The sequence below is a fragment of the Vitis riparia genome, chromosome 11, assembly GCF_004353265.1.
Source record: "Vitis riparia cultivar Riparia Gloire de Montpellier isolate 1030 chromosome 11, EGFV_Vit.rip_1.0, whole genome shotgun sequence".
Classification (NCBI taxonomy): Eukaryota; Viridiplantae; Streptophyta; class Magnoliopsida; order Vitales; family Vitaceae; genus Vitis; species Vitis riparia.
Genome location: NC_048441.1, coordinates 2,591,288 through 2,735,466, shown reverse-complemented (window position 1 = coordinate 2,735,466; position 144,179 = coordinate 2,591,288). Strand labels below are relative to the sequence as shown.

The 144,179-nt window shown below is 34.6% G+C and overlaps 3 protein-coding genes and 1 pseudogene across 5 annotated transcripts; 3 read left to right on the top strand and 1 right to left on the bottom strand.

Annotated features, from left to right (window-relative positions):
* Positions 1-39,418: 39,418 nt before the first annotated feature.
* Positions 39,419-41,962, bottom strand: LOC117924517 (probable inactive purple acid phosphatase 28). The gene is made up of 4 exons (XM_034843146.1): positions 41,782-41,962; positions 41,565-41,712; positions 40,470-40,894; positions 39,419-40,165 (listed from the first exon to the last, which is right to left on the bottom strand). Exons 1-4 carry the CDS (start codon positions 41,959-41,961, stop codon positions 39,698-39,700), a joined length of 1,221 nt encoding a protein of 406 aa, XP_034699037.1. The 5' UTR covers position 41,962; the 3' UTR covers positions 39,419-39,697.
* Positions 41,963-46,243: 4,281 nt separating this feature from the next.
* On the top strand, positions 46,244-116,988 carry LOC117925049 (mannosyl-oligosaccharide 1,2-alpha-mannosidase MNS1-like). Of its 3 annotated transcripts, XM_034843865.1 has the most exons (15): positions 46,244-46,554; positions 47,825-47,872; positions 48,009-48,203; positions 48,702-48,814; positions 49,003-49,068; positions 49,223-49,394; positions 76,411-76,500; positions 76,728-76,852; positions 94,309-94,374; positions 101,045-101,153; positions 101,247-101,345; positions 111,581-111,661; positions 111,749-111,919; positions 116,175-116,434; positions 116,539-116,988. In XM_034843865.1, the coding sequence occupies exons 1-14, from the start codon at positions 46,411-46,413 to the stop codon at positions 116,406-116,408; spliced, it is 1,713 nt and encodes a 570-aa protein (XP_034699756.1). In that variant the 5' UTR covers positions 46,244-46,410; the 3' UTR covers positions 116,409-116,434; positions 116,539-116,988. The 3 variants fall into 3 exon arrangements, with proteins under 3 accessions (XP_034699756.1, XP_034699757.1, XP_034699758.1); XM_034843866.1 differs by lacking the exons at positions 76,411-76,500; positions 76,728-76,852 and having other exon boundaries at positions 94,331-94,374; XM_034843867.1 differs by lacking the exons at positions 111,581-111,661; positions 111,749-111,919.
* LOC117925778 lies at positions 93,167-93,269 on the top strand (annotated as a pseudogene).
* A 20,578-nt stretch (positions 116,989-137,566) lies between the features above and the next one.
* LOC117925562 (protein SMAX1-LIKE 4) lies at positions 137,567-141,897 on the top strand. Its single transcript, XM_034844607.1, has 3 exons — positions 137,567-139,163; positions 139,906-140,107; positions 140,201-141,897. The coding sequence occupies exons 1-3, from the start codon at positions 137,872-137,874 to the stop codon at positions 141,803-141,805; spliced, it is 3,099 nt and encodes a 1,032-aa protein (XP_034700498.1). The 5' UTR covers positions 137,567-137,871; the 3' UTR covers positions 141,806-141,897.
* The last annotated feature ends 2,282 nt before the right edge of the window (positions 141,898-144,179 follow it).

The window sequence follows — 144,179 nt, the reverse complement described above, 5'->3', positions numbered from 1 at the left end:
AATTTTTATACTTATTTAAAACATAGTTTCCGTTTTAGAATAAAATGTTTCAATATGACTTTGTTATGATTTAATTTGGAAGATATAAAGGGCAAGACAATTGTCAAAATACTCCCACAATTATAAAGAAACTACTTTGCAACTATAAATGAAGTGAGGCATCACCTTAAACACATCTTACAAGTATTGAGTTTCTTCCTCATAATTCAATTTCATTGGAAAATAAGGGGAACATACAAGGACACATACTAAAGACACGTGTAATAGAAAACACAAGTCAAACTATAAGTAAATAAGAAAGGTCATGCTTAGACCACATTTGTCATACAACCATAAAAGAAAGTCATTCTTTGTTGAAGACTGCTTCAAAGTGGTTGTTGGCATATTCCTATTCTTATGGTTGAGTTAGTCAAATAAGGAGCTTGTTGCTAAAATCGAGTTAGTGGGTGTAGTGGGTCAAGTGTTAGTGGTGTAGTGGGGCAGATTGTGTCCTCTTTGTTTTTTTATAAATAGACATGTTTGTTGTAGTGGAATGATGACTGCAATAAAATATCCAGAAGCATTTTCTTTGGTCTGGTGAAGCTCTGCTTTTTAGAGTTAAAGAGCTCTATTTTTTTTCCTTGCTACTGTTTTGTCTTGTTTTTATCCAACAATTTTTGGTATCAGAGCAGCCAGGTTCCTTCTGAACTGGGCAAAAATGGCAACAACCAACGGCAGTATGGTGAGTGTGTCTCAACCAGCAATTCCCATTTTCAAAGGTGAGTGCTATGAGTTTTGGAGCATCAAAATGAAGACTTTATTCAAGTCTCAAGATCTGTGGGACTTGGTTGAAAATGGCTATCCTTATCCGAATGAAGAAGCTAGGTTGAAAGAAAATACGAAGAATGACTCCAAGGCATTGTTCTTTATTCAATAGGCTGTACATGAATCAATCTTCTCAAAGATTGCAGCAGCAACCACAGCAAAAGAGGCATGGACAACCTTGAAAACTGCATTTCAGGGTTCCTCTAAAGTGATCACGGTGAAGCTCCAGTCCTTGCGCCGTGACTTTGAAACCTTGCACATGAAAAATGGAGAGTCAGTGCAAGATTTTTTGTCAAGAGTTGCTGCTATAGTTAATCAAATGAGGTCGTATGGTGAAGATACTCTTGATCAAATTGTCGTAGCAAAGGTGTTAAGGAGTTTAACGCCTAAGTTTGATCATGTATTTGCAGCCATTGAGGAGTCTAAGGATCTGTCAACCTATTCATTTGATGAGCTCATGGGATCCTTGCAATCTCATGAAGTGAGGCTGTCCAGAACAGAGGAGAAGAATGAAGAAAAGGCATTTTACACGAAGGGGGAGGCATCAGACCAGAAGAATGCAGGTAGAGAAGCTACTGGTAGAGGACGTGGCAGAGGAGGTGCTCATGGAAGAGGTGGTCGTGGCAGAGGCCGAGGTGATGCACAAGGTGACCAAAGGCAGTCAACTGAAAAGAGCATAAACAAGAGTAATATCCAGTGCTACTACTGCAAGCGGTTTGGACATGTTCAAGCTGAATGTTGGAAGAAAGAAAGGCAAGAAAAACAAGCTAACTATGTCGAGCAAGAGGAAGACCAAGTCAAGTTGTTCATGGCCTATAATGAAGAGGTAGTATCTTCCAACAATATTTGGTTTTTGGATAGTGGATATTCTAACCACATGACAGGGATAAAGTCACTCTTTAAGGAGCTGGATGAATCACACAAGTTGAAGGTGAAACTTGGTGATGACAAACAAGTGCAAGTGGAAGGCAAGGGGACCGTGGCAGTGAACAATGGTCATGGTAATGTAAAGCTCCTTTACAATGTGTACTTTATTCCTAGTTTGACTCAAAACTTGTTAAGTGTGGGGCAACTTATGGTTAGTGGATACTCCATTTTGTTTGATGGTGCTACTTGTGTGATCAAAGATAAAAAGTCTGATCAAATAATAGTTGATGTTTGTATGGCCGCAAACAAGTTGTTTCCTCTTGAAGTGTCAAGTATAGAAAAGCATGCTCTTGTTGTTAAAGAGACTAGTGAGTCTAATCTGTGGCACTTAAGGTATGGTCATCTAAATGTCAAAGGGTTGAAGTTACTAAGTAAAAAGGAAATGGTGTTTGGACTACCTAAAATTGACTCGGTGAATGTGTGTGAGGGCTGTATTTATGGGAAACAAAGCAAGAAACCATTCCCTAAGGGAAGGTCTAGGAGGGCATCTAGTTGTCTTGAGATTATACATGCTGATCTATGTGGTCCTATGCAAACTACTTCATTTGGTGGCAATAGATATTTTTTGTTGTTTACAGATGATCATAGCATGATGAGTTGGGTGTATTTTCTTCAATCAAAGGCAGAGACTTTTGAGACCTTCAAGAAGTTCAAAGCATTTGTAGAGAAGCAGAGTGGCAAGTGCATTAAGGTGCTGCGGACTGACAGAGGTGGAGAGTTCTTATCAAATGATTTTAAAGTGTTTTGTGAAGAGGAAGGCTTGCATAGAGAGCTGACTACTCCTTATTCACCAGAGCAAAACGGTGTGGCTGAGAGGAAGAATAGAACGGTGGTTGAGATGGCTAGAAGCATGATGAAGGCCAAGAACCTTTCAAACCATTTTTGGGCAGAAGGAGTTGCTACAGCTGTATACTTGCTGAATATTTCTCCAACCAAGGCAGTGTTGAATAGAACTCCATATGAAGCTTGGTATGCGAGGAAACCTTGGGTAAGCCATTTAAAGGTTTTTGGTAGTGTTGCCTATACGTTGATTGACTCACATAACCGTAGTAAGCTTGATGAAAAATCAGTAAAGTGCATCTTTATTGGTTATTGCTCTCAATCAAAAGGATATAAGCTATATAACCCTGTTAGTGGTAAGATAATTGTTAGCAGGAATGTGGTGTTTGATGAAAAAGCTAGCTGGACTTGGCGTGTAAGTGAAGATGGTGCTCTTGTGGAGATTTCAAGTGAAAGTGAAGTGGCACAGAGTGAAGATCAGCAGCCTTCTGTTCAGATTCCAGCAAGTCCAACTCCCTCTCATTCACCTAGTTCCCCAAATTTGAGTAGCAGCAGTTCTTCACAATCTTCAGAGGAAACCCCTCCAAGGAAATTCAGATCTTTAAGGGACATCTATGAGACTACACAAGTCTTGTTTGTAGCTGATCCAACAACCTTTGAAGAAGCAGTGGAGAAGGAAGAATGGTGTAGTGCTATGAAAGAAGAAATAGCTGCCATTGAGAAGAATGAGACTTGGGAACTGGTGGAGCTTCCTGAAGACAAGAATGTGATAGGTGTTAAATGGGTTTTCAGAACCAAGTACTTAGCAGATGGTAGTATACAAAAGCACAAGGCACAGTTAGTGGCAAAGGGCTATGCACAGCAACATGGAGTTGATTATGATGACACCTTCTCACCAGTTGCACGGTTTGAAACAGTAAGGACCTTATTAGCCTTAGCTGCTCATATGCATTGGTGTGTTTATCAGTTTGATGTCAAGTCTGCTTTTCTTAATGGAGAGCTAGTAGAGGAGGTGTATGTATCTCAGCCTGAAGGCTTCATAGTTCCTGGTAAAGAAGAGCACGTGTATAGACTAAAGAAGGCCCTTTATGGGTTGAAACAAGCCCCACGGGCATGGTACAGTAAGATAGATTCTTACTTTGTTGAGAATGGCTTTGAAAGGAGCAAGAGTGAGCCAAATCTTTACCTGAAAAGGCAAGGTAAAAATGATCTTCTTATTATTTGTCTTTATGTAGATGACATGATCTATATGGGTTCATCATCTTCTCTTATTAATGAGTTTAAAGCTTGTATGAAGAAGAAGTTTGAGATGTCAGACCTAGGGCTGTTGCATTTCTTTCTTGGTTTAGAGGTAAAACAAGTAGAGGATGGAGTCTTTGTTTCACAAAGAAAGTATGCTGTTGATTTGCTTAAGAAGTTCAATATGTTAAATTGCAAAGTAGCAGCTACTCCTATGAATTCAAATGAGAAGTTGCAGACTGAAGATGGCACTGAAAGAGCTGATGCAAGGAGGTTTAGAAGTCTGGTTGGAGGTCTCATTTATCTGACACATACACGGCTAGATATAGCTTTTGTAGTTGGGGTAATCTCCAGATTTATGCATTGTCCTTCGAAGCAACATCTTGGAGCTGCAAAGAGATTGTTGCGATACATTGCTGGAACATATGATTTTGGGATATGGTATGGTCATGTTCAAGAGTTCAAATTGGATGGCTACACTGATAGTGATTGGGCAGGGTGCTTAGAGGATAGAAAAAGCACTTCAGGCTATATGTTTTCTCTTGGGTCAGGCGCAGTCTGTTGGAGTTCAAAGAAGCAAGCAATGACAGCCTTGTCCTTTTCTGAAGCTGAGTATACAGCTGCAACCTCATCCGCATGCCAGGCAGTGTGGTTGAGGCGAATTCTTGCTGATATTAATCAAGAACATGAGGAGCCAACTGTGATTTACTGTGACAACAAAGCTGCCATAGCAATGACCAAGAATCCAGCCTACCATGGAAGGACAAAACATGTTGATATTCGGGTTCATTTCATAAGAGATCTTGTGGTTGAAGGTAAAGTTGTTTTGCAGTATTGTAACACCAATGAGCAGGTAGCGGATGTGCTGACAAAAGCTTTATCTAGAGACAAGCATGTCTACTTCAGAAGCAAGCTTGGAGTTTGCAACTTTGAATCAAGGGAGAGTGTTGAAGACTGATTCAAAGTGGCTGTTGGCATATTCCTATTCTTATGGTTGAGTTAGTCAAATAAGGAGCTTGTTGCTAAAATCGAGTTAGTGGGTGTAGTGGGTCAAGTGTTAGTGGTGTAGTGGGGCAGATTGTGTCCTCTTTGTTTTTTTATAAATAGACATGTTTGCTGTAGTGGAATGATGACTGCAATAAAATATCCAGAAGCATTTTCTTTGGTCTGGTGAAGCTCTGCTTTTTAGAGTTAAAGAGCTCTATTTTTTTTTCCTTGCTAGTGTTTTGTCTTGTTTTTGTCCAACATTCTTATCATGACACATTTAATGTGAAATGACCATCCTCATATTTATGGTTGCCATAAATTCCCACCACATGATTCATATGGAGTTTAAATGTTATGTATTGGATGTCCCAATATGCATACATTAATTTTATAGTAGATAGTTCTCACATTAATATTATAATAGATGCCCCAAAATAGATATCTCTCAAGTTATGCCATAATTGTCATCTTATGCATTAATAATATAAGAGATAACCTCTACATTAGTTGCTTAATAATTGACCATTTTAAATCACAAATATTAGTATAAAATAATTCAAGTGGCATGATTCCATATAATGAAAAGCTATATATTAAATTCTCTAATTTTCCATGCTAACTTGATAATTATAAAGGGCTTGACTTAAACATACACACCCCTTCTTTTTCCATTTTATCCTAACATTTTGCGTTTGTAGATAGACAAAGTAAAGGGAATTCATATGGATAACTTTAAGGGGTATCAAAAGGCAAAACAAGTGATAAAGATATAAACTATTATTTTTATTTTTATTTTATCTTTTAGAAAATAGAAAGAGATGAAACTTAAGCTTAAAAATAGAAAGTTAAAAAAAAGTGATAAAAATATATATTTTTTCATTAATAATTATATACGTTAATTTCATTCACCTACCTAAGATTATACTTAGTCACCATTAGTTTGAAATTTTTTCAAATACCTCACCTATCTTTCTTCTCTGTGTTTTTCACTCACTTCCCTTTTAATTAAAAATAATGCACGTATTCAATGAAATTTCAAACTCAAGCTGCTTAAGTGCATTTATCTCAAACCTTAAGGGAGGCAAGTAAAATTTACCCATAATTACATTTATTTTAATTTATCTTTTACACAATGTTTGGTTGGTAGAGTATAAATTATGATAGAATAAGATATGAGATATCATAACCTATCTCATATTCAACTAAACATAGGATAAGATATGTGATCCACCTTATTTTTTATATCCCTCTAAATGGAATATAATAATTTAAAGTTGTGATGTGAAATATGCATATTTCATAGATCATAAATTCATTCTTCTCATTCATTTTCTTTATTTATTTTAATTTTCTTATATTACTTATAAAATAAATAAAATTGATAAAAAAAAAATTAAAATTGTAGTTCAAAAAAGAAAAGAATTAAAAAAATCTATAAATACAACATAAAATAATTTGTTAATACATATGCATTATTTAATATATAGACACATACAATATTTGTATATATTTAAAAATATAATACAATATTTTTTATTTCTACATTTTAAATCTTATATTCATGAATAGTATTAACAAATAATAAAAAAAATCACTTACCAAATGATAAATTGTAAATAAATAAAATAAAATAAAATAAAAACTTCTAAGTAGTACTAAATATGAGAAAGATTTCATATGTTTTAATAAAAAATACTAAGATTTATTAAGATATAACATAATATTTATTTTTTAATCCTTAAACAAACCAAGCATGAGCATGATATAATATATTTCATTAGATATAATATTCTAAATATTATATCCCAATAAAAATAAAATCCTAGACTTATAGGATATGTATATCCAACCCAAATTATCAACCAAAAATGGCTTGAAAAATATAAAGATGAATTTAATTATAAATGGTACTAAAGAATGACCTATACTACAAGTTGGGTTTGAACTTTGCCTATTGAGTGGACCTAAAAGTTTTGAAGTTCATCATATGGAAAGTTGATTTTATACTATAAGAAAAACAATCATAAAATTATTTTTGTTTTATAAATTTTTTTAATGTTGGGGCGTTGATCCTCATTGACCAAGACTTGTAGTCTACAGCTCATCCAATAATTTAATGATTTTATCCACCACTTCTAAATTGAGCTTCTATTTTCAAGCTCACATTTGAAAGTGGTTTTGGTTGGTATAGATGAGACATGAGTACTATGAACAAAAATTTCCACAAGCACAAAGTTCTCATGGGAAAAAAATTTCACATAATGGAACCTTTTGATAAAAGTTTTTCATCCAATCTATTTAGAATATTTTCAAAAATAGCCTTTAAAACATAATTTAAGAATTGGTAAAAATAATTATACATACAATATAGAGTGTTACTAAGAACATTCTACCAAAGAGTATTAAGATGAAAAAATTGAAATATAATAATATTTAATTTAAAAAATAATAGTTTCCTTTTTAGGATATTTAAAGGGTTAGAGGGTGTTTTTTTTTTTAACTTTTTATTGAAAGTAATTTTCTTTTAGACTTTTAAGTTGTTTATTTTTCTATTTTTTTTATCACTTATTATAAATTTTTGGTTAAATAAAAATGTCAAAATACTTGACTTTTTCTACATGAAAAATGTAACATGTTGCTTTTTATTTAATTTTGAATGCTTAATAGAAATAAAATGTTACAAAAACAAATAACTTAGTACTTAACACTATTACAGACTATCTAATTTTAATTTCAATTTAGAATTAAGTAAAAAAAAAACACTACCTTAATTTAACTTAAGATTGAGGGTGTTTGTTTTCTTAACTTTTTTATGAAGACTTTTGGTCATTTGTTTTTCTATTTTTTCATCACTTATTATAAATTTTTTGCTAAATAAAAAAAGTCAAAATATTTTGTTTTTTCTACATGAAAAGGTAACATTTTGGCTTTTATTTACTTTTGAATGCTTAATAGAAATAAAATATTTTAAAAACAAACAACCTAGTACTAAACACAATTAACCATTATTTAATTTTAATTTCTATTCAGAATTAAGTAAAAAAAAAAAAAAACAAACACCACCTTAATTTAACTTAAGATTGAAGAAGTTTGTTTTTTTTAATTTTTTTCATGAAGACTTTTGGTTATTTGTTTTTTTTTTTTTTACTTTTTCATAACTTATTATAAATTTTTGGCTAAATAGGAAAAGTAAAAATATTTGACTTTTTTAAAAATGAAAAAGGTAATATGTTGACTTTTCTTTACTTTTAAATCTTAATGAAAATAAAATATTACAAAAACAAACAACCTAATACTTAACACTATCACCCACTATTTAATTTTAATTTATATTTAGAATTAAGTAAAAAAAAAAAAACACCACCTTAATTTAACTTAAGATTGAAGAAGTTTTTTTTTAAGCTTTTTTATGAAGACTTTAAGTTGCTTGTTTTTCTACTTTTTCATTACTTATTATAAATTTTAGTTTAATAGAAAAAAGTAATATGTTGATTTTTCTTTACTTTAAAATGCTTAATAGAATAAAATATTACAAAAACAAATAATTTAATACTTAACACTATTAAACACTATTTAGTTTTGAGTTTTGTTTAGAATGAAGTAAAAAAAAAAAAAAAAGTCATCTTAGTGTCACTTACATCCCCTCAAGATTTGAGTAAATACATTGACCCTTATTAGTTTGAACTTTAATGTCATACTACCTTTATTTAAGTGAGAAGGGAGGTAGGTGAAAATAATAAATATAATCAATAAAGAATATATTTGATAAAATTTCAAATCAATAATATATTCAACTGAAACATCAAGGACGGTGAATGGAATTAACCTAAAGTTTAAATATGACTTTGCTATCATTTAATTAAAAAATGATATAAAAATTGTTATATGTCTTTCAAAACTATAACAAAACCAACTATGAAATTATTTTTGTTTTATTAATTTTTCTATTATTGGTGAAATTGTTAGTCCTTATAGACCAAGACTTGTAATCTACAACTCATCCAATAATTTAATGATTTTATCAATCACTTCTAAATTGAGTTTCTATTTTCAAACTTCACATTTGAAAGTGATTTTGGTTAGTATAGATGAGACATAGGTACTATGGACAAAAATTTTCATAAGCACAATGTCCTCATGGGAAGAAGAATTTCACATAGTAGAAATTTTTTATAGAAGTTTTCCATTAAATTTATTTAGACTATTTTCAAAAACAGTCTTTACAACACAATTTAAAAATTGTTAAAACATTTATACATACAATGTAGAATTTTACTAAGAACATTCTACCAAAAAGCATTGAGATGAAAAAGTTGAAATATAATAATATTTAATTTAACTAAAGAATGATTAAAATGATAATTTTTATTTTTAGGATATTTAAAGGGTTAAAGAGTGTTTGTTTTTTTAGCTTTTTGTTCAAAGTAATTTGCTCTCAGATTTTAAATTGTTTGTTTTTCTACTTTTGTTATGACTTATTATAAATTTTTTATTGAATAAAAAAAGTCAAAATATTTGGCTTTTTCTAAATGAAAAACATAACATGTTGATTTTTCTTTATTTTTGAATGCTTAATAGAAATAAAATATTACAAAAAACAAACAACCTAGAATTTAATTCTATTAAGCATGCACTATTTAATTTTAATTTCTATTTAGAATTAAGTAAAAAAAAAAAACAAAACAAACAAACACCACCTTAATTTAACTTAAGATTGAGGGTGCCTCTTTTTTTAACTTTTATATAAAGACTTTAGGCTGTTTGTTTTTCTACTTTTTCATGACTTATTATAAATTTTAACTGAATATAAAAAACTAAAATATTTGGTTTTTTTCTAAATGAAAAAGGTAATATGTTGGATTTTTTTTAATTTTTGAACTTTTAATAGAAATAAAATATTACAGAAACAAACAACTTAGTACTTAATACTATTAAGCATTATTTAATTTTTATTTTTATTTAGAATTAAGTAAAAGAAAAAACACACCACCTTAATTTAACTTAAAATTGAGGGTGTTTGTTCTTTTAGCTTTTTAATGAAGATTTTAAGTTATTTGTTTTTCTACTTTTTTATGACTTATTATAAATTTTTTGGCTAAAAAACCAAAATATTTGGCTTTTTCTAAATGGAAAAAGTAACATGTTGATTTTTCTTTACTTTTTAATGCTTAATAGAAATAATATTATAAAAACAAACAACTTAATACTTAACACTATTAAACATTATTTAGTTTTAAAGTCTATTTAGAATTGCATCCTCTCAAGATTTGATTAAATACATTTGACCCTTATTAGTTTGAAATTTCATCACATACTACCCTTCTTTGAGTGAGAATGGAGGTGGGTGAAAATAATAAATATAATTGATAAGGGATATATTTGATAAAATTTCAAATCAATAATGTATTCAACTGAAAAATCAAGGGAGGTGAATAAAATCAACCCAAAGTTTAAATATAACTTTGTTACGATTTAATTAAAAAATGATATAAAAATTTGTTATGTCTTTCAAAACTATAAGAAAACCAATTATGAAATTATTTTTGTTCTATAAATTTTTCTTTTGTTGGTGAAATTGTTGGGCCCCATAGACCAAGACTTATAGTTTACAACTCATCCAATAATTTAATGATTTTATCCACCATTTTAGAATTAAGCTTCTATTTTCAAGCTTCACATTTGAAAGTGGTTTTGGTTGGTATAGATGGAACATGGGTACTATGAACAAAAAATTTTACAAGCACAAAGTCCTCATGGAAAGAAGAATTCCACATGGTGGAACTTTTTGATAAAAGTTTTTCATCAAATCTATTTAGAATATTTTCAAAAATCGTCTTTAAATCACAATTTAAGAATTGTTAAAAACACTTCTAAATACAATGTAAAGTGTTTCTAAGAACACTCTACAAAAAAACATTGAGATGAAAAAAAATTGAAATATGATAATATTTAATTTAACTAAAGAATGATTAAAATAATAGTTTCCTTTTTAAGATGTTTAAAGGATTAGAGGGTGTTTGTCTTTTTAGCTTTTTATTGAAAGTAATTTGATTTTAGACTTTAAATTGTTTATTTTTCTATTTTTTCATCACTTATTATAAAAGAATTTCTAAATAAAAAAAAGTCAAAATATTTGACTTTTTCTACATGAAAAATGTAACATGTTGGCTTTACTTTATTTTTGAATGCTTAATATAAATAAAATATTACAAAAACAAACAGTTTAGTACTTAAAATTATATAATTTTAATTTCTATTTAGAGTTAAGTAAAACAAAAACAAGCACCACCTTAATTTAACTTAAGATTGAGGGTGTTTGTTTTTTTAACTTTTTTTATGAAGACTTTTAATCGGTTAATTTTTCATTTTTTCATGACTTATTATAAATTTTTAACTAAATAGAAAAAGCCAAAATATTTGATTTTTTTAAATAAAAAAATGTAATATATTGGTTTTTCTTTACTTTGAATGGTTAATATAAATAAAATATTACAAAAACAAACATCACCTTAATTTAACTTAGGATTGAAGGTTTTTGTTTTTTTAGTTTTTTTATGAAGACTTTGGCTTATTTATTTTTCTACTTTTTAATGACTTCTTATAAATTTTTTGTTGAATAGAAAAAACCAAAATATTTGGTTTTTTCTTAAATAAAAAAGTAATATGTTTATTTCTCTTTACTTTTTAATGCTTAATAAAAATAAAATATTACAAAAACAAAAAACTTAATAATTAACATTATTTAGTTTTAAGTTCTATTTAGAATTAAGTAAAAAAAAAACAAACAAACAAACAAACACCACCTTAGTTTCATTTACATCCCCTCAAGATTTGACTAAATACATTTGATCTTTATTGGTTTGAACTGTCATCATATACCATCCTTATTTGAGTGAGAAATGGGATAAGTGAAAATAATAAATATAATGGATAAAGGATGTACTTGATGAAATTTCAACTCAATAATGTATTCAATCGAAACATAAAAGAAGGTGAATGGAATTAAACCAAAGTTTAAATATGACTTGGCTACGATTTAATTAAAAAATGATATAAAAAATTGTTATATGTCTTTCAAAACCATAAGAAAATCAACAATGAAAATATTTTTATAAATTTTTCTATTGTTAACCCCTATAAACTAAGACTTGTAATTTACGACTCATCCAATAATTTAATGATTTAATTTACCACTTCTTAATTGAGTTTCTATTTTCAAACTTCACATTTGAAAGTGGTTTTGGTTGGTATAGATGGAACATGGATACTATGGACAAAAATTTCTACAAGTACAAAGTCTTCATGGGAAGAAGAATTCCACATGATAGAACCTTTTGATAAAAGTTTTCCATCAAATCTATTTAGAATATTTTCAAAAATAGTCTTTAAAACACAATTTAAGAATTGTTGAAAACAATTATACATACAATGTAGAGTGTTACTAAGAATACAAAAAACCATTGAGATGAAAATGTTGAAATATAATAATATTTAATTTAACTAAAGAATAATTAACATAATAGTTTCCTTTCTAGAATGTTTAAAGGCTAAGAGGGTGTTTGTTTTTTAGTTTTTTGTTGAAACGAATTTGCTCTCAAACTTTAAGTTATTTATTTTTCTACTTTTTTATGATTTATTATAAATTTTTTACTAAATAAAAAATGTCAAAATATTTTACTTTTTCTAAATGAAAAAATAACATGTTGGTTTTTCTTTACTTTTGATTGTTTAATAGAAATAAAATATTACAAAAACAAACAACCTAGAACTAAACTCTATTAAGCATGCACTATTTGATTTTAATTTCTATTTAGAATTAAGTAAAAAAAAAACACCACCTTAATTTAACTTAAGATTGAAGGTGTTTATTTTCTTAACTTTTTTATAAAGACTCTAGGTTATTTTTTTTTTCTATTTTTTCATAACTTATTGTAAATTTTTAGTTGAATAGAAAAAACTAAAATATTTGGCTTTTCTAAATGAAAAATGTAACATGTTGGATTTTTTTTACTTTTGAATGCTTAATAGAAATAAAATATTACAAAAACAAACAACCTAGTACGAAACACTATTAAGCACTATTTAATTTTAATTTCTATTTAAAATTAAGTAAAAAAAAACAAACACCCCTTTAATTTAACTTCAAATTGAGGGTGTTTGTTCTTTTAGTTTTTTTTTATGAAGACTTTAGATTGTTTGTTTTTCTACATTTTCATGACTTATTATAAATTTTTTGCTAAATAAAAAATGTCAAAATATTTAGCTTTTTATAAATGAAAAAAATATACATTGGATTTTCTCTACTTTTGAATACTTAATAGAAATAAAATATTTGAAAAACAAACAACCTAATATTTAACACTATTAAACACTATTTAATTTTAATTTCTATTTAGAATTAAGTAAAAACAAACAAACACCACCTTAATTTAACTTAAGATTAAAGGTGTTTGTTTTTTTAGCCATTTTACGAAGACTTTATATTGTTTGTTTTTCTATTTTTTTCATAACTTATTATAAATTTTTAGCTAAAAACCCAAAATATTTGGCATTTTCTAAATGGAAAAAGTAACATGTTGATTTTTATTTACTTTTTAATGCTTAATAGAAATAAAATATTACAAAAACAAACAACTTAAAAACATTATTTAGTTTTAAGTTATATTTAGAATTAAGTAAAAAAAAACACCACCTTAGTTTCACTTGCATCTCCTCCGGATTTGACTAAATACATTTTACCCTTATTAGTTTGAACTTTCATTACATACTACCCTTATTTGAGTGAGAAATGAGGCGGGTGAAAATAATAAATATAATCGATAAGGAATATATTTGATGAAATTTCAAATCAATAATGTATTCAACTGAAACATCAAAAAAGGTGAATGGAATTAATCAAAAGTTTAAATATGACTTTGCTACTATTTAATTAAAAAATGATATAAAAAATTGTTATATGTCTTTCAACACTATAAGAAAATCGACTATGAAATTATTTTTGTTTTATAATTTTTTCTATTGTTGGTGAAATTGTTAACCCCCATAGACTAAGACTTATAATCTACAATTCATCCAATAATTTAATGATTTTATTCACCATTTCTAAATTAAGCTTTTATTTTCAAACTTCACATTTGAAAGTGGTTTTGGTTGGTATAGATGAGACATGTGTACTATGGACAAAAATTTCTACAAGCACAAAGTCGTCATAGAAAGAAGAATTTCACATTGTAGAACCTTTTGATAAAAGTTTTCCATTAAATCTATTTAGACTTTTTTCAAAAATAGTCTTTAAACACAATTTAAGAATTGTTAAAAACAATTATACATACAATATAGTGTTAAGAACACTATCAAAAACCATTGAGATGAAAATGTTGAAATATAATAATATTTAATTTAACTAAAGAATGATTAAAATAATAGTTTCATTTTTTTAGGATGTTTAGGGTAAAAAGGTGTTTGTTTTTTTAGCTTTTTGTTGAAAATAATTTGTTTTTCTACTTTTTTTTATGACTTATTATAAATTTTTTATAAAATAAAAAATGTCAAAATATTTGACTTGTTCTAAATGAAAAACGTAACATGTTGGTTTGTCTTTACTTTTGAATGTTTAATAGAAATAAAATATTACGAAAACAAACAATCAAGAACTTAACTCTATTAAGCACTATTTAATTTTTATTTCTATTTAGAATTAAGTATTAAAAAAAAAACAAACAAATATCACTTTAATTTAACTTAAGATTGAGGGTGTTTATTTTTTAAACTTTTTTATGAAGATTTTAGGTCGTTCATTTTTCTACTTTTCATGACTAATTATAAATTTTTAATTAAATATAAAAAACTTTTTTTTTTCTAAATTAAAAAGGTAACATTTTGTTTTTCTTTATTTTTGAATACTTAATAGAAATAAAATATTACAAAAACAAAATACCTAGTACTTAACATTATTAAACACTATTTAATTTTAATTTCAATTTAAAATTAAGTAAAACAAACAATCACCACCTTAATTTAACTTAAAATTGAAGGTGTTTGTTTTTTTAGATCTTTGATGAAGATTTTAGGTTGTTTGTTTTTCTATATTTTTATGACTTATAATAAATCTTTTACTGAATAGAAAATGTCAAAATATTTGACTTTTTCTAAATGAAAATGGTAACACATTGGATTTTTTTTTTTTTTTTTTTTTTTTACTTTTGAATGCTTAATATAAGTAAAATATTTAAAAAACAAACAACCTAATACTTAACAACATTAATCACTAATTAATTTTAATTTCTATTTAGAGTTATATAAAATAAATAAATAAATAAAAACACCACCTTAATTTAACTTAAGATTGAAGGTGTTTGTTTTTTTTGTTTTTTTATGATAGCTTTAGGTCGTTTGTTTTTCTACTTTTTCATTACTTATTATAAATTTTTTACTAGAAAGCTAAAATATTTGTTTTTTTCTAAATGGAAAAAGTGACATGTTGATTTTTCTTTACTTTTTAATGCTTAATAAAAATAAAATATTACAAAAACAAATAATATAATACTTAACACTATTAAGCGTTATTTAGTTTTAAGTTCTATTTAGAATTAAGTAAAAACAAACAAACACTACCTTAGTTTTGCTTACATCCTCTTAGGATTTGATTAAATACATTTGACCCTTATTGGTTTGAAATTTCATCACATACTACCCTTATTTGAGTGAGAAGGAAAGTGGGCGAAAATAATAAATGAAATCGATAAAGGTTGTATTCGATGAAATTTCAAATATAAAATGTTTTCAACTGAAACATCAAGGGAGGTGAATGAAACTAACCCAAAGTTTAAATATAAATTTGCTACAATTTAATTAAAAAATGATATAAAAAATTGTTATATGTCTTTATTAATAATAAGAAGGTTTAGTATAGTCTGATAAGAAAGTATAGTAGCTTAAAATTTTGGGTAGTTTTTCCTCTAAAAAAATATGATCTCAAATGAAGATGAATCTCACTTATGGATAACAATTAGAGAGGGGGTGCATAAGTGTTTTTTAAAACAATTAGAGATAGTATCTCACAAATACTCACAATTCCCCTGTTTTTCCCTTATACAATGATTTTTTTTTTTTTTTCAACCTTATGAACAAACAAGCAAATTGCAAGGAACAATGGATGCACCAACACTCTCCCAAACAAGTTATTCAATGCAAGTCACATGCAAATGAGACAATACTCCCCAAACATGATATATAAAACATGGAATCAATATAAAAACTTTTTTTCGCATGCCCCTTGTCATAGATCTTATTCTTTTAAAGATTCAATATGCACATTTCAAGTCATGCTCCAATTAATCCAATCACCAAGACGCAATGAAAAATACCATAAGCTCATGAAATGCTAATCAAAAGATAAGATAGAAAGGAGAGACAATGACACCAATTTTTTTAACGTGAAAAACCTCTGAAGAGATAAAAAACCACGGGCCTTAAACAATCAAATAATCCGCTATGAAGAAAAAATTGTTGAGTACAATGTTTTACCTAGCCCAAGTCTTTCATCCTCTCCCAGACCACTTGCCTAGAACCTTCAAGCTTCAACTACCACCATTCTTCTTCAGGAAAACACTTGGAATCCACTCCAAGCATTGATCTCAGCCTCTTCTTGAGTCAACACAAGAAGAATCTTGGGGTTTGCCTCAATAAGTTGGATATGAGAGCAATATGAGAGATAGGATTAAGAACACAATGAATCAACCCATTTGGAATAAAGATTTTTTCACTTAAAAACTAATTAAGAACACCCCAATATGGTAAGAGAAACTCTAAAGCTTAAAACATGGGGGTTTTACTCTCACAACTATCTCTCCACATCTTGAAAGAGGGCTTAAGTATTAGGGTTTTGAAACTCGCCACCAATGGTTGAGATTTGTTTGGAAAATCATGAAAATTTGCAAGTATGATCAAAATCTAATCGATCGGACAAGACTGAAAAATATGGGTTCAAGATAAATTGTTACCATTTAGTTCAATCAATCAGAAATTGATTTAAATGTTTTAAACACAATGTTTTACACTTTTAAGCTTCAATTTCATTTTCCAATATAAGGATAAAAATTTAAAATACGATTGATCATTGTTTGCCATCATCCATCACCTTAAATGCACTTACCAATTCCTCTAGTCATCTTCAAACACAAACAATTTGGAAAAGACAAGTGTCCAAGAGAGGATTTGAAGAATATGAGCTATGATACACAATGAGAATTTTGACTCGGAATTTCCAATACACAAAATACACTTACATTAAATTATATTTTTTCTCCACTAATTTAATTTTTAGATTAAATTTTTTTTTTTTATATTTGAACTTGTTTATTGATTTTCAATAATAAGTAATCAATTTAAGAAATAATATTAATTCATTAAAATTTTAACATTACTGATTTGGTAACTATATATAAGGACAATAATCTAACAATTTAGTTTACAACATACTATGTCTCATTCGATCACTATATACTACTTTTGAAGTTATTATTTACTAAATACACCATAATTTTTTTTTGTAAAGTTACTTTAATATATATGAAGGTAAAATAAAAAATTTTATAAGTAGGAATTATTATCATTTTTTTTTTAAATATGAATGCAACCTACAAATGTAAAGTTAATATAATTATTTCTTTCTATTTCAATGTTAGAAAACAATGGAAATTAGAAAAGAAAAAGAAATAAATTGACAATACTAACCTTAAATATAGTTTAAAATAATGTTTTATTTCATTTCCTAAGAACATCTTTTGAGTGTTTGTTTTGTTTTTTTTTTTTTATTATTAAATAATAGAACTAAGAAAAATAATATTAACTTAATAAATAAAAATTAACCATAAAGAATCGTACTACTAGAATATGCTTTTCTATGTTATATAGACTTGTATGTAACTTTTGAGAGTGAAGGTATTATTGTGGACCCTCACCCGATCCATCGGACCGGCGCGACTCGCTATTAAAAGAGAAGAAGGAATGAAAAAGTTGAGTTCTCCAGTTTTGAAAAAACCCGTCCCCGGTGAGGAGCGATGTTGTATGGAGTCGCCACTTACTTTTTATTTTTATTTTTAAAATGGGGAAAATTAAGTACGAACCAAAACCCCTAATGACCCCAGTATGGAAAAAAAGCGGTCTGCGCAAACTAGATTCTGGGTCCGGGGATCAGGTTACCCATTGGGAAGGTACCTCATGCGAGGTAGCACCCCTTTAGGCCCGGAACTCGGTCTCTACTAATGAATTGGGTATGTGGGAGCATATGGGTCAAAGATGAAACCCTAGGCTAAATAGATGTCATGAATCACACAATCCTAATTGGTATTTGGCATGCATATGAATTCAACCAACCAAAACAATGGGTGCGTACCTGTGGTCCCCAGCCATGCGCTGCATAAAAGGTCAACCAAACACAGATAAACATGTAACAAACATTCAGGATTAAGCTTCATGCATGCATATGATTCAACAATCAAAACCAACGATGCATACCTGTGGTCCCTAGCCATGTGCTACAGCAAAGGGTGAGTCAGCCACGCAACATGTATTCAGAATCAAGCATCAAATTTTGTGCCAAAAAGGAAGAAAGCTAGTTGAGATCAGGTAATGGACTCCCCAAATGTCATACAAATCAAACTAGACTTACCTAGACCACACCACCCATAACTTCAAAATTGCCCATACTAACTAAAATCAAACACTGACTTAAACCTTCAAGATGGCTCACAAGTGCCCTATAGCAAATGGGTTTGAACCCCAATGGATAAGGGCTCAAAAAAATGCCGAAATCAAGGGCTACCTAAAGTCCTCCAGCAGAACAGGTTGAACTAGTTCTCAACTGGTACAACCTATTGAAAAAGAATTCCTAAATTTTTCTAGAAAACTCCTAAATGAGTTAGGATTCAAACAAAATAAACGGTTCTCAATTCCGAGCCCGGATGAGTGAGAACCGGACCAAGAAAGGCAGGTGTTCCCCATGGCTGACAGAGGCTGCCAGCTATTGTGCTGAACCGGTTGAACCGGCTCCCAACCGGTCAGCCGGTTGATAAAAAATCCTAAATTAGGTCAGAAAGTTCCTAAGTGATTAAGGAAGCAAAAAAAAGAAACGGTTCTCAATTCCGAGCCCGGATGAGTGAGAACCAGACCAAGAAAGGCAGGTGTTCCTCATGGCTGACAGAGGCTGCCAGCTATTGTGCTGAACCGGTTGAACCGGCTCCCAACCGGTTCATCCGGTCAATAAAAAATCCTAAATTTGGTCAGAAAGTTCCTAAGTGATTAAGGAAGCAAACAAAAGAAACGGTTCTCAATTCCAAGCCCGGATGAGTGAGAACCAGACTAAGAAAGGCAGGTGTTCCTCATGGCTGACAGAGGCAGCCAGTTATGGTGCTGAACCGGTTGAACCGGTTCCCAACTGATTCATCCGATTGATAAAAAATCCCAAATCCGGTCAGAAAGTTCCTAAGTGATTAAGGAAGCAAACAAAAAAAACGGTTCTCAATTCCGAGCCCGGATGAGTGAGAACCAGACCAAGAAAGGCAGGTGTTCCTCATGGCTGACAGAGGCTGCCAGCTATTGTGTTGAACCGGTTGAACCGGCTCCCAACCGGTTTAGCCGGTTGATAAAAAATCCTAAATTCGATCAGAAAGATCCTAAAATATTCATAACCAATCAACAACAATCATGTGTGGCCTTTATTATCCACACCCAAGCAATACAATCTTCATATCAAAGGGAAGAAAAGATGATGAGGAAGAAGGAAAAAATACGAAGACGAGGAAGATAAACTGTCAGCAAAGAAAATTCAGCATGCTTACCTCAGAATCTCCACCAAATATGATTCGTGTATGCCAATGATGACTCCCAAAACTAAGATGCTGTCACTCTCCTCTTCAAAGAAACCACAGTGCTGAAGCTTTCCCCCACGCTCTCAACTCAGAAGATGCTCCTGACCTTTTTCTTTCTCTCACCAGCAAAATTTCCCCTCTCTCAGAAAATCCAAAAGGTCCTTTGCTCTCCTCTCTTCCCACCTTTTATACTCATACCCCTCTCAGCATCTGAGCCTCCTGGGTTCCTTCCCCTTCAGCACCGAAATCCCCTTCATCAGCATGGGAACCACACCCCTCATTACTTCTCTTAAACTTACAAGGCCAGCTCACTCCCTTCAGCTTTCAGCTTACTTCACCACCAAGAATCCATATGGATTCGTGGTGGGCTGCAAGGAACCCAGACCAAGGCCCAAAATGGACCCACAACATTGCCCAAAACCAATCTGGAGCTTACGGGCCTGAGCCATGTAGGATTTGGGCCCCAAAATTAATAGAATTAGTGTTTTACCTCAGCTGACTCAATGAACCGGCTGAATCGGACGAACCGGATGCCCACCGGTCGAACCGATGGCAAAAAATTTTGAAAATTTGATAGAATGTTCCTAGAAGAGTAAGGAATCCATGAAAAAAACGGTGCATGATTCCGAGTTCGGAAGAGGGAGATATGATCAAAACAATTACCAAAAATCAGTGTTCTACACCAGCTGACTTGATGAACCGGCTGCCAACCAGCCGACCGGTTGCAAAAAATTTTGAAAATTTTACAGAATGTTCCTAGAAAAATAAGGAATCCATAAAAAGAAACAGTTCTTGATTCTGAGTTTGGATGAGGGAGATACGATCAAAACAAGCCCGAGTGCTCCAAACCTCAACATGCCCCTATAAACTCCAACTAAGCTAAAACATCGGGATGACCCCACTTCCTTCCTATAGCGTGATGTGAATGACTAGGAAAATGGCCATGGTGACCCTCCAAATGAACCACATATGCACCACAATGGACCACAAACAAACCCACACGAGGCTCGGACACCGACTAAGCCCAAAAGGGGCCCTAGTGGTGCCATATGCGAACAATGGGTGGTTGTGACACCCGAAGGATAAATGCCAGTGTCGAGGGACAAAATTGAGGGTCTACAATTATACATAATGTGAATATTCCCCTAAAAAGTTTTCTTCTAGTTCAAAATGATCAATATGTAGAATCAGAATAAGTGATTGTTGAGATTCGCACAGGAACATACACTTTAAATTTTAAGAAAAGGGTTTGAAAACATTTTTTTTCTAACTCAGATGGAGAAATGCATCGAAGTACCCATGTGTACCATGCACCTAAATTTACATATGGTAATATTCATATATTACCAAAGACAAGTCATTTATGGATATTATCAGGGGGTTCATGTAGATTCGGTATAGTCCATTTTTCAATCCACAAGGATCAAGATCAAATGAGCGTTCGTTCTTTTTCTGTCAAACGCAGTTATATTTCTAACCCCTCAGTGACTAATGATCAAGTGATACATAAATTCTTTAGTTCTGATTTTTCCGATAAAAAAGAAGATAGGATTCCTGCTTATTCAAAACTTAATCAAATCATATATACTAGTTGTTGTAATCTCATAGATCCTACCATTCTACACAAGAATTCTAATTTATTGGCAAAGATGCGAAGAAATAGACTCATCATTCCATTCCAATCGATTCAAGAATGAGAAAAAGAACTAATGCCCCATTCAGGTATCTCGATTGAAATACCTATAAATGGTATTTTCTATATAAATATTATTCTTGCTTATTTCGACCATCCTCAATACAGAAGAAACAACTCAAGAATTACTAAATATGGGATTATAGAGGCACACTCAATCATTAAAAAAGAGGATTTGATTGAATATCAAGAAGTCAAAGAATTTAAGCCAAAATACCAAATGAAAGTAGATTGATTTTTTTTTTTTTTCATTCTTGAGGAAGTGCATATTTTACCTAGATATGCTTCCATAATGGTACATAATAATAGTATCATTGGAGTAGATACACGAATCACTTTAAATACAAGAAGCCGAATGGAGAAAAAAAATGATTGAACTTAAAATCTTTTTTGGAGATATCCAGTTTCTTGGAGAGACAAATAAGATATCCCAACATATCGACATCTTGATACCACCAAGAACAAGAAAAAGAAATTTCAAGAAAAAAAAATTGAAAAATTAGATCTATGTCTAAGGGATCACACCTACCAATAAAAATTATTTTGTTTTGGTTCGACCCGTAGTCACATATGAAATAGCGCACCGTATAAATTTAGCAACACTTTTCCCTCAGGATCTATTGCAAATATGGGATAATATGCACCTTTAAGTTGTCAATTATATCCTTTATGGAAATGACAAACCAATTCGAGAATTTCTAATACAAGTATTCAATTAGTTCGTACTTGTTTAGTATTGAATTGGTACAAAGAAAAAAAAAAGTTCTCCTATCGAAAATACCCATGCTTCCTTTATGGAAGTAAGGACAATGGTCTTATTCGAGATTTCCTAACAATTAACTTAGTGAAATCCTATATTTCATATACTGGAAAAAAAGAATGATTTGTCAAGTTCAGGATTGATCGTTGATAATGGATCATATCACACTAATATCAATCCATCTTATTCCATTTATCTGAAGGAAAGGATTCAACAATTACTTAGACAAAGATAAAAAAAAATAAAAATAAAAAATCAAGGAACTATTTGTACGTTATTAAATAGAAATGATGTACACGTTAGCAACTAATTCATTGTGTAACTGATTGATACTCTTCTATTTCAATGAATAGATATTTATGTTTATAAGAAAGGTTATGATATCCAGCACTTTACTTTATATAACATAGAATTAAAAAAATGAATTACTAAATTGGCTTTTGTCAAGTCATGTAACCTTTAACGTATTAGATTAGCTACAATAAATTAGATTAATTAATAGTCTCATCCAAATTTTTAAATTTTAATTAGGTGTACTTTTTCTTCGAACTTGATCAATTAATAATAAAAAAGATTAAAGTTTTTAATTGGGTAAAGTTTGGGTTCTAAAACTTTTTGATATATTTTATTCCATTTATAAATGTAGCACGATAAAAATAGATAGAAATATAAATGGAAGCCCTTTGGGTTATTTATTTTATATTTTATCAACTTCAACCAATTCTATTTCTATGGCACAATGGATACTATAGATTTGAATCAATATATGGTATATAAAGGTACCAATTAGTATGAATTATTCTTTCTTTTGGATATTGTATGAAATAGAAATATACAATTTTTTTTTACAAAATCACATATTGTTTTTCTTTTTTTGTTCTTACTAAGATTTTATGTGATTTTAAATTTTCCATCTCTATATTTTTTTTATTATTATTTTTTATAAAGAGAATATCATCTAGAGAATAAATAGATCAATAATGAATAGTAATGATTTGTTTTGAACAATAACTAGATGTTTTTAACATCCAACTATAACAACTATAAAAATTAACCAACCTAATGGAAATGAAGAAATCAAGTTAATATTTTTCTATTAGAGATCAATTGAAATCTCACTTATGAATGATATTTCATTCCTACTAGAATCATTTTTTATTCAATTCTCATTGTTATTAAGTTATCCAAAACATGTGAATTACTGATAAAATGAATGAGATGTTCATTTTCTCATCATTCCTTGATACTAATCATAGTCTTAGTGTATTTGATTTCTTAAGCTAATTTTTTTTTACACTAAATCATTTACTTTGAAGTCTCTAACAATCATAGGCTTTGATTTCTTTATACCAATCATAGCCTTCATTTACTCTAAATGCTCTAACAATCATGGGCTATGATTTCTTTATACTAAACATAGCCTTAGTGTACACTTTTTATTGCAACGTTGACTAGCCAAGAAAATAGGAAACCAGTTGGATACCATGTTTAATTTCTACATTACACTCTAATGTCATTGCTTAAAGTATAGATATCATTCCACCCTTGTTAATATCTAGCTTTAATTCTTTCATTAACTTGAGAGACAAAAATAAATAAAAAGGAGAAAGTACAGAGAAAAAAATAATCCCCAAGTTACAAAGTTGGTCTTGTGTTGCTTGTGGACCATAGTTGGATAGTCCTCTAAACACCTCCACCTCCTTGTTAGCTTTCTTGTGGTTTCGGTGGCATGTGCCAAAGTTGGACTTAGAACCACTATGGGGAAAGTTAGTGGGTGCATAGAGAGAGAAAAAGAAACAAGCTCTCCTTCTCTTCAAACATGGCCTTGGCGATGATTATGCATAAAAATAAAAATAAAATTTAAAAATTGTTTTATAAATTTTTTTTTTTCCCACCATTGGTGCAACTCTTGACCTCTACAAACTAAGAGATGCAATCTTCTCTATTTCCAATGATACTTATTCGTCGTGTATTTTATTTTTACATATAACAACTCATCTCATAATTTAATGATTTTGCCTACCACATTTGAATTAAGCTTCTACTTTTAATCTTCAGATTTGAAAGTGGTTTTGGTTAATATAGAAATGACATAGGTGCAATGGATAAAAATTTCAACAAACATAAAGTCTTCATGGGAAGAAGAATTCCACATGGTGGGATCTTTTGATTTTATTTTATTTTATTTTTTAAAGGTTTATGTATATCTTTATTAATCACTTAACAAGGTTTAGTATAGTCTAATGATAAAATATAATAGTTTAACATTGCAGCTATTTTTCCCCTAGAATAACAATATTTAGAGTACCATTCTAAGCAACAAACCAAAGAGTACTTGTCTAGTTTTTAAAACAAAAATGCTAATGTAAATTTTCTTTTCATGTAACTAATTAAAAAGATTATTTCAAATTGATGAATATTGTATTTTACTTTGTTTTAGGAATTCAACATCCTTTCATATCATATTTTAGCATGTTATGGAGTATTATCAAGCGTGGAACAAATGGATGCTTGAATCCTAGTAACTCTGTATTTCTCAACTTCTCATCCTATGATCGACATTGAAGTGTAATAAGTTTCTTATATATATATATATATATATATATATATATATATATATATTATCTTTTGTTTAGAGATTTGTGAGCTTATCAACTTATTTTTCCTTATATATAATGGCTTTTTGTTTTTTATGTTTTAGGACTCGTTCATTCTCTTGATTTTCTTCCATAGAATAATATTATAGAAAGATATTAAGGAATATTGGTGTAAAATATATCTATCCAAAAATAATTGATTTTATTCATGAAAATCAAAACAAAATAAAAGACAACACTATTTTGTGTGTGCCTGTATACACACAAAATTCTCTCTATTCTTTTTTTCTCTATAAAAAGATAAAGAACTTTTATAAATGTAAAACTCATTCTTCTTGGTCTCCAAAGCATTATGATAGGAAGTATATATATATATATATATGCTAATATAATCTAAAAAGGGATGATTAAAATTTGATTGAAAATATAAAGTAGGTGAAGAATATATTATACCTATAATTTATAAATAACATCAAATGTTTAATTTACATATTAAATAATACCCTAAATATTTAAAATAGTGTCAATCCCCATTAATCAAATATTACTATCCTAATTCACTTATTTTATTTGTTAAAAATTCTTATCTATCAAGATATGTATTAAATACTTTCTATACATGACTTTATATAAGGAGTAAATTGCATTATTAGAGTAATAACACAAAAGAAACTAAAATAAATAGAGAATACCCAGGATATATAGTGGTTCACTCTCAATATGAGAGTTATGTCTAATAAACAAAGAAACTCTATTGTTGTAGATTTTTCTACTATAATAAAAAAAATTACAAGATAATCTCACACCTTACTAGCTATAATCGTCTTTTCTCTATTTTTCCCATAGAAAATTGGTCTCCTTAATAATCCTTTATAGAATGTGAAAACTAACCAAAACAAAGTGATTCACAAACACGAGGAAGAGTGTGTATCACACCCTAAGCTTTAAAATTATGATTTAATACAAAAATCTAAGTTCAATCCACAATTTCAGTATTTGAAGTGTGAATTATATGGAAAATAATATGATAATTGTATTATTGTTATCCTAATAATTTATTTTTATATTCAAGAATTTTGGTCCTAAGGGTAACAATCAATTTTTTTTAATATGTTGTTATCTTTTTGTTTCCAAATAATAATCATATTAATGTTTATTTTACAAGTTTCCAAATAAAATTTTATTTCGTGTAAATGTTCAAATAGCATGGTCTAGTAAAGTGTTTTCATATATAGCATATATTTTGTCTTAGCTACCCAAAAAATTTTTTACTAAGTATGAGTAATAGAAATTTGCGATAAAAAGTAGGGAATGTTATTTTCATGTTGATGGTACTCAAAAGAATTTTTTTAGGGTTTTTATCCTTAATAATTTTACTTCAACGAACTTCTCGTCAAAGAAAATTTATAAAAATTGTTAATTTATAACTAAAATTGAAAAATTAGATTTAGATTTACTTGGAATTAGTTTCTATAATTATTTTATTGAATTCAAATTATGGGGGAGTATTCTTTTATTTACATTATAAACTTAAAACAAATGGAGATATAAATGAGGACATTTACTTAAATGTTTACAATATAAGTAGAATGTTAAGTTGTTCTAGAGTTAGGGCAGCTAGCTAAACTAAGGTAGATGAGCTGAGAGGTGCACAAGTTCAAATAGAGGTATTAACGTTACAATTGTACTGAGGTGTTGAAGTTAGCATAGCTAAATTGAGAGAGTTGAGAAGTGTGCCACTTAAGTTGCACACTATTTAAGTTATGCACTTTTTATTTTATAACAAATTTTTATACTACTATTTAAGTTGTGTACCTTGCCTTTTAAACAAATCTTACACACGACCATTTAAGTTGGGCATTTTACTTTTTAACTTAATCCTACGCACCTCCACTTAATTTGCATACTCGCCCTTTAAAAAAATCCTACGCACCTTTTTCTCCTTTAAATTATTTCCACGCACCTCATAGTAAGCGTTTTGTACACCTTTGGTTTTAAAATTCTTGCACACCTCAACTTGGCATACCCAACACCTCACCAATCCCATAAATTTTTATGTTTTTCATATTTCCTCCCTTTTTCCACACCTAAAACTTCTATAAATCACTTTTAAACCTTTTATTGAATAATTGTAAACTTAAAAGCATATTTCCAATTGAAAAACTTAGATTTTCTATCATAAAAATCAAATTTGTACATCTCAAAAAAGATGAACCTTCATTGACTATAACCTAGCAGTAGAGAATTCTCTTTATATATATATAGACACTTAATATAACCAACAACAAGTCTTCAAACTTCATAAAATTTTCAAGTATTCTTCATTTCCTATACACCTATAACTTGATCTCAAAAATCATTTTTAGAAAAATAAAGGATGAGCTAAAGCTTAGTGGAGAAGAGTATAGTAAAAAAACTTGTAAAATAGTCTTCAATATTCTTCCATAGCAACACACCAAAATTCATTCACAAATGTGAATGCACACACACACATGTATGCATATTTTTTTGTATATATATCAACAACAACTCATTTTAACTTACATATACCTTTAAAAGGACTTCCATGTACCCTATCAAATGATGCTTCTTCTTTTGTAGCCATAATACCTGTATTTTAGGGACCTTCACCCAATGACAAAGTATATGCCCCCTATTATATCCACTCATGGATATTCTTGGGAATGTTTTAGGTCTTTTACCCTAAAGTAATTGACCCTTCTTTCTTCACCCAAGGACCATCTCACCCACTTATTATATGTTTTCAAGCCATCAATCATGGTGTCTTAAAACTAATTTTATATATATATTTAGTGTCTCTCACACTCTCCATGTTGCTCATGGTGCATATCAACTTATATTGAATTAGTTCCAACAAAACAGAGTATCACAACAGAACGAAGTATATCTCCACCATGAGCAACAATTCTCAACACATCAATCATTATGTTTTTCATGTAATCATCATATATACATGCATAATCCAACATGTTAAATTATTTCACAATTCAACCATTATTCAAAATGTTGATTAAATATTCAATTCTTATTTCTCAAATTTATCAAAAAAATGATGTAAGCCCCCCATTTTGTCCTTCTAGCACATGTCATCTTATACTAGTTTTCCCTCACTTTGTACTCTTCTTGTGGTATTCACTTGGGATCTTTTCTCATTTAGTCGTTTGTTGTGTCCCATGGTAGTCCACCGTTACTCATTTTGTCGCCATTTTTTGGGTCATTATTTGAGATTTCTTGAGGGATTTATGTGAGTCCTTAGTGTGATTTTACTGGCCTTGGGTTTAGTTTAGGAGGTTTTGAATTTTTTTTTAATGTATGTGATTGATTTTGTTCTTTAGTGCATGTGATTGATTTTGATTTTTAGTGTATGAAATTGAGATTTTGATTTTGGATGCATGTCAAGATTTTGATTTTTAGTGTATGTGATTAATTTTAATTGTTAGTGCATGTGATTGATTTTGATTTTTAATGCATGAGATTGAGTTTGATTTTTAGTGCATGTAATTGATTTTGATTTTTAGTGCATGTCATTAAGTTTTATTTTTTGGTGTATGAAATTGAGATTTTGATTTTGGGTGCATGTGATTGATTTTGATTATTGGTGCATGATATTGAGATTTTTTTTTATTTTTAATGATTAAGTTTTTTTATTTTTAATGCATGATTGAATTTTGATTTTAAATCATGATTGAGTTTTGAGTTTAGAGGAGTTACATTTGGAAGCATGAGGTAAGCTTCAAAGAAGTCTCTAGAAAGAGAAAAATACAAGTAGACAATTTGCATGTGTGAGATGGTTAAGGGAAGAGCCATAAGGTATCAAGAAAAGGTCATGTGAGGTGCATGAGGGGTTGTTGAGAAGACGTTGGAAGAAGTCTCTAAAAGAGAAATCAAATTTAAAGTGAAATTTGAGAGGGAAAAGGAGAAGAGTTGTTAATGTTACCATATACAATTTAGGAATCATATTGGTTGTACATGTAGGAAAAGATTTACAGATTGGATTACCATGTATCTGTTAATGTTACCATATACAATTTAGGAATCAGTTAGACTCTGTGTATAGGATATATATCTATATATAGATGGATGTAGTGATAGATAAAAAAAAAAAATTGATCAGAGTTCTCGGTTTCTATGGAATTTCTTTGAGTATTTTGACATGGTATCAAAGCAAGGTTTTGGAACCTTATGAGTGGAGTTCGTGATCTTCTACCAATCAAACCCTTAGCATCGAAAACAGTGTCGATTAGGTTCATCGCGACCTGGTTCTTGGTCGTTTCTGTTCCAATTTTCTGGTGGGCTATTTTCTTTGTCTTTCGGTTGCATCATGTCATCAAATAAGTTGGAATCATTTCCTATTAGATTTACTAGAAAAAATTATTGTGCTTGGGAGTTTCAATTTAAATTATTTGTCAAAGGAAAAGAATTATGGGGTCATATTGATGGGAGTAATCCTACACCTCGTGATGTCGAGGCTTTGTCTAAGTAGGAAATTAAGGATGCTCGGGTTATGACCTGGATCCTTAGCTCTATTGAACCTCACCTTGTTCTCAATCTGAAGCCTTATAAAACTACTGCTGCTATGTGGAATTATCTCCACACGGTTTATAATCAAGACAACTCTACTAGGCGTTTTCAATTGGAGTATGAGATGGCTAATTTCACACAAGGAAGTCTCTAAATTGAGAAATATTTTTCTAGTTTTCAAACTCTTTGGACTGATAATTCCGACATTGTTTATGCTAATGTTCCCGCTGCAGCTCTCTCTACCGCCCAAGCAGTGCATGCAACCAGCAAGCGAGATCAATTCTTGATGAAACTACAACCTGACTTTGTAATTCCACAGTCTAATCTGATGAATCGTCATCTTGTACCATCTCTGGATGTCTGCTTGAGTGAACTTCTGCATGAGGAGTAGCGTATTGTAACTCAAGCTACCATGGAACATCGGGCTAATGTTAGTGCACCTGTTTCTGTGGCTTATACAGCACAGGGGTGGAATAAGAGTCGAGACATGTGTGTTGTCCAGTGCTTTAGTTGTGAAGATTTTGGTCACATTGCTTAGGATTCTCTCAAGAAGTTCTGTAACTACTACAAGAAATAAGGTCATATCATCTTTGTTTGTCCCATTCGGCCTGAAAAGAAGCAGGATACTACTTATCATGCCTCCACCGGTGCCTTTAGTTCTGTTGCATTTCCTATTGCTTCGTCGGTTGTTCCTATTCCTGCTCCTACAGTCTTAGCAAACCCGAACACACTCACTCCTCAAATGGTACAACAAATGATTATTTCTACTTTTTCCATTTTTGGGCTCTCGGGTAATCATACGGTTTCTTCTAAGCCATGGTATTTTGACTCTAGAGCTTCTAACCATATGACGAATATTGTTCTTTCTCTTTCCAATGTCAAAAATTATTATGAAAATTTGAAAATTAACACTGCTAATGGCAGTTCTCTACCTATCAGTGTTGTTGGTGATTTTTTTTCTTCCTTAACTGATGTTTTTGTGTCTCCTAACCTCTCCACAAATCTTATTTCTATTGGTCAATTGGTTGATAATAATTGTAATGTCAATTTCTCCAGTTCTGGCTGTGTTGTGCAGGATCAAGTGTTCGGGAAGATGATCGCAAAGGGGCTTAAAGTGGGACAACTCTTTCCTTTTCATGTTTTTCCCTCCACTATTATTCCTAGTTTTCATTTACTTTCCTTTACATGTAATGTTGTTGGTTCTGGACATAAGATATGGCATAGACGTCTTGGCCACCCAAACTCTTATGTACTTCGTACTTTGTTTAATTCTAGATTATTAGGAAATAAAACATGTTCTTCTCTTGATTTTTCTTTCGATTGTACGTCATGCAAACTTGGCAAAAGTAAAGTTCTACCTTTTCCTCATTCCACATCTCGTGCCTCACAATGTTTTGATATTATACATAGTGATGTTTGGGGGATTGCACCTATTGTTTCTCATGCACATTACAAGTACTTTGTTGCTTTCATTAATGACTTAAGTCAATTTACTTGGGTTTTCTTCCTCCGGGCTAAGGCTGAAGTTTTTTCAGTCTTTAAGCGCTTTCTTGTACTTATTGAGACTCAATTCTCTGCCAACATCAAGGTTTTATGCTCTAATTCTGGCGGAGAATACATGTCTAATGAGTTTCAGGACTTTCTTCAGAGCAAAGGGATCATCTCTCAGCGTTCTTGTCCTTCGACACCACAACAAAACGGTGTTGCTAAGAGAAAAAATCATCACCTTCTTGATGTGGTAAGAACTCTTTTACTTGACTCATCGGTTCCTCCTCATTTTTGGTGTGAAGCATTTTCTACTGCAATTCATTTGACCAATCGCTTACCCTCTCCTATGTTAAATCATGTTTCTCATTTCTCTAAGTTGTTTGGTCATTCTCCTTTATATTTTGATCTTCGTACATTTGGTTGTGTTTGTTTTGTGCATCTACCTACTCATGAACGACATAAACTTACTGCTCAGTCTGTTAAGTGTGTTTTTCTTAATTATGTTATCCCTTACAAGGGTTATGTTTGTTATGATCCCCATGCTCGTCGTATACGAGCTTCCCGGAATGTGATTTTCTTTGAAAATCAATATTTCTTTCCATCTCATGTTGAGCTGTCATCTACATCTATATCTCTTCTGCCTAGTTTTTTTTAATCCCCAACAATTTTGGAAAAGTTCAAACTTGGTTTTATGTATGAAAGACGTAGTCAACATAAGTCTGGTTCCATTTCCTCTATGCCCCCTTCCAATCTTGACCCGACACCTGATCTTGCTGCTGCTTCCACCACTCTTCGTCGGTCTACTCATCTTTCTTGACCCCCTAATTGGTATGGATTCTTCTCTCTTGTCTCTCTTGTTGCTACTTTATCCACTATTTCTATTCTCTTTTGCTATAAACAGGTCATGGAACATGAGTGTTGGCAAAATGCAATGCAAGCATAACTTCAAGCACTTAAGGAGAATCATACTTGGGATATTGTTCCTTATCCTTCTACAGTCAAACCTATTGGGAGTAAATGGGTTTTCTCTGTAAAACTTCGTTATGATGGCTCTTTGGACCGGTACAAAGCTTGCCTCATAGTTGTGGGTAACAAGCAGGAATATGGGGTTGATTATGAGGAGACATTTGCTCATGTTGCCAAAATGACCACAGTTCGAACCATCTTAGCTATTGTCGCTTCACAATCATGGCAACTACATCAAGTGGATGCAAAGAATGATTTTCTTCACGGTGAACTCCAAAGAGAGATTTACATGAAGTTTCTCTCTGGTATGACTAATTCTTCTCCTCATGATGTCTGTAAGCTAAAACGTTCTTTGTATGGGCTCAAGTAAGCGTCCCGGGCTTGGTTTGAGATGTTTCATAGTACAATTCTTTCTTTCTTTTTTACCCAAAGTCAGTATGATTCTTCCCTCTTCTTCCACAGGTCTGCGTTGGGTATAGTCCTTCTCTTGGTTTATATGGATAATATTATCATTACTGGCATTGACTTTGGTTTGATTACTAAGCTTCAGCGGATGTTACATACAACTTTCCATATGAAAGATCTTGGACAACTCACATACTTCTTAGGATTGGAAGTTCATCATCGGGCTAGTGGTATTTTCATGAACCAGCATAAGTATATTCAAGATCTTATCACTTTGGCTAGTTTGGAGGACACTTCTTCTATTAATACTCTTATGGAGGTAAATTTCAAATACAGAAAAGGTGAAGGGGACCTTCTGGATGATCCTACTCTCTATCAGTGCCTGGTTGGGAGTCTTATCTACTTGACCACTACTCGACCTGATATTTCCTATGTTGTTCATCAGGTCAATCAGTTTATGACTTCTCCTCGACATCTCCATCTTGCTGCAGTTCGACGCGTCATCCGCTATCTTTGAGGTTCACCTACTCGTGGGTTATTCTTTCCTACCGGCTCCTCTCTTCAACTTGTTGCCTATAGTGATGTTGATTGGGCTAGGTGTTCAGATACACGTCAATCTACTACAGGTTGGTGTATGTTTTTAGGTGATGCGTTAATTTCTTGGAGATGAAAGAAACAAGATTGTGTTTCTAAATCCTCTATTGAGGCTAAGTATCGTGCCATGTCTACTGTTTGTTCTGAAATTGTATGGCTACGCGGTTTTCTTGAGAAGCTTGGGTTTCCTCAGACTACTTCTACACCTCTTCATGTTGATAACACTAGTGCTATTCAGATTGCCACCAATCCCATTTTTCATGAACATACCAAGCACATTGAGGTTGATTGTCATTCTATTCGAGACACCTTGGAAAGTCGAGTGATATCTCTTCCTCACATCTCCTATGATCTCCAAGTGGCTGATATCTTCACCAAAGCTTTGACTCGATAGCGGCATCAATTTCTTGTTGGCAAATTGTTTTTGGTTGACTTACGAGCATCAATTTGAGGGGGGATGTTAATGTTACCATATACAATTTAGGAATCATATTGGTTGTACATATAGGAAAAGATTGACAGATTGGCTTATCATGTTTTTGTTAATGTTACCATATACAATTTAGAAATCAGTTAGACTCCATGTATAGGATATATATTTGTATATAGATGGATGCAGTGATAGTTTAAAAAAAAAAAACTGATCAGAGTTCTCAGTTTTTGTGGAGTTTCTTTGAGTATTTTGACAGAGGTCTTTAGACTTGTGGAGGAATGAGACATTTACATTTTAGGGAGAGCATGTGGAAGAAGTCTCTAGACTTTTGGGGACTATGGGAACTTCATGGCTATGGCTGGAATTTAAGAGAAAAGTGAGAGTAAAAGTGAGAAAATCGGCTTGAGGAATGAGTAAGGGCCATTGATGCACACGATTTTGAGATGAGAGAATGATAACTATGGAGAGAATTCTCTAGGCCATTGAAAAATATAGATGCAATTGGTTTTGGAAATGAGATTCTCTAAATTTTTGAATGTCAAATTGCTCTTAGAATCCTTGGAAAAGATGGTTTGAATAAGAACACATTGGATCTGAAGTTTTGAAGGAAGAAATCAAATGAGTCTCCTTAATTTTACGTGTTGAATTTTTATTTTTCAATTCAACTTCTTCTTCTTCTCCTTCTTTTCATCTTTGGATATGGAAATTCTCTTATTGGATGTGGATATTCAAGGCCACAATTGGTTGTTGATTAATTGAGAATCATTGGTGATTTGTTGTTGATTGATATTATCCATTAATTGACGTTTAGAATTGTTCTTAGGATTTGATTGAGAATCTTTGGTGATTAATTGTTGTTGATTGATATTATCCATTAATTGATGTTTTAGAATTGTTTTAGGATTATGTTACTTTCTCTTTCACCTAATTCAAGCTCATTGATTCAAGTTGTTAGAAAAATTAGGTTAATCCAACCTATGGTAATCACCCTAAAGGGGGGGTGAATAGGGTGATGGTCTCTTTTTGCAAATTTAAACTATGTGAATGTAAGAGACAATTATATGCAAGTATATAATAAACAATATAAATACAATTACATATAAATTAAAAGAGTGGGGAAGAGAAAATGCAAACACAAGATTTTATAGTGGTTCGGCGCAACCCGGCCTACATCCACTCTTCTCTAGCTTCAATCCCAATTAAGCTTGAGGTTCCACTAATTCAAGGCTTCCAAACCAAGCCTTCAAGCAATACAATTGTATTATGGTTCCAATTCACTCTCTTGGACTTTTGGTTCCAAGCACTCTTTATACTTCTCAATAGATATCCCACTCTTGAACAACCCCTCAAGTGATACCACACACTTGAGAAACTCTCTCTCAAAGATTTACAAATAAATGATCTCACAAAATCATAGTACAAAAACTTTAAGCTCAAATGATACAAGAAAACTAGGATTAAATGGTGCACTAAAGATATGCAAGTTTTAGAACAATAGTGCACTCAAAAACACTCTTCCAAGGCTCAAATATATTCAAGAAAGGTTTGGGAAGGTTAAGCTTATGAAACAATGAAGATTGGAGCCTTTTTATAGAAGAAAAAAGTCAAACTAGCCGTTGGAGGTTCAATCGGTCAAGCTAGAGGTCGACCGATTGACTAGCCATTAGCATTTAATGCTTGGCAGGTGATCGTTAGACCTCGACCGGACCTTAACCGAACCTCAACCAGACCTCGACCGAACCTCAACTGGTTGAGGTTCAACCTTGACCGGTTGAACAATCGTTCTGGAAGAAAGAGAAAAATTTTTGCACCCTTGACTGGTTGAGCTGGGGGTCGACCGGTTACTGTTCATACCCTTGACTGGTTGAGCTGGGGATTGACCGGTTACTGTTCATCTGGTTCAACCGGTTGAGCTGTTTTTGGCTCAACAACCAACTTTTTCAACTTGAAACCTTTTAAACAAGTTTGAAAAAACATTCGACACAAGGTTTTAGTTGAAAACATGAAATCGTCCAATTTAAAAAATATTTAAAACAAAATAACTCTTTGATGATTTCGGTGCATAAGTAAAGAATGTAATGCATGGAAATCCTACTGCACCAACAACCTTACAAAGAGATCTTATGAAGCTGGGTCTTGAAAAACACTTCTCTTTGAAATGGTCTTCTTCTTCATGATTTCTCTTTGGCTTGATTTGTCTTTGTGATTGCCACTTTGGAAATCGTCTTGCTTAATCACACTTGAAATATAATCATTAGTTCTAAACCTTGTTTTGTTATCATCAAAACCTAGATTAACCAAACTTTGGTTTCACACAAGTGAAATGAGCTTTCATGACTGTTTCCTTTACATGTTTTTATGGTTCTTGATGTACCTAGAGATTACGATCACCTTCACTCAGCAATCCTCACACACAGCTACACATGGAGATCACAATCAACACACTTTATAGCCTACAATTCAATTCACAATCAGCACACCTTATGTTCACAATCAGCTTGCTCTTTGGACACGTAATTAGGTTGTTTCTAAGACTTATATTCAGGTCACTTTGAGTCCCACAATTAGCTCTCTTTTAGGTTCACAACCAGCTCACTTAGGTTCTCCTTTAGGTCACTTTTAGGTCTATAATTAGCTCACAATCAGATTAGTATTCAGCACACGCACACACACCTTTTCTCTTAATGTTCTCTTGTTGTCTTGTAATTTTATATGATCTTTGTGATTGTAAAAAAATGTTTCTCAATTGTTTACCTATATGAATTATTCCTTAATTGTTTTTAATTCATTCTAGATCATCCTTAGGTTGAGAAAAATTAATTTTCAAAATCATGCTACCATTCTTCATTCAATATGCATACTTACTCTATTTTCATTGATTTTCATTTCTTTTATGAATGAATAAAATTCATGACTCCATAATAATGGAGTGATCCCTAGCTTTCATGAGCTTAATTATGATCATTGGAAGTTAGAGAAGCATGGATTAATTCATGAAAATAATTCAGGCCTTGGTGAAGCCCTACATACAGTCATTTTCAAAAACCTCTCCTGTTGTCACTTTCTTTGATTCACCTACCTTCAAAATAATAAATTGAATTTGGATCATTTAAGCCTTTTCTAAAATTGTTTACATGCATGGATGATATTATTAACTTCTTAAAGGTGCCAAAGGAATTTTATCTAAGCTTAAAACCTTTCTCTAAGGAAGAGATTCAAATCAGTTTTTCAACAAGTCCAAATTCAGCCCTATTTTCAATGCCTAAAATGGTTTTTCAAAATTAATTTGGCTCGGGGTTTCCTTGACTCTTTTATTTATTTTTTTCCTTCAATTTAGACTTCTTAAATAACATTTTAGGACCCTTTGTCACTCAAAAATAATGTTCCAAGGAGGAGAAATAATTTTATCTTGTTGAATATATTGTACTCTCCTTATTCTGTAATTATGGGTTGTTTGATTGAATTTTAATGTGATCCATTGTATGTTTAAGCCTTGGAAAGTAATTTAGACATCCTAAACGCATTGCAAAAAAATTGGTTTGATTTTATCACACTCCTAAGATAGCTAAATAATTTACTCTTTACATGTCATAGAAATCTACCTTGTTTTTGACCAATTTTGAAGTTGATGAAATCTAGGATAAATGACATATGATTAAGCTAATTGGATACTTGGCTTATATTATAGACTCAATAAGGATAATGTGGAATTTTTGTTTTGATTAAATATCATGTCTAAGTTTTTATCTTGTTGTTGAGTGTTCTATAGAGTAATGATAAGTTTATTTATATATGGGATAATCAACATATGATTAAACTACTCAAACTTTTCGATTACATTCTAAACATGTTGAAGATACTATCCAATTTTTGTTTTGAAGTTTTATCAGCTCTAGATATTTTATTTGGATTTATTTTGTAAATGCCTCTATTTTACCATGTTGTTGAATGCTTTGCATATTTTTTACAATTAAGCTTTCTTATGTATGTTTGTGAGCTTCTTTGATTCTTGATTCACATTGTAGACATTTAACACCAATAAGATAAGTGTTTCTTTGCAGTAATTCATTCTTTTGCTTCTTTATTTGGATACATTTTATGATTATATGCAGGCTGCCTATTCTGAGTTTTAAATATGATTATTGCCTCTTGTCATGCCTTGTTTATATTTTATTGTCAATATTAGATTTTTGACTAGATCTTGTGTTCATCATTTGTTTGATTTCATTTGATATGCATGTCTTGTTTTAATAACTTTGTGTTATGCTTTTGGTTATTATCACCATTGTCATGTTATTGTTTCTCGGTATTTATGATTGATTGACCAATTGTCATAGTTTCCTTCACTTGATTAGTAGAGACTTTATTCTTGCGGCTTAGAAGGGTGCTACCTTATAGTGTCTTCCCAATGAGTAATCTAACTCTCAAACTTGGACTTAGTTTTCGCAAACTTATCTTTTCCAAATAAGAAGTCGCTTTTAAGGTTTTATTTCTTATTTGACTTCTTTTTAGAAATAAACAAAAATAAGTTATGACTCCAACTTTTTCAAAATTAGTTTTTCACTAAAAAGCGAGTATTGTCATTAAGTGAGGATACACATGAAAAATGTGGTCCACACAAGGCTTTAAGATCAAAACTTCCCTATCTATTCAATAATTTAATCCTCTTCAACTTTCAACTTTGTTTCCTTTGGTTTCTTTCCCTTCTAAGAGTAACTCTAAGCTTTTAGCAAATAATTTGTGTTTTCTTTAAGACTACCTATTAGAAATGTATCTTCAAGCTAGCAACTTACTCATCCCTGGTTGTTGTCACATGCCATTCAACTAGTTATCCTAGATGTCTCTAGATTGTTCTCTCCTCACACCTATTCTAACCACTTTTTAATGGAATCTTAGGGTGACAAATGGCTCCTATAACAACTAAGTAAAATAGAAAAACTTAGCCAAATTTTCATCCACACAAAATTAAACAAGCAGTTGACTTTGGCTGAATAAAAAAAGCCAAAATATTTGGCTTTTTCTATTTAGTTAAAAGCAACCTGTTGACATTATCCAATATAACTAAAGTGAACTTATTATCAATAGGTTTAATTTAGTTATGTTGGATAATGTCAACATGTCACTTTTAGCTTAATAGAAAAAACTAAATATTTTGACTTTTTCTATTCAGCTAAAAAACAAACACCACTTAAGCCACCAACTCAGTGTTACAAAGAAAGTTCACTATTGTTAACCATCTTTAAACTACTTTTTAGCTAGGTCAACATATTAATTACTCCATTAATCATGTTCCTTCTTTTATTAACTAAACAATTTACTAATTAATCCATTAATATTTATTAATAGACAAAACAAATCAATATTAATTTTTTAAATTATTCAAGTCATTATTGTGAACAATATAATTAGGCTCAACACAAGTCAACATGCTTGTTAAGTGATAACTACTATGAATTTTTTTTTATTATTTATAATTTTATTCTAATAGTACCAATCTAATATCCATCGACATTGGAAGATTAAAATCTTGACCTTCTGACCTTATTTCTATAAATTGTCAATGACTTGATTGCTATAAATAATGCTAGTGACCTTTAGGGATGTAGAAGATGCATACCTTTTCAAGGTATCTAGTATTATAAACCTAAATTTGAGTGTGGGTTAACCTAACCCAGAAAATTTTAAAAACATACCTTCTCAAAATAAATTCTCAAAAAAAAATTGTTTCATTGAAAATTTTGTGTATTTTAAGTTAAAAATCTATGTTAAAAGACAATTATTTTCAAAAACAATTTGCAAAGAGACCCCTAACTTTTTGAAAATGTTTTGTTAGGGTTTGAATATTTGGGGATAAGGGTTTTAGTTTTTACAAAAATTTGATGGAAAATCTCTCAATTTTGTTTAAGGGAAAAAAAATTAAGACAAGAAAAAAAAAAAAAAAAAAAAGCCAACTTCAATATGAATTTTGAAGCATAGTGTTTTTTGTTTCTAAAACCGGAAAACACACTATGTGGCCCATTTCACACGACTTTCTTTTTTTTTTAGGTAAAGAAAAGTAGTATATATAGAAAAAAAAAAAAAAAAAGAGACACCAAAAGCATGGCCCTAAAAGCCTAAAGGCTCAAACCAAAGGGAGAGGGAAAGGGAAATGGAAATGGAAAGAAGCAAAAAAAAACATCATCACTCAATCAATGAAGCTAACAAGAGAAGTAGGGCCCATTTCACACAACTTATTCAATGTTAAAAGAGTTCTTCCCAGTGTTGGAAAAAGTTTTACAACCTAAAAGATACTTAAAACTCTGTTTGGATCTCAGGAAAGTGCGGACAACAGCATGAGCGTCAATCAATGCATTAATAGATTATAGATACATAAATTTTTAATCCTGACATCTCTCATTTGCAAACACTAGAATTATGAAGCTCAACAGAGACAAGGAAGCCTGCTTTCCCAAATCAAGCTTTATTTTCATATTCTTCATTACAAGAAGAAAGCATTAAGAAACCAATCCATAAGTCTCTTCATCAACAATTCTAATGACAAAATGATAATGTACAACATAACTTGTTCTGGTTTTTGGGTAAAATGAGATTGTATACCTGCAGATCTGGAAGTCATATTGATGAATTAAGGTCCCATAGGACTTGTTCATCAATCTTGCTCATCTTCTCATCATCAAGTCGCTTCCATGTCCTGATCCTCTTGACTCCCGTCCAAGCCCTCTCCCCTTTCCCAAGTTCCGCAAGTATGATCCTGGCTCTCCTTGGCCACCCTGCCTTACCATAACCGTGGTATCCACACCCTCCACCATAACAAAACCATATGCCATCTAAGTTCCCACAGAAGTCATTAGTGTGATCATGGCCCATGAACACAGCCTTCACATCCCCCATGGAGACAAATGTCTGCAGGACTCCAGAATTTACTGCTGAACAAGCCACAGCCTCCTGAAACTGGCCTACAATCTCTTTGAAATAGAGCTGCCGGACTTCTGGAACTGGGATGTGGAAGAACGCCAGGGCCGGGATTTCAGCTGGTGGTAAAATGAGGTCTGCTGATTGATTAGAATCCCTTTTTTGGCCCTGTTAGGGTGTGACCTGCAACATGTTAATGAAATCAAAATGTACCAAACCTCACTTGAAACAATTGGATGCATATGATCAGAGGAGAATTTTTGGAGAATAATCGCACTGCTTGAAGCGTATATTTGTTAAAACCATTTGGTGTCATGTCATTAAAGTGAAAATCGGAATTGTTTTCTTGAATTTTAGAATCCTTCAATGGTTAATAGTCTAAAATTATTCTGGTGAAATGCAATAAATGCAGCCCTATTGCATAAAATTGAAATCACACTTGATTGCATTAACATTGTTCAGTAAGTTATACCTCAAATCCTTGAGAAACACCACGAAGCCAACGAAGTTGAGATTCTTTAATCCATCCATAAGTTCGACGACCATTAACAGTAGCCCTATCTCCACTGTCCAGGAAGTAGAGACTGAGGATACTGCTGTTTGCCAAGTGGGAACCTGGAGCACCATTAACTCTCAGATTATAATTCCCAAATCCGTCAATGTCTACCACCATGCGGGCATTGGCAGGACTGGAAGGATCTTCAGCTGGATTGATTTGTGAGACTGAATAATCCATAAGGGAGATGAGTGTCATCAATTCTTCACGGGTCATGGTTGATTCTTGGTCGTGGTTCCCCAAAATTGCAGCCCAAGGAAGTCTAGATTCCATGACAGGGCCAAAGACTTCAAACAGAGATTCAGCAGCATCAGCAGCACTCGTTCCAAATATATTATCCCCTAGTACAAGAAATGACCACAGATTAATCTTTTCAGAGAAGAACAGAAAAAATCTTAACAGAGGAAGGTCTCATTAACCAAAAACTCCAGATAGAGAGGGTTAAGTTTCAACAGATTTGGACATGTGACTGTTTCCCTTAGTCGCTCTTATTAACATCAAACAAGCTCATAGAGATTCAGAACTATCTGCTAATTCTGCTTATCTCTTTACTCTTATTTACTTCAATCTTATGCACATTTTTCTCAGGAGGTTTCCTGGATTACAAATTCTAGTAAGTTTTGTCCCGACATTGCCAAAGACACAGATTGTTATGATTCCTGGTTCAAAATAAGAGCTCATATCTACACTTTTGATTGAAGTCTATGCAATGAAATGCCTACATGATCCAACACACTATCTTTCAAGGTTCTATTAATATCAAAGTCTTTCCCAATGATCATTCCAAGAGTTTTAGGATGGGTGAGTCACTTAGAAAGTTTTAATAGAAATTGTTTCTGAAAATTTACCTTATGTATTCTGAAAATGGATGAAAAAAGCGAAGAAACAGAATTAAACCCAGAAATTAATCGATTATAATTTCATGAATAAGAGAACTGCATGGTGAAAGCATCGATAATGGCGAAAATTTTCCAGGAAACTGTTTTCTCCCAAAACAAACAGAACAAGTACCTGTAAAGGCAACAAAGTCAGGCCTTTCCTCATCAATCAACCTCCGGAGGAACCGAGTGGTGTTGAGATCCGAACAGCGATCGAACTCCGACGGCAACACGTCTCGGCAACGAGTCACCACTCCGTTTCCGAAATGCATATCGGCGACCTGCGAAGATCATCAGTCAAGGTCAACGAAACTGGAGGAGAACTGCAGGAGCTAGAAGCGGGGGCGAACCTGGAGGATTTTGAATATGCCATCGGAGGAGAAGCGCAAAGGTAGATGTGGGTTTTGCTTCAGAGTGATGGGTTGACGGCCTAAGATGAGCTTATGGGAGATTAGGGTTTGGAGAAGGTAGATAATTGCAAAGACGAAGGTGAGGTAGAGGAAGGTGTAGCGGATGTTCAGTGCTTCCATCGCTCCCACTAGCTATGTGGTCAGTGGTGTATTTATTCTTGAGTTGGATTATTATTATTATTATTATTATTTTGTGTGTGTTTTTAATGATAAAACTGATTAAGAAAATTATTAAAAGTTGTTATAAAAGTCTTATTGTTAAATTAATGGCAACTCGGAATGAATATTTTGTTTCAATTCTATTCGTCAAATAAATTTGGTAATTTTAGTTCTTATATATGAATGTATATAAAAGTGTAAGATTAGAATAATAATTTGTTTGTATTTCAACATTAAGTAAAAATAAGGAGTAAAAATGAAAAAATAAATAAATAATGATAATATCCATACACATGATTTAAAATATTTTTTTTTATTTAAAAAAAATCCTTGAGTAGTTTTTTTTTCTAAATAATAAAAACATATGTGGGCAAATGATTTTAAAAATAAAATTATTTTTAAAACAATTTACAACACTATTTGGTTGTTGTTTTTTTTTTTTTAAAAAAAAAAAAGGTGAAATAGAGAATTGTTCTTTTTTTTATTTCATTAGAGAAAATGAATTCAAATCAAAAGAGACTTTGTATTGAATTTATTTATAAGTTTAATAATTTTAAAAAATAATTTAAAACTCACAAAATATATATATATATATATATAAAATAATAGATATAATTAATACTTTATATTCTTTAATAAATCTTATAATTCTTAAGAATAATTTGAAATTCAAAAGACTATTTAATTAATTATAGATTAAATAAAATAATTTCGAATATCATGTTCGTAATAAATATACGTGTATAATAATAAAAAAATTGCCCATTTATACCTTAAAAAATGAAATTTCATTTACTTTTATATTCATTTAAATTAGAATAGTATTTGCAATTATTTATTTTGAGTAATTATTTTAGTTATGTTGTCATAAGATATTAATATCCATATTTTTATAATATTTATAAAATATATAAAATCATATAAATAGTATTAAAAATTATTAATTTTGAATTATTATTATTCATTTTTAACAAAAGAAATCAATTAATGTTAATATCTATATTTTTATAATATTTATAAAAATATATCATTTATGATTTTATTATATTATTAATATTCATATTTTATTAAAAACTATTTATTTTTAAATTGATTTGTAATTAAAAATTATTCTTACTTTTAATAAGACGTCAATTAAATTAAATTTACATTATATAAATTGAATTTACAATTTGTGTCACAAAATCAAAATAAAAAATGATTTTTAAAAATAACTTATGTAAAGTCTTTAGTTTTTTAATATTTGAAAAGTATTTTTAAAAATAGCTTGTACTAAGGAATTAAAACACCTCCTAGCTAAGATGAATTAAAATCTCATTCACAAGTGAATTTTCATTTCCATTAAATTCCCTTTTGATTCTATTCTCATTATTATTTAAGTTATCCAAACATGGAAAAGAAGGAGAAAAAAAATGAGAAACTCATTCCTATTCCTCATTCCTATGCACCAAACACACCCTAAGTGTTTATATTTGATAGGATTCTATGTTTTTAGCTATGTTTGCCTTAAGGAAAGAACTAAGAAAAAGAAACTCAAGTATGTTAAGATTATTTAATCTTTATATAAAAGAGTTTAAAGAAGTTAAATGAGTTTGAATTAATGCTTAAAAATAATTCATGAACTTTAAAATTTATTTTTTATTTTTCTTTCATTTTTTTTTTCCTTCTACTTTTCCTCTCTTTTTCTTTTTTCTATGAATTTTCTATCAATTTTTTGAGAACTAAACATAATGTAGATTTATTTATAATTTTTTGAAATTTAGGGAATGTTCATAAACCCAAGTAGATTTATTTATAACCTCATTTAGAATATGACGACCAAATTTAATCACTAAAAAAAACATGTCTTAAAAGTAAAATAATAACTTATAGGAAATACAAATTATGTCTTTTAAAAATAAAACAAAATATAAAACCATAAACAAGTTACTTTAGGTCACTATCACATTGTAGTTAATATCATCACATTAATTTCTCGAAAAAAATAATGAATCATGTTGGGTTGTTGAGAAATTGAGGACAGTTGAATGAATAGGAAAGAAAATTCACAACCTTGCACTTTTCAATATTTTGGTTTCAAAGAAATCTTGAAAAAAATAAAATTTATATAAGAAAATCAACTCAATTGAGTTTTCAATCCTTGAGTATATTTTTTTTCTCTTACTCACTTTCCTTGGCATCCAACATAAGACCCAAAAAATTTCTAGAAATTAACAACCCAATAGGCACAAAAAGGGTACAAGGCAAAGAGTCCGATCTCCAAATAAGATCCAAAAAAATCCCAAACATTAACAACCAACATAAAAAGGGCACAAAGTAAAGAGCTCGACATTCAAACAATATAAAAAAAAATCCAAATATTAGGAACCAAAATGCACAAAAAAAGTGTAACTATAGTTTTGAAAGTTCAAGATCAAAGACTAATAAGTCTAGAAATTTAGAATAACCCTTAAATTTATGGTTGACAAAATGTGAAGATATTAACCAATTACCTTCTCTCGTGTTTTCTCATAAACTAGATAGAAAAAGAACACCTCAATCAACTGCACAAAATTTCTGAATCCTTTTAAAGAGAGAATTAAGAAAAAGATGAAAATCTAAAAAACAAATTGTTTGAGAGAACTAAGTCCGCTTTGAGGATTTTGACTTTAAATAGAGGAATCTTCCTCTATTCTTCATTCTTCTGTCTCGTTTCTTGTTTTGAATTTTAAAGGTTTTTCTTTTGCTTTTTATTTAGGATAATTTGGTTTAAAAAAAAGTCATTTTTCATTATTTGAAAATGCAAAGATTATTTTTACAAATACAAAGTTATTTTGTTCATTTTAACCAAATATCCCTTTATTTTCTAACTCAACACTCAAATTTCATTTTTTTTTCTGATCTTCTTTGGTTTAGACATATGAAATTTATTTAGGTTTTGGTCGCTGAAAAAAATTTGATGAAAAATACGAGGGAAAAAAAAATAAAATTTGAGTGTTGAGTTATATATAACTTATTTTTTATTTATATTTTTTTTCCGTTGATTGAATAATTTGATATATTATATTTTTCTTTTGATGTGAGATTATTTAATTTAATTTGGATTATATTTTCTATCTTTAAAAACAAAAAATAATAATAGGTTTTACAAAATATATAATAGTTTTTAAAAACGAATTCAAAAATAATTTTTAACAACATAATATAAGTCAATAACTTTTCCAATAATTTTTAAATTTATTATAAATTTTTTATTTTACTTTTTTGAAAAGAAAATGTATGAAAACCAATCTTTAATTTTTTTATTTACTCTTCACTTTTTTTATTCCAAAAATCTTAAAGTTATAAATTTTATTCTCTTTAAAACCACATTATTAATATAATTAATGTTATAAGAATTTATCATTAAAAATTTGAAAACTTTTCAATTTTTTCATTCATTATAAATTTTATTCTCTTTAAAGTTTTTAAGATTTTTTTTTAATCCACAAATTTCATGATCAAATTAATTCATTTTTGTTCTTATTTTTATTAAAAAGATTTTATATGAAAGGAAAAAAAATATTTAAATTATGTACAAAATAATTAACACAATTTTTTTTTTTTTTTATAAATTTAGGGTAAAAAATAAATAATGTAATTAAATTAAAATTGGTAAATGTTATGGTCAAGGACCAAGGTGATATTTATTTTTTTAATATAAGGAAATTGGTCAAAAGATAATTTTATTATTATAAAATTTTGTGTCAAAAAGTATAATATTATTTATATCTAATCCCAATTATTTTTTTTAATTTGGTTTCACGTTTAATTCAATTATTTGATTTTGAATAAAATATTAATTTTATGTAAGTTTTGAAAGGATAAATTCACATATTAACTTTTTTTATTAAACTTTTTTTCATATTCTCTCACATGCTTTGACACGTATACTCTTCCTAGTATCTTAAAATAATAATAATTTTTAAAAATAATTAAAAAATTAAGATATTAACAAATTTTTATTATTTTGAATGATACAAGTTAAGTTGATTTATTTTTAAATAAAATTATTTAATTTAAGTAAAAATTATTATTATTTTCTATATTTAAGAATGAAAAATAGAAAGTTTATCCGAGTTAAGAATAAAAAATAGAAAGTTTATCTATTATAGTTGATTTCTGATTTTATAACTAATTAAAATATAAAAAAATGGTGGAAAAATGGGTTTCTATTTTAGACTCCTCCCCAAAAGTTTTCTTTTACAACCTCACATTTTCTTAACCACCAATCAGAAAATGTGATTGTTTTTGGCTTCTTTCATTATTGTTCTTTTTCCTTCTTTTTTTTTCTTTAATTAGTACCATCGATGAACAAAACCCAGATTTTTAATTTTTTTATTTTTCCTGAATTTTGGCTTGTATAATACTGAAAAGAAGGGACAAATAAAAATGGGAAAAACCAGATCATCATCATCATCATCACCATCATTACCATTGAGGTGGTGGAGGAGAACTTTGGTACTAGTCTTCATTGGGTTTGTTGCGGTCACCTTCATTGTGTGGGATAGAATCACTCTTACCAGAGACCACACGGTACCCTCTTTTTGTTCTCAAAAATGTTCATCTTGATTTTGTAAATTTTATTTTTGGCAAGCTGAATTGGGGTAAATTGTGGTCCAAAGTCTCAGAAATTTGGCTAACATTTGGGAAAGTTGGGTTCCCACATTGGAAGAATCTGGGTTGTGAATTTCAATTTATTAATTTGGATTTGAGTCAGCTGAATGAATTGGAAATTGTTGTAAAATTTTGGGAATAAATTCTGAAATTTCTGTCTTGAGCATGTGTATTACTGAAAAGAAAAGAAATCTGGAAAGAACTAAATGCAGGTGCGTTTAATTGATTCCCCCACCAAAAAAAGGGGAAAAAAAAGGCATTCATTGAAGTCATACCATTTCTAAAAATGAGCAGAACCCATAAATAATTGTATAGGTTTCACTTTGCAAGGGCTTGTTTGGTAATGGAAATAAAATGGAAATTTTTTTTAGGTTCTTGAAAACTGAAAACATGAAAATGACACAGAAAGCATGTGTTGTAACTTGTAATCCAATATTGAAGATACTTCTAAGAATAGGTCATTTTTATAAAGCATTAGAGTATATCATTTTTCTGTCTCTTAAAATATGCAATCACTTTAAAGGTCGTTTTTATAAAGCATTAGAGTATATCATTTGTCTGTGTCTTACAATATGCAATCACTTTAACTATTTGAAAACAAGTTTTCATTTTTCAAATGTAAAATTTTTTGTGTTATTTTCATTTCCATTGGCAAACAGGCCTCAAACGTTTACGAAAAAAAGACAGACGAAAGTATGGTTGAAAATTATGCATTCAAATCCATTTTTTCAAGCACAAAGGTACTAAGTAGGACTTGCAAAATGATGGGTTTAGGTGATGTTTTCCTGATATAACATGGCTTAAATAAAATATTTGAGGAAACTTGATGATTTTCCATTTGAGGTGAGCCACTTCCACTTTGGTTGTTTTGAAATGTGGAAAGAGGTAAATGTAAAGTGTAAACCTGTCTGCTTTATCTACAATATCCAGATATATACTAGATGGTTGATATTCAACCCTGATATCGCTCTTTAAATATGTCAGGATTGTCTATAAAATATCTACAATATGTCAAAATATCTTTCAAAATCGACATTTTCATTGGTGTCTCTATCATTATTTCAATATGTTTTGAACCTCAATATTATTGTCAATATCAATATTTTATCCCTTGACTGTGTTGTTATATTTTTTAGTGTAGGGTTGAAATGTAATTTTTACCCACCAAGTTAACTGTTTGAATTTTCAGGTAGAGGTTTTAAGATTAAATGAAGAGCTTATCGACCTGCAAAATCTGGTAAGATTTGTAAAATTCTCATCAGCCATGGTTTCTCAATTGTTCACAGACTTGACTGGTCTAATTTTTTCAGTCTGATGCATCAATAATCCTTATGATTTTAATGGTAACAAATGAAAAAAAATATTTCTTGTAGCTTGAAGATTTAAAGGCCTATCTACGAGATTTGGGTTTAAGCATCCAACTAAGTGATAGAGTTAGTGAACCAGCCAAGGAGTCCATTGGTCAAGATGATCCCACTAACTTTCGGCGGAGAGAACAAGTAAAAGATGCTATGATTCATGCATGGAGTTCCTATGAAAAATACGCATGGGGCCAAGATGAACTTCAGGTTTGCTATTCTTAATAACATACACCTGCCATGCTGTAATTTAAACAATTTTGTCCATAAAAAATGCAGCCACCTGCAGCAGTCGTAAATTTCTTCAAATATGCCCCGGTTTCTTTTGAAACTGAGGCATGGGAAGCTAGTAACCTTACTGCATCTGAGATGGCTGTGTTTTTCCAGAACATGTAGAAGCAGATAACTTACCACATTCCGTTATATATCAAAAGAAGAAATAAACTTTGCTATATTAATTTGAAAACTATTCTATAGGGTCCTTTTTTGTATTAGAACTTCTGCAGGAGTCCATATATGCAATTTTTTTGTCAAAATGGTCCTCTGTGTTTGAGCTGACAAGATTGTACTTGCAAGTTGCAAGCTACATTCTAATGTGATGGCTTGTATTGACTCAGAGGTTTTGTTTGTGTGTGTGTGTGTTTTTTTTTTTTTTCTTTCAATTGTGCATCTTCTGCAATTTATATATTCAATTTTCATTTGAAGCAGCCACAAACAAAAAATGGTATTGATACCTTTGGTGGTCTTGGAGCAACTATAGTAGATTGTCTTGATACCTTATTCATAATGGGTCTTGATGAACAGTTTCAAAGAGCTAGAGAGTGAGTTTATATTTTCTTTCCTTCTCTTTTTCCCCTTCCCTTCTTGTCTAAATGTATATGCTTCATCTTCTTCTATTGGGCTGTTACTTTCTTATCTGATTTCTCCATTTGGGGATGTATTTTAAATTTGAATTTTTAGCTTGGAATTGATAGTACTTAAAAGTAGTCATGACTGTAATTCATGGCAGGTGGGTTGCAAACTCGTTGGATTTCAACAAGAACTATGAGGCTAGTGTTTTTGAGACAACCATAAGGTTGCATTATAAGGTTTCATCTTATTTATTTATTTAATAATAAGTTTCTTTTTTTTCTTTTGGGACAGAGGTCCTCTCTGGGATGGTTGAGAGGAAGAAGCGTATGACATGTCCACTTCTTTTTATCCTTTTTGTATACTTATGTTGAATGCAGAGTTTTAGGTGGACTTCTTAGTGCATATGATCTTTCTGGTGACAAAGTCTTCCTTGAAAAGGCTCAAGATATTGCAGATAGATTGCTGCCTGCTTGGAATACTCCGTCAGGAATTCCTTATAACAGAATTAACCTGGCTTACGGAAATGCAAATAACCCTGGATGGACAGGAGTAAGTTCTGAATATTTTCTTTTCTTTTTATTGACTGACCTATTTTTATTTAATTCTATAAGGTCATCTAGGACAATAACTCGTTGATTTACCTTAACATTCTTTCTTAGACTTGTACAAAGGGGCATTGTTATTTGTTGACATAACCTTAATGATTATATGAATTTGCTTCCAATTTGACATAGCTATCAATGTAAAACATGGCTCAAGAAATGCATCCAGTCTCAGTTCTAAATTTTCTGTCCATTGCAATCTGGGGATTCTATAGTGAGTATTATATGGTCTGGGAATGTTTGCAGACTAAACTTGTGGCCCCAAGAGTAAAACATACCTAAATGTTCTTCTACTGAATTTTGGCATGTTTTCAAAATATTTCTTTGTGTTTTGTTCAATCTAATACAGTTGATTCTGTTGTTCAATCTAATACAATAGATTCCTCTGCTGCTTCTGTCCTTAGTTTGTCTCAATTATTATTAAGCAACTTATTCTACTCTGGTTTCTGTGTTTTGTATAAATTTGTGAATACCTACTGATAGGTTTGCTATTATGACCTCCAAAAAGGCACTGCCTAAGCAGCCCTATCTGTGAAATGTATCATTGTGAAATATATATGTGGATGGATATACCTGAACTAGTGTGGCATGTTAATCATTTCTTCTTTGTTAGGGTTGCCTTGATTGTATGCCTGGTGGACATTTTGCATGATGTGTTAGCATAGAATCTAATCTACAACATAAGCTTTGTCAGCAAGTAATTTTTGTTGTTTTCTTGTAACATGTAGGATCAAAGTGTTGTTTGGTAGAAGAGAAAAGGAGAATAGAAGAAAAGACAAGAAATAGGATTGTTGGATTGTTCCCTACAACTATGCCCTTTGTTATATATATATGTGTGTGTGTGTGTGTGCAACGAGGAGAAGAGAAATACAAATATACACTTTCACTTATTAATTCATTAAACTTTCAGCCCCTCCCCAAGTTGGTGCAAATATAATGTGCCCCCAACTTGCCTAACACCATGTGAAATAGATGACTTGTTACTCCTTTAGGAAGAACATCAGCAAGTTGAAAACTAGTTTCCATAAATAGAGTACAGATTTGCTCTTGAGGCTTGACTTAGGTGGTAAAGGGTTGGGGTTGGTTTATAGGAGGTTCCAAGTTCAAGTCTCAATGGGGACAAGAAAAATGACATAAAGAAAAAAAAAATGAAAAAAGAAAAAAAGAAAAAAGGGTACAGATTTGGCCATACCTGATTTGTTCATTAGTGAAGTGTTAGTATTCCTAAATATGCTTAGTTCTAGCATCATGCACTGGATTATGAGGCTATGAACTATGCTAATTGTGACATTATTCTCACAATATAAACTCTCAGATAGCTTAACCTCTTTACCTAGTTCCTTGAGAAGAATCTTTGGCCAAACAAGTTCACAAATGCCATAGGCCATTCTTTTAACTTGACTTCTTCACTTAACCTTGCTATTGCTTGTTGTTTATTACTTTGTCAAGCTATAAGGTTCATGGTTCATAATCGTAGTATTGGTTACTAACTCAGAGGGTCCCGAGGCGTATTGGTCTTGGTGTTTTGGTTCAGTATCGAACGATATGCAAAATAAGATAATTAGAAAATTAAAAAATTATAAAAATATTATGTAAATTATAAAAAAAATAGGTACAATTAAATAAGTTAAAAAAATTAATAAAACAAAATTGTCTCATAGTTAACATTATTTAAATAGTTATAAAAGCATTCGTTGAATCATATCCATCATTTACCAATAAATGCATTTTATAATTTATTCCATAAATAATATAACCATATAATCATATCTCATAAAATCATACCGGCCACCCACATAACCATATAAAATCATTCTAGCCACCCACATAACCATAAAATATAAATATAAAGGCATTTAGCATTAATTTTTTACTTTACCAATTTCTCCTCCCACCCATAGTCCACAATACACATGCAATACCCATGACTGCAAAATTTTAACTCTGCAACCTACAACCGGAGGAAGAGGCAGAGATGAATCTGACTGTGAGGGAGAGTTGCCTTGCCGTTGAAGGATCGGAAGTTTCAGTCCACTTGACGAGCACCACTGTGTCACCGCACTATAGCTCTTACACTCTGACAATGCTCAATTTTCAAAACATCGGTTAAGTAAATCTTAAATCGTTTGTGCCCTCATCCTTCAGTGGATTCTCCTCTTATAGTCTTCCAAAAGGGTCATGGGTTGGGTTAAATTTGCTTGTTTCTTCTTCTTCTTCTTCTTTGATCTTCTCATTGATGGGTTGAGAGATTCAATTTTAGAATCATTGGTGTTTGCTTTTGGGGATTCTCTGATTTTTCTAAAAAAAATTTTATTTTTTGTTGTGATTGAAAAGAAAAAAGATTCTCTGTATTACGTTGGAAAATTTTGTGTAACCTAACTGAGTTGATAGAGTTAACTTGGAATCTCAGTTGAGTCAACTGAGTCACACTGGTTCAGTGCTGAGTCTATGCATTATATTGTCTCGGTTGATACTTTGAACCCTGTTAAGGTTCCTGTTAGATAGTGTACAGTTATTTAGGTTATTTACTTTTCCTTTTCCTTTTCTTTCCTTATTGTATTGTGACTCCCACTAACATGCATATACCCAAGTCTAATGTGTATTCTTTACAATTTTTCAATAATAATAATTAGGGATTCTCCCTTTTCTCTCTTTTCACATGGTATTAGAGCCTAAGGAGAAAAAAACCCTAATTATTTCCGGTTTATCTGTGAATCCATTCTAGGAAATCTTTCAGTGACCGTGTTTCATTCCGGTCACCCTTCCCATCTCCTAAAGCTTTCCGATCAACTGTATCGCCGTCAGAAAACCCTCACTGCCAGCGACGTTTCCGGCGACCTTTTTCCGGCGAAGTCCTTTTCCGACACCGACCATACCATCAGGTGAGCAAGGAGGAGATCTTCAAGTTTTATCAAAGCACCGGAGGGAGAATCTCAGTCACGCGCCGGCCACGGGCGTTTCTTCTTCGACAGCCTGAATCTCACGCGCCAGCGCGTGAGGGCGCGTGGAGCACTTTCCGGCCACGCGCTTCCACCTCCAGCCTCGCCTGACGCTGTCTAGCCACCCTCCATCTATGCTTGTGTCATCCGAGCCCTGAAAGTGCATTTTGGGGTTTTTTTTGTCTCCGTCGGCCCTTTAAACAACCTTTCCGACGACCTTCGGTGACTTTCTCTCCACCCCGAGCCCTGCACGTGTCTTAGGAAGTGTTCTTCTACCCTTCCAGTAGTGCCACATTTTTTTTTCTTTACTATTTGGTCTCTCACAGCCGCAGATCCTCGGTTTTTCTTATTTCAACTGCGATCTGAAGCTGTATTAGGGCTCTCTTCGATCCAAACATATTTCGTTCTCTAGATAAGTAGATATGGCTACTAAAAGTTCCACTTTTTCCTCTGTCATATCTGGATCTCCTATGATTACTTCGGAGAAATTGGTTGGCAGTGAAAATTATTTGTCCTGGTCTGCCTCTGTGGAGCTTTGGTTTATGGGTCAAGGTTATGAGGATCACCTTGTTACGCAGGAGGCGGATATCCCTGAGGTTAACAGAGTACAATGGAGGAAGATAGATGCACAGTTATGTAGTGTGTTATGGCGATCAGTTGATCCTAAGATTCTGCTTCATTTTCGGCCCTACAAAACATGCTTTAAATTTTGGAATCAGACGAAAGGGCTATACACGAATGATATCCAATGTCTTTATAAGGTGGCTTCTTCTATTGTCAATGTCAGACAACAAGACATGAATTTATCTACTTATATTGGCCAGATTGCCTCTCTTAAGGAGGAATTCTTGACCGTGATGCCTCTTACTACTGATGTTGGGGATCAACAAACACAGATTGACAAGTTCTTCATGGTTCTTACGCTTATTGGCCTCCATCTAGATCTCGAGACCGTCCGCGATCAGATTCTTGGCAGTTTCTCTATTCCATCCTTGGATGATGTGTTTGCTCGCCTCCTCCGTATCTCCTCCACTCAGACTTTGCCATCTGATAACACTTCAGATTCTTTTGTGTTAGTTTCTCAAACTAACTCTCGAGGAGGATGCAGTAGTAACCGAGGTAGAGACCAACGTCCTCATTACACCTATTGCAATAAGCTTGGCCACACTCGTGATTGGTGTTATCAGTTACATGGGCGGCCTCCTCGCATTGTCCACGTGGCCCAGTCATCTGATCCTCAGTCGCCTCAGTCGCCTCAGCCTCCCAGTTCCTCCACATCTCAGGGTATTTCCCTCACTGACAGTGAGTATGATGACTATCTCCGCTATCAGGCCACCAAGTCAGCTTTTGTTGCCCAGATTGGTAATGCTTCTGCTTGTCTTACCCACACATCTTCTCTTGGACCTTGGATTCTAGATTTTGGCGCTTCTGATCATATATCTGGTAATAAGGATCTTTTCTCTTCTATTACTACTACCTCTGCCTTACCTACCGTTACTTTAGCTAATGGTTCCCAAACTATGGCTAAAGGTTTTGGTTTCGCTCATCCTCTCCATTCTGTCCTTTATGCCCCTGAGTGTCCTTTTAATCTTATTTCCATCAGCAAAATAACTCGCACTCTTAACTGTTTTATCACTTTCTCTGATAAATTTGTGATCTTGTAGGATCGGAATACGGGGAAGACGATTGGCATAGGACGTGAGTCTCAAGGCCTCTATCACCTCACCTTGCCTTCAACTCCTGTAGTTTGCATTTCCACTGATGCTCCCCTCCTCATCCACAGTCGCCTAGGCCACCCTAGTCTGTCCAAGTTCTAGAAAATGGTCCCTAGTTTTTCATCTTTGTCGTCGCTTGCGTGTGAGTCCTGTCAGCTTGGAAAACATACTCGTGTCTCGTTCCCAAAGCATTTGAATAATCGGGCAAAGTCTCATTTTGAACTTGTCCACACTGATGTTTGGGGTCCTTGTCGGACCGCATTTACTTTAAGATTTCAGTATTGTCACTTTCATTGATGACTATTCTCGATGTACTTGGTTATTTTTAATGAAAAATCGAGCTGAGTTATTCTCTATTTTTCAGAAATTTTATGCTGAAATCCAAATCCAGTTCAATATTTCTATTCGTGTGTTGCGTAGTGACAATGCCAGAGAATATTTTTCTGCACCATTACTTCATTTATGTCCCAACATGGGATCATTCATCAGTTTTCTTGTGTGTTTTCTTGTGTTCATACTCCTCAACAAAATAGGGTAGCTGAACGTAAGAATCGACATCTTGTTGAGACAACCCGTACTCTCTTTCTCCATAGTTATGTTCCTTTTCGTTTTTGGGGGGACGCTGTTTTTACAGCATGTTATTTGATTAATCGTATGCCCTCATCTGTATTACACGATCATATTCCTCATTCCCTTCTTTTCCCTGACCAACCACTTTATTTCCTTCCTCCTCGTGTTTTTGGTTGTACTTGCTTTGTTCATATTCTCACTCCTAGACAGGACAAACTTTCTGTCAGAGCCACAAAATGCATCTTCTTGGGATATTCCAAACTTCAAAAGGGTTATCGTTGTTATTCCTCTGAGACTCATCGCTACTTTCTCTCCGTTGATGTCACTTTCTTTGAGGACTCATCGTTCTTCTCCACATCTGAGTCTCTTCCTGTTTCTGAAGTCTTACCCCTTCCCATTATCTCCTCACCTGATGCAGTGCCTTCTCGCCCACTTCAGGTTTATCACCGCCGTCATCGTGTTGCTGTTCCTCCTTCTTTGGCCGAGGTACCTGCTGACTCACTTCCTATCCCTTCGGCTTTCCTGCCCCGACTCTACCTCCTTCTACTGACTTACCCATTGCTCTTCGGAAAGGTAATCCATCTACTCATAATCCTCATCCCATTTACAATTTTTTGAGTTACTATAGATTAGCTTCACCCTATTCTGCATTTGTTTCTACTATATCTTCTGTTTCTCTTCCCAAGAGCACCCCTGAGGCTCTTTCCCATCCAGGCTGGCGACAGGCAATGGTAGATGAAATGGCTGCTTTACACTCCAATGACACTTGGGATCTTGTTGTTTTACCCTCTGGTAAATCCACAGTTGGTTGTCGTTGGGTCTACACAGTTAAGGTTGGCCCTGATAGTCAGGTTGATCGCCTTAAGGCCCGCTTAGTTGCTAAAGGCTATACTCAGGTTTATGGTTTTGATTATGGTGACACTTTCTCTCCTATTGCCAAGATAGCTTCTGTTCGTCTATTGCTTTCCATGGCTGCTATGCGTTCTTGGCCTCTTTATCAGTTAGATATTAAAAATGCTTTCCTTTATGGGGATCTTGCTGAGGAAGTTTATATGGAGCAACCACCTGGTTTTGTTGCTCAGGGGGAGTCTGGTTTAGTGTGCAGGTTACACCGTTCTCTATATGGCTTGAAACAATCTCCTCGAACATGGTTTAGCCGTTTTAGTTCTGTTGTTCAGGAGTTTGGCATGTTCCGCAGTACAGCAGACCATTCCATTTTCTATCATCATAACTCTTCGGGGCAGTGTATTTATCTGGTAGTTTATGTGGACGACATTGTCATTACAGGCAATGATCAGAATGGTATTCAGAAACTAAAGCAACATCTTTTCACCCACTTTCAGACTAAAGACTTGGGGAAACTCAAGTATTTCTTAGGGATTGAGATAACTCAATCCAGTTCCGGTGTGGTTCTTTCCCAAAGGAAGTATGCTTTAGACATCTTGGAAGAAACCAGTATGTTAGACTGTAAACAGTAGACACTCCATGGATCCAAATGTCAAACTTATACTAGGATAGGGGGAGCCTTTAGGAGATCCTGGGAGATATCGGTGACTTGTAGGTAAACTGAACTACCTCACCATTACTCGTCTAGACATTTCTTTTCCTGTAAGTGTTGTTAGTCAATTCCTACAGTCACCATGTGATAGCCATTGGGATGCTGTAATCCGCATTCTTCGATATATCAAAAGCACACCAAGCCAAGGTGTGTTGTACGAGAACAGAGGTCATACCCAGGTTGTTGGTACACAGATGTAGATTGGGCTGGCTCACCCACAGATAGATGTTCCACTTCCGGGTATTGTGTTTTTATTGGAGGTAACCTAATATCCTGGAATAGTAAGAAACAAGATGTAGTGGCCAGATCTAGTGCTGAAACCGAGTATCGAGCTGACTCTGGCAACATGTGAACTCATATGGCTGAAACATCTTCTTCGGGAGTTGAGATTTGGAAAGGATGAATAGATGAAGCTCATCTATGACAACCAAGCCGCTTTGCATATTGTATCCAATCCAGTCTTCCATGAAAGGACCAAACACACTGAAGTTGACTGTCACTTCATTAGAGAGAAGACCGCATTAGGATGTGTGGCGACTAATTTTGTCAATTCAAATGATCAACTAGCAGATATTTTTACTAAATCTCTCAGAGGTCCTAGAATTAAATACATTTGTAACAAGCTTGGTGCATATAACATATATGCTCCAGCTTGAGAGAGAGTGTTAGATAGTGTATAGTTATTTAGGTTATTTACTTTTCCTTTTCCTTTTCTTTCCTTATTGTATTGTGGGTCCCACTAACATGTATATATATACCCAAGTCCAATGTGTATTCTTTACAGTTTTTCAATAATAATAATTAGGGATTCTCCTTTTCTCTCTTTTCACAGTTCCCATGAACAAAAGGCAATATTACCAACCAATCTACATCTATAAAACCCTTAGCTTTCATGTAACCATATTGCTTATGCAAAAATCCTTTTGCAAACACGTCTTTAGGTAACCTTTGCATTTGTGAAAAGAATTTTGCCCTACCTTATCAACTAATTGGTAATTCACCTCAAGTGGACTATATTTTCGTTTAAATCCTAATGTCCTGATTTCTTTCAACAAATCTAACACATATTTCCTTTTAACGATCAAAAATATTTTTGTTAAATTGAGCAATCTCAATGCCCAGAAATGATCTTTAAACGATCCAAGTCTTCAATCTCAAACTCTCTTCCGAGGGGTTTTCTTCCATAGGGAAAACTCAGTTGCATCATTACTAAACACAATATCATCGACATACACAATCAAAGCTGTAGTTGTACCACCTTTATGCTTGACAAATATAGTATGATTTGCCCATCCTTGGGCTGACCAAATCTTTGTTATGGTCCTGATAGACCTCTTAAACGATCCTTGACAATTGTTTCTGGCTATATTAATCTTTCTTTTAGCAATAGAAAGATTTGGAGGTCGTATTATGTACACTTCCTCCTGAGATCACCATGTAAGAATAAACTTTTGACATCGAGTCGGTAAAGAGGCTGATTCAGATTTGCAGCCAATGATGACAAAATACATACAGAATACATCTAGCAGTTAAAGCAATGGTTTTCTGACAGTTTATGTTGCAGCTTGTGTTAACCCTTTAGATACTTGAATGCAGTAAAGAAAATGTTTCTTCTTTCTATTTATTATGAAGCTATACAAGGCTATTTAAAATACAAGAGGTGACCAAAAACAGTCAAATAAGGAAAAACAATCCTAGCCTAATTACAAACTCTGATTTCTAGAAATTAAATAAAATAAATATGCACAACTATTACATATATACTTATACAAGACTGGTTATAGAAAGAATTGTACATGTAATTGGACCCTATTAATTCACAAATCTTTCAACACTTCCTCTCAAGTAGGTGCAAAGATATTTTGCATTCTAGTTTATCTAAGATTTGATAGGGAAAAATAATTCTAGCGTAATTACAAACTTAATTTCTAGAAATTAAATAGAATAACAACTACATGGATAACTATTACATGTACAACTATATAAGTCAACTATATAAGACAAATTATAGAAAGAATTGTGCATGTATTTGGACCTTATTAATTCTCAAATCTTCTAACACTCATGCGGGTGCAACAATATTTTGCATTCCTATTTTGTCTAAGATTTGATGAAATGTCAAATTAGGGAGACCCTTGGTCAGCTTGTTTGTCTATAGTTTTGAAGAAGACATGTAGAGTATGCACACTTGTCCAGTCTCCAATTTTTGTTTGATGAAATGTTGATTAATTTCGACATGTTTCATATGATCATGATGGACTAGGTTGTGAACTATATTAATAGTTACCTTGTTGTCATAGGACAACATCATGGGTTCTTTGATCTTAATCTTAAGGACAATGAGCATAATTCTAAGCCACAATAACTTGTAAATGCTTGAGTCATAGCTCTAAACTCAACCTTTGTACTTGATTGGACAACAACATGTTGTTTCTTGCTTCTCTAAGTGATGAGATTACCTTCAAGAAATGTACAATATCCAATTGTTGACCTTTTATGTATTATGGATCTTGTTCAACTTGCACTGGTGTAGGCTTGCAATCATTGATAACCATTTCATTGAAACATTACTCCTTTGCTTGGGGTGGCCTTTAGGAATCTAACAATTCTGTATACAACCTTGAAGTGGGAGTTCAATGTTACAAGTATAAATTGACTAATTACTCTTATTGCATTGGAGATAATCTGGCTTTATGTGTGATAGGTAGATCAATTTTCCCACCATTTATTGATAGGTGCCTCCATCTATTGGGGCTTCTTCAATTTTCTTCCCTAGTCTGTGGTTTTTTTTTGATAGGAAACGACAATGGCATATATTGATAAAAAGAATGTACAAAAAGAAGGATGAGGAATCCTCCCAACAAAGAAAACAAGACTACAAGTAATCAATTATAAGAAGTACAAAAAGGGAAAAGTAGACACTCTAGTTACACGCCGCTAACCAATCAAGTTGTAATATGTTAAGAGGAATCCCCTTAAAAACCTTAGAACAAAAAGCCCAAAAAGAAGTAAGAAAACAAATAGAATCCCAAAGATACTCGGCATTCCTTGCTTTGTCCTCAAAAATCTTTGCATTTCTTTCCCGCCACACCACCCACATTAACGCGATGCACGCGTTTTGCCATAAGACAATCCCTCTCTTGGAAGATCCAAAACCATTAAAATTACTAGATAACATGTCAGAGATGCTCCTTGGGGAAACCCAATCCATCTTTGCTGATTGGAATAATCTGTGCCACAACCCATCGTCAAAGAGCAATGAAGGAAAAGGTGATCTACTGTTTCTCCATTCTTCATACACAACTTACATATGTCAGGGCTAAGTGCTTTGTAGGGTCTTCTCAATTGTAGCAAGTCATTAGTATTAACCTTCTTGTGAGCCACCAACCAGACAAAGGACTTGACTTTAAAAGGGACTTGAGCATTCCAGACAAACTTGGAAGGGAAAACTGGAGGCGGTTCAGAATATTGGGATAAGGCCAGAAAGAAAGATTTGACTGTGAAGAGACCTGAAGGAGATAAGGACCAGGATCTCTTATCTGGAACGGAAGGTGATATGCGAAGACGATCAAAAGACCGCATAAGGCCCTCTAAATCATCTATCTCAGAATCAGAAAGATTTCGGCGAAAATTGAAGTTCCAAGAGAATGGGCGGTTATATCCAAGAATTGATGAAATAAGAGCATTTTTATCCGTGACTACGCTAAGTAATCTTGGATATTGGACTCCCAAAGGTTGTTCCCCCCACCACAAGTCATCCCAAAACCGAATTCTATCCCCGTTACCTACCACAAACCGAGTAAACTTGGAAAACTCTTGGTAGACTAGTGCAATGGCCTTCCAAGGACAACGATGAGACCATCTAACTGTGTTGTTAACATCCCAACCATTGGAGTGTGATCCATAAATGCTTAAAATAACCTGATGCCACAGAGCTAAATCCTCACTAGGATATCTCCACAACCACTTCCCTAAAAGAGCGACATTCCTTGTAGATATCTTTCCAAAACCAATCCCCTCTCGATTTCGGCTTACACACTACGTCCCAATTAACCAAATGGTCTCTTTTGCCTTCCCCTACGCCTGACCATAAAAAATCTCTTTGCATTCTCTCAATTTTTGCTGCCACAGAGCGGGAATCTTAAACAAGGAAAGAAGTAACATGGCATATGGGTGAGACAAGATTGAATGAGGGTTATTCTGCCTCCAAAAGATAAATATGCCTTCTGCCACCCATCTAATCTCCTTGATATCCTCTCAATCACAGGATCCCAAAAGCCACACGCCTTAGGATTCCCTCCCAGAGGAAGACCCAGGTAAAGTATTGGCCACCCGGAAGCCTTGCAGTTAAGCATCTCGGCCAACCTAGAAAGGTGATTCTGCTCAAGATTAATACCATAGATATTGCTTTTGTCAAGATTAACTTTCAAACCGGAAATATGCCCAAACACAAGCAGGACATTCTTAAGGGTCATCATATCCTCCTCCCGCGAGCTGGAAAAGAAAATGGTATCATCTGCAAATTGAAGGTGGGAAACCCTTGTTCTGTTCCTACCCACCCTGAAACCTCCAAGACGTTTCTCTCCTCAGCTTTCAATAACATCCTACTCAAAACATCTGCCACTATGGTGAACAAGAACGGTGATAAAGGGTCTCCTTGTCTTAAACCTCTAGATGCCTTTACCCACCCTTTCGCATTACCATTCACCAAGACTGCAAAAGAAACCGAGGACAAGCAACCTCTCATCCATTTCCTCCATCTAAGACCAAACCTTTCATCTCCAACACATGATCCAAAAATCCCAACTTACATGATCATAGGCCTTTTCAAAGTCAATTTTGAATACTACTCCTTCCTCCCCTGATCTTCTTTTCTCATCCACTATCTCATTTGCTATGAGAACTGCATCCAAAATTTGTCTCCTTGAACAAAGGCTCCTTGAGTAGAATGGATGGTCTCGTGAAGCACCCCTCTTATGCGCCCTGCTAACACTTGGCTATTATCTTGTATAGACTAGTGATCAAGCTAATAGGTCTAAAGTCTGAGATTCTCTTTGCCATGCTTTTTTTAGGTAACAGAACTATAAAGGAAGCATTGGTACTTTGATTAATAATTCCGCTCCTATGAAATTCTGCAAACACTTTCACTAGATCCTCTTTTATCACTTCCCAACAATCTTGAAACACTGCAATGGTAAATCCATCCGGCCCCGGAGCCTTATCCCTGTCCATTTGAAAAATAGCCTTAAAATCTCTTCTTCAGTAAAGGGGAATTCCAATCTAAGCGCACTCTCTCCAGATATAGGGGACCAATCTAAGCCTTCCACTCTCCAAGGCTCTCCAGGAGGACTCGCATAGAGCTTTTCAAAATACCTTAAAATCTCCTCTTTTATGCTCTCTGAATCATTCATCATTAGGCCATTTTCATTTTCCAATTCCTTAATATATTTCCTATTTCTCCTGCCATTGGCTACCTTATGAAAAAATTTTGAGTTGCAATCCCCTTCTTTTACCCATTTCACCTAGCTTTTTGTCTCCAATGAATTTCTTCCCTCAAAATCAACTCCTCTAGTTCCCCTTTTTTACAACTCTTTGGGCTAAAAGTTCATGGGATAGGCCCCCTTCTTGCTCCAACGAATCAAAGTTAACTAAATCTGATAAGATATCTTTTTTCCTTTTACTTAGCTCTCCAAAAGAAGCCTTATTCCACTCTTTCAATTTGGCTTTCATAAACTGTAATTTCCTCATGAACTTGTGCCCTTCCCACCCATTTCCTTGAAACTCCCTCCACCATCTTCCAAAACTCTCCTTAAAACTAGGATGTTGCAACCACATATTCTCAAACCTGAACGGCGTTGGACCCCACTTGAACGGATTAGTTTCTAAGACAATCGGCCAATGATCCGATGTCCATCTTGGTAGTACTCCTTGAATACTTTGAGGAAATACTTGTTCCCACTCATTTGAGTACAGGAAACGATCTAATCTCTTGCACACTGGATTTTCTTGCATGTTTGACCATGTAAATGATGCACTCCTTAATGGTAAATCTATCAATTCGCATTCTCTTATGAAATCATCAAAATCTTTCATGCTTGGGGTTAATCTAGAACCGCCCAATTTTTCTGAACTTCTCCTTATGACATTAAAGTCTCCGCCCACACACCAGCGCGGATAAGCAAGCCCACCAATGTCTGAAAGCTCCATCCAAAAATCCTTCCTGAGAGCTGAGTTGTTTGGCCCATAAACTGCAGATAGCCATACAGATTCGCAACCGTCCAATGCGAACTTGATTGAGACCGAAAAAGAATCTAACACTACCTCCTCCCTGCACAATTTTTTGGCGTCCCATATGATCAAAATCCCACCCGAAGCCCCACATGCCGGAAGGGCTGCCCAATCCTTATTTCTGACTGTCCAAACACTACCCACGAATCTTCTATCACACTCCTCCTTTTTTGTTTCCTGAATCATCACTACATCCGGCTTTTCTGATCTCAAAAAATCCCTAACCACCCTTCTCTTTTTCTTTGAACCCAAACCCCTGGTATTCCAACTGATTATCTTCATGTGAAACTATCTGACCCTATTCTCCAAACCAATACCAATTAGTCTCACAAACCTGTAGAGCATCTGCTCTTCCTCCTGGAATATACTTTGATATCCAGCGTCTTTAAAACCTCTCATACTTTTGCCATTTTCCTAGGGGACAGTCCTTCTATTTGGAACTCGCCCGAAGGAGAGCCCTCAATACCTCCCAAGTTACCTGTATCCTTACTGGACTCCCTAACAGGAGATCTTAAATTTGCTGAGAGAGAATTGACACCCTCAGGCACCTGGTAAGGACAAGCAGGCTGGATCACCTCCATTTCCATTTCTAAATTAGGGATATCAACAGAAGTTTGGCCATCATCGTTGGTTTTTTTGACAAAAAATTCAGAGTTTACTCGGTTTTCCATAAGTACCAGAGGTTGAGGAACTGAATCGGGATGCAAGGGGGTAGGGGGACTCAAAATGTGGACGGAAGGATTCAAGAGGGATTTAATGGAGCCACTAGAAGGGGGTATATATGGATGGGTGGAATTAAAAAGTGAAGGCGTTACCTCCAGAATTTCTGCAACCATCGAATCACTGTTCCCCCTCAAGCTAAGCCCTTTACCTCTGGTTTCTGGCGAAGATGGCTTAACCATGACTGCTGAGCCACGAGAATCAGACCCCCCTCGGCCCAAAAAACCTTCCATATCTTCGTCGGATGAAAGAATGTTCAGATCAGCTTCCTTTCTCGGCGACGCATCCCTTTTCCCTAATATCTTCTTGCGAAACCTTGGAAAGCACGGAGAAAAGAGAGGGCTTGCAGTTGATCTTCTGTTTGCCTGAGATTCGGCGCCTAAATCATCTGTCTTTGGGTCTTCGTTGCTGTCCACCTTGCTTTTTCCCCGCAAAATGGGCTCGCTGCTGCTTCGGATGCCTTGTCGATGCTCTGAGCTTGGGGGAAAGAAAGTTGACCACATCTTCCTTGAACCGTAACATACCTTCTTCTCCGCTGACCTGCTCGACTGAAACTCAAGGAGTCCAGGAGCTGATTTTCCCTTTTCGATTGCAGAAGAAGAGTCTTCTTCTTCCTTACGTAACTGCGCCACTGTCTCAACTGGGGTAGCCTCTTCTGGGCTTAGGCCCAAGCCCACCAAGCCTTTAAGCTTGCAGCCCATTGTAACTACACTTGGATTTGCCAGCGACTGGGCCTTCCTCTCACGGGCCCGACAGCCCACATCAGCGATGGCCTCATCTTCTCCGGCCCAATCTCCTCCTTCTTCACCAATCCCGTCCATCCCATCTAGTGACTTCAGACGAGACTGCGACGGGAGTTGGCAGCCCTTACCCCTTTCTCCTTCCTTCCAATGTCTGTTATCTTCCCCAACACGGTACCTTCCCTCCACCGTTGATCTGCCGCACTCCCCTCGTCTTCCTCCACCTGTCCCCGTGTGAGAAGCGACAGCCACCCGAGTCGACTCGCCGTTTCTGCTACCTCTCCGTCTTTCTTCGTCTCCGACCACAACTACGACGACTGTAAACACCCAATCTCCATCCGTCACCTCCAACATAGCTGGAAGTATTGCCCTATCCTTCATTACAATCTTTAACCTCGCCCTGCTGAGATCAAATAACTTCAGCGTACGCCAATCGATTTCATTTACAGACCCCCATTGCTCCACAATCTTCTTCAGGTGAACCTCCGACCATAGGTGAAATGGCAACCCCCTTAATTCGATCCATCCTTCTCTAAATTTCCCGTCTAATTCCGCATTTTCCTTCGGCGACCATCTTCGCAGCTGAATGAAGTTCCTTTCCCCAGCCCTTAACTTCCTCAAATCATGGAGAAATATGGCTTCCTCGGTTGTTTCAACGAAAAATACACCCTTTCCAGCTGAAATGGGTACAATCGTTACCACGCCCTTCTTTCCTAAGCTTCTCGCCACCAATCTTCCAACCTCAGCCCAATTCTCCCTGTCAAACTTGCTTTCACATACCACAGCTCGCGCCCACCTCCCCACTGGAACTAGACCTCCTCCTCTTGGCCCTTCATCACTAACTGTCTTGGCATAGGATTTGTACATCGAACCCACTTTGTTGTGAGGCCAGCTTTCCCCTCTTATATTCCTTCCTTTTTCTGCTGCACTCGGATATGGGACCACCAACATTGTAGCTAACGTTTTTTTTATACTTTCCCAACCTCTGCCCTCGTCACCCTCAGGAATGATCAAAACGGGAGGTTTTCTGTTGTTGACGAACTCTGTGATCCTAATGAACCTTCCATGGTTATTGAAGCCCACTTCCAACAGATGAGCCCTGCATTTTCCCCTGAATTTTTTGTTGAATCCCATATGATTCTTCAATGCTAAGGCTTTCATCAAGCAATCGACCAACCACCCCACTGCCTCCTTTTCAAACCTTAATGTAAAAATAGAGCCTCTACTTATCTCTGTCATCAAACACCATTCACCTCCTTGCTCGCCTTCCAACCTAATCGAAAAAGTCTTCCTCTCAATCAAGACCTTCACCGACTTCCTCTCAACCATTCTCATTGAGAGAAAGAGACATTCCCTAGTCTGTGGTTTACCTCAATAGAAATCCTAGTTGGTTTACATTCTAGCATACCCATTTCTTTAATCAAATCTTGTATATACTTTTGTTGCGTGATGAAAATCCTTTGTTTTGACCAAGTTACTTATATACCTAATAAATACCACAGACTTTCTAAATCTATAATTTCAAACTCTTTTGCCAAGTATGTTTTCAACTTTATAATCTCGTAGTGATCATCTTCAATAACTATAATGTCATCTCCATAAATGATTAAAGTAGTTACTTTCCCTTGGGAGAATGTTTTATGAACAAAGTGTGGTCAACTTGACTTGGGTGATAGTAACCCTCTTTTCGTCATAAATTTTGTAAACCTCTCAAACCATGCATGTGGGGACTATTTGAGTTTGTAGAAAGGTTTTTTAAGTCTACACTTCGTTTCTCCATGCTTGTGAATATATCTAGGTGGGACATCTATGTATACTTCTTCTTCTAGATCGTTGTGAAGGAAGACATTCTTTACATAAAATTATTTGAGCAACTTGTCCATAATAGTTGCTATAGATAATAGAATCCTAATGGGGTTCATCTTGGCTATTGGTGCATATGTCTCTTGGTAGTTAACTATACATGTTAAGTATACCCTTAGCAATTCAATGGTCCCATCAACTTTGCATTTGATGGTGTAGATCCATTTACATCCAGCTGTTTTTCCCTTTTGGTAAGTCTACAGTTTCCCAGGTCTTTTTTTTTTTTTGAAGGCTCACATCTCCTTGTCTATGGCCTTCTGTCACCGTTCATGTTTAGTGCCCCATAAACTGTTGTAGGAATTTAATCAACTGATATTTTGGAAGTGAAAACACAATATTGTGGTGACGTTTTCTCAAATGACCCAAAATGAGAGATTGGTGTTGAGTGCATGACTGAGTTCCCTTCCTTAGAGCAATGTGCCTGATCCAAATCATTGGTGGTATTAACACCATGATTAACATTCTCATTACCTGACAAATTGATGAAGAGCTGCCTTTTTCTAGAATACACCTTGCTAATGAGCATTTGGACCTTAAATTCTTAGTTTCTGTAGAAATGGGTGAGGTTTGTTTTTCTGAAATTTTAGTAGCTGTTTGTTTTGGAGGATGGTCTGATGTGACTTTGGTTTGAGATTTTTTTGAACTAGAATCATTTGGGGAAATTAGTGGTACTTGGTTTTATCAGGAAGACTTGGAATGGGTTACTTTTGAGGGCTTGAATCAACAATATGGTATGAAACAACCTGATTTTGTGCAATATTTGGTTCACTAGACACCCCTCATCACCACTATCATCATAAAACCAATTTTCCTAAGTGTTCTGGTTCTCCTCATGATCTTCCCAAAATAAGGTTGATGATCAACAAAGGTTACATTCATGGTTGCATATGTATTCTAGTTGGTGGGTGATAACATTTATATCCCTTTTTTGTGGCCCTATAAAATAAAAAAACATTTATACCCTTTTTCTATGGAGGAATAACCTAGGAAAATGCATCAAAGAACCCTAGGATTGAATTTACCTCTCAATGATTGTGAATGTGAACATATGAGGTGCAACAAAATATCTTTGGTAGAAGATTTCCCAACTCCTTGACAATTTGGAAATAAAGTAGTAAGCTTTTTTTATAGGAGATGTGAAACCAAGAACTTAGGATGGCAAGTAATTTATCAAATAGGTGGTTTTGATATGGCATCTCCCTAATAGTGCCTCGGAACATTCATTTGGAATAGAAATGACCAAACCACTTCCAATAAGTTTTGATTTTTCTCTCTCAACAATCCTCTTCTGTTGGAGTGTGCAATGAGTGATGTACAATCCCTTCATTTTCTAGATATTTTGTCATCTCTTAGTTGAAATATTCCCTGCTATTGTCAAATTAAAGAATATGTATTTTTGCTCCTAATTGAGTAGAAACAACTGCATGAAGAATAGGAAAAATTGATGTAACCTCCTATTTGGATTTCATAAGGTAAACCCAAGTGGTATGAGTGCACTCATCAATAAATGTGGCAAACCATCTAGTGCCTAAAATATTTGTGATACAAGAAGGATCCCAAAAATCCATGTGAATCAAACTAGATGGTGAGATGATTTTTGAACCTCTTAGTGGAAATGAAACTCCATGATGTTTAGCAAGTCCTAAAACATCACAATGGAAGAAATTAACATTCCTATTTTTAAACAAAGAATGGAATAATTTCTTTAATAAAGGGAAAGCAAGATGGGCTAAATGTTTATCCCAAAGCCACATTTGTTCCACCATTGGGGAAGGTTAAGAAGTAGAAACTAAACCTCGAGGACCTAATCTGCTATCTTTTTTGGTTGCATTCAAGTAGTACAACTCATCTTTCATTTTAGCATGCCCAATCATCTTCCCAATCGCCAAATCTTGAAAAATGTAACTGGATGTAAATATAACTGTACAATTTAGATCCTTAGTGAGTTTTCCTATCGATACTAAAATGTAGGATAAATTTGGGATATGAAGGACTGATTTTTATGGTTAAAGAAGGGATTTCTTTGAATTGTTCCTTGGCTTGAGATCCATCTGCCATTTTGATTTTTTGTTTTCTTGAACAAGTATAATATGTTGGGAAAAAAATTGGATAACTTGCCATATAATTAGGATCACTTGAATCAATGATCCAAGTGGTGGAATGATTTTCAAGGGAGACATGTAAGGCATAGCTATTACCTTACTAGGCCATGGAACTAGAACCAACAACTTAATCTTGTAGATTGGCATGGTCCCATCAATGTCTATGATAGATCTTGTAGCTATTACCTTACTAGGCCATGATCCAATCAATGTCTATGATAGATCTTGTCGATTGACTGAGCTCCAAGTAAGGAGATAGTGCCTTTTGTTTGTTCTCTTCTCACTTAGATTAGGCGTCTTGTGTATACATTATGTGTACTTTGGTAAGTCTCCTCTTAGGCTTTCAATACCAAGTCTCATTTGCCTATCAAAAAAGGGCAAAAAAAAAAAAAAAAAAAAAAAAAAAAAAAAAAAAAAAAGAAAAAAGAAAAAAGAAAAAAAAAAACACCTACAACTTGAGTGCAGTCCAATTACCTAATTCAACAACTTTCTTGGCTTTTCCAGTTCAGCCTTGCTGAAAAATTTTGCATCTGGATTGTTCTTCACAATCTTCATTTCATGAGCTTGCCCAGGCTTGGCCATTGGACTTCCTCCTTGTTGGAAAAACCAGTGACATGGAACTCCCAACAAATCTCCATGCGAGGCTTGTGACCATAGCCACACCACAGCTTGTCCTTATCCGCATATCTTTTCCCATCTCCTCTATTATTCCCCGCTTAAGAATTGGACTTGGAAGGAGCCAGGGGAGAGTTCTTGGTTGTGGGGTTACAAGGTTTCGCAATCATCACAACCTTGTGGCTCTCCCCCCCACAAACAGATGCAAATACCTCTCTTGAAAATGGAAGAAATTCTTTACCCAGAACTTGACCATATACTACTCAATCATAATATTGATTGAGTTTGACCAGGAATTCAAAGATTCTCTCTCTCTCTCTCTCTCTCTGTCCAGTAAATTTTTTTAGCCTCTTTATATCTGCAGTAGACTCCGTCTCTATGTCTTGATAGATATCCAACTCCAACCACATTTGTTTGAGGGTGTTATAGAACACTGTGACAATACAAACTCCTTGTTTTGTGGCATGGATATAATTTACCAGTAATACCTAATTTTGAATGGGTTTGAGTGACTGCCCCACAAATCTCCTTGGTTGTGGTCATTAAGAGATAAGTCTTACTAATATCTAGTTTCATTGAATGGAAGAGGAGGAGCCAAGACATCACCATGGAGTTTTCATCATCCCATGTTTCAAAGCTAGAGTCCTCAAGAGCCGGTACTGGGGTAGTTCCTAACACATACTTGATTTTTCCCTTGCTTTTTAGAAATAATTTCATTGACTGAGACCATTCCATGGAATTTGAACCATTCAGTTTTGTGGTGGAGATATGAAGGGTAAGGTTTCCAGTAAAGATGGATGCAGAGTTGGTTGTTTGGTTGGTGAGTTACACTGACTTAAGAGGTTTCTGACATTTTTGGTTGAGTTGTGAATGGTGAAATGGAAGACACAGCAATGATTAACAACGGCAATTTAGGCCAAAGAAGGGACAAAATTATGGGTAATGAAAGGTTTCAAGGGAAAGGGAATTTTCTGCCAATGGAGGCCACTAAAAAAGAAAAAGAATTTTGGGCAATGAAGGGCATGAAGGAAAAAATCAGAATACAAGTCTTTTGCTGATCCGTGAAGAAAATGTTTCTTCTTCTATTTGTTATGAATCTGTGTGGGACTATTTAAAATGCAAGAGAGTTGACCAGAAAGAGACAAATAATGAAAAATAATCCACGCCAAATTACAGACCTGATTTCTAAGAATTAAATAGAATAACGACTATATAGACAACTATTGCATGTACATCGATACTGGTCAAAACCAAAGACTGATTATAGAAAGAATTGTGCATGTAATTGGACCCTATTAATTCACAGACCTCCCAACAATAACATTCTCACTTTATAACTTTTAGTACTTCCATTTTACTTTTGTTTCACTGTGGATACCCATTTGCACTCTGGGTTTCTATCCTTAGGCAAATCAACCAGCATTCAAGTTTCACTATTTTAAAGATTTATCATCTCTTCATGCATTATCTTCCTCAAATCAGGTACCTAAAGGGTTTTTTTCTTGATAAGCAAATAATACGATTATATAAACAAGTGCTGAAGAGATGGTACATCATGGTACACAGGAGGTATACAATGAGCGGCAAGAGATGCAAGCAAAAAGGGTTTTTGCGGCATATAACAGAATGTTAGATATAGGATGTTCAGTACATAAACAAACAGTTTTTCAAAGGTTAATAGGAAAATCAATTAATTAGAAACACAAAAAACAAAAGACTACCAGTCCAAATATGGAAAGCAAGATTTGTGGTAGACAATACTAATTGTGGAACCTTGAGAAGATGATGTTAGTTCCTCTAGGTCACTATGTTGCAATTGTTGAGACTTGGTCTGACGCCAAGTAATTTGGTAGAAAAGAAGGGGGAAAAAAGAAAAGGAGAGGGGGAAAAAAAAGAAAAGAGAGAGAGAGAGAGAAGAAAGAGGTTGGACCATTCTCTACTGCTGACACCATCTATTATATATATGTGTGCAAAGAGGGAAAGGCGGAAGTACAAAATATCCTTCCACTTTTTAGCTAGTAAACTCTCTGTTGAGAGAGAGAAAGAAGAAAGACCTTAATTCTCATTAATGTGATGATCTACTTACAATTGAGAAATATATAAATATACAAGGCTAGGAGTCCTAACTACCATACATGTATCCTATATTAACAAGGAAAGGTTATACACTATAAATACATTATATTCAACACTCCCCCTCAAGCTGGAGCATATACGTCATATGCACCAAGCTTGTTACAAATATATTTAATCCTAGGACCTCTGAGGGATTTAGTGAAGATGTCAGCTAGTTGATCATTTGAATTAACAAAACTTGTAGCAACACATCCTGATGCGATCTTCTCTCTAATGAAATGACAGTCAACTTCAATATGTTTGGTCCTTTCATGAAAGACTGGATTGGATGCAATATGTAATGCGGCTTGGTTATCACATATGAGTTTCATCTGTTCATCCTTTCCAAATCTCAACTCTCGAAGAAGATGTCTCAACCATATGAGTTCACATGTTGCCAAAGCCATAGCTCGATACTCGGCTTCAGCGCTAGATCTGGCCACTACATCTTGTTTCTTACTCTTCCAAGATATTAGATTACCTCCAATAAAAACACAGTACCCTGAAGTGGAACGTCTATCTGTGGGTGAGCCAGCCCAATCTGCATCTGTGTAACCAACAACCTGAGTATGACCTCTGTTCTCGTACAACACACCTTGGCCTGGTGTACTTTTGATATATCGAAGAATGCGGATTACAGCATCCCAATGGCTATCACATGGTGACTGTAGGAATTGACTAACAACACTCACAGGAAAAGAAATGTCTGGACGAGTAATGGTGAGATAGTTCAATTTACCTACGAGCCGTCGATATCTCCCGGGGTCTCCTAAAGGCTCCCCCTGTCCTGGTACAAGTTTGACATTCGGATCCATAGGTGTGTCTACCGGTTTACAGTCTAACATACCAGTTTCTTCCAGGATGTCTAAAGCATACTTCCTTTGGGAAAGGACCACAGCAGAACTGGATTGAGCTATCTCAATTCCCAAGAAATACTTGAGTTTCCCCAAGTCTTTGGTCTGAAAGTGGGTAAAAAGGTGTTGCTTTAGTTTCTGAATACCATCCTGATCACTGCCTGTAATGACGATGTCGTCCACATAAACAACCAGATAAATACACTGCCCCAAAGAGTTATGATGATAGAAAACTGAATGGTCTGCTGTACTGCGAAGCATGCCAAACTCTTGAACAACAGAACTAAAACGGCTAAACCATGCTCGAGGAGATTGTTTCAAGCCATATAGAGAACGGCGTAACCTGCATACTAAACCAGACTCCCCCTGAGCAACAAAACCAGGAGGTTGCTCCATATAAACCTCCTCGGCAAGATCACCATGAAGGAAGGCATTTTTAATATCCAATTGATAAAGAGGCCAAGAACACATGGCAGCCATGGAGAGAAGCAGACGGACAGAAGCAATCTTGGCAACCGGAGAGAATGTGTCACCATAATCAGAACCATAAACCTGAGTATAGCCTTTAGCAACTAAGCGGGCCTTAAGGCGATCAACCTGACCATCAGGACCAACCTTAACTGCGTAGACCCAACGACAGCCAACGGTAGATTTACCCGAGGGTAAAACAACAAGATCCCAAGTGCCATTAGAGTGCAGAGCAGCCATTTCATCCACCATTGCCTGTCGCCAGCCTGGATGGGAAAGAGCTTCATGGGTGCTCTTTGGAAGAGAAACAGAGGATATAGCAGAAACAAAAGCAGAATAGGGTGAAGATAATCGATGATAACTCAAAAAATTGTAAATAGGATGAGGATTACGAGTAGAGCGAGTACCTTTCCGAACAGCAATGGGTAAGTCATTAGGAGAAGGCAGAGCCGGGGTAGGTGAAGCCGAAGGGATAGGAAGTGAGTCAACAGGTGCCTCAGCAAAAGGGAGAGGAGCAATGACACGAGGGCGACGATGATAAACCTGAAGTGGTCGAGGAGGCATAGCATCAGGTGGGGAGACAATGGGAATAGGCAAGACTTCAGAAACAGGAAGAGACTCAGAAGTGGTGGAAAAGAATGGTGAGTCCTCAAAGAAGGTGACATCAGCGGAGATAAAGTATCGATGAGTCTCAAGGGAATAACAACGATAACCCTTCTGAAGTCTGGAGTATCCCAAGAAGAGACACTTCATGGCTTTGGCGGAAAGCTTGTCCTGTCCAGGAGTGAGAATATGAACAAAGCAAGTACAACCAAAGACACGAGGAGGAAGGAAATAAAGTGGTTGGTCAGGAAAGAGAAGGGAGTGAGGAATCTGATCATGTAAGACAGAGGAGGGCATACGATTAATCAAATAACAAGCGGTAAGAACAGCGTCCCCCCAAAAACGAAAAGGAACATTGCTATGGAGGAGGAGAGTACGAGCTGTCTCAACAAGATGTCGATTCTTGCGTTCAGCTACCCCATTTTGTTGAGGAGTATGAGCACAAGAAGACTGATGAAGAATCCCATGATGAGACATAAACGAAGTAAATGGGGCTGAAAAATATTCCTTGGCATTGTCACTGCGTAACACACGAATAGAAATATTGAACTGGGTTTGGATTTCAGCATAAAATTTCTGGAAAATAGAGAATAACTCAGCTCGATTTTTCATTAAAAATAACCAAGTACATCGAGAATAATCATCAATGAAAGTGACAAAATACTGAAATCCTAAAGTAGACGCAGTCCGACAAGGACCCCAAACATCAGTGTGGACAAGCTCAAAAGGAGACTTTGCCCGATTATTCAAACGCTTTGGGAACGAGACACGAGTATGTTTCCCAAGCTGACATGACTCACACGGAAGCGACGATAAAGTGGAAAAACGAGGGACCATCTTCTGGAACTTGGAGAGACTAGGGTGGCCCAGACGATTGTGAATGAGGAGAGGAGCATCAGTGGAAATGCAAACTGCAGGAGATGAATCCGAGGTGAGGTGATAGAGGCCTTGAGACTCACGTCCTATGCCAATCGTCTTCCCCGTACTCCGGTCCTGCAAGGTCACAAATTTATCAGAAAAGGTAATAGAGCAATTAAGAGTACGAGTGATTTTGCTGATGGAAATAAGATTAAAAGGACATTCAGGAGTATAAAGGACAGAAGTGAGAGGTAGAGAAGGCAAAGGAAGGGCCAAACCAATACCTTTAGCCACAGTTTGAGAACCATTAGCTAAGGTAACATTAGGTAAAGCAGAGGTAGTAGTAATAGAGGAGAAAAGATCCTTATTACCAGATAAGTGATCAGAAGCTCCAGAATCTAGAATCCAGGGTCCAAGAGAAGATGTGTGGGTAAGGCAGGCAGAGGCATTACCAGGCTGGGCAACAGAGGCAACAGAAGCCTGAGATGCGGAAGAGCTCGGAGCTTGAGGCAGCGGAGAATCAGAGGACTGGGCCACATGGGCAGTGCGAGGAGGTCGTCCATGTAACTGATAGCAACGATCGCGAGTGTGGCCAAGTTTATTGCAATAGGTGCAATGAGGACGTTGACCTCTACCTCGGGTACCACTACGGCCTCCTCGAGAGTTAGTTTGAGAAACTAACACAGAAGAATCTGAAGTGCTATCAAATGGCAAAGTCTGAGTGGAGGAGATACGGAGGAGGCGAGCAAACACATCATCCAAGGACGGAACTGATGAACTACCAAGAATCTGATCGCGGACAGGCTCAAGATCCGGACGGAGGCCAATAAGAGTAAGAACCATGAAGAACTTGTCAAGCTGTGTTTGTTGAGCCCCAACATCAGGAGTAAGAGGCATCACAGTCAAGAACTCCTCCTTAAGAGAGGCAATCTGGCCAATATAAGTAGATAGATCCAAGTCCTGTTGGCTGAGATGGACAATAGCAGAAGCCACCTTATAAAGACGCTGGATATCATTCGTATATAATCCTTTGGCCTGAGTCCAAAATTTAAAACAAGTTTTGTAGGCCCGAAGATGAAGAAGAATCTTGGGATCAACCGATTGCCATAATACACTACATAACTGTGCATCTATCTTCCTCCACTGTACGCGGTCAACCTCAGGGATATCTGCCTCCTGTGTAATCAAGTGATCCTCATATCCTTGACCCATAAACCAAAGTTCAACAGAGGCAGACCAGGAAAGATAATTGTCACTGCCAACCAATTTCTCCGAAGTAATCATAGGAGATCCAGATATAACAGCGGAAAAAATGGAATTTTTAGTAGTCATATCTACTTATCTGGAGAATGAAGTATGTTTGGATCGAAGAGAGCCCTAATACGGCTTCAGATTGCGGCGTGGCACCACCGAAAAAGGGAGACGGCCTCAGATCGCGGCGTGGTACCACCAGAAAGGTAGAAGAACACTTCCCAAGGCACGTGCAGGGATTGGAGTGGAGAAAAAGTAGTCGGAGCTTCGCCGGAAATACTGTTTGGAGGGCCGACGGAGACAAAAATCCCCAAAAGAGGTACGTGCAGGGCTCGAATGGGAGAACCAGGGAGGTAGGGAGGCTGGTCGGCGTCAGGCGAGGCTGCTGGAGGAGGCGCGTCGCCGGAAAATCCCTCACGCGCCGGCGCGTGAGATGCAGCCGCCGGACGGAAACGTGCGCGTGGGCGGCGCGTGGATGCTTTTTTGGTGCCGGTGCCTTCACAAAAGTTGTAGATCTCCTCCAGGCGCTCCTTCTGGTATGGTCGGTGTCGGAAAAATACGTCGCCGGAAAAGTTCGCCGGCGGTGAGTAGTTTCTGTCGACGATCCGAATGACCGGAAAGTATTGGGAGATGGGGAAGGTGACCGGAATGAAACACGGTCACCGGAAGGTTTCCCGGAGTTGATGACACGGGAAACAGGAAAGAATTAGGTTTTCTTCCTTGGCTCTGATACCATGTTGAGAGAGAGAAAGAAGAAAGACCTTAATTCTCATTAATGTGATGATCTACTTACAATTGAGAAATATATATATATACAAGGCTAGGAGTCCTAACTACCATACATGTATCCTATATTAACAAGGAAAGGTTATACACTATAAATACATTATATTCAACACTCTCAATAAGAAGAAGATGAAGAAACTTTGGATTTTTGAACAGATGAGTGATTTAGATTGCTCCTTTTACGTTTTGTGCCCTTGTTATGATAATGTTGTTCACTATAATTGAAACTATGAATATATGATTATAAGGTTTGGAAGGACGAAAAGACAAGAAAGAAAATATAGAAGAGGTTTAGGTTTTTGTCTTGCAATAGTACCTTTAAATGTAATATAGTGATAAGAAACTCTAGCATGGCAATAATAAACTGTAACAACTATATTATTGATGTGTCACACACAATCTACAAGGGTCCCAATTTGCATTTCTGTGTATGAATTTGTTACCTAAACTTAAGAGGTTTTTAAATTTCTGCCCATAAAGTTAAATGAGATGAATGGCAGATCTTGGATAGAAGGGGATTCACAGTGGTTATCTCCTGGGTTTCTATTGGGAATAAAGGTACCTCAAGGTACAACCACTGGATGAGGAATTAACTAAATTTATCTTTTTCTTTTCTGGAGTCCCAGATCTACTAACCAGGAGATGGATTCTTTGCAAATCTCTTGTGGGTAATTCTTTGGCTATTCATTATTGAGGGGCAGTGGATTTTTAATTTGTTTGGAGCATTATTTATCTCCTTTTTCTCCCCTTTTCTGAAGGATCTGCCATCCTTTTTTGTGAATGCTTCTCATTTTTCTTCTATTAATTATATTCCTTTTTATAGACACAGAATTAGGCATTGAGATTGATACCTTGCACCTTTTCTGGAGCTGTTTACTCTTTTCTTCTTCTGTTAATCTAAAGAGTCCCTTTTCCTAGGGAAACAGTGTCCTGGCAGATTCTGGAACAGAGCAGCTTGAATTTATTGCTTTATCTCAAAGGACAAGGGACCCCAAGTACCAGAAGAAGGTACCCTTTCTGTCATGTTTGGATATGAATGCCTCACAGAGTTGCTGTTTCCTGTCCAAATAGTTTAAAGGTCTCTAGCTTGTCGTAAAAAATTGCAAGTTTTTGCATCCTTTAAACTCATGGAGAAGATATTAGAAAGCAGAGTTACTAAAATATTATAGAATCAGAAGAACTTAAGTTTTTGTTTTACTTTCTAGTTCTAAGTTGTTTTGGTACTGATATTTCAGGTGGAGAATGTCATCAAAGAGCTTGGTAGAACTTTTCCTCTGGATGGCTTGCTTCCAGTATACATTAATCCTCATACTGGAGCAACATCATCATCAATATATACATTTGGTGCCATGGGTGATAGGTACTTACTCTCTGGTGTATATGTGATGGATTTCATGAAGTATGGCCTTTGGACAACCTTTAAAGTTTATACTGTGGTACTCTTATATGTAGTTTCTCTGTTGAAAAGACTTGATATCAGCTCTCAAGCTAAATATGTCATATTTATGCAGGTGATATCTTGAGTCCACTTTATATTGTGAGACCTTGTAACATAACCTGTTGGAGAGTGAACAACATGAGACTTTACTAAGTATAGGCTGTTGAACTATGAGACTCAATGAGACCTAGGTGATGCATAGGACCTTGTGGTTTTTGGTACTCTTATCTTTGAGTTGTGAGTTGATCCTTTGAATTGTTGAGCTTCTACTTTGGATTGAACTTTGGTGCTTCAGGAAGTGGAATTAGTTCTTGATGTGGAAATTCATGAAAATTCTTAATGGAAGGGCTGTGATGCAAGATGGCTTCATATCCTTCATGATAAGGGTTGTCTTGCAAAGAAAGCTGGTGAGATACATATTAGAGGAGCTTATGATGTAAACTGTTGAAAAGTAAGCTAGGTCAGATTGGCTAAAGTATAAACTGTTGAATTATGAGAATTAATTGGGCTTAGGTAATGCTAAGGGCCTGTAATTTGATACTTCATTTGTGAGTTGTGAATTGATCCTTCAGATTTTTGAATTTCTACTTTGGTCTAAACTTTGGTGATTATGAAAGTGGAATTAATTCTTACAATGGAAGTTCATGAAAGATCTTAATTTGGGGCACCATGATGTCAGATGTCTTCACATCCTTTGTGCTAAGTGTCATCTAGCAAGATTTGCCATATACAAAGAGAATATATTAAGAGAAGAAGAAGTTGGATACTGTGAGTTGTGCATTGATCCTTCAAATTTTGCACTTTGGGGTAAACTTTGGTGATTGTGGAAGTGAATTAGTTGTTGACGTGAAAGTTAATGAAAGATTTAAAAGAGCACCATGGTGCAAGAAGGCTTCCATCTTTCAAGATAAGGGTTGTATTGCAAAGAAAAGTGGTGGGAAATTTTTATCCTGGCGATAATGGAGAAAATGGGGTTTGGCTCCAAGTGGATACGATGGATCAGATGGTGTATTTCTACAGCGTGCTTCTTTGTTTTGGTAAATGGCTCCCCTTTAGGTTTTTTCCATAATTCTAGAGGGCTGAGACAAGGAGACCCCTTGTCTCCTAACTTGTTCATTTTGGTGATGGAGACTCTTTCTCGCTTGCTCTCTAGGGCAAAGGATGGTGGTTTCATCAATGGTTTTTTAGTCAGAGGGAGGAATGGTGTGGGAGTGGAGGTTTCACACTTATTGTTTGTAGACGACACTCTTATTCAGTGTGATGCTAGTAAGGAAAACCTTGAGTATCTGAGTTGGGTTTTTATGTGGTTTGAGGTGTGTTTAGGGTTGAAGATCAACCTGAGGAAAAGTGAGATGCTTCCAGTAGGGAATGTCCCAAATTTGAAGGAGTTTGCTGAGGTTTTAGGATGCAAGGTGGGTGCCATCCCAACCACCTACTTTGATCTCCCTATTGGAGCTCCCTACAAGTTTTCTAAGGTATGGGAAGGGATGGAAGAGAGGTTTCAGAAAAGGCTAGCTTGGTGGAAGTGACAATATCTCTCAACAGGCAGAAGATGGACGTTGATTAAGAGCACCTTATCTAACTTACTGATTTACTAAATGTCCTTCTTTGTCATTCCTAAGAGGATAGCAGCTAGATTGGAAAAGATTCAAAGGGATTTCCATTGGGGTGGGGGAGCTCTAGTTAACAAGTCCCATCTATTAAGCTGGTTGGTTGTTTGCTTGGAAAAAAGTGAAAGGAGGATTGGGATTTGGAAGTCTTGGAACTTTTAATAAGGCCCTTTTGGGAAAGTGGTCTTGGAGATTCGCGATCGAAAGAAATCCCCTTTGGAAACGGGTGCTTGTTGGCAAGTATGGGCAAGAAGATGAGGGTTGGTGCACGAATGGGGTGAGAGAGGGGTATGGAGTGAGGGTGTGGAAGGCAATCAGGAATGGTTGGGAAGATTTCAAAGTTAGAATGCGTTTCAAGGTTGGTTCTAGGAACAGGGTGAAGTTCTGGAATGATAGATGGTGTGGGGATTTGCCATTGAGGGATGCTTTCCCGAACTTTTTTTCTATAACTTCCTCTAAAGATGTTTGGGTGGCTGATGCTTGGGATGGTGGTAGCTGGAATCCTAGGTTTATTAGACAGTTGAATGATTGGGAGCTGGAGGAAGTAGACAACTTCTTTGAGAGGTTGCATGATCATTCTCTTTCTATGGAATCTGAGGATTCAGTGGAGTGGGTAGATATAAAGAGTGATATTTTTTCTGTCAAGTCTTTCTACTCCTCCTTGGCTAGTAGGGGAGCGGATCCTTTCCCTCATGGTATAGTCTAGAACTCCTGGACCCTTGTTAGAGTTAACTTCTTTACTTGGGAGGCAACTTGGGCCAAGATTTTGACTTTGGATCAGCTAAAAAAGAGGGGGTGGTAGATGCGTAATAGATGCTACATGTGCAAAAGAGGAAGAAGAAATGAGTGATCATATTCTTCTTCATTGTTTGAAAGCTCGTATTTTGTGGCAACTAATTTTTGTTTTATTTGGTGTATAGTGGTTGATGCACTCTTCGGTGAGAGGTTTACTCTTGAGTTGGGGAGGCCTTTTTGTTGGTAGAAAAAGGAAAAAGTCTTGGAAGGTTGCTCCGTTATGCTTTTTTTGGTCCATTTGGAGGGAAAGAAATAGGAGAGCCTTTGAGAATTGTGAATGTTCAAATCATTCTTTTAAAAGTTCTTTTTTGTATCTATTTTGGGATTGTGTAAGATTGTATGTTGGGGATGGCTCCTTGTTGATGCTCGATTTTGTGGATTGGTTAGTGTTGAGAGAGAGAGGAAGAAGAAAGACCTTGATTCTCATTAATGTGAATGATCTACTTACAATTGAGAAATATATATATATACAAGGCTAAGAGTCCTAACTACCATACATGTGTCCTACCATATATGTGTCCTATATTAACAAGGAAAGGTTATACACTATAAATACATTATATTCAACACTCCCCCTCAAGCTGGAGCATATACGTCATATGCACCAAGCTTGTTACAAATATATTTAATCCTAGGACCTCTGAGAGATTTAGTGAAGATGTCAGCTAGTTGATCATTTGAATTAACAAAACTTGTAGCAACACATCCTGATGCGATCTTCTCTCTAATGAAATGACAGTCAACTTCAATATGTTTGGTCCTTTCATGAAAGACTGGATTGGATGCAATATGTAATGCGGCCTGGTTATCACATATGAGTTTCATCTGTTCATCCTTTCCAAATCTCAACTCTCGAAGAAGATGTCTCAACCATATGAGTTCACATGTTGCCAAAGCCATAGCTCGATACTCGGCTTCAGCGCTAGATCTGGCCACTACATCTTGTTTCTTACTCTTCCAAGATATTAGATTACCTCCAATAAAAACACAGTACCCTGAAGTGGAACGTCTATCTGTGGGTGAGCCAGCCCAATCTGCATCTGTGTAACCAACAACCTGAGTATGACCTCTGTTCTCGTACAACACACCTTGGCCTGGTGTACTTTTGATATATCGAAGAATGCGGATTACAGCATCCCAATGGCTATCACATGGTGACTGTAGGAATTGACTAACAACACTCACAGGAAAAGAAATGTCTGGACGAGTAATGGTGAGATAGTTCAATTTACCTACAAGCCGTCGATATCTCCCGGGGTCTCCTAAAGGCTCCCCCTGTCCTGGTACAAGTTTGACATTCGGATCCATAGGTGTGTCTACCGGTTTACAGTCTAACATACCGGTTTCTTCCAAAATGTCTAAAGCATACTTCCTTTGGGAAAGGACCACAGCAGAACTGGATTGAGCTATCTCAATTCCCAAGAAATACTTGAGTTTCCCCAAGTCTTTGGTCTGAAAGTGGGTAAAAAGGTGTTGCTTTAGTTTCTGAATACCATCCTGATCACTGCCTGTAATGACGATGTCGTCCACATAAACAACCAGATAAATACACTGCCCCAAAGAGTTATGATGATAGAAAACTGAATGGTCTGCTGTACTGCGAAGCATGCCAAACTCTTGAACAACAGAACTAAAACGGCCAAACCATGCTCGAGGAGATTGTTTCAAGCCATATAGAGAACGGCGTAACCTGCATACTAAACCAGACTCCCCCTGAGCAACAAAACCAGGAGGTTGCTCCATATAAACCTCCTCGGCAAGATCACCATGAAGGAAGGCATTTTTAATATCCAATTGATAAAGAGGCCAAGAACACATGGCAGCCATAGAGAGAAGCAGACGGACAGAAGCAATCTTGGCAACAGGAGAGAATGTGTCACCATAATCAGAACCATAAACCTGAGTATAGCCTTTAGCAACTAAGCGGGCCTTAAGGCGATCAACCTGACCATCAGGACCAACCTTAACTGCGTAGACCCAACGACAGCCAACGGTAGATTTACCCGAGGGTAAAACAACAAGATCCCAAGTGCCATTAGAGTGCAGAGCAGCCATTTCATCCACCATTGCCTGTCGCCAGCCTGGATGGGAAAGAGCTTCATGGGTGCTCTTTGGAAGAGAAACAGAGGATATAGCAGAAACAAAAGCAGAATAGGGTGAAGATAATCGATGATAACTCAAAAAATTGTAAATAGGATGAGGATTACGAGTAGAGCGAGTACCTTTCCGAACAGCAATGGGTAAGTCATTAGGAGAAGGCAGAGCCGGGGTAGGTGAAGCCGAAGGGATAGGAAGTGAGTCAGCAGGTGCCTCAGCAAAAGGGAGAGGAGCAACAACACGAGGGCGACGATGATAAACCTGAAGTGGTCGAGGAGGCATAGCATCAGGTGGGGAGACAATGGGAATAGGCAAGACTTCAGAAACAGGAAGAGACTCAGAAGTGGTGGAAAAGAATGGTGAGTCCTCAAAGAAGGTGACATCAGCGGAGATAAAGTATCGATGAGTCTCAAGGGAATAACAACGATAACCCTTCTGAAGTCTGGAGTATCCCAAGAAGAGACACTTCATGGCTTTGGCGGAAAGCTTGTCCTGTCCAGGAGTGAGAATATGAACAAAGCAAGTACAACCAAAGACACGAGGAGGAAGGAAATAAAGTGGTTGGTCAGGGAAGAGAAGGGAGTGAGGAATCTGATCATGTAAGACAGAGGAGGGCATACGATTAATCAAATAACAAGCGGTAAGAACAGCGTCCCCCCAAAAACGAAAAGGAACATTACTATGGAGGAGGAGAGTACGAGCTGTCTCAACAAGATGTCGATTCTTGCGTTCAGCTACCCCATTTTGTTGAGGAGTATGAGCACAAGAAGACTGATGAAGAATCCCATGATGGGACATAAACGAAGTAAATGGTGCTGAAAAATATTCCCTGGCATTGTCACTGCGTAACACACGAATAGAAATATTGAACTGGGTTTGGATTTCAGCATAAAATTTCTGGAAAATAGAGAATAACTCAGCTCGATTTTTCATTAAAAATAACCAAGTACATCGAGAATAATCATCAATGAAAGTGACAAAATACTGAAATCCTAAAGTAGACGCAGTCCGACAAGGACCCCAAACATCAGTGTGGACAAGCTCAAAAGGAGACTTTGCCCGATTATTCAAACGCTTTGGGAACGAGACACGAGTATGTTTCCCAAGCTGACATGACTCACACGGAAGCGACGATAAAGTGGAAAAACGAGGGACCATCTTCTGGAACTTGGAGAGACTAGGGTGGCCCAGACGATTGTGAATGAGGAGAGGAGCATCAGTGGAAATGCAAACTGCAGGAGATGAATCCGAGGTGAGGTGATAGAGGCCTTGAGACTCACGTCCTATGCCAATCGTCTTCCCCGTACTCCGGTCCTGCAAGGTCACAAATTTATCAGAAAAGGTAATAGAGCAATTAAGAGTACGAGTGATTTTGCTGATGGAAATAAGATTAAAAGGACATTCAGGAGTATAAAGGACAGAAGTGAGAGGTAGAGAAGGTAGAGGAAGGGCCAAACCAATACCTTTAGCCACAGTTTGAGAACCATTAGCTAAGGTAACAGTAGGTAAAGCAGAGGTAGTAGTAATAGAGGAGAAAAGATCCTTATTACCAGATAAGTGATCAGAAGCTCCAGAATCTAGAATCCAGGGTCCAAGAGAAGATGTGTGGGTAAGGCAGGCAGAGGCATTACCAGGCTGGGCAACAGAGGCAACAGAAGCCTGAGATGCGGAAGAGCTCGGAGGCTGAGGCAGCGGAGAATCAGAGGACTGGGCCACATGGGCAGTGCGAGGAGGTCGTCCATGTAACTGATAGCAACGATCGCGAGTGTGGCCAAGTTTATTGCAATAGGTGCAATGAGGACGTTGACCTCTACCTCGGGTACCACTGCGGCCTCCTCGAGAGCTAGTTTGAGAAACTAACACAGAAGAATCTGAAGTGCTATCAGATGGCAAAGTCTGAGTGGAGGAGATACGGAGGAGGCGAGCAAACACATCATCCAAGGACGGAACTGATGAACTACCAAGAATCTGATCGCGGACAGGCTCAAGATCCGGACGGAGGCCAATAAGAGTAAGAACCATGAAGAACTGGTCAAGCTGTGTTTGTTGAGCCCCAACATCAGGAGTAAGAGGCATCACAGTCAAGAACTCCTCCTTAAGAGAGGCAATCTGGCCAATATAAGTAGATAGATCCAAGTCCTGTTGGCTGAGATGGACAATAGCAGAAGCCACCTTATAAAGACGCTGGATATCATTCGTATATAATCCTTTGGCCTGAGTCCAAAATTTAAAACAAGTTTTGTAGGCCCGAAGATGAAGAAGAATCTTGGGATCAACCGATTGCCATAATACACTACATAACTGTGCATCTATCTTCCTCCACTGTACGCGGTCAACCTCAGGGATATCTGCCTCCTGTGTAATCAAGTGATCCTCATATCCTTGACCCATAAACCAAAGTTCAACAGAGGCAGACCAGGAAAGATAATTGTCATTGCCAACCAATTTCTCCGAAGTAATCATAGGAGATCCAGATATAACAGCGGAAAAAATGGAATTTTTAGTAGTCATATCTACTTATCTGGAGAATGAAGTATGTTTGGATTGAAGAGAGCCCTAATACGGCTTCAGATTGCGGCGTGGCACCACCAAAAAGGTAGAAGAACACTTCCCAAGGCACGTGCAGGGATTGGAGTGGAGAAAAAGTAGTCGGAGCTTCGCCGGAAAGACTGTTTGGAGGGCCGACGGAGACAAAAATCCCCAAAAGAGGTACGTGCAGGGCTCGGATGGGAGAACCAGGGAGGTAGGGAGGCTGGTCGGCGTCAGGCGAAGCTGGAGGAGGAGGCGCGTCGCGGAGAAGTCCTCACGCGCCTCACGCGCCGGCGCGTGAGATGCAGCCGCCGGCCTGAAAGCTGCGCGTGGACGGCGCGTGGAGGCTCTTTTGGTGCCGGTGCCTTCACAAAAGGTGGAGATCTCCTCCAGGCGCTCCTTCTGGTATGGTCGGTGTCGGAAAAAGACGTCGCCGGAAAAGTTCGCCGGAAAGTTCGCCGGAAAAGTTCGCCGGCGGTGAGTGGTTTCTGTCGACGATCCGAATGACCGGAAAGTATTGGGAGATGGGGAAGGTGACCGGAATGAAACACGGTTACCGGAAGGTTTCCCGGAGTTGATGACACGGGAAACAGGAAAGAATTAGGTTTTCTTCCTTGGCTCTGATACCATGTTGAGAGAGAGAGGAAGAAGAAAGACCTTGATTCTCATTAATGTGAATGATCTACTTACAATTGAGAAATATATATATATACAAGGCTAAGAGTCCTAACTACCATACATGTGTCCTACCATATATGTGTCCTATATTAACAAGGAAAGGTTATACACTATAAATACATCATATTCAACAGTTAGGAACACCGTAGGGTGCAGATGTTTTTTATGTGTCCACGCCTTTTTGTTTTTTGGTTTCTTGTATACATCGTGTATACTTTTCTTTTTAATACAATTGCTTTTACCTATAAAAAAAAAAGAAAAAAGGTGGTGGGAAATTTTGGAAAATAGACTTCTCATAGACAAAGGCTAGCAAAAGAGACAATGAAGAACATGATGTATTTCATTTTTATTTGAGTGAAAAGTACTGTGCTGAGCTATAATATTCTGAACAGTTACTCTTTCCTTCCCCAGAAGAACAACCACAATTATTTTACTACTACCATATGAGTGAACAGCTGTGCTAAGGTAAAATAAACTGTACAGTTTCTCTATGTTAACTTCTTCCATGCTGCTATAGTAAATGCTTGAGAGGAGTAGAGAGAAGGAGAACTATTAATGTTGACTCCTAGCTTATAAGTGTTATTTAATCTAGGCAAGTTTGTATGGATTGCAACAAGTCCAATATAAAGAATATCTCAAATAACAAGAAGCCTCATCTTGTGGGGGGTTGTTGGCGAAAAAGCCTCATCTTGTAAAGTGGGCAATTGTATGTTCAAATAAAAGAAAGGGTGGCCTGGGTGTTAGATGTCTCTCTAAACTCAGTAGGGCCTTTTTGGGTAAATGGAGTTGGCTCTTTGCGGAAGAAAGGGGGACTCTTTGGAAACAAGTTATTAGTAGGAAGTTTGGGGTAGAAGAAGGGGGGTGGTATACCTCAGAAGTAAGGGAGGGGTTTGGTGTAGGGTTTTGGAAAGAAATTAGGAAGGAATGACCTTTAATGAAAAGCAAAATTGTTTTCTTGGTGGGGGATGGTAGAAGAGTGAGATTTTGGGAGGATAGGTGGTGTGGGGATGATGCTTTGAGTGTTTCTTTCCCTTCTTTGTATGCGTTGGTGGCCTCAAAAGAGGTGTGGGTGGCAGAGGTTGGGATTCTTCAGGGGAGAAGGGGGGCTGGAAACTTCGGTTCTCTAGGTCATTTAATGATTGAGAGATGGAAATGGTGGAGAGATTCATTTTCTCCTTACAAGGGAAGAGAGTGGTTACTGATTTGGAGGATAGGATGCGGTGGAAAGAGGCTAAGGATGGGAACTTTTCTGTTAAATCCCTTTATATATGGAGGGCAGCAGTACAGTTCCGTTTTTGAGAAGCATTATTTGGAGCCCTTGTGTTCCTATTAAGGTGGGTTTTTTGCTTGGGAAGCTTCATAAGGTAAAACTTTAACGTTGGACTAGCTAAAGAGGAGGGGTTGGTCACTCCCGAATACATGTTTCCTTTGTTATGCTGCTAAAGAGTCTATTGATCACCTTCTAATCCATTGCACTAAGGCTAGGATCTTGTGGAAGTTGTTATTTACCCTCTTTGGTGTGTTGTGGGTCCTCCCTTCATCAGTCAAAGAGACCCTCCTTGGGTGGCATGGTTCTTTTGTGGGCAAGAAGCGAAGAAAAGTTTGGAGAGCAGCCCCTATGTGTCTCTTTTGGACGGTTTGGAAGGAAAGAAATAGGATTGCTTTTGAAAATGAGGAGTTTTTGATCCAAATGATGAAATATTCTTTTGTTTGTAATTTTTGGTCTTGGACTAAGTTGAAGGGCCTATTCCTTTAATCAACTTTTTTGATTGGTTGGGCTTTAGATGAGGTCTGGTGAGATTTTTTGTACCCTTCTTATTTTTGTTTTTTGCCTTTAGGCACTTGTTGTCTACTTCTTATATGCTTTGGATTGGCCTTTGGGTGCCCTTTTTCATTAATATATTCATTTTCTGTGCTTTTATCTATAAAAAAAATAAAAATAAATAAACAAACTTAATCTTTGTCTTGTTCATACACACAGGTCCAATGAAATGACTTATGCCAGGCTTTACACTTACTGTTTTGGTTGAGCTTTAGTTATTTCATAGTATTGGAATTTTATTATGAAAGTTCTTGGAAGTTTACTTTCTTAACAATTGGTTAATGAACTTTCTTCTGTTATCAATGCTTTAACAAAAAGGTTATTTGTATATCTCAATGGGCAATGGTATATAGAATAGGTCTTTTCATCTTGAAATCCTTTTTTCTGATCCTGCTCCAACTATAACAATTCTTCTTTCTTCCTACATAGGGCTACAACTTGGACGGGTTAGAAGCCTAGCCCGTGTCAAACCTGCTAGCAATATGTCCAATCCGCACCAAACCTTACCCAAGGACAGGTTGGGAATGAGGGGCAAATGACCCCTTCTGTATATTTTGGTCAGTCTGGAAGGAAAGACATTTGTTGGCTTTTGGGAATGAGGGGCTTTTGCTCCAAAGACTGAAATATTATTTTGTATGTAATCTTTGGTCTTGGGTTAGGGTGTTTATAGTTTTGAGCCCTTCTTCTCTTGTTAGCTTTTTTGAGTGGCTAGGCTCTAATTAAGGGTAGGGGTTGTTGTTTATTTCCTCCTCCCTTGGTTTCGAGTCTGTGGGCTGCTTGTATACTCCCTGTATACCTAGAGGGCACTAGTTTGGTGTTTCCTCTTCCCGTTTAATTTTATTCTCTTTATCTATCAAAAAAAAAAAAAAAAAGGATGGGTTGGGAATTACTAACCCACGCCAAGCTTGTGGGCAATTTGGGTTCTTTCAAGTTATTAAATAAAATTAATATTTTAAAGTCTATGACATATAAATCATATTATAAAATAAAGAAGGTTAAAAGCTAAATTTCTCAAAGCCTTAAAATATGTTCTTTAGTTATTGATTTAACATAAATCACAACTCACAAACTCAAATTCTAACATTCTAAAATGCTTTTACAATTAAACAAAAATGATAAGCGTATTCATTTAAGACAATTTAAAAGTGATAAACACTATCCAAGATAATTAAAAAGTCAGAAATGTTAAGAGTTTAGTCATTATCGTTTTTGTGATAGAGCTAACAGGATTGGCAAATCTTTCTATTTTTCATATTTAAATAAAATTATAGATAATATAATTTAAAAATAATCAATAAATAATTATGTGCAGGTTTGGTTTTCAGCGAGTTGTCCAAAACTTCAATCCGCTCCAACCCTACTATTTTCAGGTTGATATTTTCTAACCCAAACCCAACCCTAACCCATTCAAACCCTGCCCATGCCAAGCCAAACCTTGGGTTGGGTGACTTGGTTCCACCTAAGTTGTAGCCTTATTCCTATGGACCAAATTAATCTGGACAGTACGATACCTCCTAAAGTAAGAAAGCTTTCGCTTGGTTGGTATTTTGGAAGAAAATAAATACATAGTCTGCTTCAAACCAGAAGCATGGATTGAGCCAATCATTTGTTCATTCATTGCTCCATTTCATATGCTTTGTGGAAGGTTGTTTTCTAGTTTGTCCCCAATGACATTTAAGATATGCCAGTTATTCTCTTTCAGGCTTTTGTAAGAAAGCAAGGCATAGCGTTTTGCCTTGTACTCTCATAGACGCTTTGTGGTTGATTTGGTTGTGGACAGGAGGCTAGGATTTTTCATGATATGTATAGGTTGGTGGATGGTACATGGACAGTGTGTTTATTTAGTTCTCTGTGGGTTTCAGTTACAAAAAAAGTTCAGCAGGGTTTCTTTTAGCTTTTATTTTAATAGATTGGTGAATTTTTTCTTTTGAGAACCAGAGGAAAGGTTATTACTATCTTCTGTGCTCTTATCCAGAGGAAAAATTATTGGTGGTTTTTAGGAAACCTAAGCAAGATGTATAATAAGAGAATGTAACCTAATCAAGGTACTTCTTAATTTCTTATTATTTATCAGAGGAGTAATACATATATATATATACAATTGAGAGACCTGATTAGGAAGGTGTTATCCCTAAGGAAACAACCACATTATGGTATGTACAGATATATACAGCTAACACTCCCCCTCAAGTTGGAGCATAGATGTTGATCATGCCCAGCTTGTTACAAAAGTACTCAACTCGAGTTCCATTTAGAGCTTTTGTAAAAATATCCCCAAGTTGCTCTCCAGTCTTTACATAGCCAGTAGAGATTAGATTTTCCTCAATCTTTTCACGAATGAAGTGACAATCAACTTCAATGTGTTTGGTTCTTTCATGATAGACTGGGTTCGCAGCAATATGAAGAGCGGCTTGATTGTCACACCAAAGCTTTGCTGGCATTGTGCACTTCAATCCCACTTCACATAAGAGTTGATGTATCCATATGATTTCACAAGTAGCTGTGCCATGGCCCTATACTCAGATTCTGCACTCGAACGGGATACAACACTCTGCTTCTTACTTTTCCAAGCCACTAGATTCCCGCCGAAGAACACACAATAACCTGTAGTGGATCTTCTATCAAACTTAGAACCTGCCCAATCCGCATCAGAAAAACACTCAATACAAGTGTGTCCCTGACTACTATATAGTATGCCTAGACCAGGAGCCTTCTTTAGATAGCACAAAATCTGCTCTAAAGCCGCCCAATGCTTTATTGTAGGCGCAGATGTGAACTGACTAACAACACTTACTGCATATGCAATATCTGGTCGCGTCACGGTGAGATAGTTTAGCTTCCCAACCACTCTCCGATACCTTTCAGGGTTGTAGAAGGGATCTCCATCATCTGGCATAAGTTGTACATTAGGCACCATCGGGGTAGTACATGGCTTTGCTTCTATCTTACCGGTCTCTTTAAGCAGATCAAGCACATACTTCCTCTGTGATAAGAACATCCCTTTTTGCTCCTTGATACTTCTATTCCCAGGAAATACTTCAGTTCACCCAAGTCCTTTGTATGAAACTTGGAATGCATGAATGTCTTAAGATCAGAGATTCCTGCATGATCATTTCCTGTAATAACTATATCATCGACATAGACCACAAGAAGTATGATACCAGCAGCTGTTTTCTTGTAGAAAACGGAGTGATCTTTCTCACTCTTGTTCATGCCAAATGCTTGAATCTCCTTACTGAATTTTCCAAACCAAGCACGGGGACTCTGCTTCAATCCATAGAGAGCTTTTTTCAGACAACAAACCTTCCCATACTCCCCCTGAGCAACAAACCCAGGAGGTTGCTCCAGATAGACCTCTTCCTCTAGATCACCATGAAGAAAAGCATTCTTGATGTCTAACTGATGTATCATCCACTGTTGGGAAGCAGCAATAGAAATAAATAGTCGAACTGAATTGAGTTTGGCAACAGGAGAGAAAGTATCAGAATAGTCTACTCCATATGTCTGAGCATATCCTCTAGCTACAAGTTTGGCTTTCAGTCGTGCCACAGAGCCATCAGGATTAACTTTTACCGCAAAGACCCACTTGCAGCCAACAACTTTCTTTCCTGGAGGCAAATCAACAAGTTTCCATGTATGATTATTCTCCAATGCACAGATTTCTTCAAGCATTGCATTCTTCCACCCAGGATGATTCAGGGCCTCTGTAACAGTTTTAGGTACTGAAATAGAATCTATAGAGGCTACAAGGACACTTGAGGAAGATGACAGGTGATCATAAGACACAAAGTTAGCAATGGAATAGATAGATTTGCAGTGTCGCTTACCTTTTCGAAGGCTAATAGGAAGGTCGAGATCACTGGAAGGATCAGATGACGAAGGAGCTGGTGCAGGACATGTATCTGTTGTCATTGGGCGCCGAGAGTACACCTGGACAATGGGTGGTTTGTCTGGAGCAGGAGGAATAGTAACAACAGGACCCAAATGAGCAAGAGACGCATCAGAATCAACCACACTTGATTGTCCAGCAATTGGTCTTGAATGAACCACTTGATACACGAGCCATTCTTCATCCTCCTCACTTGCAGAACTTGTGGGTGAAGAGAAGAAGGATGTGTCTTCGGAAAACACAACATCCGTTGAAATTAGATACTTATTGAGATCAGGCGAGAAACATCTATAGCCCTTTTGCTGTCTTGAGTACCCCAAGAAAACACACCGTAACGCCTTAGGATCAAGTTTAGTAACAAAAGGCCTTGTATCTCTAACATAGCATGTACATCCAAAAATTCTTGGTTCAAGGGGAAAAGGTGATTTCTGTGGATGTATTACTTTGTACGGAATATCACCTTTAAGCACTACAGTGGGCATACGGTTGATCAAAAAGCAAGCTGTGGAAACGGCATCAGCCCAAAACTGTTTCGGAACCTTCATCTGGAACATGAGTGCACGAGCTGTCTCAAGTAAATGCCTGTTTTTTCTTTCAGCAACCCCATTTTGAGAAGGAGTATCAACACATGATGTTTGATGAAGAATCCCATGGTGACTCATGTAATTCTGAAATGAGTTAGACACATATTCTTTTCCATTATCGCTTCTTAATATTTTCACAGGCACATCATATTGGGTTTTAATCTCAGCAGAGAAAGCACAAAAATGGGAAAACACTTCTGAACGATTCTTCATAAAATAAATCCAAGTCATTCGAGAAAAATCATCCACAAAGGTAACAAAATATCGAAACCCAGTTTGAGAAGTAACAGGGCACGGACCCCAAACATCAGAATGTACTAACTCAAACAAAGACTCAGCCCGTTTATTAATCCTTGGGCCTAAAGAACTACGATGATGCTTCGCAAAATGACACGACTCACAATCTAATGAAGGTAAAGTATCAAACTGAGGACATAATTTCTTCAACACCGATAGAGAAGGATGTCCTAACCGACAATGAGCTTCAACAGGAGAGGCAGTACTGACACACGCAACTGGTCGAGGTACCCACTCGTCAAGAATATAGAGCCCATCAGATACATGTCCTTTACCAAATGTCCGTTTCGTCATAAGATCCTGAAACACACAATGATCAGGGAAAAATGAGACACTACAATTCAGATTTTTGGTAAGTTTACTGACAGAGATTAGGTTAAAGGCCAAATTTGGTAAGTTTAACACAGACGATAACGTAATAGAAGATGTTGGTTTCACAGTCCCAGACCCTTTAATCTCATAGGTAGAACCATCAGCAACAGTAACAGGGGGAGCAGAATGTGTTCTGAAGGTAGAGAAAGTTTTATGATTACCTGTCATATGATCTGTGGCACCTGAATCAATTATCCATTTGTTTGAGGAGGAGACAAGACATGTTTTACCTGACTCTGCCAGAGCACTAACAGGAGTAGATGCTTTCAGTGCGTCTTGATACTGTGAATATTTGGCAAACTCTTCTGCTGTCATAGTGATGATCTTGTCTGAGGAGTCTGAAAACGTAGCAGTATCAGATGTAGCAACATTGGCAGTTTGAATTCTCCGATTTCGATTTTGCAATTTCCTACAGTTTCTCTTGGTATGGCCAGCCTCATGGCAGTAAAAACACACAATAGTACTTGAATCATTGCCACGATTTTCGAATGCCCTGTTTCCGCCCCTATTATTCACCCTTCTTGTATTTTCTGCATTTCCTCCTTTGGCAACAAGAACATTGGTGTGCTGAGAAGATGAGACATTCTCAGTTCGTAGAACTCTACTGAAAACTTCCTGAAGGGAACCAATGTCAGAACCAGAAAGAATCTGAGATTTGGCAGTCTCAAACTCAGATGGGAGACCGGATAAGAAGCTCATAACAGCCATCTGTTCCCGTTGAGCCTGTTGGACTCTAACATCCGGACTGAAAGGCATAAGTGCATTCAATTCCTCATATACCTTCTTGAAGTCCATAAAATATGCAGTGAGGGATTTAGCTCCCTTTTCAGGACAATGGAAGGCATTCCATACATCATACATCCGAGAGACATTTCCTTTTCCAGAGTACAGAAAATCAAGATAATCCATTAGCTCTTTAACAAATTCACAATGGCTCAGCAGACCAACAATATCACTATTAATAGAGTTTTTCATCTGCAGAAATAACCGTGCATCATCTTGCAACCAAAGTTTTCTAGTGATATCAGTAGGAGGTTCCTCAGTCAAGTGATCATCTTTAGCAACACTTCTCAGATAAATTTTGATAGTCTTGCTCCATTCAATATAATTAGACCCATTTAATTTGTGTTCAGTTATTTTTGACACAATGGGCACTATATCAGCAACAGAATTCTTATTCTCTTCCATGATAATAAAATTCAATCTCCAAAGTAATCAGCCCAGACCAGAAATTACAATTCACCACACAGCAAGAAGAAAGAGACAAGTACCTCTCTTACACGAAGGGGTCAAAAGCGTCAAAGCTTGCGTCAAAAGCAACTATAAAACCCCTTGACAAAATGTATTGCTGTCGTGGCTACCAAGGTGGGCGGAAGGAGAATCACAACCGTCGGTTTCCGGCGACTGTGATGTACAGGGAACAGCCGGCCAGATTCGGAGCAAAGTGCGAATCTAGGGTTGCGGCGGAGTAGGAGGAACGCCGGTGATCAGCGTCGAAGAGAAGGCGTGAGAGGGTGTCGGGATCTGAGACCGGGGTTCGAATCCTGGAAGAAGAAATTAAGAGAGCAGTGAGGTTTGATTTTCGCTAAACTCGTGATGGCTGGGTCTCATCACCAACGTCTGATGTATCAGACGACAATACGCCCATCTGAGAAGAAGGCGTCTCAGGAAGGTGGATCGAGGGGCAGGGTGGATCGAGGGGCAAGGTTCCGGCGAAGGTGACAAATCTGACCAATCTCCGTCGACGCGTCCCAATGGCAGAATCTCAACACCATCCACAAATCTCTCTCTTTCTTTCTCGCGGATTGCAGCGATGACTCGCGGTAACCAGAGAGATCGGGATCGGGAAAGGGTTCAGTCACGGAACCCCAAGGGCAGAATCTCAAAGAACAAGAGCGGAGCGAGATCACCTTGGCCAGAGAATGGGATTGCGTCACCCACGCAACTGATCGGAGGTCAACAGAAGCTGCTACGCTCCTCCACGCGCCGGCGCGTGAGTTGATGCGTCCTGCTTCTCACGCGTTCAGCTTCAGGTCACCGGACTTCGGGTACCGGCCGATCTTGACACCTCCCAGACTTTGAGCCAATGGCTCTGATACCATGTAACCTAATCAAGGTACTTCTTAATTTCTTATTATTTATCAGAGGAGTAATACATATATATATATACAATTGAGAGACCTGATTAGGAAGGTGTTATCCCTAAGGAAACAACCACATTATGGTATGTACAGATATATACAGCTAACAGAGAACAATTAGAGGTCATAGGGGAGAAATAATCTGTCTTATTTAGGCTGGTAGGCAGTGGGTTGGCTATTTAAGCTGAGATTTTAGCACTATTGAAGGGTTTGAGATGTCCAGGAGTATATAATGTTCTACTCAAGCTACTATTCTTCTTGAAACAATAGAGAGGCCTACAAAATTTGATTCAGAAAGAGCGCAACTTATTCTTTTATGGATGGTTAAGACTTTTCTCATCAAGGTAAGTATGTGTATGAGGCCTTTCACAGAATGATTACTAGTCACAACCATTGTGCTGCCAAAAGTATATAATATTCACCTGGGATGTATTTTATTTCCATAACATGCATTGTCATGTACATATTGCATGTCAATTGATTTACAAAATGTCTTTTTCAGTTATATTCTGGTTATTGCTTGTTTGTAACAATAAAGGTTCTTAACTCATTAACATGATACAGTTTTTATGAATATTTACTCAAGGCTTGGATACAAGGGAACAAAACTGAAGCTGTGAAGCATTACAGGTGAGAAGCCTTCATGTTCTTTAACATTATGGGATTGGTGAGATGCATAGGAGATTATGCATCAAACTGTTTCATGTCAATTTGAATTGCTTGAGGGGCCACCACTTATTTCTGTGCACATGTATGGAGTTTCCATTATATAGATTGGAAAGAACACAAAACTACTGTATACTGCAAGCTGCAGGCCCATTTGGGTGTGGACAAGAAAATGAGTTTTCATTCTGATAATGGAATGCTGTTCCCCCACATTTTTCTGTCTGGAAACACATTTTTTACTAATGAGAAATAAAAACACTTGGGATAAGAAGACTATGAAAAAAGGTTTGGTTGTAATCTGAAACTGTTACTTGGCAAACCATTACCAATGGAGAGGTAATTGGTGGCTGTTTGGCCCTAATACCATGACATTAGCACATTCGGACTGCAAGTCAACTGCATAAACTATGACTTAGAATTTACCATCAATAATAACAGCATCTCAATTTCAGTTTGTGCCATCACAGATAATGAGTTCTCTGTGTTTAGGCTGCTGCATAATGCACAATGTAATAAAATCTTATGTATTATGGCCAATGCCCTCTCAGCCAGTCATCACTAACATCATGAAGAATCTGTTATGTCGATCACAATTTGCATGATTTACCAACTAATGTAAACATTTAAGCAGCAAGTCTGCCTGTAGATCAACACATAATGGCATAACACAATATGATAAAAATTATAATCCAAAAAAATCAGTATAGATGGTCTAAAATGAGTAGGTGTCTGTACTTTAACACGAGTAATGAATAGTTCCAATTTAAGTAAAGGAATGGCATGCCAAGGAGGGTGTAGCTTCCACAGCACACATATAGGAGAAGATGGGTATGGTAATCATTATGGTGGCATGCTTGTTGAACATCACTTTGGTACTGTGCAATGTTACAGCTGTGAATCATGTGTTTTGCTTGCAGTCTGATTTTACAGTCTTTCAAGTGTTACCAAGAAAAAATTTCAAAACATTAATAATAATAACAGAAAATTTTCCTTTGAGGCCTGCCTCAAGTATTGAGGGACTGGGTTGGGGGTGTGGGAAGTTTTAGGTTTTAAAAAAAAAAATTTGTTTAATAGAATTCTTTCTCAATTAATAAAACAGTACATCGTAGTAAATAATATGTTTAGGTTGTATAAACATATCAAATCCTATCCGACCAAGAAACTCTTATATATCAATCCCTATAATTGAGGGATCTGATTCTATCATAATAAATACAAAATATACGCCATGTACACAACTCAATTTGTTATATAAAGAATACTGAGATTTCCAACACTCCCCCTCAAGCTGGTGAATAGATATTATCCATTCCCAACTTGCCTACTATAACATGAAACACGGAGTCAGCCAATCCCTTTGTGAGAACATTTGCTAGTTGATTATTTGTAGGAATATAGGGCGTACAATCAAATCACTCTCTAGTTTTTCCTTTATGAAGTGCCTATCAATTTCAATGTGCTCAATTCGATCGTGTTGTACTGGATTATGTGCAATACTAATGACTGACTTATTATCATAATAGAGCCTCATAGGACTATCCCATTTAATTATGAGATCTCCAAGAATTATCTTTATCCACAACAACTCATAGATGTCGTGTGCCATAACTCTAAATTCTGCTTCTGAGCTTGATCATGCCACCGCATTTTGCTTCTTACACCTCCAAGTCACCAAGATTCGTCCAAGAAAGGTACAATATCCTGTTGTAGACCTTCTGTCCATAATCAATCATGCATAATCAGCATTGGTATAGACCTCCAACCTCATTTCAGGGCCTTTTTTGAACAGAATTCCCTTACTCGGAGTACCCTTAAGGTAGTGTAGGATGCACTTGATAGCTGGAAGATGAATCTCTTTTGGATTGTGCATAAACTAACCACACTGACGGCATAAACAATGTTTGGTCTTGTGTGTGAAAGGTAAATCAACCTCCCAACTAATCGTTGATACATCCTTCGATCTATATTCTTGTCATATGTTGCCTCTCCTAGCTTTTGATTCTACTCAATGGGAGTTTCAGCTGGTTTACAACCAACCTTTCCAGTTTCCTTGAGCAAGTCTAACACATTTTTGCAAAGAAATTAATATCCCCTACTTAGATTATGCTACCTCTATTCCTAAGAAATAAGAAATATTTCAACTTGTCCAATACTTTTATCTTGGATTCATTTGCCAAAGGTCTCTGAAGTCTCTCCTTTTTTTTTAGATCATACCTGTCACAATTATATAATTAACAAAACCAACATGACTGTGACTCCCCCTGAAGCTGAATATTTTATAAACAATGTATGATTTTCTTGACTTTGCTTGTACTTCATCTCCATCACTGTTTTAGTAAACCTACCAAACCATGCGCTAGGAGATTGCTTTAGACCATACAAAGCTTTCTTTAACTTGCACACTTTATTTTTGCCTAAACCTGTATTGAAACTTGGTAATGCTTTCATATAAATTTCTTCTTCGAGATCTCCATGTAAAAACACATTCTTTACATCAAATTATTGCAAATCCCAACCAAATATGGCAGCTAAAGATAACAAAATTCTTACAATATTCATCTTAACCACTGGTGCAAATGTTTCTTAAGAGTCAAATACCATATGTTTGTGTATACCCTTTTGCAACAAGTCTTGCCTTATATCTTTCAAGTGAACCATCTACCTTGTACTTCACTGTGAACATCCACTTGCAACCAATCGGTTTCTTTCCTCTTGGTAACTCCACAATCTCCCACGTCCCATTTTTCTCCAATGCCTTTGTCTCAATTCTCATAGCTTGTTTCCAATTCCCATCTCTAAGTGCCTCAGACAAGGTTTGTGGAATGGTAATGGTGTTAAGTTGGGTGAGGAAGGCTCGATGAGAAGGTGAAAAGCTGTTAAAGGTCACAAAATTAGACAAAGAATGTTGGGTATAAGATCTTGTAACTTCTTTGATAGCAATGGGTAAATTAAGGTTAGTATAACCTTGAGATTGAAGTAAATAAGAAGAGGAAACATTGATTACCTCATTACTAGGTAATGGATTGGACTCTTGAACTTGCATAGGATCAATAATGGTAGCTTTCCTCCTTGATTACACTTGCAATGGCTTTGTAGTTGTAGGTTTTGAAGAGTCCACTCTCGTTGACTCTCCAAGGGTTTCAAGTTCGAGGGACTTAGGTTCGGGTTCAAGAGGAACATTTACTATTTTAGGAGTCTCACCAAATAAGGAAGAATAAGACGAAGAAGAGAAAGGCAGATCAAGCAAAAACATACCCTTATCTTCCATAGATGATGTCTCCCCTTGAAGATAAGGGTTACAAAAATAACTCTCATTTTCAACAAAGGTCATATCTGTCGAGACAATTTTTTCTAGTTGCAAGATGAGAGCACTTATACCCTTTTTGAGTGGAAGAATACCCAACAAAAATGCATTTAATAGCTCTAGGGTCCAACTTACTAAGATTATAGGTATGAGCATGAATGAATGATACATAACCAAGGACTAGTGGAGCAAGTTTGTTTGAGATATAGAAGTTCGGAAAAAATTCTAAAAAACATTGCATTGGACTTTTCATTGTTGAGACTCTAGAAGGCACCCTGTTTATGAGATGTGCAATAGTAAGAATTGCTTCTCCCCATAAAGATTTTGGAAAATTTTTCTGAAACAAAAGGGCTCGGGTAATAGCTAATAGGTGACCATTTTTCTGCTCAACAACCCCATTTTGCTAGGGTGTGTCAACACAAGAGGACTCATGTAGAATTCCTTCTTTCTGAAAGAAGGGTGACAAAAGTTGATTGAAGAATTCCTTAGCATTGTTGGTTCTAATTTTTTTGAGCGCAATCCCAAACTAGTTTTAGATCAATACTAAAAATGGTTGGAAAAATAGTACTTACATCAGATGATAATGGGCTTCAAGGCCCAAGCTTTAATTTGGCACTCTCTAGATGATAATGGGCTTAGTTGGGATCTTATATAAGTCAATATGGGTTCAGCCTAGAAAGTACTTTCAAAAATTAAGTTATGGGCTTAGTCAATGGTTAAAGTTACCATTTTCAATCATTATTGTTATCATTTTCCAACAGTCTTTAATGTGGTTAGTAATCAGTCCAAGTTTGCTATTTTCAAGTTGCATTTATTGTGTCTAGTTCCAAGGAGTTATAAGTCCCTAGAAAAGTCTTATATGGTAGTTGATTAGTCTTTTGGAAGTAATCAATGAATGAATGAATTTTCAGCAGCCAGTTTTTCCTTTGTGAGATGCAAAGAGTACTTGGTGTGAAGCCTAAGGTTTCTAGGAGTGATTCCTAAGGTCCTTGCAATTATACTCTCCTTTCATTTTATTTTTTGTACTGCATCACATAACTCTAAGAATACTAAAAGGAGGGTGATCAAAACAAAAATGAAAAAGCCAAATTTGGTCCTTATTTGAAGATTTTTTAGACAAAAATGACATAAGAACTTGGTTCTTACTACTAGTCCAACCATTTGGTGCTTCAAGGTAGTAAAGTCCATTTTTTCTCTAACAAGTCCAGTCATTGTCCCCGTAGCCCAGTCCTGAAATAAACAATTTGTGGGGAAAAAGGTTACATTATGGTGTAGATCTTTTGTTAGTTGATGGATGGAATGTTGGTAGACAATTTTGGAACATGGAAGACATTTTTTAATTTTAGGGCACACTTATTTCTCCTTGACAAGCCACTGTGGCCAGAGATCTCTGCAATTGTAATCTTTTTGTTGCTAGGGCTGGGTTATAGGTAGAGAATTTATGAGAGGAATGGGTCATATGGTCAGTAGCTCCTGAATCCAAGAGCTAGAAAAAGAAATATCAGAGGCACTTAAAATGAGAAACAGAAACCATACCTGATTCTGCTGAAAACACAAACTAGAGGGTTCTTCGAGAGTCTCCAATAGGCTCTTCAACCTGTCATTGTCTTCTTTGCTAAACTGAGCCTTTTCACCACTAATGAAACCTGTTTTCTCGTCAGAAGAAGTCTGACCATTAGATAAATGTGTCTGTCCATGTTGTCCATTCCTGAAGCCTCCATTTCGGTTTTGGCCTTGTGACTGATTAGGATTTGGCGGTCTCCCATGGAGTTTGTAGCCGGTTTCCTTAGTATGTCATGGTTTCTTACAGTAGTTACACCATACAGTGGGTTTTGAAGATTTAGGTAAGTCTCCACACCTACTATTGTTACTTACTATCTGTCCATCATTGCTAGATATAACTTCTTTTCCACTTGAATTGATAGAAATCATTGCTGAGCCTTCTACCAATTGTGGTTCAAGCATAACTATCCTCCTACTTTCTTCCGTTCAGATGATAGATATGGTCTTGTTCATAGATGGCAGCTCTTCTTTTCCAAGAACTTGGACTCTAACTTGATCAAATTCAATGTTAAGACCAACAAGAAAATAAAAAAATCCTTTCCCTCTCAACAAACCTTTGAAGCATGGCAATATCTTCATTGCACTTCATTTGTATACTTCGATAATGATCCATCTCTAGCCAAAAACTTTTTAGAATATTAGCATATTCAGTAACCAAATGTAAACCTTGTTTTGTGGCAGCAATTTTGATCCTGATCTCATAAAGTAAGGTAACATCACGCATCTTGGAGTACATTTGTCTTAACAAGCTTCCATATTTCACAGGCAGAATTCAGAAACATGCAGGTTCCTGCAATATCTAGTTTCATGGAATTCCCAAGCTAGGATATAATCATCGAGTCTTCTTCATCCCAGCTAGTAAATTTTGGATCACTTAAATCTGGTCCTCCACTAATCAAATGGCTGAGTTTCCCCTTTCCCTTCGACAAAAGCCCTCTCTAATTAGGACCATTGCAGATAATTCTTTCCATTCAACCTATATGCTGCTTGTATGTTTTGAAGCTCCCCTGAAGGATGATTCTGCTGTGTTTCTATGGTAGATCCCTTCAGATTTGCTTGAGACACTTCAGACATCTTGAATAGAAAAAAAAGAAAAATGCAAACAAACAAATATGGAAAGGGGAAAAACTAAAGAGAGGAAAATAATGATGCTAAAGGGATGAACCCTAATCATAGAAGAAAAGAAAAATATTATTATAGAACCTGCTCTGATAACATAACAAAAGAAAATGTTTAATAGAATTCTTTCTCATTTAATAAAAAGTTACATCTTAGGAATATATATAACAAATCCTATTCAACTAGGAAACTCTTATCTATCAATCCCTATAATTGAGGGATCTGATTCTATCATAATAACTGCAAAATATACACCCTGTACACAACTCAGTTTTCCTTATATAGAGAATACCAAGATTTCCAACAAGGTTCAAGTCTCAGCAGGGACAAAAAAAAAATGTTACCTATTATAAAAAGGGAACAATTTTCCATTGTTAAATAAATTAGTTAAAAAATAATCATTCTTCTAGTATTGAATATCTAATGTGGCAGCACTTCATCTTTTTCTTCCTGAAACACAGGCACTTTGTCTCAGTCCCTTGCTTCCCATGCAACTTTTTGCCTTAACAAAGAATGCTATGGTGTGTTATTATTATGTTATTCTATTGACCATGTTGAGATAATTGAAAAAGAAAGTCTGATAAATTGTGGGAATTTCCTGAATTATTTTCCTTGATGAAATTTTGAGAAAGTGGATTCTAAATCCAGAGAAATGTGGGAGACATCAATGGAAGGTCTCAAAAGCTTGATTCGTAGGACAACACCATCCTCCTTTGCATACATATGTGAGAAGAATGGGAGATTCTTGTCTGATAAGGTATTGTTTTGATGATCAAAAGGAGATTTCTCTAGTGCTGGCTGAATATGCTGTTATGGAGTCTTTTAAATGCTTTTTTTTCTTAATATGCAGATGGATGAATTAGCATGCTTTGCTCCAGGGATGTTGGCTTTAGCTTCATATGATTATGGTCCTGGAGAAGCTGAGAAATATCTATCACTTGCGGAAGAGGTATTAATTGAAGACTAGTTTTATTAGGCTTCTGTGAAATGGGCTTGACTTGGATTTTGACTTCAAACTTTTGGGCACTTGGATTTAGATTTTTAAAAAATTAGTCGATTATCCTACAAAATAAAAAAAATAAGCAAACAAAACAAAACACAAGAATTTCCTTGAGTCTCATTTAAACTCTTAATATTGTCTTATAAAGCCGCTTTCTTATTCAAAGAGCAGGGAGCAAATTGAAACTTTTGTTCCTCAAGGCTACTAGAACTTTTTCATTGATACAGATGCTAACAAAGTGCTCTTCCCCATGGCGTCATCTAAACTCTTCATCCTTCCCTTCCTGCTTGTTAAGCTTGTTTCTGACATCAGGACATTGACTTCAGATCCTGCTCTGTGCATAATAATAGCTGCTACACCATTTTAAGGCTTTTACTAACAAAGGTATTTCTATCAGGATATCTGAGGGCTTCTTTAGAAGTTTTGGGGAGTAAGGCAAGATGTATGATTATTTTTATTATTTTGCGTATGGGTAGACTTTATTTTCCTATTGGTGAGAGGGAGATCTACTGGAAGGCTTAAAGGAAGGCGAGGGAGCAGCATGAATCAAACATCTTTAATTTGCATAAGGTTACCCTTTTGTGAGTGTTGTATCTCTAACAATCTCATTATGAGCGAGGGATCTTGTCTAGGGTAGGCAAACTTTTATCTACTACTTATTTAGGTCTTTTTTTTTTTTTGATGAGGAAAAATACTTCGTACAGTATAGGAGAACAAGAGGAGAAGAAAAAAATAAAAGAACCCCATTGTCTATGCCTTTGGCTTCCCACTCATTGGAGAATAGAGAGTCAAAACTCAAGGGGACCTGCAATCCCTAACATAATCAACAAGAGAAGGGCTTCTCTCTTAGCCAACCTATTAGCTTCCTCGTCTGCCGATCTGCTTCCTTGAGAAAGAAAGACCCTATCTCATAACAAGGGGATAAGGATCAAGTTCTTCTTCTTGTCTCTTCTACTTCCCTTATCATCCATAACTTCTCTTTTATATAAAGGTGCATCCATTGTCCTACATCACAAGGTCCAAAATCCTCCTCATCCAATCCAATGATTGCATCTTTAGAAGTATATGGTGCCAACTAGTCACTCAAGATCACACTCATTGGAGTTATTAAATGTACCTATTATTTTTATAATCAAATTTTCCTTAAGATTGTGAATTTGCCTAGAAAATCATGAAATTTTCTAAAAAGCTTCTCTTTTAGAACTTTTATACTTCTTGTTGAGGCAACATAGAGAACTATGTTTGGATCAACAATAATATAATCAATATGACACTCACCTCCCATAAAACACCACCCTTGTTAAAAGGCATGTGTTTATCAATTATTTTATTCAAACATAATGCTTAAGTTTATTATATCAAAATAATAAGGATCATATTGAAATAGCGTTTTGTCCAGTAAGGTAACTCCTAGGGGAGGTGAATGGTTGTTTTTAAAGATTACAATGTAAGAGTTGAATAAATTAACCCAAATTTTAAACCTTGGAGATATTACAGTTATTCAAAGCAATCACAATCATGCAAGGGAGACAAAAAAGTTTACGTGGAAAACCCCCGCACTATTAAGACCTCTAATCTATAATCCATTATATAAGATCAAAGTACTCATATTTATCTGACCGCTTTATCCAAAATACTTGCTCTCTAGCACTTATTTTTTTTTTTTTTTTGATTGGAAACGACACAAATATTTATTGATAGATAAAATAAGTACAAAAGAAGGATGAGGAATCCTCCTGCCAAAGAAAGCTAAACTAAAGAAAAATACACTGAAACACAAGCAAACACTCTAAAAATTCCTCTCCCTAAGGAGTACACACTGCTATCCAATCAAGTTGTATCACATTAAGGGGGGTCCCCTTAAAAACCTTGGAACAATAAGCCCAAAGAGAAGCAAGGAAAACAATAGAGTCCCAAAGATACTCTGAATTCCTCTAGCACTTATATCTTGTCCACATTTGCGACACAACACCTTCAATGCTCCAATGGATTCTTCTCAGTCTCTGAGGGATGCAGGACCTTCCAACAACCCAAAATTCAACCTATGAATTCTATGTTGAGAGATTGGGAATGATAGGGCAAATTGGGTTGATTCTCTCAAAGTGCCCAGCCCTAAAATGGGTTAAAAGAAGGTTTGTATAGGTCCATAAACCTAAGGGATCGATATCCAGAATTTACCATAAAGATTACTCGTGAATTTTCAAAAATGAAATCTATCATATTCTGGAAAATTCGGGAAGACCACTTGAGCAGTTCTAGTGTTTGAGCGTTTGTTCCATCATCGTAACTTTTTTTTCCAAAATATGAATTATGCATTTTAGCTTAGAAAAGAATAACCGATCCACTCTAACCCTTCAATCACCTTACTTACTACTAAACAAACCCTTTTAGATTCATTTGTGACTTTTCAATTGAGCTAATAATAACCTTGAATCTTTAGTAGAAAGTAAGTCTGTAATGACCTACTCCCAACCATGTAGATATTGTCTGCTTTGAGCTCAAGGGGGCCCTCACGGTTTTAAAACACGTCTACTTGGTTAAGAGGAGTCTCTACATATATAGCGTCAGGAACCTTCTCCCCTATCCGATGTGGGACATCACAAACACCCTCCCATGTAGACACAACGTCCTCGTTGTGTCCCATGGAATTGCAAGGCCAAACAAACGAACACCCCTTACGGAGCCAAACAAACCCCCACATCGGAGTCGGGGATCGGCTCTGATACCATTTGTAATGACCCGTTCCCAACCATGTAGATATTGTCTACTTTGAGCCCAAGGGGGCCCTCATGGCTTTAAAACACGTCTACTTGGTTAAGAGGAGTCTCTACATATATAGCGCTATGAACCTTCTCCCCTATCCGATGTGGGACATCACAAAGTCACTATTTAAAAAGTCTTGTAAGTTAGGATGAAGAGGAACAAAATTGTCAACAAAATACAAGATTCAATGTCTTAAAAATCCCCCTTTTGTCAATTTTGTGAAAAAATATTATTACGCAAACCCCCTAATACTCTCAAACGGAGTTTACATAACACTCAATCATGCTCGTTTAAACTTAAACATCTAAACACATGCTAAGAAGTGGAAAATGCATCATTGATCTAATACATTGTCTCAATACTTGTAAGTTGCACACACTAAATACTAGCTCAAAGTAAAAATGCACAAAAAACAAGAAAAATATCTAGGAAAACTAAACTGCTAGAAATACTCAGATAATATCTAGATGATAGCCTTGAACAATATTATGAAGTAAAAAATATGAATAGGACACAAACAGACCATTGGAAGGCGAAGAGAAGAGACTCAAAATGCTGAAAGCAACTCAATAGGAGATAAATGAAGAAATGGCGCGTAGGATGGTCTTTTATAGGCACTTGGGCCGATGGATGTAGGATTAGTGCTCGAGCGATGCCAACTTTGGAAGTGGCACTAGATGTAACTTAAGGAGCTCTCCTACGGCACAAAGCAGCGTTGGAAGTGACTTATGGCCACTTGAGCGCTAGTCTTGATGGCTCGAGCGATGGAGGGTGCTTAAGCGTTGGGATAAGTGCTCAAGCACATGGAGCTTGGCAGGATAGATAGGAAAGTTGATTAAATATGAAAACCGATCTAAAAAGATGAAAAAACAAACAATTTTCAAGGTAAAAACAATGAGAACTTCTTGGAAAATAACTTAGGGCATGATTCAATCCAAACTAACTTGCAAAATTAAAAAAAATAGTAATAATTCAAGTAGAATGCCTAAAGAATGTAGTTCAACCAAAACAAGATCGATATTTCAAATCCAAAGAACAAGGTCAATCAATTAGAGGTAAGACGCTTTGGCATATTGCATGTATCACTATATTGTGGGTTGTGTGGTAAGAGAGAAATACTAGGATTTTTCAGGGAAAGTGTAGAATGAAAGGGATTTATGGGATCTTATTCATTTCTACTCCTCTTTTGGGGCTTCTTATACCTTCACTTTTAGAGGAACTCTCCTTAATGTTATTATGCTTAGTTGGCTTTTGGTTTATAATTAGAACAGTAGATAACTTTTGGGAGCTTTTGATTTTTGAGAGATTTTGTACATGCTTTTATAAGTATTTCTCCTTGTACAGTGGAGGGTATACTCTTACTGTGTACCTTGTGGGAATGACCTTTCATCCTTCACTTCAACTTTATTATTATCAATATATATATATTTTTTTGATAAAAAAAAAAGGAACAAAAATCAAAGTATATAAGGAACTAAAAGAATTCAATGGCATTGATTTTTGAGGGAAAATAACTTACTATCTAATTTCATAGTTTGAATTTGAATTCCTAGAAGTCGCTAAGTCCTGCCTGGATCCAATGAATTCACATCCGGTCAATTTGTGCTAAGTTCGTCGTATTTCTATTTAACACGACATTTGTCGATCTACATACAACATAACTTTTACTCTCATTTAATCATAGTATGCTTTTTCTTTTCTTTTTGCCCTTTTTTTTTTCTTGAGAAATGGAGCCATTGTACACCATTTATGGAAAACATACTTTCACTATAATTGCCTTATTCCACTTAGGGAGATGTTTCCAAAATTTTCAAGTGAGGGCATATAAACTTGGAACAAGTCTTGGAAAGAATGTTTGAGATTATTTTAGCCAGGAATCCAAGAAAGCCTTTTAACAATTCGGGAAACATGAATATTAAACTTAGACAAACATGACAAGTGAATGAAAAAAAAATTAGGCATGACATTAGTTTCTTCCAAAGGAAAACAAATTTTACTTTATTAGTTAAACTTAATAAGTTTCCCCATGGATTACTTACCAACTATTTCTTTTTAGAGATTCCACTATGCAAATAATTTTATATGTCTTGATTCTTTACCTCAAAAGTGATTAACATAATTTTAGGATAAAAAAATAAAAATCAACTCTTGTAGGTTTAGTATATTTCTCTCAGGCCTAAAACTTGAGAAATTGAAATACTTACTAATAAGGCAAGTAAAAAGTGATATCAAAAGCAATGCCCTAAGAAGAAATGGGATAGACCAAAGAAAAAGAAGTTGGACAAGCGAAGCTCAAATCCTTAGGTCTACTACTATTTTTTACTTTGACTTTCTTGTATACATCATGTATACTTGGGGGCGCTACTTTGGTGTTTCCCCTTTATATATATAGTTTTTGCTCTTACCTATCAAAAAAAAAAAAAAAATCTCTTTTTGACTTTTAGTCAATTAGGCATATACCCAAGGACTTCCTAAGGAATTGAAATCAAAGAGAATCCATGGGTTTAGTGAATATGTCTGCTAATTGATGTTCTATTGGGACAAACTCAAAAGAAATAACCGTGTCTTCAACTAAATCCCTAATAAAATGATGACGATTTTTTATGTGTTTAGTTTGAGAATGAAGAACGAGATTTTTGGAAATGTTAATAGCACTAGAGTTGTTACAATGAATACTCATAGTACCTTGCTCAACGCCATAATTGTTGAACATCTATTTCATCCAAAGGAGTTGGATACAACATCTCCTTGTAACAATATATTCCACTTCTGAAGTGGACAAAGATCGAATTTTGCTTCTTACTTAGCTAGACAAACAATTGCTAACAAAGAAGCAAGCACCAAAAGTTCTTTTCCTATCCTTTACATTTCTGCCCTAGTCAGCATCAGAATACCCATCAATAACAAGAGTGGAATCATAGGGGTACCATAGTCCATAATCTAAAGGACCACTAATATAATGAATGATACTTTTAACAAAAGTTAAATGCGACTCTTTGGGATTTGCTTGGTACCTATCACAAGTTCCCACACTAAAAGAGATGTTTGGATGACTTGTAGTGAAATACAACAAACTCCCTATCATACTTTTATAAAGTTTTTACTCAACATCCTTTTCATATATGTCCTTGCAAAGCTTAGTTGTGGTGCTCATGGGTGTCTTAGAGTTCTTGGTGGATTCAAGGCCAAACTTCTGCACTAACTCCCTAGCATATTTAGACTAAGATAGAAAGATACCATTTTTAAGTTGCCTAATCTCCAACCCTAGGAAGGAATTAAGTTCATCTGCTATGCTCATTTCAAATTCCTTTTTCATCTTCTCAACAAAACTAAGGGCAAAGTCAATTGAGGTGGCTCCAAAAAACTATATCATTAACATAAATCCGAGTCACTAAAAGTTTAGACTTAGACCTATGAATGAATAGAGTTTTATCGACTCTCCCTTTCTCAAAAACCTTTTTCCAAAAGGTAAGTTGTAAGCCTCTTATACCAAGTTCTAGGAGCTTGCTTCAATCCATGGAGGACTTTCTTTAACCTATAAACATGATTGGGGAGTTTGAGATCTTCAAAACCCTTAGGTTGTTCAATATAGACTTCTTTACTGAGAATTCCATTTAGGAAAACACTCTTAACATCCATTTGAAATAGTTTAATTCTCAATGAGCACGCTATAGCTAGGAGGATTCGAATAGATTCTAACCTAGCTGTAGGGGCAAAGGTTTCCTCAAAATTAATCCCTTAATTTAGGAGTACTCTTAGGCTACTAGCCTAGTTTTGTTTCTCACTATGAGCCAATTTTCATCCTATTTATTCTTAAATATTCAATTTGTACCTATTACTTGTTTATCTTTAGGCCTAAGGACTAAGTACTACATCATTCCTAACAAACTAATTTAATTCTTCCTGTAGTGCGGTAGTCCAAGATTCATCTCCTAAAACTTCCTTCACATTTTTTGGCTCCAATTGGGAGGTATAGCAAAAGAAGTCTATGTTATTTTGTCTAGATTGTCTCCTTGTAACCATGGAGTCATCCATGGTTCCTATTACATTTGAGATAGGATGATTTTTAGGTAATTTGGATTTATTCCTATTACCTACTTCACTTGACCTAGCAACATCAAGTAGTTGTTCATCTCTATACCAGCTTCTCAGGGATACTTTTAGGGGCTTCCATACTATCATCCACTGTTTTAGGGATATCCCTAATGGATTCCTAGGGTAAATGACCCATCTGTTTATCCCCTGAGTCATCAATGACCACATTATAGGATTCATGGATAACTTTGGTGTTCTAGTTATAAATCTTATAGGTCTTGCTCTTGGTAGAATAGCCTAGAAAAATACCTAAATTAGACTTAAAGTCAAATTTACCTAAGTTTTCCTCATCCTTGAGTATGTAATCACTCATTGCCAAAAGTTCTAAAATACTTAAGATTAGGTTTTCTCCTTGACCATAATTCATAAGACGTTTTATTCATTCTAAGCCTAAGAAAACCCTATCGGCGGTATAACTAGCAGTATTAATGGCTTCGACCCAAAAGTACATTAGAGTATCATGTATGTGAAGCATCACCTTGACCATTTCTTAAAGAACTCGATTCTTCCTTTTAGCCACTCGATTCTGTTGAGGAGTTCTAGGGGTTAACTATTCATGTTTAATCCCCTTTGATTCACAGAAGAGATCAATTTCTACATTGTCAAACTCTCTCCCCCTACCACTCTTAATCCTAACAATTGGATGGCCTACTTCTACTTGAATTCAAGTGCACAAGGACTTCAAGTGCTCAATGATCTTAGATTTTTCAATACAAAAAATACAAAGGTTTTATGCATTTTAGCTTAGAAAAGAATAATTGATCTGCTCCAACCCTTCAATCTTTTAACTTGCCACTAAACAAACCTTTTTAGACTTACCTATGACTTTTTGGTTGAGTGAATAGCAACTTCAAATCTTCAGTGGAGAATAAGTCACTATTTAAAAAGTCTTCCAAGCCAGGATGAATAGGAACAAAATTGCTAACAAACAAAATACAAGACTCAATGTCCTAACATATATATATTTCTTTGCTTATAAAAAAAAATAAAAAATAAAATCAGAATAAAAAGGAAATTCAATCAACACTCAATTTTTTTAAAATTTTTGATAACCGAGGAACTTTCCATGGATAAGCCCTTAGGACTCTCCATGGAGACCCAAACCTCGGGGTGTTGACTGCCCCATAACAACTAGCATCGGGCACATTCAAGGTATCATTAGTGATAAGATTCGAACCTAGGACCATGTGTCACTTACTAGGACCACCCTTCCCAATGTTTGCCCTGATCAACTGAGTTACCGTAACGGGTTCTTTTTGTATTTCTTATAACCAACAATTGAAGGAAAACTTTGTAGATGGGCATTTAATTTTTTGTAATTATTTTTATAGCTTTTAAGATACTTGCTCCTAGCAATGTTTTAAAAATCTAAAGGCGATCTTGAGATGCTTTGCCCGGATGAGACAAAGTGTAAGCCTCAAGGCGAAACAAGGCATAGGCGTCTACTTTAATGATAATAAAAAGGGAAAAATTCTGAAAAGAAAAATACTAATAAAATCACATGAAAATTAAATAATAAGAAAACCATCTAATGTATAATAATCAAATTAATTGTATGTTATTTTCAATACCTTCTAATTTAGTGGTTTTTTTTTTTTTTTTTTTTTTTTGTCTCTTTCTAAAATGCAACTCTTTCCCATGCATTTATCAAATAATCTTCAAACTCCAATGGATGGGATGCCATTTGTGTTGTTAGGTGATCACATTGATGCCGTTATAAGGCTATCATACAAACATCCTTGGATTTCTTTCGTTTCACTCATTTTTTTGTGGGGGATGGTACAAAAATTCGTTTTTAGGAGGATCTTTGGTTAGGTGATAAATCCCTTAGCGAGTAGTTCCCAAATATCTATAAAGTAGTGAGATTGACAAGCTTTGTTATTTCCCTAATGCTAGTTTCCTTCGTCTGCATCTTGGAACTTCAATTTTTGTCATAACCTCTTAGAGCATGAAATTGAGGAGCTAACTCTGCTTTAGACCATGTTTGTGTGCCATCTACTTGTCCTTACACAAGAGTTTGGTCCTTAACATCCTCAAGATCGTTCTCTGTCAGCCTCTTTTTTTAATGCTATCTTTGCTTTGACTAATTTAGTTCCTTTTATTCCTGTAAATTTTATTTGGAATTTCACAGCTCCATCAAAAGTGAAGGCTTTTGCATGACTTGTGGCAAATAAGAAGGTTGATGCTAATGACTTGCTCCAATGGAAAAGAACATACAAAGCACTTAGTCAGAGAGACTCAAAATGTGATAGGGGAGTGGGAGTCTACAAACTGCAACATTGACATTATGGTGTAGATTGTTCCAACTTGCAGGAATTGATTGGTTTCCACCTAGAAAGGTGGAGAAGATGTTGATCATATCGTTTAGAAGTTTTATGGGACTTCCTTGAGATAAGACTCTTTGGCGTATTGCCAACCTCACTTTAATTTGGACCATTTGGTAGGATAGGAATGGAATAATTTTTAAGGAGGTGGAGGCCTTTAAAATTAGTTTGTCACTCGTTTTATTTCTCTTCATCACTATGGGCTTCTACTAGTGAAGCTTTTGCAGGCATCCCTTTGAGCCTCATTCAACCAGACTGGAACCTAGTTTGCAAAACCACAAGATTGACTAAGAGTCACCTTGTGAATAGCTACCACCATCAATAGGTCTTGTGTAGCTAAATTGTGATGAATGTTCTTTAGGCAATCTTGGGTGGTTAGGGATTAGAGGGCTGATTAGAGATCATTGTTATAGAGTGCTAAGAGCATTCTCTAAACCTGCAGGTCTGGTTTTAGCCACTAAGGTAGAAATTCTAGTCCTTCTAGAAGGGTTGTTACAAGTGAAAGCTTTGTGTTTTTTTTTTTCCAATTTTCTGATTGAAGGTGATTTGATGTTGTCATATTGTAGGCGACTAGATTATTGGCATTTCTTCAGAGATGGGATCTTCCTTCTCTTGCACTCCTCGCTTATGCAATGATGCAACATATGCATTAGCAAAATGTGGAGCTGGACATATGGTTTCTTTTATAGGAGATTTTATACCTTTGTGAATTGTAGTCTAGGTTTGACTTTTTAGACTAGTATAGACTTATCTGTCTTTGTGATCCTTCTTTGTATAGAGGATTGGATACTTCTTTGAAGGATTTCTTTCATACTTAATATTGCAATACGCTAAAATTATTGTTTCTTACAAAAAAATATATACTCTATCAGTTCTTAATATTTCAATACAATAAAATCATTGTTTCTTATAAACAATATTATACTTTACCAGTTGCTCATGGCTTAGGTAGTGCTTTGTTGTCTCTTGTTTGACTAGAATCTTCTTTGCCTTCTAATGTAGCTTGCATGGACATGTTATAACTTCTACCAATCAACACCTATGAAACTGGCTGGAGAGAACTATTTTTTTTCTGCTGGACAGGTTTGATGCTTCATTTTCTTGATATTTTCTAATACAATGAAAGTGTTGTTGGCCCCATACTTAAATTAACTTACACGACATTAACAGGACATGAGTGTGGATACATCATGGAATATTTTGAGGCCTGAAACTATTGAGTCATTGTTTTACCTCTGGCGTATCACTGGGAACAAGACTTACCAAGAATGGGGTTGGAACATTTTCCAGGCATTTGAAAAGAACTCACGGATAGAGACAGGATATGTGGGACACAAGAATGTAAGAATTTTCCCAATCCAGAGTTTCTGGTAGATTTTAACTTTGTTTTTCTTTTTGATTCAATTCTCCACGTGCAAAGTCCATGTCATCAACTACAGTACCATCCAAAGGGAAAAGGGAGGGGAAAGGATGGGATATTATTAGTTTTCCATATAAAAGTACCCTTAGCTTTCCTTCTCTATGTACATAGGAGGAAGTTTAACTATAAACTTGGAAGGTTACTGTGGTGTGGGGCACTGGAAGATTTAATGCCACTTATTGTTCATGAAATAAAATATTAATCACAAATCACTTACTTGATTTGGAAAGACTTGCTAAACTCTACAAATTAGATCAACTAATCAACTATAGAACATAGATTACAAAAGATAGAGAATATCGATATTGAACTTGTTTTCTTGACTCTTACCATCCATACCATAACCTGAACTATGAAATAAATTAATGTTTTCATGCTCCCAAGCCATGAAATATGCTCATGTTTCACACTCCAAAGTCATAAAATAATCTCATATTTTTATGTTCCACATGAGCCATGAAATAAACCCATATTTCTATCCCCCATCCACGCCATGAAAGAAACTTTGCCAAGCCTTTTCCTCCTCTTACTCCTATGTAAAGCAATTACAAGCACATCTTTTGTTAGGTATGTAGTAATGTTGCTCTTTGAGAAATGATGGCTTAAGAAATGAACCTTAAGATGGCTAATGTATGCTTGAGGATGAGTGTGTCCGTAGGATGTGTGTTAATATGCCTCAAGGTGAATGTTATGTCAACTACATGAAAAGGTTTAACTTGATCTCAAGGGCAGTCAATTGGTTGCTAGATGAGATGATTAAAGATCTGGGCGTAATAAATGGTATTAGAGTCAAGTAATGAGTTGAGTCTCTAGAGCTTCAGGTTAGAGGAGTTCTTAAGTATGCAACAATGCCACTACCTAGGAAATGATGGCTCAAGAAATGCATGTTGGGATAGGTTTGTATGCCTTGGGATACCTTAGGTTGAATGTTGCCTTGAGATGAGTGTGTAAGATGCCTCAGGCCCCAAGGTTTTAATCAACTCTTCGTAAAACCAATTAGTTGTTAGTGAGGGTATGGTTAATCCTTTTATGTGATTCAACATCCAGCACACATCCTTAGGCATCAAGATGGGTGTATATACCTCAAGATGAGTGTTGAACCTCAAGATGAGCGTGTATGCTTTGGAAGGAGTGTTGCCTTGGGATGAGTGCAAAATCCTTCAGCCCAAGGTTTTAACATTCAAATTTCATTTATTGAGCCATTCTTTTTTAAGGATCAATATTGTTGCATACCTAACTCATAACCTAGTTCTGTTATCAGTTATTGGGCCTAAGGCTTTTAGCCATGTTATTTGAAAATGAATTGGTTTTTAGTGAGGTTAAGCTAAACTTCTTTGTGTAGTTCCATATCAAACTCATCCCAAGGCATGTACAACCATCTTGAGGTTTGTTTCTTAAGCCATCATTTTTTGGAAGCATACACATCCTTCTCAAGATTTCTTGAACCTCTTTATGTGGTTTAAACACAATCATCTCAAGGCATGCATACCATCTCATGGTCCATTTCTTTGCATATGCCTTAGGATACCTTGAGATCAAGTTGAGTCCATGGGGATGCCTTGGGCCCAAGGTTTTAACCATCTCATCTAAGAGTGTGGTTTATCTTTTTATGTGGTTCAACATTTAATACCTAAGATGGGTGTGTATATCTTGGGATAAGTGTTGAACCCTAGGATGAGTGTGTATGCCTTGGGATGAGTACTACCTGGAGATGAATATGTGGGATGCTTTAGCCATCTGAGGTTCACTTCTTGAGCTGTCATTTCCTAAAGAGTGATATTGTTGTATACCTAACCTATCACCTTGCTTTAAAACCACTTGTTGGGTCAAAGGCTTTAACCATTTCATGTAAAAACCAATTAATTATTAGTGAGCTCAAGTTAAACCCTTTTTATTTTATTTTATTTTATTTGATATCACCCTCATTATGAAGCATACACACTCATCCCGAGGTTCATTTCGTAAGCTATCATTTCTTGAGGAGCATACACATCCATCTTGAGATTCATTTCTTGAGCCATGATTTCTCAATAAGTTTCATTGTTGCATTTCTCATCGTGAGGCATACACCCCCATCTTAAGGTTCATTTCTTAAGCCATCATTTCCTAGGGAGTGTACACACCCATCTTGAGATTCATTTCATAGGCCATAATTTCTTGAGAAGCATTATTATCATGTACCTAATCATTCCTCCCCTAACATGAACCATCATTTCTTGGGGAGCTACGTGCATATCTATTGTGAAGTGTAAGGTAATATATAACCAATTTCATGACATATGATTGCATTTTAAAGAGTGAAATTATGTCATACCATATGAGACCATTGAAGATGAGAGTTTTGGAAAGTTCAATTTAACAAAATATGAGTTAAATGCACAAGTTTGTCACCAAAATCCATGGATATGATTCTTAGTTCCTTATTCTAAGCAAGCCTGTATGCTTACATATGTTGTTAATATGTATGCCTTTATGTGTTATCTCCATAATTTCAACTTTCTATGTTTGTTATCATACCTGACTTGAAAAATCTGAATCAAAAGAAAAACTAATATATTACTTGAAGGTTTTTATTCACCAATCACCATCATTTTCGATGACAACATTTCAATTACTCAAATGATAATTCCCCATATTCATTTTCAAAAATAAATTTACTTAACTTTTAATATTTTATACATGCCTTTGACAACATGAGTGTAGCTTTTCGTGTGGACCTATTTTACTCTCTCTCCTTTTTACAATCACTTGGTAATCTTAAAAGGATTTCTAAACTATTAATACAACAATTCTTTTAAGAATTTTCTTTCTTTTTTTTAATATAATTTTTCTTTAGTACTATGAAAAATAGTTTATCATTATATCATATATCATATCATGTATTGTAAGATAAAATTAAGATAAGATATGAACTTGAGTTACATAGTGATTTCCATAAAAATGTATCATATCGCGTATCTTAAACTTTTAACAGCCATGAACAATCCCTCCTGCAACATAACACTCATAGGACTTAACACTTGGCTTTGATACCATTTGTTGCGCCAAGGCTTTAGTCATCTGATCTAACAACCGATTAACTACAAGTGAAGTCAAATTAAAGCTCTTTATAGGTTTGACATAGGTCAAGCTAAACCTCTTTATGTGACTTGGAATCACACTCATCCTGAGGTATGCACACCCATCTTAGATATCTTGAACCATCACTTCCCTAGGAGTGTCATTGTTGCAAACCTAACAATCCTTTCCTCAACATGAGTTACCATTTCTTGGGGAACTACATTGTTGCATACTTTATTTGAACCTATGACTTGCCTCTGATACGACTTGTTGGGCTTCATTTAACAACCAATTAGCTGCCAGTGAGATCGAGCCAAATGTATGTGTAATTATTTTCCTATTATTTTTAGGACTATTAGATCTAAAAATATTTTAATATAATAAAGGTTTGGGGAGGTTATTGCTATTATTATTTTCATTAACAAAATTGATTTTTAGAATTCCTCTTTATAATTTTATTCAAATGAGATGGTGTTCTTTTTCTTATTTCCTATTTTTTATGGTATTCTTTGAAATCAACAAGGCTTACTCCAAGAAAATCAGCAAGTTTTAAGGAAGGTAGGATCTTTCTCTCATCAGTAAAATGTGCCACTAGATGCTTGCTACCTCACACTTATTCGAATGGGTTTTTTTTCTGCCTTGAGCTTGATTCCACATATTCAATTAATGTCTGTTTAGGAGTTAGGACACACACATCAAGTATGGCGCATGATGAGGTGGTCTTAGGAGTGCCCCATATAGGACCTTCCCCTGTGTCATCTGTAGCTGCAGCCTATCCCATTGCTTGTCTATGAGGCTTAATTAATTCATATAGTGAAACACTTAACAACTGAAGATGGCTTGGGTTCTGTCAAATTTTTTATTTAACTCCAATTTATTCTTTATATGTATGTGGAAGGGAAAATATAAGCTCTAATTTTCTTATTGAAAATCATCCAATCCCTTAATGTGGGTTTTGTTCTTAAATTTTTTTGACAAATAATCTGCATTTGATGAATGGTTTTAGATCCAAAATAAGAATCAAGTTCCTAAGGTTATAATTTTATTTTATTTTTTTTATATAAGAAATTGCTACTCAAAACTTTCATTGATTTATTCCTGCTGATTTGTGTTCAGGTTAATACAGGGATCAAAGATAATATGATGCAAAGTTTCTTTCTTGCTGAGACGCTCAAGTATCTCTACCTCCTTTTTTCACCTCCATCTGTCATCCCTCTAGATGAATGGGTTTTTAACACAGAAGCCCACCCATTCAGAATTGTAACTCGGCATGATCATGAAGAGAATTTTGGAGCACTTGGACAACAAAAACCACAAGTTCTAACCAAAACCCGGCCAAACTGGATATAGTGAAGCCCCATTGTTCAACAACTAAGGTAAAACTCTCTTACATACAAATCCCAAGACTATAATAATATAACTATAAATGACCAAGACTCTCACCGTCAATTCCTGAAACTGGATTGATTGTGACATGCAGTTAGCCTACATTTTGGATTGATGGTCCTACCGAGACAAATTGGGATGGTGGTGACTGCAGTGCTCTGTTTCGGCTGCAAGCTGCTCAGTTCTTTACATTATGATATAAGGAGTATGTATAACAGCAGAATGTACATCATAAGTAGCAATTTTTGTCTCCCTTTAGTTGAGTGAAGGATATACTGTTCATGTTTTTGCTCATAGGATCATGATTGATGAGCCAGATTATAGTAGTCCTGTTGGACAGAACCCAAATGATGAACTTATATTATTTGTTTCAGGTTTGGGTTCTCAGTCTTCCTTTTCACCCTTATGAGACAGCAGTATAGCATGTTCAATTCAGAATGCATTATTGCTGTCTCTTTGTTGTTAGAAGTAACTTGTGTTTGTAATGTGATTGCATATTCATGATTCATTTTGGTAGAATACAATGCCTCGCTATTTTCGATCACTTTCTTACTCGAAAATTCTTCAGCATTGATATATTTGGGTATTCAGGAATTGCATGGCCTCTGTTTGGATCCCTAGAAAGAATGAGGGAAATGAAAGCAAATTGCTAAATGCTTTGTGGGGGGGGGGGAAGGGAATTTCAAAGGTTCATGCTGATGGACAAATGAATTTTGGGCCAATATTTTTTTGGGCCTTTGGGCTAAACATGGGTTCAGGTTGCCCAAACCTGAACCCAAAGGCCTGAGTAAACCCATAAAGGCTTTGGACATTTGTTCATGCCTTTGAAAATTTTCCAATTCTATCTCCTATGCTTTTGGGAAAAGCATCCCATTCCCAACTTTATTGAAAAGAGTTTTTGTCCGTTTAAACATATTCTATATCTTCTTAATAACCAGAGATAGCTTAGAGCTTAGGATACCAATTTCGAGCCAATGGTGATCGATCTCGGATTAATTAAGTTAGTGAGAAATATTTGGTGAGTTGTCTCAGTTGAGAAACAGTTAGTCACCTATTTTATCAAAGGAAATTATAGTAATCTAGAAGGTTTGCCATGGCATATGTTGTTAGGTTGATGATGATAGGAAATGTTCACATTGTGGGTGAGACAATACATTTTCCTCTTACGTGGTAGATGGGGACTTTCCACCAACAAAGCTGGCTAGCACATCAAGAATTCAAGACCCACTATGTAAATTATATGGTTAATTGCTAGAATTGTCAATGATACATTTTATAACAAAAACCAAATCAAGGGTATAAAAAAAAAAAGAATAAAAAATAGTATAGTGTCTTAATGCCATCATGCCCATTAACTTGTTTATTTTTTATTATAATCTTTGACCAATGTGTATAGCATCACAAGGGGGTACAAATTACCATATCATTGTCCATATAAAACTTAGCACTTTCTACTTTAGTGCAAAGCATCATAATTACAACCTACCTATCTATACATCTAAGTGTAATGATAAAGTTGAAATGGAATTAAAGACATGGTCGATTTTATGTGAAAAAAAAAAAGAACCAAATCAAAACCCCAAGCTCCAACACCCAAGGTGCTTGTGCTTCATTGCTCCTCCAATTCACAATTTCACACCCACACCCACACCCACAAAGGTAAATCACATTAGTTCAACCCAAGTGGAAGAAGCCTAAAGAAGAGAGAGGGAGGGAAGGAGGGAGAGAGAGATCACAAGGCTCAAGCAAAGAGACATTCCTTCAGCCCTACCAAAAAAAGGATGAACAACAAAGGCAAAAGCAAACCCATCCCCACCAACTCAGCTGCAATCATGACAGTGGGAGTGGAAGTGGCCTACTTTGAAATAACCCAAGGAAAAAATTATTCAATTCCCATGCAAAATAAAAGCAAAACACCCTCTCCCTCTCTCTCTCTCTTCCTCCATATGTATATATATGCACATAAAATAAAAATAATAATAAAGAAAGAAGAAAATTCACATAAAATAAAAATAATAATAAAGAAAGAAGAAAATGAAATGAGATAAGAATGAAAGTAGAATCTAGTACTATCTCTTGAGAGGAGTGATGGGTTTTGGACTGGCAAAGAGAATCCATGTTAGGAGCTTGAAAAGGTGAGCCACAGAGCAAGAAAAAGAAAGGGGGAGAGAGAAAGAGAGAAAGAGAGAGGGGGGTGTGTGTGTACATGGGTTTGTGTATAGTAAGTGTAATGGGTGTGTGGTGTGTGTCAGCTTGATAGGGCATGCGTTCTTCAAACTTCCAAGGGTGATTGATTCTTCAGACATTAAGGAATTTTGGAGCATTGGGTTGTTTGCTTTTGGCGTTTTCCCACATTCCCTCTGCCTCTTTGTGGTCTTGGATGTTGGACTGTTGGAGTATAAACAAACACTCAAATCAATAAACAAACTCTCCATTTTTCTTTTCTCTCTTTCTCTTGGGAATTTGTGTATTTATTATTATTATCATTCATTTTAACTCATACTGCCTCTCCTCCTCTCATCAAAGACATCAATGTGGGATACGAAGATAGCTTTTATGGATTCGATCCCTCAATCCAATGATTTAAAATAAATATTTAGAGTGCCCAGAGATCCATAAAAGATGTAAAAGGTAAAGAAAACTTTTGACTATAATAGTGGATTTGTACACAACAACTTTTTGCTCTATTTAATGTGACTTCCATTTAGCTTTTGCCTCAAAGTCATTGCCATTTGTTCTCAGAGAAAGTGTACTCCTGCCCCTCCTCTCTCACCAGCCCCCCACCCCTCCCCCATCACCCCTACTTTCTCTACCATCCTTTAATAACTCCACAAATAATAATAATAATGATATATTTTTTTTAAATTGAAAAACAATTTTTTTTCTTTTAGTATAAGTTATCATTTTCTTAAATGGGTTTGCAGATGCTTTGTCTTAACATAAATTTCAAATGTATTAAAATTTATTTAGACTTTAAATAGAAAAAAAATAAAACCCATTATTTCTTTCTTTGAAAAATTATAATAATTTAGATTTGATATTAAAAAAATATTTTTGATATCATAGATTAACCCCTTTCAAGGTAAAAAAAAAAAAAAAAATCAATTCAAGGAGCATCCAAATAAATAAGGTGATCAATAAAATTCAAAATTTTTTTATGATATTTTTTTATTACTTTAAAATGTTATTTTAAGGTTATGCATGGTTCTTGAAAAATTTGAGGGAAAATATAAAAGAAGGAAAGAAAAAAAAAAGGTTTAAACTTAATAAATTATTTTTATTTATTTTTACAAATTAATTTTATTTATTTTCCTCTATTATATAAAGATTAAATAATTTTAAAATATATAAAATTTTAACAAATTTTAATTATATTTTATTTTCTTTTATATTTTTTTCATAGCAAAACAAAATACAAGAAAACAATTTTTTTTAGTATTTTTTTCTTTCCCGAAAACCAAACATAGCCTAAATCATTTTAATTAAACACAAAGACTATTAATGAAAATTAGCTTGATAACTTAACAAATAGGAATCCCTTGTGGAAATGTATATTCCTTTTGCCCTTTCTATTTCAGTGATTGAGAAATGTATATCCCTTTATGTCCTTCCTTTCAGTGGTTGTGATGGGCCAAGCATCAATCAAATGGATGTACCAATCTCCATTAAATATGTAGTTCTTTTAATTTATTTTTTTCATTTTTTATAATTTAACTCCCCTCTCTTTTTTTTTCAATAAAAGATCCTAAATTTTATTTAATGGACTTTATATTTTTTATATTATTTTAATTTTTTTCTATATTTTATGGTGATAATTGAAAAAAATTATTTGAAAAGAAGATAATTTGTTATTGGACTAGAGTTTTGAATGTCAAGTTATAAAAAATTTTATGTTAATAACTAATTAATTTTTATCGAACTATTAATCTATAACAACTAGTACTCTTTTATATTCATATTGTTTGTCTCGGGTTAAATAGATCCTTATATGGTTTTAAAATAAGTCTATATATTAGTTAAGAAGAATCTATAAGTGTAAGTTATGTTTGATTCTTAAAAAGTTTTGTAGAAGAAATAAAAAGAGATGGTGAGTGAAATGATATTCTCATAGTTGGTTTTAGTATGAAAAATATATATATAACTAAAATTAATAAATTTTTTTAAAATTATTTAATCTTTACATAAATAAAATAAAATGGGTTTAAAACAATATATAAATATAATTTTTTGATTTTAAATCTATATTCTTATTTTTCTTTTTTCGACTTTCTTTCTATCTAATTTTTTCTCAAATTAACTTTTTAAGATCGATGGTGCCCAAGACAATTCCTTTCACACAAAAACAAAAACAAGGAAAATCCAACAAAAATAGTCATTGGGTGAGATTGGTGCAGGAAGTGCATGGAGAGGAAGCAGGTGCAGCCATGGTGGGTTGTCTTGTTCAGCATGAAATGAATTATCAGAGTGAGGAGTCTATTCCAAACCCAGCACACATGCAGAGAGAAAGTGAGGGTTGGGACTTGGGAACATATCTTCTAAATATATATGTAAAAATATAAATATGAATATGAATATAAATATAAATATAAGCAGTGTACGTAGTAGTAATAGGACGTAACCAGCAGAGAAAAGTTGAATGCAACTTCTCTGCCATACTCTGAGTTATATAGAGACGAAAGCTTTTGTCCATCAATTATCAGTTCTGTGTAAGCTTTTGTCTATCAATTATCACCTCTCTCTCTCTCCCTCTCTCCCTCTCTCCCTCTCTTTCTCTCTTTCCTCTCTTACTGTATCCGGACACCACTGTCCTGCAGTGACCAATTTTTTGATACAGTTTTGCTTTTTTTAACTGTCACAAAAACCATTTCCACAACACAAAAACAATTATTTCCAAAAACCCAATTTGAAAAACAAAACAAATTGTGATTATTCTATGTTGGGTATGGCATTCTCCTCCTTAGAAAACTTGTATTATCTTACGTAGACACAAGACTGCCACAACCCTAGACTCTCATACATGCATTCTTCCATCCTTTGAAAAATTTCATTATCATAGAGTACTGTAGCAGCTGATATATACCATCATTATTACAGTATCAATTGATGCAGTGCTTTTCAAAATCCTTTTAAGAATTAAAGCATATTCTTTCTTCTCCTATGATATGAGATCGATCCAATGGTTTTGAGTTGGGATTCGTGACTTCCACTTTATGATTTTTGACCAAGGTAGCATGAACGGGGGTGTTTGCACAATGCTTGTGGAGGGAAAATTTTGTTTTCAAAATGGCACATGCCATTCACTTAAACTTTTGTTTCATGGCTTTTATTTTATTTTTATTTATTTTATTATTTTTTTAATGGATGGCTTAGTAGGATTTAGTGAGTGTTTGGTAAACTAACTTAATAACTTAATTTAAGTCATTAAGTAAATTAAGTATATTTGAAAAATAAATTAATAATATGGCTTAAAGTTAAAAGCAACTTTAAGTAATAAGTAAAATCAATTAACTTATTTTTAAGTCTATATTTTTATTTTATTCATTTACCCTCATTTGTCCTAATTATCTGCACGATCGTCTTTGTTATTTCACCACTTCCATTGTTACTTAATCTCCTTTATTCTAATTATAATTTATAAGGATAAATATGTCAATTTGATTATTTAAAATATGTTTGAAGTTAATTTTATCAAACAACCTTAATACTTAAAGTAAAAATTAAATAATAAGTTTTACTCTACTAAGTGGTCACATATTTGTCTCCTTTCTACACATAATGTTGTCTTTGCTAGGCTCCTTGCACAAATGATATTATAATGAGCACTATTTCTAAATTATCCAATCAAAACAATACGTCTTGATAATGCAAACGAATTTACTTCTCAAACTTTCATTGACTACTGCATGTTAGTAGGAATAAATATTGAGTATCCTATTGCTCATATTCATATCCAAAATGGTTTACCAGAATCCTTCATCAAATGTCTCCAATTGATAACTCAATCATTACTAATGAAAACCAAATTATCTACTTCTGCCTAAGAACATGTTATTATGCATGTTGCAGCTTTAGTCCGTATTTGACCTACAACTTACCATAAATACTCCCTTTTACAACTCGTACTTAGAAAACAACCAAATGTCTCTCACTTATGAATCTTTAGTTATGCAGTATATGTACCACTTACACAATGCATTAAAATAGGTCTCTAATGAAGACTTGGGATTTATGTATATTTTGATATTTCATCTATCATAAGATATCTTGAACCCTTGATAGGTAATATTTTAATAACTTGCTTTGTGGATTGTCATTTTAATGAGAGTGTTTTCCCGTCATTAGGGAGAGAAAATTTGATTCTAGAATAATGACAAGAAATTACTTGAAATGTCTGTACTATGTCTCATCTTGATCCTCGTATAAATTAATGTGAACTAGAAGTTTAAAAGATTATCATTTGCAAAATCTTGCAAACCAATTACCAGATGCATTAATTTATACAAAAAAAATAACAAAGTCATGTATTACAACTGCAAATACTTCAATACGGATTGATATTCTTATAGAACAATTAACAAATGAATCTAAGATACACCTGAAGAGTGGTAGACATGCATGCTGGATCAAAGGATGTAACCTCTCGGACGATAAGAACATAAGAAAAACTTGACACTCTAGAAGATGCCATCAAAATGACTGATCAATCTAAAATTGATAAATTTATAGCCCCAAAAGAGGAACAAATAAAGTAGAAAGCCCTTGAAGAAACATATATTGAACAAGAAATTCTTAAAGAGGTACAAATTGAATAAGTAACCCTTAAAAAGACATAAGTATTTGAAAATTGTGATATCTTAGTAAATTATGTTCACACATGAGAAAAATGAGATGGAAATAATATTGTTATTAACAAATTTTTTTTGTTTTCCAAGTGGTTTTTGATATCATAAGAAATTATGAAGATCTTAAATCATGAAATGTGGAAGAATATCAACATAGAAATGATTGGCCAAAATGGAAAGAAGTTATGTAGGCAGAGTTAAACTTATTAGCAAAAAGAAAAGTTTTTAGACCTATAGTCTAAACGTCTGAAGATCTAAAGTCTATTGGGTGCAAAAGGGTATTTGTATGAAAGCACAATGAAAATAATGAGATCATAAGATATAAAGCGCGATTAATAGTACAAGATTTCTTGCAAATATTTGGTATTGACTAGGAGGAAACATACTCTCCCATCATGGATACAATTACATTTCATTTCTTTATTAGCTTGGTAATCTCAAAATGACTAAATATGAGTCTCATGGTTGTTATTATAGCATATTTATATGGATCTATGGATAATAATATATACATGAAAATTCTTGAAGGATTTAAATTGTTTAAAGCAAATAGTATAAAGCCTCGTATTATATACTTAATCAAGTTACAATGATCTTTGTATAAATTAAAGCAATCTGGATGTATGCAGTACAATCACCTTAGCGAATGCTTGCTAAAAGAAGGTTATGTGAATAATATTAAATGTCCATGCATTTTTATTAAGAAATTAGAAATCGGATTTGTAATTCTTACAGTATTTGTTGATGAATTAAATATTATTGGGACTCTTGAAGAACGCACGAGAACAACAAATTATTTAAAAAAGGAATTTAAGATAAAAGATCTTGGAAAAACAAAATTTTGTCTCATCTTACAAATCGAGCATTTTCCAGATGGAGTTTTAGTATATCAATCAACATACATTAACTAAGAAAATTTTGAAGCATTTTTATATAGAAAAAACACATCCTTTAAGTTCTCCAATGATTGTCTAATCACTTGACATGAAAAATGACTCATTTCGTCCTTGTGAAAAAGGTGAAGAATCATTGGGTCTTGAAATATCATATTTTAATGTTATTGGTGCACTTATATATCTTGCCAATTATACACGTCCATATATATTGTCAATTTATTAATTAATAAAATACAATTCTACTCCAACTCGAAGACATTGGAATTGTATTAAACAAATATTACGTTATTTTAGCAAAACTACTGATATAGGTCTATTTTACTCAAGGGAATCAAAAGTACAATTATTTGGATATGCAAATGCAAGATATCTCTCAAATCTACATAATTATTTTTTTTGTAGATTTCAACAAGTAAATTACCATTTTATTCTTATAATCAAATTAATAATGTTAACAAAAAAAATTAGGACAACGTAAGTAACTTAATAGTACAATAACACTTTGGGAGATATCATCACTTGGTCCAGTTTCTTAATAGCATATACAAGAGACAAGGCACATCACATTTGTTGTGTATGATATTTTGCACTATTAATTCCATTTTTAATGTAAATTTTCATGTTACAAATATATAAATCATATATATATATATGTATATATATATATATATATATATATATGTATATATATATATATATATATATATATATATATATATACATATATATATATATATGTATAAAAGATAAATTTACATTGATAATATTTTAAATGTTTTATTTTATTCATTTAATAAAAGCTTATTAAAGAGAATTACTATTTTATTTTGATATAAATTAATAAATTTGTATGAGTGAAAAGGACCGAATCATAAAAATTACCATTTTAATGCAATTAAGAAAAATAGATTAGTCGAATTAAACAATCCAATCCAAAACTCATTGATTGAACATAGTATTATATTATAAAACCTGAATCAATTTTATCGCACTTCGTTTGAGATGCCAAGTGTCGAGCTCCTTGTTGAGCTTACAATGATCGAGCCATCCGATCAACTCATGGGGTTAGAAGAGGGCAACACCCTCTGGAAAATCTTTTTTATATGATGAATAACGAATTTGCTCTCATTTATATATTTAACTCTATTATAATTTAGGGTTTTTAGATAGCACAACCGTAATTAAAAAGAGTTTTCAAGAACTTCACCGTTATAACCCTTTTTTATTTGTATTAGTGGATTGTTAGTGTTAGTATATTTCATGAACGTATGAATCATATTAATCATTAAACTACATTAAAATCTCGTCTTTTTTTTTTTTTTTCTATTTATACGTGCATGAGTTTGGTTAATAAATATTATATAAATTGATACGATTATGAGATGAACATAGTTATATCATATTCAAATTTATTAAAATTTATATCATTTTCAAGTCCTATGATACGATTATAACAAGGAATATTAAAAATATATTAGCAATAGCATTGTCTTCTTTTCCCATCTCATCTCGATTCACTTTTGAACTATAATAATAAAAATAGTTTTTTTTTTTTTTTAAATAATGATTAATATTGAGAGAGAGAAAGAAGGAGAGAAAAAGAGAAGTGTATGGGGATCAGAGAATAAAGAGAGGGGCAGTAATGATGGGAGGTTTAGGGTGTCATCGTTTTGCATGCAAATATATATATATATATGTATATGGAAATAGAGGGCACAAAAAAGGCAAAGGCAAAGGCAAAGGCAAAGGCACAAAGGAACATACTTTGATACTTGATTCACTTTCTTTTTTCTGTGTTTTTTCTCTTTCACTTTCTTTGCTTTCTGGTGACAAACTTTAATCACTCTCTTAGATTTCAGTAACAAAAGCTTCCTACTCTTCTCTTTTTCTCTTTACTCCCTTTTCACCGTCTATTCATCTTCACCTTTATTTATCATCCTCATCTTCTTCCATTTTCCATACCCCCACATTCCTTCTTTCAAATTATAAATAAAAAGAAACTAAAAAAAGTTCAGTGGTCATGAGTCTTGATACAACCCAAAATGCTCGCTTCGAATCTCGTAAAATAAAATTAAGAAAAACGTGATTCAAATAAAAATAAAAATCAATTTGTTAAAAGAGATTAAATAATCTCTAAATGTGTACATCTAATCATTCTCATAGTTTTACTTAAAAGTAATCAATTTTGAATATAAATGTCATTTATCATTTTAAGTATTTACGAAGAGGTTTTAAGAGAAAATATTATTTTTATAATAAAAACAAAAAAGATGAGGGCATTTTTATCAAAATGAGACCAAAAAATAATAGGAATGTTAAATTTCAAAATTTGAATTTTCAATGACTCATTTAATCAAATAATCCTAAAATAATATGATTATATTATAAACCTCCCCTATGATACATCTTCATATGGTAAAATTTTTAATTTTCTTTTCAAATTTTGAGTTTTCAATGACCCATTTAACCAAATAATCCTAAAAATAATATGATCATAATGTAAACCTACTATCTTCATATGGTAGAATTTTCAAATTTAGAGTTTTCAATGATTCATTTAATCAAACGATACTAAAAATAATATGATCATACTATAAACCTCCCGTATAGTAGATCTTCATATGGTAGAATTTTCAACTTCTTTTTTATTTGAGTCAAGATAATAAATAATAAGAGTAAAAGATTGAGTATTATTAGAATATTAAGATGGGTAGTATTAAAATTCTCTTGTTTAAGTTCCGTTACTATTGAGTCAATCAATATCTATTAAAAAATAAGATGAATCGTAATATGTCATATGTATAATTTAGTTTCATTCCTTTATATCTCGTTTATATCTAATTTTTTTTGTTTGTATTTGATTTTATTTATATATACCTTCGTCTTTGCAAATTTAGTAAATATCAAATGAAACCCGATCAATCTTCTAATATTATTTTTATTAAGGCTAATACTAGTGAAGTGAAATTCAATTTTATTGAATTAAAAATTGAAATTTTGAAAAAAAAAAAATCATTTTTGTGGAAAATTATTGGAAGGAAAACTTTGGACAGAGGGTGAGATAGCAAGTTGTCTTGTAATAAAGTCAGCTTTTTGAAAAGAATAAAAAAGAGGGCAGGAAGAAAAACAAAAACAGAAAATTGAATTTGAGAACTTTCCCTTTGGGGGTTTGGTATTTGGCATTTTCTCCCAGAACCATAGGTTAAAATCCAAAAGAATTAAAAAGAAAAAAAAAAAGGAAAAGGTAGAGAGAGGGAAAAAGCCAAAAAAGATGGAAGACAGAAAACATATGAAATGATGTGGGGACATCATTTATTGTATAAAGTTGCACGCTTTCTTTTCACCTCCCCAATCTATTCTTCTCTCTCTCTCTCTCTCTCTCTCTCTCCCTCCCTCCCTCTCTCCCTCTCTGACCTTTTTTAATTTATGGGTGTCAGTTGACTGGTTTTTTTTTTTGGGGTTATGACCAGAGAGTTTCGACTGCATTTTATTTATTTTTCATTTATTTATTTATTTATTTATATTTTTCATTTATTTATTTGTACAATTATGCATGGCTATTTCAGCGGGACTCACGGATAGAAACGATCAGACAATATGATTAAAAGTAATAAGACGAATTTTAAAAGATTTGGATTTAATAAAACCGTGTTGAAGTGATAATCATGTTAATATGTATAACTTATTTATTTATTGAGTTATGTTTGTGCTTGATTATTGAAATTTTCTAATTTGTTAAAATTAAAATAAATTTTTATGACATGTATAACTTTTTTTTTCATCTTTTAATTGTGTAAAAAATTGATTCATTTATGATTTATTTAATTTAAACAATTTTATTAATTTTATATAATTAAAAATAAAAAATAAGAATTATTTTTTAAATTATAAAATATATTTAGTCTTTATAATGAACTATATAAAATTTAATTTATTTTTTTAATTATAAATAAGAAAATAAACATGTGTAAATTTAAAATTAAAATTTATCTTTTATATTATAAATACATTATAATTGAAATTAAATAATTAAATTAATAAAAAATTTATAAAGTTAAACTCGAAATTTAAAGCCATTAAAAAGTATTTTAAAATAATATATTTATAAATTTTAAATTTTAAATAAGTTAAATGTGTTATAACCGTGTTGGTGGATATAATGAGTTAGAATTATGTTAACATATTCAACAATTTGAAATTGTGTTAAATAGATTTAATGGGTTGAAATCATATTCATAAAATGGAAGTAACTTTTATATAAAATACAAAAACTTTTAGATACTTATATTGAAAATTTAATGATTTTAAAATTTTGAGGTATTAAGATTTTCTATTATTTAAAATTTAAAATTTTTTAAAGTAATTTTTAGAATATAAAGTAAATTTTCACTTTTTGTAAAGAGTTTTTATTTTTTATATGGAAGTTTTTATTTTTTTTTTAAAAAAGTGTGTCCAAAAAAATTGTAGTTAATTACTTTGAGATATTTAGGTTTAAAATATTATTTTGTCGTAAAATAATTATTTTGTCATGTAACTCCTTAGAAGGTGGGGGAACCCAAATTACTTAGTAGCTTAACGTGTATTAAGAATCGTCAACTTGATCGTCGGGTATGACATTGGGTGGATATTGATGAGTTTGACATGAATTAACCTTCTAATCGATCCAACATGTCTCAATTGCAATCGCAATCATATAATTTTTACACACTTCATTTATTATTCTCGGTATCATGTTTACTAGTTCTTTTACCATTCAATTTATTATTAAATTTTTGTTCATATATTTAATATTACATTTTCTAGAAAGGATAGGAAAATGTATAATAGTACTCTCAATTTATTTATTTATTTATTTATTTATTTTAGGTTATAATTGTTAATATTTGCCTTTGTGTCAAGTTGGGCTTGCCCTTAACTGGGCTTTGCTTGAAGATATAGGCAGTAATAGGCTTGTATTGATTGCATGCATGCATCCATGTATGCTAATCTCAATTAGTAAATTAATTAAATATTTGTAAAATTAGTCTAGTATAGTACCATTATCCCAACCTTCTTTAAAAGTAAAGCCAATCTTAATTTATTACACTTCTAACAACTCTCTATATTTACAATTATGGATAGAATTACTTTTTGAAAAGTTCATTGGTTATAAAAAATAATTTTAATAAAATTAAGTATATTTATGAATTATATCTTGTTGAGAAAGTATATAAAAAATCTATTAAAAACAAAAAGGAAAGACACTCTCGCTACTTAGGATTTGTTTGCAACTGTTTTTTAAAATAATTTTTTATTTTCTAGAAAAAAAATAGGAAAACATATTTAACAATAAAAAAAAAAAACTATTTTTTTGTTCTTAAAAATAGGAAATAAGGATATATTTGGAAACTATTTTTTAGAATAGATTTCTATTATTTAGAACAAAAATATTGGAAACATATTTGACAATCAAAATTTGTTTTTTTTTTGTTCTTAAAAACATAGAATGGGATGTTTTCAAAGAACATCTTTTAGTTGTTTTCTATTATTTTCACTTGTTTCCTATGAGCTATTTTAAGAAATAATTATATAAACATGTAGAATGATTAAAAATAAAACAATATAAATAAAAATTATTTTTAAAACATATTTAAAAATATTAAAAAAAGGTTAAACACATTTTAGGGTCCAAACAGACTTTTATCCTATAAAAATCATAGAATTGTTTTCAAAAACTACTCTCAAAAATTATTTTTTATAATTTTTTTTTAAAATAGTTACCAAACACCTAAGGTGTTTTCAAAAATCTTTTAATTGTTTTCAATTGTTTTTAAAATACTGTTTTAAAAAATAATTATATAAATATGAAAAATGATTAAAAATAAAACACTATATATAAAAATTATTTTTAAAATATATTTAAAAATATAAAAAAAAAATAGATTAAAAATATTTCTCATTTCCAAATAGATATTTGTTATGCAAAACATCATAAAACTCAAAAACTATTTTTTAAAACAGTTTCAAACATTCCCTCACAATTTCTTAAAGTAACAAATGAATTGTTTTGTCTATATCTTGCAAGAAGAATTGTTTGGAGAATCTTTACAATAATGGAAAACTCTAAGTACCATATTCTTTTTTTCCCTTTTTTTTTTCTTTTCTATGTTTGACCACCATGGAAATTATTCTGGTCCCCTCAGTAACCGACCACCCTTTTATTCAACAGTGTGTTTTCCATCAACACCATAAAACCTTTTTGGAGGACTTTTTTCCTTAGTATTGTAGGCTTATATTCATAGAGTTCACACCAAGCTCTCTTTGACTTCAGTCTTTACCTATATCTACATTCACATTACACTCTAAAGCACTCTTTTATAGCTTTAATTACAATCATTTCAGTGGAAAAAAACTACATCTCAATTATAGTAAAAAAATTATTTTCATGATAGCTAATACACTTTGTAATCTACTTCCAAAATTGATTTGTCCATATTCGTTTTATAAGGTTCTATTTATTTTGTAGAATAAGGAGGTGAGATAGGATTTAAGGCTATATTTTTTTCTCGAAAATTTGAAGAAAAACGTGAGAGAAAAAAAAATTAGAAAAGAATCGTAGGATCATAAAATTAGAGAAAAAAAATAATTAAAGTCAATAAATTAGATTTATATATTATTTCATATTCATTTTACTTTTTTTTCCTATAATAAACAATTTTAAAATATCTAAATTTTTAATTAATTTTAATTACATTTTTTGTCATATTTTTTTATGATGAAAGTAAATACATGAGAAAAATCATTTTTCTTAATATTTTTTTTTTCATTTCTTAGTATTTTTCGAGAGCCAAAGTACATAAATTTATTCCAAGATACAAGTAGGATGGGATAAGGGTTTGGATAGATTATCCAATTGGTGCCTCTAATGCTTGATAAATAGGATTGAAAAATTTATAGGAGATGCTGAATGTCACATCTCAACCTAGTGAAAGTTTTCTAGTTTAAATATACCAAGGGGTAGTTGTTTTTTTATTATTTAATTTTAAATAAAACTTAAAACTAAATAGTACTTAGTATTAAGTATTAACTTATTTATTTTTATAATATTTTATTTTTATTAAGAATTAAAAAGTAAAGAAAAATTAATATATTGCTTTTTCAATTTAGATAAAACCAAACATTTTAGTTTTTTTTTTAACCAAAAATTTATAATAAATCATGAAAGAATAGAAAAATAAATAATCTAAAATCTAAAAACAATAAATTACATTAAACAAAAAGTTAAAAAAACAAACACACTTTAAATCTTATCATTATTTTAATAAATAATGACAATATATTATCCTTAGAAAATAATATCTCATCTTATCCAAACATCTTATTTGATATGTCAAACATAACCTAAGCATTTCTAGAACTTTGTCTTTCATGGAAGTGGATTAATTTTAATAAAAATCCTTTTTATTTTTTGGTTTCCATGGGATGTCTTTATGTTGCCTTAAATCTAATGCCAATAGGTATCTACGCCTAAATCAATGTTTTCTTTTTAACTTTTTCAAGGAATCTATTTGACCCTAGCTACAAAACCCAAAACTTACTTTTCCCTTTCCTAAATCTCGAGCAGCTTCTTGAAAAATCACCTCAAGTGTGACTTAAGTATTTGGAGAGATTACTGTTGTTTCCAATAAAAATGGTTTTATTATTGATAAGTATTAGAGAAAAAAATGTTTAAAAAAATAATTTTAAAAAAAAATTTGAAGAAATATATAAAAATAATTTATTAACTTCAAATTAATTTTTTACTTTCTTTTATTTTTTATTTTCGTATACTTTTCCTCTTTAGCTTTTTTTTCTTTGAATTTTTCAAAACCAAACATGGTCATACTATATAATAATTTTTCTAAAGCCAAAATCTTTCTAAAAATTGAAAACTCTAATTGAGTTAACAGTTCTTTCATAATTCTCATCAAATACCAATAAAAATTTCTTTAAAATACAAATTTTGATGAAATACGTATAAATATGGGTTGAGTGATAGTTAGGGATTTTTTTTTTTTGGATGAAAGGAGTCTGCAATATAAAATACCTATAAATATGATTGAAAGATGAGTCACAGTAATATTTAAAATTAAACTTTCTAACATCGTAAAGGAAATTTGACCACCAAATTATTGATTCTAAATTATAAATATTTTTCTTAACTAAACAATCTATTATTCTATTTATTTCCTTATAAATATGATGACAATCATAAATATATAAATCATAAGATAACTTTTAAATATCATCCATTAATAATATAATAGATCTAGGAATATTACTCTTTTTATTATAACAATCTATAACTATTTTCAAGTCACCTTCAATCTCTAAGTTTAAGAACTTATTGTTCTTGACAGCTAATATGTCATTTCTTAAAGTCATACATTCTATAATAATTATTAAAACATTACCTATATGTCTACTTGCAATCATTTTTATAGTACCATTACATCTAGAAGTACTTTTATTTTCTATCCTTTAATCATCAAAATTTTTTCAACCATTCAAGCGATATTACATCCTTCGGTTTGAAGATAGGAGTCAATCATATGATCCTGAAGATTTTGAAAGTTCACAATAGTTTTCTCAATTATGAGAAAGGGGTTAGGTTAAATCTTCTTAAATAAAACCTGATTTTTATGAATCCATACATAGTGACACTCGGGATTGCAGGAATTGTCTCTCAATCCAACTTTTTTCTTTTTTCTGTTTTTTTTCAAATATATATTATTGTTGTCATTGGGATATATTTCTTTTCCCAAAGTATCTGCATGACAAAACATATTCTAAACATAGTTATAAACATTGTCAAGATCAGAAACTGTGATTAATTAATTAGCCATCAATAATTTGTCATCATTTGCTAAATATGATGATCTATTTGTACTTAATCGATCATTAGTACAATGAAACTGAGAATTTATTAGCTTTGTTAGGGAAAAAATGATGACAAAAGAGTTGCTAATCAACAGGATCCATTTTTCATTGTAAAATTTCAGGCAACAACCCCCCCTTTTTTTACATGAATTTGAATTTTTCTTCCCCTTGTTTTCATAAATGATAGTCTAGGTAAATTAATTTAATGACTTAAAATAATTTAATAATCTAATTAATTTAAGTTATTAAATAGATTAAACATATTTATTAAAATAACTTAATATCACGACTTAAAATTAAAAATAACTTTAAATATTAAGTCAAAATAATTAATTTATTCTTACTTAAATCTAAAACTATATTTATATGAAAAATTGAAATTGATATAAATTAAGTCATTAAATTACTTTAAGTTATTAAATTGATTTACTAAATACCCTTTAAGAATTGGTTTGATATAACTTTTTATTTTTTTTGCGTAAATGGGAAGTGAATTCCATATTAAGATTTTTTTTTAAATTATAAACTGTTTTAATAAAATTAAACAAAGAAGTGCAAATCTCTTATTTAGCTTATAAAGGAATTTTTAATTTCTTAAAAGTTGATCTGAATAACTTCTTCAAATACTGTTACCCACAGACAACAAATTTTGAGTAACTCTTTTAGACTTAAAGGTGAAATCGAAGCAAAATCATAATTTTTGAAGGATAATATATTGATATTATAATTTTTTTTTTTTACAAAAGTAATTTTTGTCTACTTTCATTTAAGCCATAAGATTTTTTATCTTTTTATTTATTTATTTATTTTTAATAATAGTAAACAAAGAGTCTTATTAGGTTTAAATATAAGGGTTTTTGATTTTTTAGAAGGCATGCTCTTGGATCATTTTACTAATTAGAGCTTAACTTTTGGAATTTGTTAAGAAATTAAAGGATTTTGTAGCAATTTGTTAAGAAACTTTGATTGATGTGTAATTTGCAAACAAAACCCTAGTTAAGAGAATTACCAAACCCCACATGGTGAAATCATTCTAACCCTTTCAGCTTTTTGTGGGTGGGCCTTAGTGTTCCATATGGTGTAACTTACTATTTATCCTTTCCTACTTTGTTGAAAATTTGTTTGGAAACATGGAAACCAAATCATTCTGATCCCAAAAAATGACACATTCAATTCATAAAGAAACTGCACAATCACAATTAACCCATAAAAGTGATACTTTCCTTCTCCCTAGAGGAACCCTAATTCAATATTTCTTGACCTTTAAACTTAGAAAAAAAATAATGTTCCAATGATTTGGGCACCTCCCTTTTTCAATTAACCCCACACTCGACCTTATTATGCAAATATAAAGCACCTCCCTGTGGTTCATTTATTGAAAGTTCAAAAGAAAAAAATGCTCCCACCTCATTACATTTCACTCACTGTTTTCAGCTTTTTATCTTTCACAGTATGCAGCCTATTCCTCATATGAAGCTTTCAATCATGAGATGTAAATGATAAGAGCCATTAAAGGAGTATTTATTGGATTCTACTAACTTTGCATGAAAAAAATTAACCTTAGACGATATCGATGACTTTGACCACAAAAGTGATGGCTGGCCATGGTGTTTAACTTGCTTCAAAATTGAAACAGATACCTGTAAAAAATAAATAAATAAAACCCTAGTTGGATCTGCAAGTTGTTTATAAATTAGGACTTTGTTTAGTACTTGGACTGATATGCTTAATTGAACAGTAACCATGGTCAAGTCCTTCATCACAAACTTTGGACATATATATATATACCAATAATACCATATGTTTCATGACTTACAGCAGTGGAGCCACAAGGACAAATTTGGATTAGGGTTTTGTCTTCCTCCTTTTTTTTAACCCGGAAGAAGAAATTCTGGCATCAAAGCAAAGTTGTTGAGGTGGGACTATTGCAAATATTGGATTATGATTGATCCACAAAAAGGGTATTGATGGGTGCACCTTTTTCCAATCAAACCCTAGCTAGCTTGCATTCTCAAGCTTTAAGATTTGAATGTGGTTTCCGAAAACTTTCAACTCAAGCAATCTTCCTTTGGCAAGGGCTTTAGCTATATTTTCTTTTAACTCCTTTTAATGCAAACAAGAATTGGAGCAATGGCAAGCCCTTGAATCTAACTTTCTTAACCCTTTAACATATGCTAGTCTTGGAAACCACGCGCAACGATTCCATTCAAAACTCCATGTTTTCATGCATCTTTTGAAGTTATTAGTGTCCATTTTCCATGGCTAAAAAGCTCCCAATGTGAACTTTCTTTTCATTTTTTAGAACCCCACCAGTGAAATTAATTGATGCTTCCATTGGAGAAGTAGGCTCATTTAACTTTGGCATCTTCTATGAGGTGCCATTGATGGGATTGCATGTGATAACAGGTCATGTTAAAGTTGAAAACATGCATCTTAAGCCACATATGAATGAATATAATTACTTCATTAATTTTTGGAGTAATTTAAGACTAAACCCACTTTAGAAAAAGGTTAAGGCTGCTTCCATGTCATGTGTCCATTGCAAAAGGGACAAAATCATCAACTCAAGGAAAATAGTCCATTCTCTTTTTCTTACCAATTCAAGGCCAATATATACCATAATTTAGAAAGTAGTCAAAACCCAGTATGAAACAAGATTATATCTCCATGGAACAACCTCCAAATGCCCTTTCACCAAATTCACAAGTCACCTTCAAGCTATAGATTTTATATTTAGTAGATTAATAACCATGGGCTTGTGCCTCTTTGAATTGTCTTCTGCATGGGGTTATTCCACAATCATTATTTCAAGGAAGGGATGAATATTTATCAGCTATACCCAATCAATGAGTTCATAACAAAAGTGATTACTTTTAAACATGAACTGTTGAGCTGTGATTTCTTAAAAGCAAAAGGAAAATTTTGGTTGATTATATCGTTAAACTTTGATTTCTTTATGAAAAGATGAAAGATTGGCATTTATTTAAACCAGTAGACCAATAGGTTAGAGACAGCTTATTCAAAGCTTCCTCTAATGGAATATAGATGCCATGTGATCAAATTGACATGATCACTTTACATTATTAAGAGTATAAGGTTAAGGAATATGTGTACTAACCAATCTTTTAAACTGAAGTTCCCCCACCATTGATTTAACTATAGAATCATCTCTAATATGTAGTCTGGATTTTGATACCAGTAGAATTTTCTGGGTACATCCAATTGTATGACAAGTAATTTTCCATGCTTCAAACAAGGAAATTAGCAAAGCCAATCTAGAAAAACATAATATTAACCACAAACAAGGTGGAAAAATAATTTAAGTCTTCAATCATATCTCATGTAGTTTGCTATGCTTTCAAATAAGCAAATGAGCAGAACCCACCAAGAAAAACATGAGATTGATCATAATCATACTCAAGGTATACAAGAACAGTATAAATTATCATAATCATAAACAAGGTATACCAGAATAGTATATTTGTGTTTTTGGGTTTTTGGTGGTGATAAAGAAAGGATGTGATCAAAGTGGGTCGTTGGAAACAAGATGGGATTAAGACAAAAGGTGATCACAGAATGCAGAGAGAGAGAGAGAGAGAAGGGCTAAAAAAGAGCCCAATAATGCTATGTAGGATAGCAGACAGAGGGTTGCTTTTTGGGTACTTGGGGAATAAAATGCTGTCTCTCTACGAGGATTGGCGTGAACACACTCACCCTTTTTCTCTCTCTTAGACCATAATTTATATATTAAACAACAAATCATAAACACGAGAAAGGAAAAATAAAATACCACTTTCCTCTCTCTCTCTCTCCGTCTCTCTCTCTCTTTCTCTCTTTCTCTCACTCCGCATTCTTTCCACCTTTCCTCTTTAGTACTTTTTTTGAATTTCTGCTGGCGTTGTCTGTCCATTCAAAGGGTGATATTGAAAAAGGAGGGAAGCTCTCTGAGTAAATTTTGAATTGTGGGGTCCTTTTAATGAAACCCCACTTGCATAAATATATCACAACAAAAAGGATATTAAACTGTTTCTAAGTTCAATTTCTCATATTGTATTTGAGGTCTCACTGCAGTGAAAACATAAATAAATAAATAACAGATAATGGTGGTAGATTGAAATCTTCTTTCTGCAGCTTTTGGAGAAAATTTTATGCATCATGCAAATTAAAATTTTACCATTAGTATTGATATTTGCAAGTCCCAACAGATGAAAATGATTATAAAAAGTTACCTTTTATCGTATTAATTATCTTCAAACCGGATGTACTGTAGTGTATTAAAGGAGGATAAAGTAGATGCAGTGCAACTGTAAACCGATGAGGAGGGAGAGGGAGAGGGAGAGAGAGAGAGAGAGAGAGAGAGAAAAGAATTAAAGCATGGAAGGGTGAAATAAAAAGCTTAGGCCAAAGAGAAAAAATAAAGGTAGCCCCAGTGGAGAAAAACAAATATATATAAATGAATGAATAAAAGAAGTATAAAGAAGACGGGCTGGTCTAAGACTAGTTTCTCTAAAGCAAAGGCACTGCTGACTGCTGGGCTCTCTGCTGAGCTCCTCTTGAAAAATCTCACTGTTTGTTTCTATTTGGGGTAGTGTGTGATCTCACTCTCCAGAGCTTGTAGCTGATCAAGTTGGGTGGATTTTTCTGCAGTTTTTGCTGTGGTGGGGGTGGTGTTGAAGGGAAGAGAGGGGGATAGGAGTTGGAAAGAAGAAGTAGTTGAGAAGTTCGGTGCTGCAGAAGATAGTGAGTTCTCTCACAAAAGGGGGTGGTGGGGGTGGGGTTTTTGGCTAAGTGATGCGTGCAGGAGCTTGTACATTGCAGCAGACCCTCACAACAGAGGCTGCTTCTGTATTGAAGCACTCTCTCAGCTTGGCAAGGAGGAGAGGCCATGCACAGGTCACTCCTCTGCATGTGGCTGCAACTTTGCTGAGCTCAAGAGCCAGTCTCTTGAGGAGGGCTTGTCTCAAGTCTCAGCCTAACCAAAGCACACATCCACTTCAATGCAGAGCTCTTGAGCTTTGCTTCAATGTGGCTCTCAACAGGCTTCCTACAACGCCTGGTCCACTCCTCCATGGCCAGCCCTCCCTCTCCAATGCTCTAATTGCAGCACTCAAAAGAGCACAAGCACACCAGAGAAGGGGTTGCATAGAACAACAGCAACAACAGCCTCTGTTGACCATTAAGGTAGAGTTAGAACAGCTTATAATATCCATCTTAGATGATCCTAGCGTCAGTAGGGTTATGAGAGAAGCTGGCTTCTCCAGCACTGCTGTGAAGAACAACCTTGAGGACTCTTCAGCTTCTTCTGTGTTTCAGTGTTACAGTAGCTCTGGTGGGGTTTTTTCTTCTCCTTGTTCTCCTTCTCCCACTGAAACTCATAGAGACATCATTAATCCTAGCACTTTCTGGCAGACCCATATCTTGGCTTACTCCTCTGAGCAAAACCCACTTCTCTTTTCCCCTCAGAAGAAGCTTTCCAGCAATCCGATCACAGATTCAACTTCTGTGAAGGAGGATCTCAAGTTGGTTTTGGAGGTGCTGTTGAGGAAGAAGAGAAGGAACACTGTGATAGTTGGTGACTCTGTGTCCACAACTGAAGGCCTTGTTGCAGAGCTGATGGGGAGGATTGAGAGAGGGGAGGTTCCTGAGGAATTGAAATCCGCCCATTTCGTTAAATTTCAGTTTTCACCAGTGACCTTGAGGTTCATGAAGAGAGAGGAAGTGGAGATGAACCTCTCTGACCTCAAAAGAAAGGTGGATTCTCTTGCATCAGGAGGTGGTGGTGGTGCCATTATCTATGCAGGAGACCTAAAATGGACAGTTGAAGCAGCTGTAAGTGACAGAGATGGAGGGTTCTCCAATGGAGAAGCCTCTGCCTATAACCCAATTGATCATCTAGTTGCGGAGATTGGAAGACTGCTCTCTGACTATACCACCTCAAACACTAGGGTCTGGTTGATGGCCACTGCAAGCTATCAGACATACATGAGGTGCCAAATGAAGCAACCTTCTCTTGAGATTCAATGGGCACTCCAAGCTGTTTCTGTTCCCTCAGGTGGACTTGGTTTGAGCCTCCATGCTTCCAGGTGAGCTCTTTTTCCTTGTATCTTGCACTTGCACTTTATTGAATATTCATTCCTACTACCATGTATGGAGTAAGTTATGTGCATATCTGCCATTTTTGATGTCATTCCTTGAAGTTCAGTGGTTTTTGTGTTTTTTGTTCTTGGACTTTTTCAGTCTGATCAATAAGGCCGAGGACCACTGCGAAAAAGTAAGGCTAGTGATCAGACACATAGGAGCCACTGTCCTTGTTTTTTTTTTTTTTTCCTTTTTTTTTGTTTGTTTTGTCAGTATATTGCCACTGAATAATATTGAAGATTTCCACCAGCATAATTTAAGGAGGAAAAACCCAAATCATTCAAGGAGATTTCAAAAAAGATAATGAGAATGATTTTGCCTTTTTTTTTCTTTATTATTTATTAGTTTTAATTTTCAAAGAATTTTGAAAAAATGAAAAGCTTTTAAGTGATTCATTTCTCTTTCTTCAGTCTTCTCCTGCCATTTTTGACCTTTTCAGTGTGAACTGGGTCGATATTGCAACTCAATTCAACATATGATTACAATTAAAGAGAAAAAAAAAGGAAGATAGAGAATATTTTTAAATAAATTGTTTAGAAAACATCATACTAATTAAAATCACAAATTGTAAGTCAAAAAGGGATCAATTTTGTTTTGAATGTTTCCCACTTCAATGAAATTCCCTTTTACATAAAATTATAGAGTACTTCCCTACAAACTGATCTTTGTAATACATTTGGAATGCAGTGTCCATGATTCAAGGTCACAGAATCAAGCTCATCATGTGCTGGAAACCAAACCATTTGCAGCCAAGGAGGAACACGACAAGCTCAGCTGCTGTGCTGAATGCACTGCCAATTATGAGAAGGAAGTTGGGTTGTTCAAGTCTGGCCAGCAGAAGCTCTTGCCTTCCTGGCTCCAAGCTCATGGCGTCGAAGCCCGCCAAAAGGTACCAAATTTGATATAGGACAATTATCCAAGTTTTTCAAATTATTGAATGAGACATTGAAACTAATTCTTTAGTGAATTCTTCATTTTTCAGGATGATTTGGTTGAGTTGAGAAGAAAATGGAATAGATTGTGCCACAGTCTTCACCAGGGAAGGTCTAATCAGAACCATTTGAGTTCCTCTATGTTCAGCAATCAGAACTTGTTGGGAAAGAGTTATTCCTATACTTCCTCATACCCCTGGTGGCCTAATCAGAACAGCATCTTCCCTGACTTGAATTCGATTTCCTTCACCAATTCAGCTTTGAAGCCCAACCATGCTTCCAGTCTAGTGCCTCGGTTCAGACGACAACAGTCCTGTCACATAGAATTCAGCTTTGGTAATGGGATGCACAAGCAACAATCAGTAGAACCAAGCTTGGATTGCCTCAAGAAGACAGAAGGGAAGGATGTAAAGATCACTCTTGCTCTAGGCACTTCTGTTTATTCAGATTCTGGGAAGTTGCCTGAACTGAAAGGAGAAAAAACAATTCGACTCAGAGATATATGTAAGCTATTGGAAGAGAATGTGCCTTGGCAAAGTGAAGCCATTTCACCAATAGCTGAAGCTCTGATTGATTCTAAATCAAGCAAGAAGGAGACATGGCTACTGCTTCAGGGGAATGATTCAATAGGAAAGAGAAGATTGGCGCACGCAATTGCAGAATCAGTTTTTGGATCTGCAGACCTGGTCTTCCGGATGAACATGAGAAAGTTAGACAATGGGGTGACCCCAAGTTCTGAAATCCTCACAGAAGCCTTAAGAGCACACCAAAAACTAGTCGTTATGGTGGAAGATGTTGATTTTGCTGAACCCCAGTTCATGAAGTTTCTTGCTGATGGTTGTGAAACAGGAGAATTCAGAGATTCGAGTAAAAGAGAAGGAAGTTTTGGCCAAGCGATATTCATATTGACAACGGGTGATTCCAGCAGCTACCAAGAGAGGAAGGGAAACAAAAGCTCAGTAATTCATATGAAACTGCAGATCAACCTAACAATTCCGACCTTGGGGACTCCCAACATGGATCACAAGCGAAAAGCCGAGTGGGACTTATCAAACAGGACCAAGAGTCCAAGAACAGATGAAGAGGAAGGGAGCTGTTTGATTTCTGTTGAGCCTGGGAACAGTAAGATATTGGAATTCACCAGGCAGTTAAGCTTCAACACCCTTGACTTGAACATCAGAGCTGATGAGGATGATGAAAGCAAAGACAAACCCAGAGAATTAAGCCCCATTTCAAGTGATCTAACTCGCGAAACTGCCACAGATATCCAGAACCCACATGGCTTCCTTGAATCAATCGAGAACCGTTTTACTTTCAAACGAAAAGCAGACCAGGATAGAGAGATGAGAGAGGCTTTCTTGTCCAAGATCAAAGGGTCCTTTGAGGTGGGGTATGATAGTGAAAATACAGTTAGTTTTTCTGTGGAACAGAAGTTGTTAGAGGTGGTTCTAGCTGGGTGTGATTCTTTTCTCAACAGCTTGTTTGAAAAATGGTTGAAAGAGGTTTTTCAAACTAGCGTAAAGACAGTTAAAATTGGCGGGAAGGAGGGTATGGGGGTTAGGCTCTGTTTAGTAGGGAAAGGAGAGAAAGGTTTGGAGGATGGATTCATGGGTTCAAGTCTCCCCAAGAAAATCCAGGTTTCCTTCATGGACTGATTGGTGTCTTTGTAAAATGGAAAATGACCAACATGTTGTAGTGTAACTGCTCATTTTCATAACATAATGTATTTTCAGTTTCAGTTCTCTCATCTCCTTCTTTTCTTTTTCCTTTCGTATCTCTATATTTTCCAAAAATTGTTGGGCATCTCCAAGAACTCACTCTGAAATTGACCTAATGATCTTGCTATGGACACTGCCACATTGGTGACAGGGGTCTACTGCATAGCACTCTAATTTGGCCTGAGTTTTTCCATGAAGCAGCCTCAACACGGTCTCAAATCACTACTGCTTTCCAGGAGTTTGTCTGAGATTCTACCCCCACAACCACCCCACCAAAAAAAAAAAAAAAAGACCTACCGGTTTCCAGCATTGCCCCCTTTGCTCCCCTTCCCTTCTTTTGGGCCCCCTCTTGGGTGATAACTGCCTTGGAATTCAGTAAAAAACCCCTCAAATACCAGCAGGACTTCCAACAAGCATCAAACTATCCGGGTTTCAATGACAATTTTCCAGCTCAAAAAGGTGCTTCAAACACTGATGACTACACCCCACTGCCTCCATGGTTTAAATTTAGCACATTTGAGGAGGTCTCTTGTTTCCATTTTGAGTGTTTCCCTCCTCCAAGACCTTATGTGCATTAAGAGACTTCGTATCTTTTCCAAATACTAATACAATAAACCTTCTTGATTCCCAAGTGAAGACCACCATCCATGGAAACTGCAGGACATTTTCTTCATTGGAGACATCCATCAAACAATATTCAATGGTACATTCCTCATATCAAATACACTAAAATAAAGAAGATAAAGAAGGGAAAATGATTCCCATATCAGCTAAACAACTATTAGTACTCGACACATTAACACCTAAAGCAAGTGTCCTAATGATGACACCGATAAGAAGTGAAATAAAGAACACAATACATTAAACTAGATTGCAAATGATCAACTAGCTAGGTGGGAGATTTTAGCATCATAGGGTGGAGGTGGAACTCACTCACCACAAAGGTTTCCTAAGCCCTTTTCCTAAACAATATTATCCCCATCATTATTTGTCCGTCCATCCTCCCTTTTGACTGCAATTAATGATAATCCATATGTTGATCATCAAACTTTTATATATAATCCATAGGGCCTCCACACACCAAAAGAAAACAGCAAAAAAAAAAAAAAAAAAAAAAAAAAAGGGCCTCTTCTCCACTACAAGCCAATGACACTTTTTAGTTCAAATTTCTTTAGGAGTACTATTATCATTATCTTGACTCAAAAGGGCTCATCAAAGCAATGGATATCATTACATCGAACGGCGGATGTGGGGCCTGTGCTCTTATGATGAAAAGCTACAATAATTTTGTGTCTTTGTGCCTTCCTACAACAGAGAACTCTTGTAACTTTCCATAAAATTTTATGACTTATAATTCAGAAATCTCCAGCCTGCTTGTTGCAATGGTGGGCATGCTGCAATCTACATTGTATTCCATTATACAAATGCCTATCAGCCATGAGACTAGTAGAGCCTAATTAGTTTATTATACGATGACTCAACCCAAATCATATGGTCATTAGAGAAAACTAGCTGTGCTTTCACTATCATTGGCCTTGAAAATGTGATTGCATCCATCATGAGAGTCTCTTTCCCATACTACTCTATTCTAAGGCTCATGGGTCTCATTGTCTTGCCATTCTACCTTCCACCAATATCCCAAAAAGCGGTGTGGGCAAATGGTACTAAAGTTTGGTCATTCTTCTGTGAGGTTTGGTCATGATGAAGCTTCATTTTCTTCAACATCAGCCTATCTTTTTAGGATATTTGGGGTCCCCACTTTTTCCTGCAATTAGTGCTTGAAAAGAACCATCAATTATCTTCACCATAGAGCCCTAAAAACTTTTCATTTAGCCTTGTTTCAGCATAATTAAACAAATGTCTCAATGCTATGCGTATATACTTAGTCCCATACAGCAAGATATTTATCTCAACTTCCAGCCATATAAACCTTAATGATATGGATACTGACTGCCATCCAAGTAAACCTTAATGATACGGACACACTATCCTCTCACTACCAGATGAATCCTAGTACTTGGTGTAGAACTTATATATATATATATATAGCTTCCATGATATTTGGGAAAATTCTAGGATATTGATTCAATATTTGATCGAACTTGCAATCCTTACTATTGAAAATATATGATAAAATCTAAGCTGTTGGATAAAAATACAGTCAAATAAAATCAAAGTACAAGAGAATGAGACCAAGATATAATAAAATGAAACCAAATTGTACACATGGTATATTATGATTGATCTCACTTTTCGAGAGGTATCAACTCGATATTATGGCAGATTCTACTGAATTTTTTTTTTTCCCCTC

Excerpts from the sequence above, each read along its gene's own strand:
- LOC117925562 (XM_034844607.1), top strand. The coding sequence starts at position 137,872 with ATGCGTGCAGGAGCTTGTACATTGCAGCAGACCCTCACAACAGAGGCT. Across the intron at positions 139,164-139,905 it reads TTGAGCCTCCATGCTTCCAG|TGTCCATGATTCAAGGTCAC; the intron begins GTGAGCTCTTTT and ends TTTGGAATGCAG. Across the intron at positions 140,108-140,200 it reads GCGTCGAAGCCCGCCAAAAG|GATGATTTGGTTGAGTTGAG; the intron begins GTACCAAATTTG and ends TTCATTTTTCAG.
- LOC117924517 (XM_034843146.1), bottom strand. The coding sequence starts at position 41,961 with ATGGAAGCACTGAACATCCGCTACACCTTCCTCTACCTCACCTTCGTC. Across the intron at positions 41,713-41,781 it reads GCATATTCAAAATCCTCCAG|GTCGCCGATATGCATTTCGG; the intron begins GTTCGCCCCCGC and ends TGATCTTCGCAG. Across the intron at positions 40,895-41,564 it reads TGACTTTGTTGCCTTTACAG|GGGATAATATATTTGGAACG; the intron begins GTACTTGTTCTG and ends TTCTTGTACTAG.
- LOC117925049 (XM_034843865.1), top strand. The coding sequence starts at position 46,411 with ATGGGAAAAACCAGATCATCATCATCATCATCACCATCATTACCATTG. Across the intron at positions 47,873-48,008 it reads TTATCGACCTGCAAAATCTG|CTTGAAGATTTAAAGGCCTA; the intron begins GTAAGATTTGTA and ends TATTTCTTGTAG. Across the intron at positions 94,375-101,044 it reads GAAGCTGTGAAGCATTACAG|AGAAATGTGGGAGACATCAA; the intron begins GTGAGAAGCCTT and ends TTCTAAATCCAG.